This window comes from Strongylocentrotus purpuratus, unplaced genomic scaffold (genome assembly GCF_000002235.5).
Source record: "Strongylocentrotus purpuratus isolate Spur 01 unplaced genomic scaffold, Spur_5.0 spur5_scaffold_1, whole genome shotgun sequence".
In the NCBI taxonomy this organism is placed as follows: Eukaryota; Metazoa; Echinodermata; class Echinoidea; order Camarodonta; family Strongylocentrotidae; genus Strongylocentrotus; species Strongylocentrotus purpuratus.
The window spans coordinates 31622611-31758405 of NW_022145594.1; the positions used below are offsets into that span (position 1 = coordinate 31622611).

Genomic DNA, 135795 nt, shown 5'->3' on the forward strand with positions numbered 1-135795 from the left:
TTGTAAAATGATACAAATATCATGAAAGGCATATTCTACATGAACTAGGATACCCCTCCCTAGAGGCATGTACGTTAATATATTTCACAGTGCAGTCAAAATCCTGCTAAGATGTATTTCACAATAGACCAGTTCGTAGGTAGCTTCGGTACAAATGACCCCCAAATATCCACAGATCTTTTACACATGGAGACGTCCCACATAGTCCGTTTTTAGAATACTCACTGAAGTGATTAAGGTGCTTCATGTATATATTTTGTTTGCCAAATTCAGAAGAATACGTCTAAATTGTATCGTCGGTGAATAAATTAATAATGATTATGTAAATTTCTTGACCACGAATCCAGTATTCGTCTCAATGGGTTTTAACATTTTGGTAAAAATTACCTTTATCTGCCCATGCGCAGATTCTATCTACGAACTGGCTTATTAGTTACTTTGCTTTCATCGAATGCCTACAATAGGGACTTATAGATTTGCGTGGACTGATACGTATGACGTCCATTCAAGGCAGTGCATTAAAAGGACGTCGATCGTAGCAATCCACGTTGTCGTTGTGCGAATCTAAAAGCCCCTAATATCGGTTATTGAACTAGGAGGTCTATAACCTCTTACTCTGGTTAGGTTGAAAGATCACTCTGAAATGCGGATGCAAAATGCATCAACCATTATACACCTGATTCAACAAATAATGTATACTCTCGTGAATGAATTAATCGAATGTTGCACGATCTAAGATCATTATTTATCTGTTACAGATTACAGGCGGGGAAAGTCATTGCACGAATCATTAATCCATACCCAACCTTGTTTGTGTGTGGAACATCGGAGAGTGTCAATGAAATGTGTTTTTTATGAATCATTTCACTCCAGAGCAAATACAACCGTTTTCCTAAAATGATTCGTCATGTAAAACAAAGAACCGCACATATTATTAGTGTTAACAAAAACAAAACTGATTTCGAGATTCAATCCTACTCATGTTGATTCATTTAGATATCTGTACCGTGTGAGTCAAAAAAAAGTTTACACCTAGAAAATTGCTAATTATATTTAAAATCATCTATGAACAGTAAATTATTATACATCTTATAAAAGAGTGTTTTATCCCAAATCATAAGGTATCATTTTTGTGTGGTATGTGTTCACGCTTGTATAAACAGGAGGCATTGTTTGCGAGAATGCAAAAATCGACTTGCGCCAAAGTGATGCCTACAGCATGTATCATGTTGGGATTAGCGGAGTGAGAGAATGAATTGAATGTATCAAATGAAATGCATTGCATATGCTTTTTGCAGAAGCAAAGTCACACACACACACACACACACACACATACGTGCGCAAAAATGTTCGTTGATATTTGATATTCGATATTTGATATGTGTGGCATGATTAATTTTGTAAGGGATGTTATTTGGATGATTGGATCTGCAAAAACCGAATTAATACCCAAATCCCAATTGTTTCATTCAAACATCACACAAGCAACTTTGGCGCAAATTGATTTTCGCTCTCTCGCAAACAATGCCTCCTGTTCATCCAAGTGTGAACACATACCACACGAAAAGGATACCAAATGATTTGGGATAAAATACTCTTTCAAAAGATGTTTACAAATTTACCGTTCATAGATGATTTTTAAAATAATTAGCAGTTTTCTAGGTGTAATTTTTTTTGGACTCACACTGTATAGACGTATCATGTCGTATCCCTGTGTAGTTAAGGCCTATTTTGTTCCTGGGAATTGAATGAAAAAGAAAAAATGCAACTTTAAATTCATCGTTCAGTCTTTGGCGAAATGAAACAGAGAGTAAATTATGTTGCCAGAACAGAGGTATGGGGATGTTTCACAAAGATCCTAAGTCCGATTTATCTTTAAGTTGGACTTAATAATTATGGAAAGCCGTTAGTATCTCTGAAAATATTTTGTAAAAGTTATTTTAAAAGGCATAAAATGTTGATTCAAATCATTTATATTTTCTAGTATCAAGGAGATTTCATTTTCTTGATGTGGAATTTATGAAAAGTCTAAAATACTTGAATTTTTGCTCTTGAATGTATTTAATTTTAAGGCTACAAATGGCTCTCTGTAATGTTTCAGTCCAACTTAGAGTAAAGATAGACTTTGGATCTTTGTGAAACACCCCCCAGTTCACCAACTTGTTTTCCCATCAACACCAAGGTGTTCAATTATGTGTTGTATCATGACAGGATAGTTTACACACAGCCCCGTCACACTGACGCCACCAACCCAAGTCCGATACCCCAGTCTGAGCAAGAATTACATCACCCCGAATTTTGTTCATAAGTTATATTTTATTGAGACAGAAAATATAAGATCACAAGAATTCCAAATACACTCACTCAATTTATTATGCTCAGTATAGCGCTTATATACATCGTTGTATCGATGTATTGAGCGCTTTATAAAAGCGGAATATTATTATTAGTTGTTGTATTAGTATGTAGAGCAAGTAGTATATTACAGCTAAATAAATTAAACATATTCTTTCTTTACTCATAAGAATACTTTTTTTAATCTTTATAATGTTTGTATCAGTTTTATCCGAAGATCAAGACATATAATATAAAGGAATAACTCTAAAAGCAAAACACAAACATTACATCACGATAATATATGCATAAACCTAAACATGCTCAAGGGGAAGATCAAACAAAATTGCTCTATGAAAACAAAAATCATCTTGATTCCCTAAAGATCCATTCCCAAAGCCCTCCCCACGAATACCCACACAAACCCACCCACACTATACTGAGATACCTACCCAACTTTAAAAAGATCTGAGATTGACCAAACTTTGGTCGATCATTGATCGATGTGGCCAATGTGACTGGGGGCATTATCCGGGAATTTCATCTTCCGATTTAGCGCACTCTATCCGATGTTGTCTTTAAAAGCGTAATGAGAAGGCAGTCCCAAGCGTGGTGTAGAGCGAATATGTTAACACCTCGCCCAAAGTTCAGCAAATGTCAGAAAGAACAAGAGCCGATACACCAGAAGGATTTTCTCGTTAATACCTTTATATATGGATCGCTAGTTATGAGTGCTCGTCATGAGAGAGCCGAAGTATGTGAATAACATTTTGATATGTTTTTTATATAAACACAGGAGAATCAGGCGAATCGCAGTTATTATGATCACAAAGATTTTCTTAAAGCCTATCTGCACTAGTTTGGCCAGAAGGGATTATACCTCCCTGCATGGCCACTGACAGGTGGTTATCTCGTCAAATCATCTCTCAATTCATAAGAAAAAGGGGACCATGGGGGCCCAACGGTCACTGCTTAGGTAATTTTTGCGTTATAGAGGGCGCAGGTAGCTATAAGTAGTGCAGTGGGGCTTTAATATCTATTTTACACCAGCCTTGGCCATCACCTATTTAAATTTGCTAACATAACAGTGATACGTTAAAGGTACTATGTCCCATTTGCAGGCCCAAAAAATGAAAAAGTTAAATTCCAACTGCATTTGAAAGATAATACTAATTTAGAACTTCCCTAAAAAAGGTGGGGCTTGAAAATGTCTTCAAGTGAGAAAATAACGACTATTAGTTGTCAAATCGACTTTAGGGCTATAGAGCCCAAAAGTAATAGTCTTGATTTTCAGACAATTGTACCGAATGGTCATACGTTTTATGCTGCGCAAAGATTCAATCAGTTTAATCTTGGCCATCACAAGAAGTGGGTTATTGATGTAGACAAATGCTCATGTACCCTTTACAACTCTTTTCATGTATGTTATTACCAAAGAAGAAAAAAGCCAGTCAGTCACTCAATAGTGTCTGACAGTGAAGTCTAGCAAGTAAATGGGTTTCCTTGCATAATTTGATTATGAGGACACTGCTAACGTCTAAATTTCACAGATAGGACATACATGACATATTCATAATTCTGCAAAGTTCTACAGAATTTGAGGTTGGCTGCAAAAGGGACAGAGTATCTTTAAGTAATCCGAATGTGATATCTATGGAATATATGATAGCGAAGGCCTTTAGGAAATTGTCCTTGAGTTGATGAATAGAAAGTCTCTGCGATCATGTTTGCTATACATCATGGATTAAAAATGAGAATTTCGTATACATATATATATATATATATATATAGAAATATAATAGTGCAGTCTGCAAAACATTTTAAACAACATCTTGCTAGCCATCAAAGAGTGTTGACGTGGGAGCGAAACCATTTCAAAGTTGAGTGGGCCAGTCCAGATTACTTTTAAGTAGGTGTTTCCCTTTTTTCTTTGAATGCACATATATACCTCGTTCGGTTTCTTTTGAAATCTAATTTAATATTGTGTTGATCTTTATAGGGGCCTCATTAATAAGCACAAGTTGCTTTTCCACCAATACACCACCACACAAGTAATCCTAACCCTATACCTTAATCATAATGTTAACACTAGTTCTACGTCTACGTCAACTCCTTCCTATCTCATTCCGAAATCCCGAAAACAGACTGGCTTCAGATCCTTTTAATCCGTTGCTACTTGCCAATGTAATAACAAAAACCAGCATTTTTGAGAAATAGCACTTCACTTGAATTATTAAAAAAATACATCTGAAAACATACCTCTACAATTCGTAATTTGTCCCTAGGCTTATGGACATCGCTTATATTTTCTTGAAAAGGAGCTATATAAATCCAATTGTCGTGATTATTATTATTATTATTCGTTGTATACTGCCTTCCCCACTCCCCCTTCCCACTCTTTCTCCCTCTCTATCTTACCCCCCCCCCCGCCCCTTCGCCATTCGAGGAGGGGGGGTGCCCCTTGAAGCTATGCCACCGCAGGTTAGTAACGTTCACCTTGTCATAAGCACGTAACGAGCAATTTGTAAAACTATGGGTGAGCCCATTTATACACTAGCAAAGGCCAAGGCTGTAATCAATTGAGTATTTATAGGAAATGAAATTTACATGGTTCATTTGGTTTTTGACAGGCAGGCCAAAGCTACAGGGTGATTAATTACGCATTTGCATTGTTTGTCTTTTTTTCAGGGCTTTAATTTTGATAACTGTATGTCATGCATTCTAGAGAGTTAGACAATTATTTTGATGAAAAGGCGCACGTGTATTTTTTTAACCAATCAACCAAGTGAGAGATTTCATTGATTTTACCTAATAATTAATAAGATATCTAGATGGAAAGTGTTATTTTTGAAGTGACTAACTTTTGTTTATAAGTGGCCCAAACATTGTGGAGCGGTTTGTGCAGCGCTTTGTAACCGGAAGGAAGAGGCGCTTTATCAAATATCTTTTGGATTGGGTGGAAAGGATTCTCAAGTTTAAAAAAAAACCCACACAGGGTATATTACTTCAATCTTATTCAAAGGCTATTTGATATAGCGCATTTCCTTCCGGTTACAAAGCGCTGCACACCCACTTCACATGTTTGGGCCACTTAAACAAAAATAGTTCACTTACAAAAATACCAGATAAGTCAATACAATGCTTTGTCCTCTAAACAACGAATTGGACTGCAAAAGCGTCTGGAACTGGTCGACAGATAAAGCAGTCTGTCAAATATTTAAATTATTAATCTTCTGATAACGACATTTCAGAAGTATAATCATGATAATGAAATCCTTTATAAATCTAAAACTCATCAGTGTAGGCGTTACTCAAGATAAGTGGGGTGGGGTGTCGAAGAAAAACTTTGATTAAGTCCAATTACTATTAGATCCTGAGGGGTAACCTTACTTTGAATTCGTGATCATGTAATTCATTTTGTTAATGAGATCTAAAAGGAATAAACCTCCAATAGAGGAATGGGAAAAAAATAACAATACATGACGTGACAATGGATACGTGACGATGGATGTTCAGTGAAGGAAGGAAGATGGAGGGATGACGTGAAAGAGACAAAAATGTTCTGAAAAAGGCAAAGAGTTATGATGATATATAATACTCTTGTTTGGGAAAAAGGTGTAGATTGGGAGAAAAAAGTCCACTAATTTTAATAGCAATGATTATAGTTCTAATAATGCTACTATAACAGCTACTTCTACTCTTACTACTACTACTACTACTACTACTACTACTACTACTTCTACTACTACTACTACTACTTCTACTACTACTACTACTACTACTACTACTACTACTACTACTACTACTACTTCTACTACTACTACTACTTCTACCACTACCCAAATATTAAACATGATAATGTTAATAATAAAGATAATAATATACAACATATCATACAGGCTTGTTACCTCATCTATGGGTCTAACAAAATGTTATTATATAACCACCAAAAAAAGAGAAGAAGAAAAAACATAGATGTGAGAGGACTCAAGACAGAGAGAAGAACACAACAATACAATCAAACAATACATTTTAAACAGATAATAGACAATCTCAATATTTGATAAAGAAGTACACCTCCCCGATCCTGAACGAAGACCTTTTATTGAATATGTATGAAATACTCAAAAGAAATTGCTGTAAGTTTTGATATGGTTCAACCAGGGACCTGGGACAGGAAAAGTCAAAACTCCATGCGTGGCTCGCAGACAAGGGAACAAAGATGCAAAAAGTACTTTGTCAAAGGAAACGGTATTTTTGAAAATGAAAGAAGACAGAAGGGGCAAACTTTCGCCGCAAGAATGGGGGTGATTGAAAGCATCTCCAGGCATCTTTAAGAGACGAATGTGTAATCCTTCGGGTAGGAATAACTCGGCTTTCCAGGGCATGTCTATCAGGATAGGTCATTCCAGTCCTCTAATCGCTCACCTTCTACTAATCTAACCATTGTCTCTCGAGATTTAATATTGAGTGATCACGTTAAAGGGTGAAGTGCCGGGGGAACCTTTTAATCTTGCTCTAACCACAAACGATTGCCAACATGACTACGAATTGTAACTGATGAGGAAGTAGTGTGTGTGAGGATGTGTGCGTGGGTACGTGAGCGTGTACTCCGTAAATTTACAGGATTTAAAAGTTTTTTTCCCTTGGGGGGGGGGGGGGCTCATGGCAGGGATCAATTCGTTTGGCCTTGATCCAATGTCAAACGACTAATTAAACCAGGAGCCGTTTCATGTTTTAATTAATTAATTAATATGTTTTTTTGCGGGGGAGGGGGAGGGAGGTTAAGGGTTCTTCAATTGTTTGATTTTTACATCAGGATATCCTATTATAGTCCCAAAATTGATCACCTTTTACTTTTCTAACACATTGTCTCTTGAGATTTAATATCTAGTGATCACGTTAATGGGAGAGGTACCGGGAGGGCATTTTGTCTCGCTTTAACCACAAGCAATTGTCATCATGTCTATGAATCATAACTGATAAGAAAGTAGTGTGCACTCAGTAAGCTAATACAAGGGTTGAAAGTAATTACTCGGGGAGTTATACCAGAGATCAAATCGTTTGGAATAAACGTCGAAAATAATAGAGGAAACTACTTTCAGAAGGCTTATTGAACAAGAAGCGCTTCTATAGGAATAGGCGTGGGGTTCTGACCTTCATTTTTTTTTTAAACATCAGGATATGTTTTCCCAGTCCTCAAATCAATGACCTTCTGCTAATCGAACCCTTGTCTCTCGAGATATGACATTGAGTGATCACGTTAATGGGTAAGGTACCGGGAGATCATTTTGTTTCGCTCTAACCAAAAGTGATTATCATCATGTCTATGAACTGTAACCGTTAAAGGTAAAGACCAGTATTGGAAACGCCCCAATTTCAAAAAATGAAATGGAAGCTCTCATTACCAATCATGTGAAAAAATATGTTTTGACTAATACATGATGATAAAAAATTTGCCGGGAAACCGCCTACTTATTCATATATTTGGTAAATTTGTTTCTCTCATGGTCTGTGAGAGATATAGGGTAGTCCCATATACATCTTTCTGTGTATAGTGCTTGTAACTTTACGAAGAATGGGCCAAATTTCTTGTCATTTTGATGATTCCAGAACCTAGCAGATGCTAGATACTAGATGATCAACCTTTTCTGATCGATTCCACAACGTTTCTTTCACAATGCAATCGCATGACCATAACTGGTCTTTACCTTTAAGTAATATAAGTAGTGTACAGAAGGGTGGTGGATGTGTGAGTGTGTTTGTGCATACATGAGTGAGATCCACTTTTCAGGGAATTTATTGTAGGGATCACTATGTTTGATCATTCAAAATGGAAATCCAATTTCTAAAGACTTATTACACTGGGAGCAGTATAACAGCGATATTTTTGGTTTGAGGGCGGGGGTTTGAGGGCCTGAGTTTTGGGGTTTCTTGCATTAATTTTCTACATCAAAAGAGCTTATCTCAGTTCTCTAATCGATCTCCTTCTACTACTAATAATAATAATGATAGGTATTTCTAGAGCGCTGTCGAACTAAAAATTCTATTCCCAGGCACATTTATTATTACCCCGGCTTTAGCCTAGCTGCCATCACAGCGCTCCAGCATTTCAATTTCAAGGAATTAATTCCTGCCAGGTACCCATTTACATCACCTGGGTTGAGTGTTGAAAATGTAGATCAATGAATTGGCAAAGGACATTAGTGCCGCGGCGTGACTCGAACCGCGATTGACAGTCCGGCGATGTATCCACTCGACTACAACACCTCTACCACTGGTCTAAAGAGATTCATTATGTTGAGTGATGACAAAAGGGCGAGATAAAATGCTCTCCTGGTTCCTGCCAGGAGAGCATTTTATCTCGCCTTAACTGAAAGCGATTGTCATGATATCTGCGTAGTTTAACTCTTTAGCAAGTAGTGTGTGCGAGGGTTGGTGTGTGGGTGTGTGTGTGTGTGGGTGTGTGTGGGTGTACACTGCTTTCATGTACATGAGTGGAAATTCACCTTCTATATGGAGAGAGACAAATTAGGGACCACTCCCTTCGGAGTATGAATCCTGGGAGAACAGCGCATGTCACTGATTGAGCTACCCTCTTCAACGCTAAATATAAAAACATGATGCTGATGCTGCTGCTTATGATGATGATGATGTTGATGATGATGATACTATGATAATAATTTAACAAGTAATGAAAACAGATAATATACATGAATAGTACTTCTACTACTTGTACTACTACGTGTACTACTACTACTACTACTACTACTACTACTACTACTACTACTACTACTTGTGATAATAACCATATTAATGAATAATCAAAACATATATACTACTACTATTAATACTACTATTACTACTACTACTACTACTACTACTACTACTACTACTACTACTAATCATACTGCTACTACTACTACTAATACTACTACTACTACCACCACCACTTCTACTACTACTACTACCACTTCCACTAAAACCGCCACTACTACCATCACTACTTCTTCTACTACAACAAGTACTACTCAAAATAATAATGGATTGTTAATACAGACTTTTTTACCATTACAGAATGTAAACATTTAAAAATTAATCATAAACCCTTCTATCATGTATAACATCAATAAGATAAGGTCACTCTCTGACGCCAATTTGTAAATTGCCCAAAGATGAAATTTACAATAATTGTGTGTAGGCCTAAAAATGCTAACGTTAAATTGTCCGCATGACAGCTTGAGCAAATGTTTTAGGTTGTTAGAAGCGTTTACAAGCCCATTGTAAACTTAAGATAGTACGAGCCGAATGATAGAGCAATTAGAGCCCCGATATTTGCTTTGAATCGATGGCCTTGTACTAAAAAGCTTTTACCATCAGTGGCTAGATAGACGAATTCGGCCAATTGAATCTAAGATAGCTATTCTAAAAGATGACTGAAAAAGTCTTTATGCAGGTCGTCTTGAATCATAGCTCTGATCTCTGTATATTATTGAAACATGCATTCATAATGGTGGAAACACAAAAGTCATGTCGATGGCAAGAGCTAAATTCCACCCTAACATAAAAGCACTACTTTTTTTTTTTTTTTTTTATTATCAATGGCTAGATAGACGAATTCGGCCAATTACACCTAAGATATTCTAAAAGATGCCGGAAAAAGTATTTTTGCAGTGTCATAGCTTTGATCTCTGTATTAAAACATACATAATGGTGGAAACATCCAAATTATGTCGACGGCAAGAGCTAAATTCCACCCTTTTAACATGAAAGCACTACTAAAAATCTTTTATTATCAATGGCTAGATAGACGAATTCGGCCAATTAAACCTAAGATAGATATTCTAAAAGATGCCGGAAAAAGTATTTTTGCAGTGTCATAGCTTTGATCTCTGTATTAAAACATACATAATGGTGGAAACATCCAAATTATGTCGACGGCAAGAGCTAAATTCCACCCTTTGAACATGAAAGCACATTCGTTTCCTTCGGGGATATGAATCGATTGTATGTTCTTCACGGTGGCTTACACCGATCAACTCCCCTGCAATGATATGACTGAAGATAGAGACCAAGGAACGATGAGCTTTGTCGGGACATGCCGTAATGAGTTTACGCTTCAGGAGCCTTAAGTCAAAATGAATGGGAATCAAATCTGAGGCCCGATGTTTGGAAGAGCGCCATATCTCTACTTTACCCGCCAAAATTGGCGATAGTACGACACTTGCTCCTTTGACAATGCATGCTCCACAGTCTTTTTTGAATTAGTTTATATTATTACCAAAATCTTCAAATTACATTGTATTTTAGCATGCCAATAGCTATGAATTTGCAGATTATTTGGTAAATGAAGACAACAAATAGTAAGAGCTAATCAAGGTTTTCCACTTTCAATACAGCATAATCTAGGACAACAGATTAATCGTTAGGAATAAAGAGAACTGTTTTCGGTTTGCACTCATGTTTTTGGAGGGATAATCCCTTCTAATAAACGAATGTCTAACTTCAACTTGGGGCCAACACAATACCTATTAAACCTAACTCTAAACCTAATGAGAAATCCAACCGCATTCCTCTTAACTATAACCCTAAACTTTTGACGAAATAAGCCCCGGCGCGATTACTGCCGAAGCAAATGTCGGATCATCTAACAGACGTGCAATAATCAGAGAAGTGGAGGGGGTCCTGGGGGGGGGGGGTCTCGATAATTACTGACGCCGAGTGGAAAGATGTATATTGCATGAGATATGGATATTAGATTGTTGAATCAAAGTGAGCAGGAATCGAACCCGAGGCCCAATATTTGAAAGAGAGTCATAATTATCTCAATGCAGCGAATTTGGCTTAGATATAAATGATAGAGGTGGAAGAGGACGTGATTCTATTCGAATACATTGTGCACGCCGAGTAGACGACGGGATATGCGTCTAAAACATGAGACGCGAACATCAGATATTGTAGATCTGTCAGTATTAATGCCAAAGGACTATCTTTTTTTATTAAGGGAAACCTGGATATTTTGTCTGGTTAAAACGGGTTGATCGAGAACGTCACGAAAAGGAAAATTGTGCAAAGCGTTTCCGTGGCCTTATCTGCTACTTTTACTCTAATTTGTTTATCTATTCCTGTTTTCTTACCGAAATCGGAATTTAATTGGGAGATAATCTAAGATATTAATAATTTTCTTATTTATTTCTTACACAACATCTTATGTGCTCTCATCTGTTATATTATATCAATTTTTACTCTTTTATTTCAGTTTATGCCTGTGATATTGTTACGTTGTTTTAGTTTTATACATGTATGAGTTAGAAGAATTTAAATTTGATTTGAATACATTTCATCATTTCATCACTTCTTTCGAACCTTATATGCTTTTATATTATCATCATTATAATGGCCGTTTTTTGTGTTGATGTTCATATTAACAAGGGGATAAATCTTTCCATTCAAGAAGAAGAAGAAGAAGAAGAAGAACGGATAGAATAAGAAGAAAGATCAAACACACGCCCTGATTATTGTAAAGTGGTCGTGTATAGTTTTTGAGATTGTCTGATTACCATGGCTTATAAATTTGCATAAAAGGAGGCTCTGTTTAACGAAAAGAGATTATTGTTTATCTACAAATCTATTTCATTGAATAGCATTGTGTGTATACGATAACTTTTTATTAATCGGTTATTCACCCTGAGAGCTAAACCATCATTTTCCCGCTTTTTTGTAGATAACTCTTTGATCGGAGGACGATGGATGTTTATTCAATATTAACGGTGTTCCTCGTCGTGGCTTCTAAAGTACTGTATTTACAAGCGGGGAAGTCATTTCGAAACGACTTGATCGCTATTCCCACATGTAAGTATTTTAATCAGTTTCGAATTATTTCTCTTGTGGCAAAATATTGAAAGGCAGTTTAATTGCTTAAATTGACGAATGACTTCTTTTTATGCATCTGAATGTGAAATTTGATTTTTGTTGTTCTTGTTGTTGTTTTTTTGTTTTTTTTTCTTTCTCGAAATACTCCTTTTAGATTTAAATTAATATCCATTCGATTGCTTCGGTGCAGATAAAATATACCAGTTTGGTGTATGACACAACGAGAATTATTAATTTTATTCATGTTCTGCCGGGAGAAGAAAACAAAATATTAAGTGAATGATTATAACCCGCTGCCATTTTTGTCCAATCTGCGTGACTTCATGAATAAAATAACGGTAATATAAAATACATACCGAAATATAGTAATTGAACTTACAATTTTGATAGTCTAAGAGAAGTAAATAATTGTTTTCTTTTTTTTTTAATAAAAAGGACAACGAAGGATGACACTAATCACAAAAGATACATGAATCAACATCATTATTACCCTTACCAATACAACAGTGATTGTGACGATGATGATGATTTTGTAGATGATTATTAGGATGATGTTAACGATGATACTCTTAGCTAATTGCGGTAATAATTATCGTAACAGAAAAAATTACTTAACTAAAATGAAAAACAACAACAACAATAATATAATAATAAAATACTTAATACCAATAATAATGGTGCTATTGATGATGAGGAGGAGGACGATGATGGTAATGATTATGATGATGATGATGATGATAATACTGATAATATATATATATATATATATATATATATATATATATATATATACAATTATCATCATTATCAATGTTGAATTTATGAGCAGTAGTGGTAGTTATTTTACATGACTGCTAAGAAAGCATAAATGCTTGTTAGTAAGCAACCAGATGACCGACGGCTTTAGGTCCTCTCCGAGGGACCATTTTGTAATCAATATCATTTCATTGTAATGTCTGGTAGATGTTTCCATCTTCCACAGTACATTACAAAACAGGATAGAATATTTGCCACAAAAATTGTCTTCAGAACATGCGAATAGTGCGACGTTCAGGTCGAATTTGTGCTGTTCATTCCATTTCGAATTTGCAATGACAACGGAGACAAATTAAAGCATTTCTTCAGGACATTCTTGTTATTCATATATGGACTTTCGCTTTTAAAATATCTTCAGGTGATTGTTGAAAAAGCTTAATAAATGATGAACTGCTCCACAGAGTAAACTGGATATAACAAGAACAAAAAGGGTCGCCTCTTTTCTAATCATGATGGATTGGATAAATGGATTGGAAAAGAAAAAAAAAGAGTATTATTGTCTAGCCTCAGGTATAACGTGGAACAGACGCGGTTTTAGAAGAATATTTTTTGGGGGAGGATTTTGCGGGCCCTGGAGGTTTATGCATTTATTTTCTACATGTGCTTTGCAGAACAGATCCATTCATAATTAAGAAAAAGTTTGGCTCGAGGGAGAAGGGTGGGGGGGGGGGGGGCTTGATCTACCAAGCTCCCACGTAGAACAGCTACTGGTGTGGTTGAAGATGATGTTGTCTAGTACTACGGGGGTAGTACTCTTCTGAATAATACATTTGAAACGGATCAAAAGATTGGATTGGATATCGTTTCTGTACCTCTAACCCCATTCACACCAGAAATTTGAAGCGTGTAGAAATAGTTTCATTCACACCACAAATTTATAGGGTTCACAAGAGTTATCCAGAAGATCGCTCTTGGGACTAGGCACCTTTCCTTATACTAGCTAGTGGTCTTACCTGTAAGACCCTAAGCATGGGGTATGACATACTTTCATACGTGTCTTTAAGGTGTTGTAGTCTGGTGATTTAATCACTGGACTGGGGATAAAAAGGTTGTGGGTTTTGAACAATAGCACGACTGTTAGATCCTTGAGCAAGGCATTTTACATGCATTGCTTCTCTTCACCCGGGGTGAAAGATGCGAATGTCATTTTGTCTCGTTTAATTATGAACGCCTATAAAATGTATTATGAGGTTGGCGTGTATATCGCTCTTGATAACGCGTTTGCCTGAAAACGGAGCATGACCATTCTTGGTATACAATGTATGGCTCTGTTCACGCTCGCGTATTAGATAGCGCTCATATTATACATAATTATATTAGCCCTCTCCTCACGAACACTCTTCTGTCATGAATGTGAATGGGGCCAAAATGCCGTTCGGCAAAATTCGTGCTTAGAATGACAGAATATTACCTTTGTAACCTTTTTCAAATGAGCTCGACCGACATGCAGACAATATGTGAGAGTACTAGTATTCGGATTACATTTGTAATTTGATTTCTTTTTTATTGGAGCTGGAGGGGTACAGACGGCGAGGAGGAGGTGTTAAAATGCATTTATTGTTCTTTTTCTTCACCTTCATCTTCCTCTCATTACTTTCATCATTATTATCTTTGTCATAATTATTAATAAAACTATCATCACCATTATAAGTGTATAATCAATAATGATAATAGTAATAATAAGTACTACCACTAATAATTAAAAAAAGATTATAACAAATAATAATGATAGATATAATAATCATAATGAAATTAACAATAATACTAATATTGATATTATTATTATCATTACATTATCGACCGTATTCCCATTACGCTATGGTCATACTCAACTATTTAACACAAAGTAATACTTCAATGATCTTAATCCAAATAAACCGTGTTCACACTATACTCTTCACAGGTAACACCATCATCTTAGGATCGACCGTGTTCCCATGTGCTAACCGTTATCAAAGGAACTGTCCTGAACTGCCGCTCAATGAACCGAACCCGGGAGCATGGATGAGGAGAAATTGCCTGGATCCAACACGACCAAGTAAGTAACGCTTGTACTTATAGCACACCAGGGGAGTGTTTCACAAAGACTAAGATCGACTTTAAGTTAGACTTAACTTTGGCTGGCCGTTCATGCCACTGTTTGCTCTCAGCATTATGATCCTTAGATAATGCTTTTTCCTTTAATAATGAATTATCAAAAAAAATATTAATTCTGCAGATTTGTGACCATGATTTGTACGTCCTTTGAGAGACCACTGACAGTAAATGGTGAGAGCAAACGGTTGCATGAACAGCCTGCCACAGTTAAGTCAAATTTAAAGTCGATCTTAGTCTTTGTGAAACACTCCCCTCGGGCCCCAACTTATAAAGAGTAGATATTAATCGCAAGTATGTACATGAGAGATAGGGGACTGCAAACCTGCAATTGATTAGAGGACTTACGATTGATTTGGATCAATCTCAACTCTTTATAAAAACGGGGCCCAGGCGTCATAACGACAACAATAATAAAACAATTAATAATGATAATAATAAATCGGTTTATATAGCGTAGATACTATATGAATACGAAAGTTACCTACCTATTTCTGGGTGTGGTGCATGTGCTCCTTTTTGTGTGCAAGATTGAGTCCATTTCTTTTAACTTTGATCACCCAAAAACTTTACAATATCATATCACTTATTATTTACTATAGAACCTTTCCTGATTGATTCAAGACAAGTTCTTTCACAATTAATCGCATGACCAGTACTCAACTTTATTTTTAAAATAATCATGTTCTGCACGAATACTGTATTATGTTTTTTTTATATGAGTTTGTTTACATGGTAAATCCGATTTTAGTTTAGTTATAAAACGATGTATTGATATTTCTTTTGTCTCGTTTTCCAGCGGTGATAACTCCATTCTTCAACAGGTCCAATACAGTATTCAATCACACCCGTACCCAAGGGGAAAATGTGGTTTTGAGATGCCGTGTCAACAGGTTCAACGACAAATTCATCTTGAAGTGGACGAAACGCGACAAGGGAAGCGAATTCTCAGGTAACTACGATCAATTGATTTGCAACAAAACAATTAAACGCCGACTTTTTACACACTAGCTAGATTTTCGAAAAATCAACCTATAGGGGAAATTCATTTGGCTGGTCCATCACCTATTTATTATTTTGTAATCTGACCATGATTTGGCAAGAGGTGAGGGTACTGAGAATGACCTTGCTATAATTGCGATCGTGTTTTTGTAACTATACATACAACAACCAAAACACCTGTAAGAATGACTACGCTGAACGTAGAAAGGTTACGAATGATACCATTCTTTAATCGAGGCTTCTTTTAAAAAAAAAGGGGGGAGGGGGTGGATGTGTCTAAAGTTCTTTTTAAGGTTGTAGTCCAACAACCAGGGAACCTGTTCCCTTTTTGGTCCTGAGACATCCTGAGACAGGGATTAGTAATTGATGAACATGGTCCAGAAAAAATAGTACCAGGGTGTCCATTTAGTCTCGAACCACGAACATTCCAGTTCCGGGACGACTACATGGTTTGCTATTGAACCTTGACCCTTTCTTGATAATTTTGTCATCAGCTGATCAAGGCCCCGTTTCACAAAACTTGTCATCAGTGACAAATGACAGTTTTTGTTATAAGCTACTGAAATCCTTGGTTCTGATTGGTTATCAGCAAATTTGTAACTGATTTTTGTCATTTGTCATTGAAAAAAAGGCTTTGTGAAATGGGTCCCAGCTCATGATGTTATTTTTGATTCCCTTCCAGAACCAATATTCAGCAGCAACATGAAAACTCCGATAAACTCTCGTCGGAATTTTTCCATGGTGTACAGCCCGGATAACCAATCGGTCACTGCTGAACTGCGGATATTTCAACTCGGTCCAAATGATGCTGGAGTTTACCGATGTGTCTTCCAACAGATATCCGGATTTGGGTCTCGATCCGACCTATCTGATGAGCAGGTCTATAGGATTACTGTTAGATGTGAGTATGATGTCTAAAATCCTCCTTAATGTAACGAATATATGATTATTATATCCACTGGCGTAGCGTCTGCCCACCCATCCAAGGTTGGGGAAGGGGAGGGGCAGGGCACTGGTCTCAATCGGCAAATGAAATGTGCATTTTTATAAGGATACTGAGTAGGGGAGGATGTCAGAGGTGGTCAATGCCTTTTCTCGTCATTTTACCCTTTCCCTGTTTCCTTCCTCTCTGTTCTTGCTTTAAAACATTTTAATTGTTTGTTTTAACCACTCGATTTGGGGGCAGTTGTCTGTGAGTGATTGTCATACGGGAAGTTCCAAAGGGGTTAGTGTCCGGGATGGCAGTCCCTACTTTCCCGGGCATCATGAATTAATAGGCGTTGCATCATGTAGCATTTAATGAACAGGTCTGGAAAAGAATGTTGTCACATCTCATTATAACATGATGATACTTATCTGGTATGAACTCGGAAAAGAGTACTCGATATGAATCTTGAAATACCCAGTGAAACTAATTGAAGTATCTCAACAATTCATCTTGAACTGGATATTTGTTGGCGCAATCTAGGTCGGGGATTGTTGTCTAGGGATTCAGCGGAGTAAAGGGTAAGGGGGATCACAACCTCCCGCGCCCCTTTTAAAATCCGAATTGAATATCAGATTGTACTGTACATAAGTCCAAGAATGTGTCCCTTCCTCTTATGAAGTGTTGACCTTTTCCCTTCTTCTTCTTCTTAATGCTTCCGTCGGAGAGGATTTAGTAGAGAAAAGGGAACGAATATCGGGATGACCCATTTTGTTTCGTGTTTTTTTGTTTTGTAATGTTGTTTATTTTAGTTTTGTAGGGTTTTTTTGTCGAAAAATTGAAGGAATATATTGGCCCCTCTTCAACAGAATCCTGGAGCCGACCCAGGTCAAGAGTTAAAGATTGTAAGATTTTAGGAACATTACCTCCCTCACCCGATTTTTTATATAAAATCCTGGATCCGCCCTTGATCCAAGGGTATAGGGTATTGCTGTGGTGTTAAAGGCCAACTGCACTACTGGTAGCTACTTGCGCCCTCTATATAACAAACAATGCCTAATCGGTGACCATTAGTCCCCCATGATCCTCTTTTTCTTATGCTAACTGAGAGCTGAGTTGATGAGATAACCACCGTCCAGTGACCTTGCAGAGCGGTCTAATCCCTCTTGTAAACTACGGCAGATAAGCTTTAAGAGGAAAGCTCTCAAGACCCGCGTAACGTCGTCACGTGGTCACCGAGCACGGAATGAATAGTTAAGACCCTGGCATATATCCCTGGGGTACCCCTTATTTAATGATGACGTATCTAGAAAATTAACCCTTTTACCTATTAAAAGAAAAAGGGATAGATCGACAGTCGGATCATGTAGAGCTTATCACCTGTAATCTAAAATGAATAAGATCACGTGAAGCGTCAAGGGAACTATAGACATGCCGGTACCACCGACCATTGCGCAAGATCCCAAACTCTACTCACTGGATATTGTGCTTCCGAGTCATTAGGTATTCATTGTAATTCATCTATCGCATGAAAGGCCTGTCTACGTGTGTATCTAAATTTATTACAAGTACACGGCATCTGCTTGAAGCCATGCAGAAGGGCGTTAGCTTTGTGTACAATGATATGAATTAACGCCCTTTTTGCTCCAAACAGACGACGGGATGTATCCTCCATATTGATTCTTTCTTAAAGAATATTCGGCGCCAGAATTGATGACCTCAATCTTAATGGTCGCTTCTTCCAATTATTATGACACATTTCCGGCCCTCACTTCCTCTGTGGTTTCTAATTAGTTCTTGTTCTTTCTAAATTAACAACACCATCGACGATTGAAGGTTGAATAATTAATTTCTAAGGCTAAATATTTTATATTTGGAAGACCTTTGCTTATTGATTAAGACGTTAATATCATTGTAGGTTGTTAGATCATGAATCTCGAGTCCTTTGCAAAGTACTCGTGACCTGAAGTTCCGCCTGGTGCATCTCTGCAGAAATTGTATCTTGATGCGGAATTGCTTAAAGGGATTGGGAATCTTTTCCTCATATTCTAAACAAAATTCTGGATTTAGCACATGTTGCAATCATAATTGTAAACCTTTAGGTCAGTCAGGCTTCCTTTGACTTTAACAAGCCGATCGCCTGTCTGATTATCAATATATTACTATTGGAATCGAAATTTCAAAAACCGTTTCCCCCAACGGTTTTTATAACACTACAGTCTATAATAAGTATGGTAAAACCGGTAATTCAAAGATTTTTACGTCTTCGAGGCACTTCATGATCATTTTGAAGCGTAATTTGTCAAAGCTTCAATATTACACCATATCACAGACACTGATATCACGTAGGGCCATGCATCTCAGATTTGTAAAACTGGAAACCGTTTGTAAAACGACCACTCGTTAAAACACATACAAATTAAAAACTGGAATTCTGACTGCATCAATTTTCTGACAAGTACAATATATTTATGATCGATCCGTATCAATGAATATTGAAATTATATTTTTCTGTGACCACGATTGCAAAGAAGCCAAGGGCACTTTCAATACTTCGCTGTTTTAACCTGAAAAGGTGGTAAATAAATGTCAGGACTTTTAGGATTTTTCGTATTGCTCATGTTTCACAGCCCCTACAATAACAAAGTGAAAGGCTCAGAGAATAAGAAATACATTGTATTGTTCTGGGAAATAACATTCTAGTTTTTATTTCTGATTGTTTTGAGGAAGAAGGCGTGGTCGAAAGGACTTCCAGTAACTATAGATAAGTTAGCAAAAGTAGCAGGTTTCATTATGTTTGTAAAAATGGGTCACACGCTAATCTGGATCCTAAGAAAAAGAAAGAGGATGTCAGGGTATACAAAGGTGTGTGTGTGTGTGTGTGTGTGTGTGCGGGTTTTGGTGCGGGTGTGCGTATGGGTGATGTGGGAGAAAACTACATTAGAGTAGGGAATCGAAATGATCATCAGCTCCTAATTTACCTTTGTTCATGAAATATGCATGTGATATGTCATCGTCCGGGAATTAATTTGCCCCAGAACAATTCCCACTCATTCCATGGCCCGGTATGTTTCCACTGCTCCCGTTCGTATACAATGTTACACCTCATTCTTATTTCGCTAACCAGCAAGCTTTTATAGTTAAATGAAGAAGAAGATTTCTAAATCGAGATTTCTCAGGAAATTAAAGAAAAATAAACATGGTAACTTTCTCTCAGATGTGCACTTATTGCAAACAAATTCAAGACTTATTACTGGATGGTTAAAATCGAAGAACGTCGATTAAATTTCAGGATTTTCACAGTAAACAGATTGAGCGGGTGCCGCCTATACTGTGTAAAATGGCTGTATTATAAGATGGCAACCCCCATTCCCGAGTTAATGAAGTTGGTTAGCGTGACTGGCCTTATGCCTACAAAGATCGATGCTTCGGAATGATTTACCAAAGTAATCTAATTAGGAAAGCATAAAGCTGAGCAACAAACTGGAGTTAATGGAGACATTATATCTGTCGGATGTACGTAGTCCCAAACGTGCACATCGAAGTCATTGCTCTCCGAGTTTTCAGCACATTTTTGTAACCTCAGGTTTATTTCCAGGGTCAAAAGCCTCTCTAAATTTATAGCAAATCTTATTAACTACAAGAACAACGGTTTGGTATAACATTCCATCAATGCGTTGGAAAACAGTTCTTTCGTGTTTTTGTTGTAGGATGGCAATGGGAACCTCCCTCCGAGATAAGAGGTTATTTACACCGAAGGTATCAAAGGTGTTTAGAACACGGGTCGTTGGTTAATTATTCAGCGGAAAATGTGTGGTGACACTATTTTATTCTTTGGGGTAATTTCAGGTTAAAACAAGGAACGTGGTTAGCGAACATTGCCAAGCTCATCGCATGCAATGGGGCATGAACATTAGAAGTATAATAATTTATAGTCAACTGAAGTGGTCTTCGTTAGCACCTCATTAGCACCTGTTCAGGTGATAGAAGAAGTAAATCATTAAGATAAATAGTGGATAAAAATAACATGACCATTACAGACGATGGTGACTGTATGTTCTTTGATCTTGACCGAATAATGTAACATTCTATTAAAGGAATATGCCCTCCTCCTTTTAAACTTTTCTGCCTGTTTCGATTTGCTTTTTTGCTTGTCATTTGATGTTTTTATTCTGAAATTCATTCAGTTAGTCCGGGCTGGGATTCGAACTCTCAACCATAAAACTGAGAGTATAGTATATGAACCCCTATAAAACACGACACCTTGCTCCCTCATTTGTTCTATTTATTCATTTATATCACATACTTAAAAAGGATAGCCCATTTAATAAAAAGTGTTTTTTTAAACTTGGTCCTTTACGAAGATTCATTTCATATAACTAAAGAGATATTTACAACGACAACAAAAGATAAACGAACAAACAAATCATAGGCTTATATATATATATATATATATATATATATATATATATATAACATGACAAACAGGAATTATCAAGTGTAGGGCAGTCAATATAAAAGAAAATCGAAGGATATGTACCAACATGTAATGGCTAGATAGTTCGCTCAAGTTTACAGAAATTTGGTACAGATATAAGAATTATGCGTCTAGTTGAAATGATGATAGAATATCCATTCCAGTGTTAAATTATTTAACAATTATTTAGTCCGCGTTTAAATTCCGCTTAATCCCCTGAACATCTAATATCAAGTGGCAATTTGTTCCACATATTATTTGCAGCAGTTAACAAAGTATTTCTATAAAAATTCACTGATTCATACCTCCAGTCACACTCAAAAGCAATTTTGTTTTGTTTTGTTTTAATTGTCCACATTTCAAATAACGAGATTGTCTCATACTTAAGATTTAACAAGAGAATGCATAATAAAACAATGATAGACATGTAAAATATAAACATAATGATGTGAAATATTAGGAACCTAATAAGAAGCAAAGCTTGTATAATATAGGTTCCCGAATAAAATACATCAACGTTGTAACTGAATTCGAACGCAATAACATAAGACGTTGAAAAAGGATTGAGTCACCGATAACCGACAAAAGATTGGCTGTTTAGTGTTATAATTATATTCGGTCAGTTGTCTGGTGTCTAGGGGTATTAGCCTAGATATTAGATAGACAGGGGTGCACGGGTCAATAGCTCGCAACCAGCGATAACTAATCTGACCATAAGATGCTTTGATAGGGAATATCTTATTACGCTCCCTCTGTCTGTCTTTCTATGTCTCTCTATCACTCTCTCTCGCCCTTTCTTTCCTTTCTCTCTGCCTTCCCTTTCCCCTTTCCCCTTTCAAATTTTGATACAAAGATATTTTTCTATTGATATTGTAAATTGTAAATAATTTTACTGTTTATTTTGATGGGACTAATCTCGATTAGAATGATGCCAGAATATGTATTTGTATACTGTATATATCTTTATCTGTATGCGAAATAAATGTGGGTAATGAAAGATCAGATCGAATCAAACGGATCTCTCTCTTTCCGCTCCCTCTCTCTCTCTCTCTCTCTTTAATCCTCTCTTTCTCTCTCTCTCTCTCTCTCTTTTCTCTTTTTCTCTTTCTATATTCTATCACTCTCTCCCCTTCTCTCCCTCTTCCTCTTCGCAGATCCAGCAAAAGTTAGGGGCATTGGACCTCGGATGGCGCCATTTTGGAGCTGGGATCAGCCTGGGAGAATCTATGTCAACGAGACAGACAATATCACATTGACTTGTATAGCAGATGGATTCCCAACACCCATTGTATTATGGCAGCTACAAGACTACCCGAGTTTATCCGAAAAGATTAATAGTAATGTATCTCACTCCAACATCCTAATTCTAGACGCAATTGAAGGGATTGGGTATCTTTGTCTCAGATTCTGAAACAGAATCCTGGAATTAGCGCATGCCGCAATGGTAATTATAAACCTTTAAGCCAGTCAGGAACCCCATGACTATTACAAGCCGATCGCCTGTCTGATTATCAAGATATTTATGAATGGAAATCGAAATCAAATTTTGCGTTTCCTTAACGGTTTTATATAACACTATAGTTTATTGAGGAAAATTAGTAAGATTTTTACTTTTTGGAGGCACTTCATCATCATTTGAAGCGCAATTTTTTTAGGGCTTCAATATTACACCATATCACAGACACTGATATCACTTAAGGCCATGCATCTCAGATTTTACATTGTTAAAATATATTTTTAAGCATCGCAAAGTCGTCGTTTGCTCGAAAGGAGGCCATTCCTACTCTTGACAATAAATAGCTCTTACGACTTTCTTGCGAAAAGCTGACGATTTCCAGTTTTTAAGCTCAGAAGGAAGATATATGTATATGTTTTGCCATAAAAATATATCTTAAGGCATGAGAAAGCTTTAAAAAAGGAATTTCCTCTAGAAATATTAGTAACATCTAGTTCAATTCAATTCAATTCAATTCAAAGTTTATTCAATACTCTTCATAAAAACATTTAAAACATACAAATACAGAATGGAGTTATAAATATAAAAAGACACAAAAAAAGTGATAACAAATACAATGGCAATTTATAAGAGCATTTGGGATAGGCAGAAAGGAGGGAAGTTCCTTATATAAAAGCCTACCCCCAAAAACACACATACATGAAAACGAGAACAAAAGAACAGAACAAAAAACAAAGAACATATTAAAACTTACTATCATGCACGATCAGAGTATATAAAAAAAAAATGTCAAAAATTGGCCGATACTATTGATACTGATTATTATACTTTTTTAACAGAAATTGTTTATATTTGATTTTAAAAAGATTGAGAGTTTTGCATTTTTTAATTTCCTGAGGTATACTATTCCATATTAATGGTCCTTTAAAAAATAGTGAATTTTTCATACAAGTCGTTCTAATCTTGGGGAGGTGATAATTTAGGGCATTTCTAGTATTAAAATTATGCACATCACAATTCAAGTTAAAACATGTAGATAAAAAGGTAGGCAAGTTGCCATTAAAACATGAAAACATGAAAACTGCAATATAAAAATTATGCATATCGATTACATTCAAAATTCCAAGTTTACAAAATAAAGGATTACAGGGAGCATAATACTGGGAATGAGTTATAATGCGTATTGCTTTCTTTTGAAGCTTAAGTAACCTTAACATATCATTTTTATTAAAATTTGCCCATGCAACTATACAGTAATTAAAATATGGTGTTATTAAAGTATGATACAACATTTTCAAAATATTTAAGGGATAAAAATGAACTTTATATAAAATACCTATATTTTTTGCTATTTTATTGCACACCACATTTATATGCTCATGCCACTTCAATTTATGATTAATTACAATACCTAAAAACTTAAGATTATCTACACGTTCAAAATTATGATCATTTACTCGTAAGTGAATGTTGTTAAAATCAATATTTCTATTTGTAAAAACCATAAACTTAGATTTATCATAATTTAAAACCAATTTAGTATGATTGGTTTCAAACATGAATTCAAACGAAGATGAAATCATTTTGTGTGCATTTAGGTTGTGTGCTTCAAACGAGAAAACAAATCTTGTAACAATGATAACAAAATACTACCTGGAAATTGTTAATTAATTTCCCAGATGACGTAAACTCGCAAAATCGTGTACACTGTTACTGTTCAATTCATAAATCTTCTTCAAATGATAGCTTTAAATTAGTCTCATGTACAATTCTGTCTATCCAAAAAGATTAAAGAACAACAAAAAAGTTGATCATATGACATAGCTAATTTCCCAGTATAGAGTATCGAAGGGCTAACGCCGTATTTGCTCGTCGTCCAGTTTGCCAAACGACAGTGCCTGCGCATGAGGTTCCCCGTGAAATAATTCAAGCAGCGTACTGGAGCAGGGCAAATTTAATGTTTAGCGCTGGTGTGATCACCACACCATTGCTTGGCACACCATTGCTTGGAACCAGCAACCTTCACAACCTGGCCAGTATGACGCCACACTTCGGTACTTTCCACATATTTCTCACTTTTTATTGAATTGGAATTATTGAGATTCTTATTTTCTCTTCCCTATCTAGGTTATACCGACCTGGATGGCTCTCTATATCTTCCTCAGATAACAAGGAATTACTCCGGCACCTACACATGTGCTGCAAGAAATATTTTAAACAGACGTAGATCATCATCAAGGACGGTGGAACTGGTTGTCCAGTGTGAGTAAATAGATGTTTACCCTCTCTTTCTTACGTTTTTGAAAAGTATAGTTATGGTATATAATACCTAAGCTGATAAAGGATAACATAATTATTTCACTCATTTATGTTATTTCACAGGTAGCATAAATAAACAACAGAAGAATTTTGAAATGTCAAGATAACATACAAGAAAATAGCATACATTTCTATAAGCAGATAGATGCATGTATATGGAGAAGGTAGCAGCCAAACAAGGAGAAAAGGGCACTATTATGAGACTGACCCAGAAATTCGAATATATGTAAAATACGTATACTGTCATGATGTTTAAAAATACAAAATGGCATTACGCCAAAAACTATACTAACTACAATACAACAAAACAATGGTTTATTGAATAATTTATCTCGGGCTATCATCTCAGTGCTTAGGATACTTTTAATTTCTTTCTTGTTGTCTCTAACTCTAACTCTTCCTTAGTATCTCTTCCTGTGTCCCATTTCCTCTGATTTCCCTCCCTTTTCTCTCTCTCTCTCTCCCTCTTTCTCTCTCTTTCTCTCTTTCCCCCTCTCTCTCTTTCTCTTTCTCTCCCCATTTCAACCCCGAGCCCAAGACATTGCTGGTATAAATCTCCCTCTCTTACTTGCTACCTGATTTCCAATTGATATAGATCCGCCGCAATCTGACCAAAGTTACGTAGAGCGCAAGGTTGGTGCTGGTCGGTATGTCCTCTTACAAGGCTTGTTCACTGGTCTACCAATCCCGACATACCACTGGTTGAAGAACGGGAAACCGCTATCGACCAGAAACAACTCGTAAGAATGCTACTTATATCATATTCATATAAATGGGATACAAGCTGAAGACAGGAAGTTATTGGGTATCTGTTTCTCAAGGTCCATTTCACTGCTGCCCCGAACGGTCTCCAAGCAATTTTTTTTTTTTTTTTTTTGGGGGGGGGGTATTTATTTTTATGTTTCTATAGATTTGTTAGTCTCAGTTCTCTGTCATAAAGAAAATTTTACATAATTTATAATACTTTATATAAAATTACAAATAGTCTTCAACTTTGCGAGTAAACATTTACCTATAAGGTTACAAATACATTGTTCATATAAAATATATTTGCTGATGAAGTTACACATTTACAGCAGAAAATTATGGGACATAGATAGATAGAGCGATATGCATGGTGATGACGGTTAAAACATTTCGTGCAAGTGTACTTTCTACAAAATTAATCTTTAATTAATTTTTGAATGAAACTGCGAATTGGTGTCACCTGTCTGACCCTCGTTCCTGTCCTACGTGTGAAACCATAAGACTTCCGTTTTTTCTCGATTTGAAAACAACAATTCTTGTTAGCATATATGTTTTTAATAGTATAACTCCATACAAGGGCTATGGTTCACAATAGTGTAAATAATAGTAATTCTTCATGTGTATATATTATATGTTTTGCCGTAATTTTTTCTCGCTGAAGTTCACAGAAATGAGCATCGGTAGAGCGGGGGCGGGGTAAAGGATGGATTGTGACACCAACCCCTTTCAAAATATTTGTCATGGGCAGATCGCAAAAAATTATCTCCATTTTAGACCTGTTGGAAGATAAATCGTACGATTATAGCCGCACCAGAAATTCTGGTTTATCTCTTTGCTTTAAGAAATTATAGGGCTAAATTGTCGGCAGGTTTGGTACAATATTTCCTGCCTCTATTTTAAGATGATCTGGTGATCGGCTGGTTACATCTTCATTTCATTTGTTCTTTTTTCAGACCGGAAGCGGTATCAGGACGAAAACTGGTCATCGTAGGGCTGGAGCCCGCAGAGCATTATGCAAACTATACGTGTGTAGCAACAAACGTCTTAGGGTCAGCGAGTATTACGTTTGATGTGAACGGTAGGTCAAAAATTCAAACCTGAGTTGTTGTAGGACATCAGTCGTCCATATTATTGGTTAAGGACTGATAGAAACAAAAATCAGATGATTAAAGATAAATAAAGTATACGGGTTAAGCCGAGTGATTAATACGGTTAATCCAGCTCAACTACAGATAGATTTTGAAAGATCTTGTCCATGTGGTCTATTACAAAACTGTTCTTCCTTTTATGCATCTTTAAAGCTTTCAACAACCATGCTACTTTCCAAAACGTCTGTCTTCGTATGCTTTTACTTCGGACAAGTCTGGTCCTTGCTATAATTACATTTGATATCGTCATAAACATGTTAATAAGCCGAACCTTTCATACTAAAGGGTACCTGGACAACCCGACCAACAGACTGCCCGATCCTGGCTAAAGCGACCAATGACCATGGACCTTTGGTCACGTTATCCGGGGGGGGGGGGTTCACAAAGATCCTAAGTTGAACTTATCTCCAAGTTGGACTTCAGAATTATGGAAAGCCGTTAGCTTCCTGAACATATTTTGTAAAAGTTATTTTAAAAAGCATAAAATGTTGATTCAAATCATTCATATTTTTTTTATCATGGGAGATTTCATATTCTTGATGTGGAAATCTATGAAAAGTCTCAAATACTTGAATTTTTGACTTTGAATATATTTAATTATAAGGATACGAATGGCTATCCATAATTTTTAAGTCCAACTTAGAGATAAGTTCAACTTAGGACCTTTGTGAAACACTCCCAGGGCGTGCTGTCTGGACCCCATTCTAAAGCAGTCTACTTTAACAAAGGTGTTAGGGGCTTTTATAAGATAGTATATTTCTCGAATGATGGTTCTACCGTCTCTAGGAGTCTTAATTTTCATCGTCATTCCTCTCGAGTCTAAAAGATTAAACACATTTACACTACTTTTCTCTCTGTTTATCAGGTCGTCCTTATCCTCCTACAATTTTGAACAGGAAACGATTTGGCGCGAGACGTCGTTCGTTTGAGCTTTCCTGGTCGCCGGGACTGAATGCTGTACACATAATACCAGTTACGTCATATAACCTCCTATACAGACGAGTTGAAATTAAGGTTTGTGCATTAAGACTATTTATTTCATTTATAGCTAGTGATTATAAACCACACCTAGGTAGACAGAAACAAAAAAGCCTAGAATATAACTTAATCGATGAACGGTTCTCGAAACAAAAAAATCCATGACACTGAAATATTCGGACTGGCCGGTGTTTTTTAAAATGTTTTTTTAATCTTTTTAATCAACAATTTGCACAATTTTTTTTCTCTAAAGGGCGGAGGGAGGTGGAGGGGGGGGGGGGGGGCAATTGCATCTGTGTCCTGGACACCATAATACTTAGATACCCCCACTTAATAGCATTAAGAGAAGCCTGTCTAGTTGTTTCGTGTTTCAGAGATTGTGTATCGTAATTGTTATTATGATTATCATTCTGAATTTTAATATTTCCATCGTTTCATTTTTTCAAATATAAATCGGACTAAATTGAAACAACCCTGAGCGTCATCCACATTTTCTCCCATTGCACACATTCTAAAAACATAAAATACGCCTCATTATATCCCTTTTATCCTTTTCTTTTCCCCCTTTATCGCCCTAGTCGGTAGGAAATGTAATGAAGGTAAACTATTATCCCAACGATGCGCCTAACTCGGTCATTTTAGCGGGCAGTTTGTCTGAGGGCGTTAGAAGATTCTATCTGACCGAACTCAAGGAGAATAGCACCTACGAGACCGCAGTTTGTCCGATGAATGCTTATGGGAAAGGAGAGTGTGCAAACTTCACGTTCTTTACTCCTACTGGTAGGTATCCCCTTTGGTTTGGTATATTGTAACGGCTGAGCCTGGTATTCAGAAGAGTCGATGTTAGAAAACTCCACAGACGCGGATCCACGAGGGTGTCTGCAAAACTTATGGCCGTGCTATCAGAAGATATACTGCACACACGCATGACTGCAGGTTTTCCACCCCCCCCCCCCTTCCCCAAAACAATTTGTATCCACTGGTCAGAATCTCACCCTTTTCGATTTCTTCGCACTTTTTCTCAAAATGTACACCCCCTGGGCAGTGTTTCACAAAGATCCTAAGTTGAACTTATCTCTAAGTTGGACTTAACAATTATGGACAGCCGTTAGCATCCTTGAAAATATTTAGTAAAAGTTATTTTAAAAGGCATAATGTTGATTAAAATCATTCATATTTTCTATTATTATAGGAGATTTCATGTTCTTGATGTGGAATTTATGAAAAGTCTAAAATACTTGAATTTTTGCTTTTGAACATATTTCATTATAAGACTACAAATGGCTCTCCATAATATTTAAGTCCAACTTAGAGTTAAGTTCGACTTAGAATCTTTGTAAAACACCCCCAGGACCCTAAACAAGTTTATCATGTAATGGAAGTCTTTATCCCTGTCGTATTAGTCAACGCCGCGACACTTGGTTTATAGGGTCCTCCCGCGCAAAAACATACAATCAAACAAACAAAAAACACCTTATTGTCGAAAACGAGAGGAGATGTGATTGAACATAATACAGAATCATTGTTTGACATTAAAGCCATGCCGTACAAGAATCACTACCGCAAAATTCCATCTAGTGCTATCTCAGGTCAGTTGTAGAAGTAACTCGTAACTCGTTGCTTCCCTAGCTGCGCTCGGATCGAGTCCTCTATTTCGAAGTGGAAAATAGGTATTAAAGTCCAAGTCCACTCCAAAGATAACTTACTTCCAATAGAAGCAGAAAAGTCAGACAAACCAATCATTAAAAATGTTTGAGTAAAATCGGAAAACTAATAAGGAAGTTATGAATCTTTGAAAAAGTGTGAAAAACCAATGAAACAATGGAAATCACGACACAAATTGAAGAATTGATACTTTTTTCTGAGCATTGTATATTCATAGTTATTGATTCTTATATAAATAGTTTATCAAAATTCATAATTTTCATGATTTAACTGAAAAAATACTCTATACTAGTACATCCACACAAAAACATTACTTTCAATATAACTTGGATCCTAAAGTGAGGAAATAAGGTTTTTAGGAGGGAAATTGGTAATTTATATTATCAATTTAAAGAAAACAAATATTTGATAGTGAGGCAATGACGTCACAGATTCATGAGTGTGTTGCCTTGTCTTGTGATTTTTAAACTTGTTTATGTCATTAAAAATTCATATTAAACTTGTTTTTATTAGTTATCCGATTTTGCTCAAACTTTTTTGATTGGCTTGGCTGATTTTTTTCTGCTTCTACTATGACTAAGGTTTTTTTATGGAGTGGACTTACCCTTTAAGTTAAGCACTGTTGGCAATTTGACCCTGCGATAGCGCTGTGCGATAAACAGTACCAGAGCCATCTATACACACAGCTTTGCCAACTTGGTGCACTCGGTAACAACATGGCGTATACTCCTTCGTTTTCTTCTTGCCTAACAAAGCAGTAGTTGCCATATTGTGTCCAACTCGAACCGGGTTGGCCAAACTCTATGTATAGATGGCTCTAGACTGGCTAGGGGAGACCGTTGATCAGTTAAGTCTCGCTTCAAGAACAATTATTAGGTTTTTAGACAAAACAGAACTTTCTAGCACTTATAAATGCTCTATTTTCTTCTTCCTTATTCTACAGAGGACATGATTGTTTCTCCTACTATTATCGAAGAAACAGGTGAGTGTATTATATTCTCCATCAATACCTATCAATGTTCTGTCTCCTTTTTTTTCTTGGTAGGGTATATGGCAAAACAAAAGTGTCATTTTCGGTTACACCGAGTTTGACTATTAGGTTCCAGTGCTGCTAGGGAATTAAATGCGTTTAATAGAGAAAGTGCAATTGTCTTTCTCCTTTCAATTAACCAAAATGACATATTCTAATTTGGACATCCCTAAATTATTTCACTCTTAAATTTGGATCTTTTTCTTTTTACAAAAAACTCGGACGCCTCATCAGAGCAATATCAAATATTTACCCCACACTGTAAAAAATAATTTGTTCATTGGTAATTTTTACGTATTTTTTCCATGTAGAATTCACTTGTAAACATTAGTTTTGCCACTTACGCACTAAATTTAAGTCTTGCTAACTCAAACTTTCAATTTAGTAGAACATACGTGGAATATTTAAGTAAAATAAAATACATAAGAACTTTAAGTAATTTCAGCTTGTATTAATTTAGTAATTTTAACTAAAAATCAGAAATTATACGTATTACTCAAACAATTTATGTTGATTATTCTTATCTTTTTAAAGTAAGGACCGATGCAGTGCGTAATAGAAATATTTACATAATTTATGAATATTCATTAAGACCAAATTAAACTCTTTTTTTAAATAAAACAATTCTTTTTTGTGATTAAATGAAAATTTAAGGACTTTAAAACATTTACTAATTCATTTAACATGGCTAAGCAAAGACAAGACAATTTTTAATTGTTACCCAGTCCAAAACAAATAAAAATTTGATATTTCAGGAAATTGTTAACCAATTTTCCTTTTAAGATGCTACGATCAAGTATATATAAAATTTGGAGCCTTTCAATATGTGTCGATTTGAAGCGTATGTAATAGTTTGTGATGGTGGTAGATATATATATATATACGGTTAAATCTTAAATAGAAGTAGTGAATGATTAGTGGATGTTACTTGTTAGATTAGATGGGTACCAAATCGTGCCATATGTAATCCTATCATAGCTTTTTCTTAATTATCTAAAATGATTACAATACTTAAATTATTTACGTTAATGTAACTCGATTTAACTGAGTAAAAATGTATTCAGCAAAATAAGTAAATTCTACTTAAGATGCCGTAGGTAATATTTACTTAATAAAAATAAGGCAATTCTTTTCCTCAATTTTATTGAGTTATTTAGACTATTATTTTTTTACAGTGCAGCTATTGTTCATTATCATGATTGTTGCACCGTAATACAAAATGAAATTGATTTATTAAGTAATATACCGATGCCACGACAATTTCCTTTTAGGTATCTAAAATTGATGACTTTTATATGTTTAATTGGTTACCGAGTAAATTTTCTTGGTCGTTTCGTGTCCTCGCCAATAGCCAATATGTAACATAAAATATTTTTTTGACGAGGAATTCATTGCAATTATGTTTTCTACCATTAAAACGTCTATTACTAAACCATGGATCCATGACTAAACCTTAATAAGGATTATTTCTTCCTCGTTTGGGTTTATTGATTTGATTTGATTTGATTTGATTTATTGGTTTCTGTATCTTCTTTTTTATCATCCATTTTCGTGAACATAATATGGTTCGATATAATATTTCATATGGATATAATATTATACAGAAAATATACGAGCCCCATCATCACCGCATTGATGCAATTGTTTTCATTAAAAAATGTCAGAGTACTAAGGCAGACTTATTACATCTGGTGTAACCCTTCTTCCACTAATTTATGATGTTTAACCCATGCAAATTCATGTAAGTCTTTAACAAAACGATTAAACGAAATAAACAAGCTGTGTAATATAAATGGGGAATATGATGTTACTTTATTGTTTTGTGTTCATTTTGTAACATATGAATGTTCTATATGGAATGAAACGTTAATGAGTTGCACTCGACACATCGTCGGAATAAAATCTGCTGAGTTAGTCCATACGCTTTAAAGTCAGTATTATTTTGATTCATTTTTATTCCACCAGAAAACCCAGCAGAGCTCAGCCCCGCCCCAAAGTCACTTCCTGTTTCAACTGGTCGAGCCTCATGTCGGGTGGCGCCCTCTTGTTTGTTGACAATGATCGCACTTGCTGTTTTCTGCATATCAAATATGGAGATTTTGCAGTACGAGAAAACATAGGATATTATCGAACTCAGTATACTGAAACCATCCTGGAAAGTGATATCTTATTCTAATGTGAACTTATTTTCTATGTTGTGAATACGGAGTGATATATTGTATATTAATTGTTTTAAATGAAATTATAGTCTATGTTCACCCTACATTTAAAAGTACTGAATGAAATTTAAACTTGTAGAAAGTAGGAAGGAGATGGAGACAACTTGCTGACATTTTTTAATCGGAGACATGGGCACTATAACCCCAACATGTGGTAATTTTTTTTCTTTCCGCAAGCTCGTGACCTAAGCAGAGGGGTGTTTCACAAGGATCCCAAGTTGAACTAATCTATAAGTTGGACTTAATAATTATGGAAAGCCGTTAGCATCTTTGAACATATTTTGTAAAAGTTTGATTTGATTTGATTTGATAAGGTTTTATTCGAATATTCAACAATACAGCTGGAGGCTGATACAAGTGAATTTACAAGGTAAAAATAATTCCATAGACATAAAAATATAATTATATGCTTTAACACTTTTAAATGAATCCAGATATAAACAGTACATAGTAAATAAATCATAAATAATGAAAACAATAATAATATTGAGTTATTTTGAAAGGCGTAAATGTTGATTTAAATCATTCATATTTTCTATTATCAAGGACATTTCATGATCTTGATGTGGAATTTATAAAATTTCTAAAATACTTGAATTTTCGCTTTTGAATATATTTTATATTAAGACTACAAATGTTTTATCATAATTTTAAAGTCCAACTTAGAGTTAAGTTGGACTTAGGATCTTTGTGAAACATGGTTGATAGTCATTTTTCGTCCGCCGCGCAATTACAGAGACACTGTAGCTTCAAGCATATCATGAATCTGCCGACAGAGGACCGATCTGTATTTCAGACTACATCCCTAGCAGTTCAATTTTTGACACTGGAAGTGGAGTGTCTACTTCCACGAATAATGTGTGTGTGAATGGTACCAACACTCCTTCTATGGGATAGATTGATGTATAATGATGTCTTAAGAATTTTCTTAATCTTAATTATTAACTTTAGTTTATCACATGCGATTTTCTAGCCCATGGCCAACCCCTTCGAAATACTGATCAATCCTAACATAAAAGAAACTGGGTATACAAACATACTCTGAAAGCTATTGTATACAGCTAAGCAAGCTATACATGTCCTTTCCGCCGGACTATACCATAAAGGTATGATAGTAGTCATTATTATTATCCAGTCATAGGGATTTGAACCATGTGATCCTCAGTCCGGTGTCGTATCCACTAGGCCACGAAACCTCTACAACACAACACCATTACAATAAAATGGTTATATTGTATTATAAGATGATGACGTGTATCCTAATCAAATAATTGGTTGAAAGCGTATACGTAACCAGGCATTTATTTTGTCTAACGCGCAATTTGGATAATGACCGGTCATTAGTAAAATCATGTTATAAAGCATCATTTTTTATAACAAACAAAACATAACCTTATAAAACAATACACAGCATTTTGTTCGGGCATTAGTAAAAAAAAAAAAAATACCCATACTCGGTACCTTCGAAACAGTCCAAAACCATCGGCTATCGCCTCGGGCGTGTTAAACTGTTCCAAAGTTACCTTGTGTGGGTAATTCTTACTAATGCCCTCACTGCTGTGTATTATTTGTATACTATTGCACGCATTTTCATGAAAAACGTGGGAAAGTCTTAATAAATGAATCACACGTGGCCGTGCGTGACCAATCATTTGATCAGGATCTAGGAGTAAGTTGTTTTATATCAAATAATCAGCATTTCATCTTTATTTGAATGTAGGCACACGTAAGTAGATGAAATCGGCAACCAGAATTATATTATAATCGAATGTTGTTGTTGTTGTTGTTGGTAAATGTTTTATGGCGTTCATTCAGTATTGAATATATACGCCATAAATATCTTCAATTTTATAAGAAAATCAGTTATAGTCTTCATAAGAAAACTGAGAATAAAGATTTGTAATGAAATAATTAATTAATAAGTAACGCAATTTATTAGGAGTCTCTGGATGGTTTGCAACTTCGTGTTTCTGCTTTTTTTAAAGTTTAATCTGGTCATCCCGGTTTCGATTGCATGGAAACTAGCTTTGCCCGATTTGAAACAGGCTTCTCGGCTACTCGGCGTGCGTGCGCATTGATCACTATAATCGAATGTAGTGATTGGGTGGTCAATGGTGGGGTTAGTAACTGAATTTTTGTTAGTACATTAAAAAACTTGGAGATCACCGTGGTACATTATTTTAATCATTGACTTTACGACATAATGCAAATAAGATTATTTGTAATTAAGTGACATGTAGCACGAAAGCAACACCTTTAAACAAATCACCCAATAAGGCAACTTAAGTGGCCTCTTACGTCCCCTATTGAACTGTGGAAACATGACAATGACGTATAACGTAATCTGATTTCTATGGAACACACAATAGACTATTAAAATTGCCCTTGAGTTGATTTTTCAAAAAAAGTTGAGATCGTGTAAATGAAGATGATTTATGAGAGCATGCAGTATACCATTTAGTTCTTAGGAGGTACTGTACATATTCTTTGTTCCTGTACATTCTTTGTCTACCAAATTGTTTCGCAGTTAAATAATATATATTAAACTTGATATGTGTATCAACGCAATATTAACACCATGTTTTTAATAAAGATTATAAAGAAATTGATAAAGATTTTTGCGTCAGATTCTTTTATATACATGTAAACAGGTAAAGAGTATTTTTTTTCTCGCATATTAAAATCTTACTTCTAAGATTTGAAATAATTAAACACTAAATGCACTGAACAGTTTTATTGAAAAGGAGAAGGCATATTCAATTGCGGTAAACAGAGAAATATGCCATATTTGTATATTTCATTTAATAGTTTCAGTTCAAAAACATGTGTAAACCATAATTACCCAAGCTAACATCTGCCTACTTAGTTTATATGAATAAAGATTCTTATTGTTTTAGATATTTTGGCGTGAATTAATATAGCTAATTTTGTAAATATTTTGGAATGACTATAAACAGCGCACATGAGAGAACAGAGTGTTGATATTCAAAATCTGTCATTGTATGTATATAAACATATTGTTCAATACCCAACTTTTACGAAATTTTAAAATAATTGTCATATTCCTCAGGGATTTCTCGTATGAGGCAACTAGAGACGCAATAATGAAAACTGTACATCAAATTATCAGGTATGATTTTAATATACCAAGAATATAACAAAAACAACGCATTTCACAAAATATCATGAATTACATTATAAATAATCCATTTCGCTAGCAATGAAGTGAAAATTGATATAATATTTTAGATTGTAATATTCGTGCTATGAGTAGTATTAACGCTCAAGAGATGAGCCAGCTGAAATGACGAATCCAACAAGATCTTATTTCTTATCAACTTCTCCATCTCATCACTACCGTCTTCTTCTTTATCCTTTTTTAGTCTTTGACTTTTTCTTTCTCTTCTTTATCTTCTTATTATTCTTCATCGTCGTCTTCTTTTCTTCCTCTTCTTCTTTATTGTCTTCTTCTTGTTATTCTCATTTTCCTTCCCCTCTTCTCCTTCTTCTTCTCCTCCTCCTCCTACTTCTTCTTCTTTTTCATCATCTTCTCCTTCTTCGTCGTCGTCGTCTTCTCCTCCTTGTTACTCTTTGGTAGGCCTAAACTCTACACATATCTAAATATCCTACGTGGATAACATAAACGGAGAGCAGATAACAACATATAAAAGGAATGCATTGCAATATATTGTCTGCCTTTCTTGTTTGACTATCGAAAATGATAAACCAAAACGTGAGTGATGAATACATAACTACTATAACATTTTGTTATAAATAAAGATAATGGGCTAAGGCGATCCTATTTGCTCTTCGGCCTAAGTTTTGACCAGAGATACTAAGGCTAAGGGTAAAATTGAGACGCAGGTTAAATTTAAGATTATTCTAACATGCGATTTATTAAAAGAAAGGACTAGGACTACATTTATGATCATGATAAACAGTTCAATAGTTACCTATCGACTAAACAAAACTTTGAAGTTGCTTCTATTTGTTTGCAATTATACAACGGTTGCTTTAAATTCAATAAATCTTCTTAATATATATGAAGATATGAATAACCAAGCTTAGTTAGTGAAATAACATGACTTCGTATTGGTAGATTACACAAAGTGTTACCCACTAGAAAGAAAAACGATCCTATCAGGGCCCAAACCAAGTCGTATTTACCTAAGAACTAAGGAACTTCTTACAATCAAATGTCATTTTTCAACTATCTCATTCCTTGATGTATAAGGTATACAGTGTATACACCGAACACAAATGTCTCAAAACTAGCAGTTCTGTCATTTCTAAAAGTATAAACTGCGCTTTCCTTGTTTAAAGGCCTTTTTGAACGGGAATAATCGCACTTGGCACAAAACGTGTCAAATGCGATGCATGTGCACATTTTCGTCCAAAAAATTCCTTTAAATAATCTATACTATATTATAATAAGTGCATATTGGTAATAGGATATTCTTTGGAACCATGCTTCTAGGCAAATACATAATTCTAGCTTTGCTTTAATCATAATATTTAACATCATATATAGTTATATACAAATACGTACAAATACATTTGTGAAATAGCTTGTTTCATCACAGTGTAGACTAAAACTTTGATTGCGAATATATACATGTCTTGACATTTTGCAAACTACAATTACAGGTGCATATTTGTATAGTAATCATATTTACATATTTCCATTAACGTAGCAAAAAAGATACTTTTCCGCATCTCCATTTTCATTTTGGTAGAAAATAAAGCGTACGGCAATATCATATGTACAAGGAGCGCGTAGTGTTCAATGAAAAATCATCCATGCTACAATGTTATGATCAGGTACCAGCCAAGTCTGTACTTTTTAATCCATAACAATTCTTTCATGTTATCCTATTATATGCAACTTCAGATAAACCGACTTCCTCGTGTAAAACGTCCCAATAGTTTAAAAAAGAAAAAAGTTAAACATACTATTTAACGCACGGACATAACCGCCCACACACACTTGTATCCGGTTAGTTATTTAGGCCTTTGTCCATGATGTTTTGTTAGAAATTTGCAAATATAAGTACAGTCTGAATATTTATACGATATTTATTATGCGAATTTCGCTTCTATAATCGAGTTTTACTCTAATTCCATATTAAGACGTACTTCGAAAGAGTAATACGCTAATCAGCGTAAATTTGTCTAAAATCAAATTGTTAAGTATTCATGAAATTATTGATATTGTAGAAAACGCTCCCACAAACTCTATGATAAATTTCCATTGCGCTTTGATTAAATCGGTGTCCCGTTCGCTCCCCTCCTAGATTAATGTTTCAAATGTTGTTATTTTTTATTGTTAAATAACTCTCATTTTATTTTAACAATGACCTCAAAAAAGCTTAACATCCATGATGCCTGTGTAAGCTAGCAATTGGCACAGACATTTCTATAAGGCATCTTCAACAATCATTTACACGTATTACTCTAAGACATAACTCTCCTTGTATTATTATGTCGAAAGGTGGTTACTTTTTATAACTTCGGACCCTTTTTTTCCCTCTATGTCTGCTCTCTCTGGCAATCATCGGTATAAACAGAACATTCTCTTGCAGCAAAATATTGCAATATTTGCACTTCCAACTATAGGCGGGTTATCTTTTGCACTTATGTTTTAATACATCAGATCGAAAAGTCACAAAGCTGTCGGAGAGAAATTCTCGAAGTTGTTATTTCAAAATCCCAGCTTCTTTTCTCCTCAAACGGGTCTTAAAGATGGGGTTGAGTTCTGGTCATGAGATGAAATTATGAAAGAAACTTCTGGACACAATTTTTAATAGTTGGTTTATTTTTTTTTTACACGGAATTGATGTGTACTGTGAAGTTATGAAATCATCGGACAGGAAATTGACTCAATCTTACTGACAATGACATGCACTTTGCACAGAAATGTGTTTATGGGACTACACACCTATACACGTGGAATGTAACATTTCAGCTTTCTCTAGTCATCTTTTGATTATGAGGGCAATTGAAGAGCAATCCTTTCTGTGGGACATTTTCTTTGAAATTCTTCCAGACTGATATAAAAAGAATATCAATATTTTTCACTCTTTACCGGAACTCAACCTTCTCTTTATTACAGTTGGGAAAAGTCACACTTTCCTAATGGTAGCACAGACGCAACGAGACGAAGGAAGCGCTTAGAGCTAGGACAAATGAGGGCGCCATTACATTTGCTCTTGATCGCCATTGGTCAGCTTTGGCCGTCCATAACCCGGATTTATCTGTGACAAGAAAAGGGGAAACATTAATACAACGAAACGAAAACAATATCCATATGACTTATCGGAAAGGTTACCTTTAATAATAAAATAATTTTATTCATTTAACATTTTTCGGATAAAAATATGAAATATCTTTGTGTTATATACAAACTTCCTATTTCCATAATAATGTAAACAGCTTCGCGTCTTGTCATAGTTAAACATTACAGAATTGGGCGAGGGACCTTAGAGGGATTGGGTATCTTTGTCACAGATTCTTTAAAAAAATCATGGGTTTAGTTCATGCTGCAATCACAATAATACACCTCTAGGTCAGTCAGGAATCCGATGTCTTTTACAAGCCGATCGCCTGTCTGACTATCAAGATATTTATGATTGTAATTAGAAATGTTCCACCAAGAAATTACACTTTGTGATGGTGAACTAACCTCATGAGGCTTTTTATGGTGGGTGCAGTGAATAACAAGACACGTCGGTCTTAAAAACGTGTACCACTCCCGGTGATTCATAACACCTGTTACGAATGGTGTCAAATTTACCGTAAGAACTGACGGATAGCTGTCTTTAAGAAGAAGGAAAGAGAAAAGTTTTTTCGTATTGTTCCTTACCTGCGTCGGGTATCGTTTGTCTTGCTTCTGGTGGAATGGTGGTAACAATATCCTCTGTTCAAACAAATAAAAAGAAACAACATATTGCTCAATATTGTTTACTAGCAGTCGAATTCAAATTTAGTCGGCCATTAGGTCGAGTTGTTTTCATTTCAGAAAATCATAACGATGACATTTAATTTATTTAAAAAAAACAAATAAATACATTTAAATTAATAAAGAATTGCAAGCACTTCATTATGATTACTAAATCTCAGCCGTTTGAAGTTGCTCAAAACAAAACAAAAAATAGTATCGTTGCAGAAAAGGTTGAGTTCTGGGGAGAGGTGAAAAATAATTTGTGAGCGTAATCATTATGCAAGTATGGAAGAACATCAGAAAAAAATATTTCTCGAAAAGCATGGCTCTTCAAATGCCTTCATATTCTAAATATGACAAGTAACAGCTTAAAAATGAGGCCCGATTTTTAGTCCACATGTTTCTGAAGTCCCATATACATCTTTTTGTGTACAATGCTTGTTACTTTTACCAAGACTGGGCCAAATTTCTTGACTCCATTTTTATGACTCCACAACCTTACAGTACACACAAATACTTGTATGCTACATGATCAACTTTTTCTGATCGATTCCACCCCATTTCTTTTACAATTCAGTCGCATAAAAGAACTTGACTTTATCTTTAAGTGTCTAGTATAATTCATATTGAAATGAACATGGTGGGGATGATGTTCGAAACAATGTCCAGAGTTCTTTTAATATACCAAATATTCTAATCTGTATATGAACAAACTTAAAAGGGCAACATTATATGAACTATTAACAATTGTACAAAGAAATACAATATAAATACAACATCCTGCATGCAAGAGTATTTGAAGTCGGACTTTTCCTAAGTAAACGTATTACATGTTTTTCGGAAACTGCCTGGAAGTTACTTAAGATCACATTTCCTGCGATGAGCTATTGATGAAGTCCTTCATGGTAAATTGATAGTTAGCAAGACTATTTATAGAGAAACACTACAAGTTAATTGTGCAGACATTGATGGTGTTGGTCATATCGTAATCTGTCGGAAAAATGGGCCTACCGTTAAAGATTAATTATACTTATAAAGAGAAATATTTTAATGAGATAGGTGGTGCTTTCAAAGGAAGTCCATGGTCTCACCAAGTCTAGTTTTGAACTGGAAGTCCGCGCAGTCCCCTGTGCCGTACATGTTCCTGGGACAGATTTGACCTTCATATGTGCTGTCGTCTGAGAGGTCACGGAGGACGAAAGTTTGTTGGGCCGACCAGGCATCAGGGCGAGGGTAGATAGTGTCGGCTAAAGGTTGCTCGGGATAGAATCTAACTCGGCTTTTGCCTTCGACATCCTAAAAAGTTGAAGAAAAAAATAAATACATCATGATGCCTATTGTGACATCAGAATAGAAAAACGCTGAATCTATATGCACATTATGCGTCATTTTATCGTAAAGAAATTTTCCCTATAAGACTATCAGAAATAGCGATCGAAATGGCGATAGTCTTGGAGTGATGCGATGTTTGTTCCGGCGGCAATTGCTCAAGGCTTTATTTCGTCGACTTTTTATAGGTTTAGGGTAAGGGTTGCAATTGGGTTTTATTTTAGTTTTAGCTTTTGCCAGATTAGGTAGAGTGTCTGATTCAGGGTTGAAGTTAAGGATTAAATTAGTGTAGGACATTGACCGCAGAGCAATTGCCGCAGTAGCAAATGTCATCCAACCCAACATGGTGGCACGATATCGGAAATAGAAAATGGCCGGTATTTTTCATTTGCAGTATCACATCTTTCGCTGACACCAGAGCGAACGGGCTGTCCCCAAAAGAAAAAAAACCTTGCAGTATCTCGAAGAGCCTTCGAATGAGGGAACATTTATGGTGATGACTTTTTCTTATGGGGCGATTGTTGGAAACTGCAGATCATTACATAAGACCTGTTGGTTATAAACAAATACAAGCCCCTCTAGGTGATCAATAACGTCTTAATAACGTCTGTTATCAGGTGAAAACTCGGATGGTGTTGATTTCACCATTAGAACCCATAACTATGTCTCTTTAAAGTGTTACCTCTATCCATGTCTTCCTGTAGTAGATATCGTAAGCCTCAATCTCAATGGTGTCCTGAAGTGCCTCTTGAAGATTAGCTCCAGGGGTCCATCGTAATGTATAGATGTGACGCCGAGTGCCATATAAACTGCTAGTGACTTGTGGGGCCAGAGGGCGTCCTTTAGATGAGAAAGGGTATGTAATTTAAGAAGAAGTGTCATTAAGAAATTCTAATGGTTTAGAATAATAGTATGTTGGGGGCGTAGGCTATATATTTCAAGGCAATTTTCTTCCGAGACATCTCACGGTTTCGAGGAGATGTTAACAGCTGATATTGTTCTGTCTCATGTAAAGAGTGTGATTTTTTTCTCTCGTCTGATTAACGATTTAAAAGTCCATCAGTGTAAAATTATTATTTGTGTGTTGTATGTGTGTGTGCGTGTGTGGATGTGTGTGTGTGCTTCTTCTTCGTCATATTCTTCGTCTTCCTCCTCCTCCTCCTCCTCTTTCGCGTCTTCTTCATCATCATCCTCATTTCGGTTACAATACAGGATCTTCTCAGTAATTTTATGTTTGGTTTAGAGTTACAACTATAATTAAGCTGAGAGGTAGGCGTAAGTGTTGGTGTTATGGTTAGGGTTAAAGTTCATCGGAACTTATGCATGAGATCAATAAAATGTAGGACTATACCGGATGAAACAAAGCAACTTACCACTGACTTGAATAGTTGTGTTGGATGAACCGAGCCGGTTGTATGCCACGCACGTGTAGTTACCGTAGTCACGCCGCGGATCCAGGGATATAATGACGAGTCTGTGGGAAAAATTGCTACGTGATCGTTCTATCGGAGAAATCGATACTACACAAAATGGCGGAATGTTGATTGTTACCTAAAAATGATGCGACACATACATAAATGCAACTGACTGAGCATGGTTTTGTTAGTACATGGATACATTGAAAGCAAATGCATGCACGCAGACGTGTACACCAATAAGACAGACGAAAGGAAGAGAGAGAATTAAGTATTTTTATTCTACCATCATCCTTCTCCAAAATCATGATTTGTGGAGAGATGATTAAGAAAATTGTCATTTAAGTAATTAACGTTTATGCTGTCTCAATTGACAGAATCAATTACCACTATCATTATTCTGTTACAACAGTTTTTGAGTTTTTTTTAATTTAGGTAAAAGTCTTTTTTAGGATGATTTTTATTCAGAATCAGATGCATTCTGATATTCAAACTTAGACTATATTATAAGAATATTTAATGAAAAGCTACAATATTGAGTAATTTAGTGTGCTTGTGTGCATGATAGATTGTGAAGTGAAAAAAAGCCAGAGCACGGAGTATTATAAGAACAAATTGTATTATCCAATGAGAAATAAGAAATAAAAATTGGAAAAAAATAATAGGAACACCTATGTTCATTAGCAGGCTCGATGCATTGATAACAAATAAACATGTCGGCGTTTATATCACAAACATTATTTTCTTTTGTTTTTGTCATTCACGAAAGAACTAAATAATTCGTACAACGGTAAGGGAATTAAATGAAAAATTTATAGGGCACAAAAAGACGCAAAGCGACAAAGGATATCATTTTTTTTCTTCAAAAAAGGTCATTCGCTTGTCCATCATGCAGGCTGTCAATGCAAGGCATGAATACAAATAGGCCTCTCTATACACAGGAGTACGGGGTGGTGACGTAATGTTCTCCTGCTACTTGCCTAGTAAAGTTCTCATAACAAAGCAAAGGTATCCTGCTCGATTGTGTTAGTGGAAACGGGGACAGCGGAAGAAACGAGACCAAGGTGTTGGAGAAAGGGGTTAGTTACACTGAAACAGCAATAGAACTGTGTTAGTATCAAGACTATGTTTAGATACAAACAATGAGTTAGTACGTCAAACCATGCACAAAAATGACACATCAAATTGAAGTGGTGATCGTGAAGGAAAAGGGAACATGAAAAGTGGTGGTGGAATTAAATTCAGTTTCTTTTGATTTAGCTGGGGATATGTGAGTCCAAGAAGAATATAGAAACGGACGCATGAATAGTGATCGCAGAATAGATTTCAATCAATCAGAAATGCCTGACTGTAAAGACTGAAAATGAGGAAGAAAACAATGTGCGATATGGCTAGACCTCTCAGTTAGCAAAAGCAGATAAAGAAATCATTAACATTTGGCTAATTAAAATAAACATACCCTTTGTGTGTAACGCGCAGATCATCCTTTTCACCGTGGCTTTTAAATGTGATCCTTTAAAATTGAACGATATATCTTAACCTCACAGTATACTACACTTAAGTAACATATGGTTCATAATTAAAAGATCTTTTAAAATTCATTTGGCTTCATGAGTAATTTAGTTTAGTATAAAAAATACCCTAAACGATTTCAAATCCTCACACATTATTATTTCTGTTATCTCGCGTTTCGCCGTTCATACAAATGAATTTTTCTCAGGACGTCACAATACAACGTAAAATGGACCAGACAGTGAAATTGCACTGAAAGATATTATGTCCCTTTTACAGCCAACATCAAATTATGTTAAAAATTTGTAGGAATTATGATTATTTCATGTATGTCCTATCTGTGAAATTTAAACATGATAGCAGTATCCTAGTATTTGAATTATGCAAGGAAAATCGTTTACCTTCTACACTTCACTGTCAGACACTAATGAGTAACTGACTGACATCTTTTTCTCTGGTAATAACACAGTGAGCTGTAACACGTACATGACCCACTGCTTGTAATGGCCAAAACTCAATTGATAGAATCTTCGTGCAGCACAAAACGTACAACCATTCAGTAAAAGGGTCTGAGGTAAAAGGGTCTGAAAATCAGACTATTACTTTGGTAGTTGCAATCACTTATGTCGATTCGACAACTAATGGTCGTTATTTTCCCACAAAAGAGTCATTTTCAAGCCCTTTCGTTTTGAGGGAAGTCCTAAATCAGTAGTGTCTTTCAAATGCCTTTGAAATGTAACCTTTTCATTTGTTTAGCCTGCAAATGGGACATTCAAGTAACTCTAAAGGAACACGATCACAAAGAACTTTTAAGAAATCGACTTTCAATCTAAGATTAATACATTCCAGGAGGAGTCGCAAAAAGTTAATTAAAAGTATTAGCGATCATGGAGAGGGTGGTAGGCTAGTAGAACGGACAGCATATTACATGTTACTGTTCATACGAGGGGAGATACCTCTCCGTGCTAAGAAACGCGACAAGATTTTAATCTGCACGACAACGAAATGATTAACAAATCGCGTTTTAAAAGAGATTAAAAAAGTATCGTATGGACACAGCCCGCCGAAGTCTACCTGTTATCTGAACTCTGTGACGTGAGGGTCAGGTTTCGGTTGTCTTTCATCCAGTAAAACCTGGCTTTAGGTACGGCATTAACGTTGCACTGGAGCAGAAGATACTTCCCTTCACCCACGCGTATGTCTGGTGAAAGCGTCCTCACTTCTGGAGCATCTGTGGGGAAAAAGGCGGGAAATTAAGACGGACTGAGATTGAATAACTTTCATTGCTGTTAGAATTTTAGAAATCTCCTAATTATCCAAATGTAGATGACATATTCAAGGCATAATAAGTCATTAAGAATATTTTAGGTAAATTATACTAAATATTTTTCTCAGATGGTTGAAATAATAGGGGTAGATTTGAATTCGAAAAGAAAAAATTATATAAATAGTTGAGAAAAAAGGAGAAAATTGGCGAACCCATATTGTCTTATTAATCTTTGATAATTAGGCCTATCCTAATTTTTTCAATAACAAATTTCAATCTCTACTAGGTAATTGTTTGTAATATTGGAAACGAGTTAATAGCCTAAAACTTTTATTCAATGTATAACATATCTCAGCAATTTTTTTAAATTTTAATGCTTCGAAATAAAACCGGAAATGACGTACACTGAACGACGACATCTATGACCCTGCTGTCTGGTGGGTCACGACCTGAGACCCCATTCTCTGCGTCACATACATACTGACCACTCTGCTCGCGGGAGATATTCACTAGAGTTATGTTGTCACCTGTACAAAAAAAAAGAAAAAAGAAGGAACGTGTTAATGGAAATAATGATAATGAAAGTGATGATGATGATAGTATTAACCAAATAGTCCTAATGAATAATAATGATAACGATTATGATAATAAGGATAATAACAACACTGATTTCTATGATAATAGTAATAATAATAATAATAGCAACAATAATAACAATAATTCCAATGACTATAACACTAACAATTATAATGATTAACATAAATTTATAATGATAATTTTAATAATAATATAATAATAATAATGATAATAATAATAACAATAACAATGATAATAACTATCATGAATATGATGATAATTACAATAATTTCAATAATTAAAAAAACCATTGATAATAATAACAATAATATTAATGATAATCATAATCATCATAATGATAATAATGATGATAATAATATCAATATTTAATTTAAGATGAAAATCATAATTGATGGGATAATGCAGAATGCTACATTTATGTAACAGGTTTTTAAAACCACTGACCTTGACTTCCTTCCTTATTAAAACCAAATTTATCAAGACCTGTATATTAATCAAAATTACTCATATGTGATCCATTTACTAAATGTGATTCATTTGCTATGACTCTCTCTCTCTCTCTCCTTCTCTCTATATATCCCTCTCAAGTTCATTCTCCATATCCATTTCAGAATGCTGATGGGCTAATCTGTACTTGTGTACATCAGACGTGACTAAAATACGTCTGAAACATAATACGTTCCTCGTGGCCAATATGTATGCAACCCATGCCGGTTTCACTGTCAACGGTCTCCGGGCGCGTCACCTCTCCGGATAAAAACATGAATATCACACACGAGACAGTAATGTAAAATTATGTTTTATTGTTATCTTTTGATTTACTGTCATTTTACTATCCCTATAAGTTGCAGTGCATCGTACCATTCAAGAAAAGGAGCGGGTTAATTAAAAATAATTACTGAAGTCTCTAAATTGGCAACGCACAATGAAATCTATAATCACTATTTCCGTGTAAAAAAATCAAACAATTTTTTTACTGGGTTTCTATTTGTTGTTATCATTTCCATTCACATCCACTGTATTATCTTATATACATTTTCGATTTAAACTAAGAAAAATTGGATAATACAAATCATTGTTGCCAATTTGAGAAAAAATACTGATTGATTTCGATCTTTAGAAAGCTCCGAGCTGTTATATAGAACACTGTAAATCTTTTCTTTTTAGACTGCCAGTTTCATATTGCCTCACTGGTAAACTGCTTTATTGATGATATAAAAAGCATACGAAAGCTAACGAAATATTTTACTACCTTCAACACAACTCATCTTTCCCCTTTGTTTGCCAAATTGTATGTTATCTCACTGATAAAAACTCCTTCAGTAATGACTTAAGAGACGTGACAATGTTCACAAAATACTCTTTCATCTTAGACCCATAGCTGCAGCAGTGTTGTGTCAGTTTTAGTAACGATTAATTTTCATATTTTGATCCACAGTCCATTTATGTTGCAGTACATTGTGCCATTCATGAATAATAGTGATTGAAATCTCTAAATTGGCAACGCAGAGTAAAATTTATAATTATGAATATTTTTCGTGTTCATATCGGCCTTTTGTTGTAATCTTAATCATTGAAAGAGTGGAAATACATAACTGCTATGGGTTAACAGAAGTCGATCCTCGCTTTAAGGTTGCTAATTCCATATTTTCTCAATAATAATCGACTTCAACATTTTCATGAAAAGCATAAGAAAGCTCGCAATATATTATTTCACCTTTAAGAGAATTCATCTCTCTCTTTAAGGTTGCCAATTTTATGTTGTCTCACTGATAAACGGCTTTCCGCTGCTGTAAGCATGTCGTCGCGACAATACGCTTTATAACGCTCGTGGGGAGTGCGCACCGCCGTGATGGTGTCAACTAAAACCATCATTTATTCATAGTTTTTTGAGGAGGCACTTTGCCTCCGGTGCGTTCACATTGCTAATTCCTATCACTGATGTCTAAATGGGTATGTGGTGCACAGTGCAGTAGTATTTTACGGACGAAGCGTCCTAACGTTCTGCGGTGAAGAAGATAGTACGACGTTTGCTACTTCAACAATAGCTCCGCGTTAATTTCTTACGTTAACGGAGTTATTAAAGTGAATCCTGGGCCCAATGCTGTGAGTTACCGCCACTCACACACAAACACACACGCACGCACATGAACACACACACTCACCTACACGCACACACATCAAAAAAGATTGACGCTACTGGTTGGGTCACCAAGAAAACACCATGGCTCAGTTGCGCGTTAATATAAGTTACATGGTGGTGTGCAGTGCCAAGCGCTAAGGATTATATGCCACGAATCATTGGCAGTGTGAACGAATCTCTTAGTCAATGCTTTATCGTCAATTTATATTCAGAATCAGGTGTTCATAGGAAGCAGCTGTGTTTATGATGTGAAGAATAGAAGATACAATAGTACTCTCGCTTGTGTCGTTTATGACTTCAGTCTCCAACACAATCATTAGCAAGTGCTATAATGAGGGAACACTTTTCCCTCATCCGTCTTAACTTAATATGTGTTGCATACAGTACCTGTTAACGCTATGCGGGGCTATTATGTTAGGCTCAATAACGACACTCTGTCTTCATTGGAACATTTTATTAATGTTCCTTCTAGTTTAGGAAAGTTTCCAACGTGTTACAGATGAAGATACCGATAACGCATTATATTGAGAGAAATAAAGAACAAATATAATAGCATGCACGAACTAAAAAGATATCGTTATTAAACCATTGAAATTGATTGTAAAATATCTTTATCTACAGAGATTTTAATGTCGGATCCATGATTTTATATTTTTTTGTTAACCTCGTTGTTGTTGTTGTTGTAGTTGTAATAACAATGAAATGTTCTAGCACAATTTAGGTTAAAGACATTTTAAACATGATGACGATTACAAAATTGAAGAAAAAAAACTTATTCCTCTGATATTCTAGAATTTCTAAAGTACCCTCTCTCTCTCTCTCTCTCTCTCTCTCTAAGTGCCATATCGATTGACTTTGGCGATCATGCTGTTCCACAACCCTCGGTCTTCTGTATTAGTACCACTCCCAGTTCTTTCACTCCTCTCTCTTCCAACAATTTCTGCAGACTGTCCATCCAAAGTATCCTCCTTCCCCTACTCCTTCTTCCCACAATTTTCCCTGTCAAAGCAAGATTTTCTAGGCCTTCTTTACGTGTAATGTAACCCATGAACTTCAACTGCCTAATCAACATCTCACGTATCATTTTCCTTTGCACTCCAGCTCGTGTAAGAATTTCCTCATTACTAACTCTGTCAGTCCAGGGGATTTTCATCATTCTTCTTAAGAACCACATTTCGCAACTTTCCAAACGCTTTTTTAGTATCAGAGGCTAAAGTCCCCGTTTCACTACCATACATAAGTACTGGGTATATGTAACAATTCAATACTCTTATTCTGGTCCTCATACTCATTGTTCGATTTGTCAGAATTTTGCCTAGGTACCCTAGGCTGGCAAAAAACGGATGGAGAGAGTTGGCATTAAATTTGTGGTATCCCAAGTGTGACATTGTAATCCATGTATTATATGCCCTATACGAGGCGTTATTTGCTGTAATTCGTAGAAAACAATAACTGTTTTTTTTTTCTCAACCTCCTTAACTCTGCCCTCTTTTCTCCTTTTCCTTACATCAAGTACATTAAAGAAGTTCAAGACCGTCACCAAGGATTTAAATTTTGCAGATTGAAAATAATCCCCGAGCTTTAACCATCCATTATAGGTAATTGAAAAGGGATTCAAAACGATGAAATAGCCACCTCAAATTGTTATTACACTAACTACAAGCTCTCATGAAATATTCATAAGTTTCCTGTTAAGGTTTACGGTTTAGCAAGTGGTTTTGTTTTGTCCCTTACAAACCTGGAAAATGTATTATTCTTCGTGAATAACTGCGGTATGAAACTAGATAGGTTCGTTCGCAGCCATACGAAAATATATTACATCTGTAAAACACGTGTGGTCCCTCGGTTGGTGTTTCTATAGTGCTATCAGATCGGGCCATCGAGGATTCCATTGGCTTAGTGGTTCTTGCATACATTTTCTACTTGTGCCTCTCTCGAAGCATGGATCTACTGCTCAGAGTAAGTTATAATGGAGACTTTTTTGTTGATGGCGGAGGTTAAGAAATCCCCCCCCCCCCCTCTAGAACCGTTAATGTCCCCCCCCCCCCCCCCCCCCCCCCGTTGAAAAATCAACGTAACCTATTTTATGTATTGGTTAGTACATCTTACAGTAGTGCAGTAGTAATAATAAAAATATAATATAATGTAATATTATCGAATATTTAGGAGCGCTAAAAAACAATAAGTACCATAGCGCTTACAAATACAAATATATGAAAAGAGGACAAAAATATACAGTACAGGAAGTACATCACATAGATCATTGGGGGAAAAGGTAAGTTTGGGGGATCTTTTGAAGGTGGCAAGACAGGTAATTTCCCTTATGGAAAGAGGGATGATGTTTCAAGTCTTTGATGCATCTACTGCAAAACGTTTTTTTTTCAGCTGCTGAGAGTCTAGATCTGGGAATGACAAGTTTACATGTGTCGGTTGCTGAACGAAGATTACGAGTTGGTGTATATATTTCTGGAGGGTGTCATAAAGATATTAGTAGACTTTATTGAACAACTTATTTAGCACTAGGCTAATCTGCCACAATGTTCATTAAGATGTCAAATGGAATTGATAATATATATAATATGCATTAGTATAATATACTTATTTTTGTGTTTAGGCCTATGTTTTAACATTATGTTCGTTGATTTGCCTATCTGTATAAATTAGATTCAATTGATAAGCAGAGAGGATCGCTGATGATGTTCACTAAATATAACCCTATTCTTTAATACTTACTCGTTATCTAATCACCAAAAAGAAAAAGTATGAACATGACAATAAGGGAGTTTACAGAAGGCACATGGTACAAATGACCCCAATTATCCACAGATCTTTTACACATGGAGAAGTTCAACTTTGAGCATCTAGATGTGCTTCATGAATACCTTTTGTTTGACCTCTTGAAAAGAATACTTCCACCTGCGTATCATAGAATGTACCGTTGGTGCATAAATGAATAATGTTACATGACTTTCATGAGCGCATATCCAGTATTCATCTCTGTGGGTTTACCATTTTGGTACAAATGACCTTTATCTGCCCATGCGCAGATTGTATCTATAAACTCCCTTATTTTAACAACCTTGAGTGATCCTTACGAAGACCAAACGTCTTTTTTCAAAAACGCCCTATGAATTCTAATAAGAATTGCTTGTGCAAACACGTATGTGATTTACCGTGTCTGTTCCAATAGTAAATTACAATAGGAATTATTTAGTTCAAACAAAGGCATGACTTGAAAATCAATAACCGCTGGGCCCGCTCTATTGTAGACATTTAGCTCTAGCTTGGCTAATGCACGCCTAAACAATCAATCGATGTCTGACGAATCTAAAGTTCCTTAACACCTTTTTCGCAATATGTAATAATAATAACCCACTTTGTTTCTAACTTGGTATTTCATCTGTTCACATATAAAGTTTAATTTCCACAATATCTTGATTCTAGTTTTTTATATTTCATTTATATTGTATGGGAGTATATATCGATTAAATTGCAGCCTTGAAGAACAATGAATTGAAATTTAAGTTCATCAGGACTTTAGTGGAAAAGTAATACATGTTTTTTGTGCATCAAAATTTGTTTTACACTTCATATTTAATCATGCTATGATAAACGTTTCCCAGAATATTATCCAGACACTAACAAAACGTAAAAACATATAAAGTGTCTGCATCACAATAAACTACAAATTTGAACCTGAACTCAAACACACACACACACACACACACACACATACCTGAAGGTATTTTTTCTTTGAAAAAAATGCCAAGCCGCATTTTCTGTAACCACACAACCAGTTGTGTTATATATATATATATATATATATATATATATATGAATATTTGTTTTATATTTTATGAAGGAATATAAATAAATGATTATATTACGATACGCCGGCCTCTTTGCAAATATCCCAAAGGGCTAGGGAACGGAGAATTATATTTACGAGAGCCAACAACCATCAAAACACTTTTAAAGGATTCATAAACTAGTACATATACATGTATATCTTAAACTCCTTTGAAACTTAATGAAGGTTTGCTAGACAGTTTCACAGAAAGAAAGAAGATCGGTTACGGTGGTTCATTGAAGGAAGAATTGCCTTTCTCATTTCTTTGATTTCACTTTGAGAAATATTACCATGCTCAGCTATATACGTTCTTATTTAGACTTACAATCTAACTAGTACCCAGGCTGCTACTATATTTACTACTACTACTACTACTACTACTACTACTACTACAACTACTACTAATACTACCTCTTCTACTACTACTGCTCCTACTACGTGTACTACTACCCATGCTACTGTTGCTACAACTATTGCTGGTACTACTTCTACTACTACTACTACTACTACTTCTACTACTACTACTACTAGTCTACTACTACTACTACTAATTCTAAGAATACTACTAAAATACTATTACACCTTCTACATTCAAGACGAATAACTAATATTACTCTTGCCGTGGTGTTAATTTTTTATATTTTTGTTTAGAGATGATGCCATATTCTAACTTTAATTTTTTTTCCTTGAACTTGCCTACTTCGTGTTGTTGCAATATGCAAAGCTGTCATCAGACCCGCGCATCATTTAAGCCACGGGATCTATTATTCAAGCCGCCTCTGAAAGATCATCTATTATCAGGGATTGAGCACCATCTTAGCGCAATGCCCAACTAATCATTAGATGCCACCCACTTCACACGCGGGCACTTCACATAGACAAATCACTATGTGATTTTTTAACCCCCTTTCATCTTTCGTCATCCCTTCGTGTTATATTATTATCTTCTTATACGATGAGGCTGTAATTCGAAGGGGTTGAATTCATAAACGAGCTTGCCGTGAAGGAATTGCACTGGTGAAAAAAGGATTACATGTCGTTTTCTTAAAAGTTCATCATTCCAAAGACTCGTTATTCTGAAGATTCGTTACTCCGAAAATAAAATGTTTCATAATTACGATGAATTCTAACATGTGCATAAACAGTCCGAAAATGACACAAAGATTTGTGTTGTGTGTTTTTTCGGAATCACAAACATTTGAAGCAAGAAATTCCTATTTTTTATATTTCGGAATTAGGATCACTATTTCATCTTTCGTATTCACCATATCAGCGTGCATTTGCGCTACGGCATGGAGCTATAAGGTCGTTAACTATGTTTAAAATGATATTAGTAACGCCTTTCTGGTTCCAAAGGATATGATATTGGCGCCGCGTGGATGTAGAAGGACATGCTGTATTTGCACTTCCAGAGAAAATAAATACGCCCCATGGAATCCCATAAGAGGTTGCTCGTAGAGGTGTTGTGGTCTAGTGGATAAGTCCACGGTCTTGTGGATCACAAGGTACGGGATTCGAATTCCAGCCCAACACTAAATGGTCTTTGGTAAGACATTCACACTCTCCACCCAGGGATAAATTAGTACCTTAACAAAGTTGGTACCTTAAAGGCCCACTGCACTACTTGTAGCTACTTGCGCCCTCTATATAACAAACCATGCCTAATCGGTGACCATTGGTCCCCCATGATCCTCTTTTTCTTATGTTAACTGAGAGCTGAGTTGATGAGATAACCACCTGTCCAGTGACCTTGCAGGGCAGTCTAATCCCTCCTGTAAACTATGGCAGATACGCCTTAACAAAGTTCAGAAAAGCTTCTCTTCAAGTTTATACCAATCTATACGGAAGAAATTTTCACTTGTAACACTCATTTTCTGCATATATTAATGGCAGAAATCGGACAACTTGCGGTTAAAAACGTAACTTTGATTACAGCTAGTATACTTTTCGTTTTATATAAAACAAAAATCTCTCTGCATGTCCGCAAACCCTATTTCCCCTCCGTTTTCATCTAAACACAAATGTAGTACATCTTATTTAATTTACATTTGTTTTATTACTTCAATGTTTCAAAATAAAGCATGTCTCGAATATTATTAACCAGGGCCTCTCTTATGTGACATTGTCTGGTGGGAATTTTTCTTGGAACAGGGGGTGTTTTAGAAAGACTAAGATTGACTTTAAGTTGGACTTAACCATGGCAGGCTGTTCGTGCCACTGTTCGCTTTCACCATTTACTGGCAATGGTCTTCCAATGGATGTACAAATCATGATCACACATCTACATAATTTAGCTTATTTGATAGTTCATTATTGAAGAGAAAAAAATATCTAAAGATCATAATTGAGAGACCAATGTTGAGAGCAACCAGTGCCATGTATGGCCTGTCATATTTAAGTCGAACTTAAAGTCTATCTTAGTCTTTGCAAAACACCCACTCCCTCTGGTTTGGTTTATGAATGAATGATTACGAACAAGTGAAAGTTTAATTACCAATAATTAACTGATAAGCTAGGGTGACCACGCGCTCATATCGATGAGTCTCTATGAATCAGTATAGATAATTACTGGACACTGGTTTTGCCTCAACCTTTGAATTAAAAATGATCTGAAAGATCGGAAGATGTCTTTGCGTTTGATATCAGCACATTGATCGATTGGAACTCTTCAGAATAAGTTAGGTGTTGACCTTTTCCTAAATTCGATGTTTTAAAGAAGAATTTAAAACAGAGTCGAATCTACAAGCCCTCACTTTGATTATGCTGTGACCATGCACAGACTCTACTTACAAATACCCAAAAGAATCCTTTCGCTGAAATGGCTTCAACGAATTAACTGATCTACAATGATAATTCTTCCAATGACATTCATTCGGACAATTAACAGTGAGGTATAATTAATATCATGTAATTAAAACAAATTAAATGGACATACTTTGCATCGTCTCTTCGAACATTTTGAAATGGACTTTCAATTCGACATGATTAAGTGAATGAATTGAGAACTACTGGACATGTGAATCGTAAATTGAATGGGATATGCTTGGAGTTAGACCTTCTCAAAGTACCTCAAAGTAAACCAAAATACTTCTGAAACATATACTGTTCCACAATGGTTTTAGATGTTCTAGAATCTAGACCCAACTGCTCCCAAAATAATGATATATGCTCTGTGTCTCGTTTTGCTAACTAACTGCTCTATCTCAGTACTGGACTACATATTGATACAAGGGACTTTGACCGTTGAGGGGGAAGGGGGAAAGAGAGAGTAAGACAAAGGAGGGGGCAGTCGGAGGGGAAAGAGGGATGGAGCTATAGACAGAAAGAAAGTGAGGGAGACATACATAGATTATTATACTCACTGACTCCTTACGTTGCTGGACTATAGGTAAAATGGGGCTTTGTGAGAGGTAAGGGAGAGGGAATAAGACAATTAAAGGGGAAAAGAGAAAGATAGAAATAGGGGGAAAGAGAGAGAGAGAGAGAAAGAGAGAGAGAGCGCGCGATATACAGAAAGAAAGTGAGAGAGACAGACAGCGATTATCATACTCCCTGAATGCTATAACCAAGCGCTGAACTTTAGTTTAAGGGGGAGGATGTAAGAGTGAGAAGGGGAAGGGGAGAGGGAATTAGTCAATTAAAGGGGCAAAAATACAGAGAGAGAGAGAGAGAGAGAGACAGAAAAAAGTGAGTCAGAGAGAGAGAGATAGACAGAAAAAAGTGAGTCAGAGAGAGAGAGAGAGATAGACAGAAAGTAAGTGAGTAAGAGAGAGAGAGACAGAGAGAGACAGAGAGAGACAGAGAGAGAGACAGACAGACAACGGATATCATACTCACTGACTGCTATAATCAGGTGCTGGGCTCTGGATGGTCGGGTGGGTCTATCTTTCTTCCACCACGTCACAATCGGAGAAGGGGAACCATCTACGAGGCAGGTCAGTGTGGCGTTCGATGTCTCGTTGAAGTAGACGCGGTTGGGTTCGGCGGCACTCCAGTTCGGCTCGTCGTCCGGGAGGACTCTCCTCACCGAAGCCTGGTCTGCAAAACAAGACCATTTCTTTTCAAATAAACATGTTTTTTCTTCCTTTCCTGTTTTTACGTACCAACGTCGTTCGTTCGTACAAAGAATATCAAGGAGTACATCATCTAAATACCAACAAAATACTTAAGTAAAACATTTTTGGTATAGGTACATAATGGCATCGTTGTTAAAGTAACATCTATTTTCCTTCATTTCTTCATTGTCATATCTACAAAATACTCAAGTAGTTATTCTTTACATATTTGATGGCATCATCGTCAAAGTCAAATCTATTTCTTTCATTTCTTTCATTGTACATATCGCCGAAATGCACAACTTCAAATTGCACACATATTGACGTGAGATACGAAATTGATAACAGCACGATAAAGAAGGCGTAAATCGTAAAGGTTTGTGTCGGGTGCACCTTAATAGGCCTTCCCCAAAGTCCAGACTGATTTATATATTATTGTGCTTTAAAACTCTACCTGCAATGTTCATGAATGCGGTTCCTTCAAGAAATGCAGTAAAACATGTATACCGAGACCGTCAATGGAGATAATAAAAGCGGTCTTTATAGGCAGGTGGTCTTTATATATATAGATACAGGTTTCATCAGTAGGTCTACATATTTCAATGAGAAATCTTGTTAAAGGGAAGCAGAAATGTGTCTTTTAGACAAATGGCCTTTCTATACAGGTGGTTGCTATAGCAGGTTTCCTTGTCGGTTGAATGATATGTGTTTTCCTTAAATAGTTACGATATCTTAAATATTAAATCTTAAATCTTCGAAGAAATTCATTGTCGTCACTAATACAATATATTAACAAATATGGTTAGAAAACTCTGTTGACTTCTCTTTTCATTTATGAAGTTGTAGACATAAGGGAAAGGGGACTATCGAAAGCGGCGTTCGCAATACATTACGTATGTACGAAATAACCAATGGACTCATCTCTTATGTGTAAAGGGAGAATGCAGGAAAAGAAAAAGTAATTATTCAGAAAGGGAGGGGAGATCGAAAGACGGAATAAAATATATAAAAGAGAGAAAAGAAGTGATAAGCATAATAATGGGAATGTCATTTTGGGAGACAAGTTTCGAAATTGTCGAAAAGAGTGGCTGGTAAAATAAGGCAGTCTTATCCTTATTCTTTAAAGCATAATATAAACATTCTTATTCCTTAAAGCACAAGATAAAAATTGAACAACATTTTGGGGCCTTGGCCTAGATATTGTTTTGTCAACAACCACATCGTCAATCTGGCTGGGGCTGTATAAACCATTCCCTATCCACAAGGCTTCTCTCCTATTTATTGTATCTTCCTTTGATGAAAGCGCTCCGGTTAATGTATCATTAACGGCCCACGTGGTTGGTGAATAATGTGCATTCCCTTGATGGAAGGTTAAGTACATGACGTGACAGCAACACCTCCAGGCAGCTAGGATGGATATCTTAACCCGGCTGGAAGCAAAACAGCATCAAAATCTGTCATTAGTTATGTGGCCTGAATTCAAATTAGGTTTAGATTTCTGGGGGGGAAACGGTCATGTCGTCTTAAACTATGATTAGATTACAACTAATGTTCACAATTAACCTATTTCGGGACAGGATTTATTTTAGGGCTAGATTGATCACAAATTATTCTTCAAATTGGCAACGTTAATATTTGTCTTTCATTGCTAAATGTATGAAATGAAATGTAGTGTGTCAGGAAACAATATACATGGGCGAGAAAGTTGTTGGAAAGTTGAAAAAATAGTAATTTTTAATCGGGGAAAATGCTTTTGAATCTCTCATCGTGTTGCCAACTAAAGGACTTTAAAATCATTTTTTCCCCTCAAAATTCCTGGCACCAAACGCATTAAAAGATGATGGTGGTACTTTTCAGTATTTATATGGCGCCATCATGTTGTTTAATAAAATAAGAAGAAACAAAAATTCAAAAGCATAGACTCTTCGAAGAAGAAGCTGAAGATTCGCTAAAATCAAGTATTTCATGGATTCACCTAGAGATAAATCCCAATTTGAATACTCCACTAAATTTTGGTTAGAAAAGTAAAATTGGTTAAAATAGAAATATGAAGAAAATAGCTGACATGAGATGTATATCTTGTACCCTAAACCAATGCATTTCAAACGTTTTTCTTCTTTACAACACAATTCTCATCTTTAAGAACACCGGATGTCATCACCTACATTAATACAGGAATATCTTTAATCTGTTTGGATAAATTATGATAACGATTTATAATCATGCAGGGTTCAACGTTGAATACAACTAATCAAATCTTAGATGACAAAAGACATTCGTCCTTCGACAACCATTGTTTCTTCATATTAGAAAAACCAATCATTCTATTCTCTACGCACCTTGAGATCCCCTATTAAACAAGGAGTTATGGAATTCCTATTGTACTATGATACGCCGCGTTAGGTTTAATCTGAGTAAGGAAGATGATTCACAATGATGTGTATCCACAGGAACGTCACGCATTGTTTTTTTTTTTGTGTGTGGAGACATCAAAGAAGAGAAGTGCAATTAAAAGGCAACCGACAGGAAATTTACACGTGTAAATTTCACGCTTGCAAAAAGGGAGCATTTGATGTACTCATCGTAAAGTCATCTATTGCAGAGTTGGTGAACTTGGCGTATATTATTCTGTTTTTTTGCAGAGTAGTATCCGCCATATTATAACAAACTAGAACCGGGTTGGCCAAACTCTGTGTATTGATGGCTCTGGTTTATAGTGCATTTAAGTGATGCAGGAAAAAAGGGGAAACCTTGTTTGATTACCGCTCTTCCCTCACGTAATAGGATGTTCGTTCTCTTTCAAATGACCCTGATGATGAGCCTCATAATAACTGGACTTTAAGCGTATTGAGAGGGTTCCACTTCCGATAATAGAATTATTAACTTCAACCCTTATCCTGACTATCTAACTCTAAACCTAACCTAAAACATAATTGCAACCCAAATACTAACCCTATAACCCTAAACCTAATCTAACACCCAATTCAAACCCGAATCCTGACCCTTTAACCATGAACCTAACCTAAAACCCAATTGCAACCCGAATCCGAATCCGAATACTATATATTTGACGAATAAAGTCCGAAGCGAACAGTCGAACGAGCAAATTTAGGGTCACCCAATGAGAGAGATTTTTAACATGAATACACTTACGAGTTCAAAGGTCATTTCTTTTATTTCCAAATAGTTCCCTCCTGCATACAAACTCTACGGAAGGGATCTGTTTCGGCGCGACTATCAACTTCCGGTGATAAAACTATCTCTACTCTATGAGCTATTGCTCGACCCACCCCGCCATTGTTTCCCTTTTTATTTCCCTTCAGCTGCTTGTAGTCGTGAACGACCTAGGACTAAACTGTACATTCCATCAAATGCAAAATACGTGTTATCTCTTCAGGAATACAGGTGCATCAGATTTTAAAAAATTACGATGGTATTCTCTTCATTTTGTCGCTCTTTGTGTGCTTAGAGGCAGAAGGGCGCTAACTCATAAACTTTGACATAAAGTCAAAGTCCTCCTGGCTCTGAAAAGACTTTGTGGAGTTAAATTTGTAACGGGGGGGGGGTGATATCTTTCGGTTCGTGCAAAGTTCATCCCCTCATGTAAAGATTCGTTGGTATTTCTTTGCCGGAATGGATTAAAGTCATAATATTAAACACTGGTTTAATATAAATTATTACAATTATCCCTGCAATTTGCTTTTACCAAATCATGAATATTATAGAGATCAAAATGTGATGTGATATGAGAACGAAAATACTAAAAATTGCATGCATATTGATAAAGTTCAAAGGGTTTTCGTCCGATTCAAAAAATTAATGAGACGCGGTACGCCGTGCATGCATCATGTGTATAGGCCAACATAAAATACACCAACATATTTTGTATTTAGGACACCCAATTTCGTTTTGAGGCTTTGTATTTTTATCAGCAATAATCACTATGATACTTAACATTTCTTTTCAGCAGTAATCCCAGACAATATGAAAGAATATTTTTGTCCTAGCATTTAGTACTGCATTATGCAAAATAGACATTTATTTTCAACTGCATGTACTATATCTAATGATTGGTTAGCGTACAGCTATTTTATACCAATGCCTTTAGTTAATTTTATTGCAAACAAGATAGCTCATACTTTCCATGGTTTCCATGGCAATATAATTGTGAATTGCCCTTGAGTTGATTCTTGAATGTCTTTCGATCACGTCTAAAGTTTTCTCTTTGGATTGATTAAAACCTTGCAAAAAGTTGCAGGGGTTTTAATTCTTTGAAATTTGTAGTGCATCTTCTGCATCTTCAAAACAAATTGCGGCAAAAAAATGCCTAAAATGAGGAAACAACCGGGGAAATTCCAACGTTAATCAACATTCATAATTAGCACACGACACTCACATCAAGTTAAAGATTTTTTTTAAATGGTACTGGTGAAAAAGTCGGAGCATCATTTCGTATGCATACGACGGGTCTAGCACTTCCATTTGGCTGACGAAAAGCATTTACATTTCTCTCTTTTTTTTCTTGGAAAATTTAATCGGATATTCATGACAGATTGTGGTGGGGGCAAAATTCATAAACGAGAGGGGACTAGTAAAGGTTAAGCCTAGCTTTAATCAACATTTATAATGACTCCAGAACATTAACCTCACATCACGTTGAAGCAGTAGCGGTTCATGGTTCCCCCCCCCCCCCCGCCCCCCGACAAAAAAATACCCTTTTTTAGAACTGCGCCTGTCTTTTACAAAGACCTCCAGTAGATGGTACTGGTGGAAGGAAAAAAGTAGGAACGACTTTTGGCATGCATACTAAGAGAATAGCACTTTTCTGTGTTAATCTGCCTCACAGCTTTTAGACATTGATCGACCATTTCCAACACGCCGTGGCGTCAAATTGGTCCCTGGTGTGCAGTTTGGGCGAACTCTATTAAAATTCCACTCAACGACACACAGCTTAGTAAAGCTGTACGCACCAGTCACACTGCCCGGATCGAACAATGAATTACATTACCCTGATTGGCTGAGAATTGGACGGTAGGAATTGGGTTTGGTATCGATTTATCGGTGTGACTGAGGTGCTATGTCCTGTAATCATGAGTAGCCCAGTCGCACGAATGAGACAGACACCTGGGCCCTGTTTCATCAAACTTGTTTTCAATTTTAAAAAATGCTAAATTTATGTGACAAATTTGCTCTCAGCCAATCAAAGGCCACGATTTCAGTAGCTTATAACAGTTATTAGAACTTGTTATTTATAACAGGGATTTATAAAAAGAGGGTCCAGAGCGGACAAGGAAAGTACATTACCCTGAGTGTCCAAGAATCGAAAATTTGAAGTCGGTTTAGCGGTGTGGCTGAGGTAACATCTTGTAACCCTTAAGCCAAAGGCTACTAATTCAAAACTGCCGCTATCGTTTGGGTGTAGTATCAACCAAATATTTCCTTGAATTTACTACATGTGTACAATAAAACCTGCTAAAGTTACCAACTGTCAAAGAAGGTCACTTTTCTATAACGATCACATTTTTCACTTGAACAGTCGGTGTTTCTCATTGAAACATACAAATTAAAATCATTTCGTGTTACGAATCGGACACTACAGATAACAACAGCCTATCCAAACCATACAAAATAATGATTTCGTAAATATAAGAATAAATATAAATAAACAAACAATACAGATATTGAACATGAGGGTATGAATTATAAAAAAAAAGTATTAAAAAAAAAGATACGAAAGATAACAATAAGTAAGATAGCGGGAAAGGAGAAAAGAAAATAACGCAGCAAAAAAGTATGATTGTATTTTTTCATTTTACATTTCAGACATGATAAATAATTGTACATGCCATCCAAGGCACCGTCTAGTGAAGAGGCGTGATTGATCCAAATCAATCGCCAGTTCTCCAATCAATATGTTGCAGTCTTCTATCTCTATTTAAATAGTTGCGATTGATATCAATCGTAAATAAGTTAGGATTAACATATTGCTCCGATTGTCTCATTTTCGCTCGCGTGAACATTTCCAGCACAAAACACTGACCTCTACCTCCTGGACGGATCATCGCCCATTCCCATTCACTATACGTTACGTACTAAAAGGCTGTATTGCCTGACCGTTCATGAATATTCATGTTTTTGCTAAACTCGGCAAAATGTTTGCTTTTACTAAATGGAAAAATTACGGTGGGGAGTTGGATGAAATGGACATAATGAACATAACAGAAGTGATAATTGATAATTCATGCTTCTTATCCTTCGTGTGCTTGACCTATAATCTTAAAATCACTTGGCAGACTGAGTCCAAAGTTCGACTTGTTTCACATGTGTATTATAGGCAATGGCGAGCTTGCAACCTATTTTGAAAAATTACGGTGGGTGAACTTTCAAAAGTCAATGAGACATGAGGGCTCCAATGAAAGAGCTAGTGATAACGTACGTCGGGGTGAATGTGCTTTTCGTTTAAACAAAAAATAATTTTTTAACAATTAAAAAAAAAAACGTCCATAGGCTAACATGTATGGCTGCTGACTCTGACGATAGGGGCGTTGTGAAATGAGACTAAACGGAGCTATATGTATCAATTCTTTATAAGATGGATTCCAAACAAAAGAATAGAATGAAACAAATCAAAAGACACCAAAACAAATAATCTAAAATAACATATGATAGTTACTTACATGACACCAGCAGTGTAAAGTTCAACTCCGTAGGTGGGTGCGATTGAATGGTACACGTATAGATGTCCTCGTCTGACCTTTGAACGTTTGGCAGTCGAAGGTCAAAGGTCGAATTCACAAAGTCGCCATCTTTGATGTACTGTCGTGACTGGTCCATGATCTCTTGGCCCACGGAGATAAGTGATCCTGGAGAATAACCATGAGAAGACGTTTAAATCAGTGGCTCGTACATATTTAAATGATCGTATTCTACTTAAATTCTACTCAAACCCGTCGCTGAGTTTAGGCATTTGTTAAAAATCGGATTTAACAAAGGGGGTTGGTCTGAGGTCGGCGTTTTCCCTTGTAAATGTGATATTAGAGCCTGAGTTTGGTTAAACTAAAGTAGAACACGGGCAAATACGATTTAACCCGGTTTAACTTAATAAACAGATGTATGGAGCACCAAGTGTTCTGTAGATTGTATAACCAAAATGAATCCAATCATGAAATGAAACGGATTATTTTTGTCATGTAGAAATAATTGTTTCATAATTTTAATAGGCATACAATTAAGGGAAATTTCTGTAACAGGGGATGGACAGGAGTCTAACTCTACAACAATTTCTTATTGTGAAAATTTCCCCATTGCTGCAATATATTTTAATCCACTGCAGACATTATTGTTCCATGTGATTTTTTCTTTCACTGGCAGGTCAAAGTTTCATTATGCAAAGCATGAGATAGTTGTCGAGACACAGAAAGCCAAGGGACCCTGCCCTCCTTTCAAAAACAGACAAAACCATATCTGTGGCGAGATGTAATTTCACCAACGAGCACGTAATTCTGCAATAAATACATCTTTATTAAACAATTTAATACGATTAAAACGCGGTAAGTGGAGTAAAGATGCGCGATGGAGGTCCACTCTCTAGGGTGCATTTTATATTCTGTAAAGCCGACTCTATTTCATGTCGTGCTTCCCTCGCGCTAATGAATATTTCCACAATAATTTACTCGAGACATGAAACTCATTGTGTTTCATTCTTTATCTGTGTGCGTTTTAGGAGGTGGGTGAGTAGGCATTTGTGCGTGTTGTGCGTGTTGTGCGTGTAGGTACAACCAACAGAGCGAACCTTCCCTCCATTTTGAATAAGAATACTCCAAAAACGTATTATGATGTTATAGAGATCTTTTGTATATAGTAAGTGTATAAAATGACATCATAAAGATAATGTGAGTATTAGTTATTATAGAAAATTAACAATGATAATGATAATACATTGGATGTCAATAACAATAATAGAAATAATGATGAAGATGATGATAAGTTACAATGTTGATGATGATGATAATAATAATAATAATAATCATAATTATTATAATATAATAAATATAATTATAATAAAAGTAGTAATATTAACGTTAATTATATTAAAATGATATATAAATAATGCATAATAATATAATGATACTCACTTCTTCCTTTATTAGTTTTATACCAGATGACGTGATTATCCCCCAGGTCGGAAACACGACATTTAAAATGGGCGTGGCCCCCTTCATTGACCCGAATCAAGACCTGCACGTTGTGAGTGATGAAGTACGGCATTCCGGGAGCTTCAAAAAACAAAAACAACTAATAATTGATTTTGACCGCCAAAGCATTATGGATATCAATAATTTGTGCCCCAAGGGTGTCACTTTCGCCGAGATTTGTGTGCTAAAGAAGTAAAGGAATTATCTATAATTATTATTACAACTCGTATGGCGTTATTTTCTTTCTGAATCTTTCACAGCCATCAAGAAAGTTTCATCGCTATAATGGTAATTAAAGACACCAAAAAAGTCGGCTTAGCTTTATCAGACTGGTTGTGGGTTCGTGTCTCTTTCATTAAGATTTATGGGATCAAATTAGAAGGGGAAAATGATTATTATTGTTATATATCACTTTCCATTATAGTTTCTCTCAAGTTTTCGAATCCCATCAGAAATATCTCGTTTCCGTACATGACGAAAGATAATTAAGAGGTCCGATTAGTCTGCTTAGCTTTATCAGACTAATTTGTTAGTTGAATAAACCCATTCATGCTGCTACTGAAAAATCAACATGGAATTCTTCGTAATGTCCTTTTGGGAAATCCTGTAATAATATGATCACCAAAATCATTACACTAGTTTATAAGCGATTACATAATGCATATAGTAAATTCAGCACAAAGTATGGTGAATATGTATTTTATGAAAAGAACCATCATTAAATTATATTCACAAAGAGATTTCATAAAAGAAAACTATTTACTATTATTCATCTTTGGTCGTTATTTCCTTGCAAATGCAACCTTCTGATCTAATTTTCCCGCGGTCTTTATTCGACTTGTTATATTTCTGTAACTTATTTCTCATACTTACTTACTGGTACTTAGTAGATTTTAATGATTATTTTTATGGCAAAGAAAAAGTTAAAGCAACTGCAAATGAACAGCAAATCACATGCTTCTAAAATCTATATAAACATGCACATGCGTATGTCAAAATGCAAAATGTATTTTTTACTGAAATCGGTATCAAACAATTATGCAATTTTCATTTTGAACTATGCAAAATGTTTGTTGTACTCACATGCAATTGCTGGTAAATTATTTAAGAAATACACATTTTGCTGTTGTGATAAATTCAACGGATAGCGAATGAAGTGATTATTCGTAAAACAATAAATCTTTTTTTTTTGCCAAAACGGCTTCTTATAATAGGTCTAGGAAATATTACTTGCTTGCTCAGTGAAAATATGTGTTCTAACATTTTGCCTAACAGTACTTTCAAAAAATTTCCGAAATAATACTTATATAATCCTTAAAATTTACATGCAAGTACTTTTTGAATAACTGTTTTCTTAATTTTTAATCAGTTCATTCCCTAGATTTTCTTCTCAATCTGAAAGAAACATTAAGTTATATGAAGTTCAAAAGGTTAAAGTTCACTCGCTGATCCATTCTTGCCATGCCATTCAATGTATGCATATCAGTTCACTTCAATCACTCACTTCTATTCACACTCACGCTCAACTCTACGATTCCATTCTAACTCCTTTCAATTTATTTCCATCTTACCCGAAACTGCTCTAAAAATAGGGGCTGGAAGGTTTTCGGAACAGATAATGGGTAACAGTGCAAAGGAATGTGTGATAAAAATTAATACAAATGAATCAAATTTACAAAATGAATTAATGCATTTTGATGGGATGCTTTGAAATATCACTCCACAAACAACGAAAATCAATTACATGCATTAAGCACTGCAATCCTCATGCTCAACCCAACGTAACAAATAACGACAAATTTAAAAGAATAAGCGAAATGAGATAATGAATCTGACATAAATGTTGAATCCGGAGGCTAGACAATAAGTTTTCACCAAAAACACTATACATTTACAGAATAAAGTACACAAATCTTACATGTGAAATTTTCCAATTGAACATTAAAAACTTTTTTCATATTAACTGTTCTGTGCAGTTTTTCTTGTGTGTACAAACACTGCATCAAATGGACCAGAACAAAAATATGGGCTGCCTACACAATGTAGCTCTGCAATCATCTTCTTATTCATCTAAGGTTATCCATTGCAGGATGAGTCAGCTGCAAGTTAAAGCATTTGTTTACGCTAACCTACAGAGTGGCTAGTCTCGGGATTGGGCACCCATTTAGCTGCTGAATACTGGTCACAGTACATGATAGCTTAAGTAGACGGAAAAAACATATCTTAAGTAAATGTAACAGTCCAACTTAAGTTAATATGAACACCCACCTTAAGTAGATAAAAAGCACATCTCAACTAGATTTAAGGATATATTTTAAGTGGATGTTAAGGTCATCTCAGGTAGCTGTGAAATCATACCTTAAGTAAATTTGAAACCGTATCCTAAGTAGATGTGAACGCATAAGTGAAGTACATGTTAACTTATTTTTTACTTAATGAGATGTGTAATTAAATCTTAAAGAGAAGTGGAAATCTATCTTAAGTAGATGGGAAAGCACATATTATGGAGATGCAAAAATTTCTTAAATAGACGTGAAATTGTCTTAAGAAGAAGTGAAAGTCTTTCTTAAGTAGATATAGAAGATATCTTAAGAAGATGTAAAGTATCTTAATGATATGTAAAAGTGACTGAATGAGATGTAAAAGCATATCTTAGGTAGATGTAAAAGTATCGTAATGAGATGTAAAAGCATATCTTTAGTAGATGTAAAAGTATCTTAATAAGATGTAAAAGCATATATTAAGCAGATGTGAAAGATATAATAAGTAGATGTAAAATTATCTCAATGAAATATGAAATTACGTCTTAAATAGATGGGAAAGTGTATATTAAGTAGGCGTGAAGTATATCAAAGTAGATGTGAAAACATACCTTAACAAACTTTGAATGCGTATCTTAAATTGATGTGGAAGTATATCTTAAATTGATGTGGAAGTATATCTTAATTATATGTGAAAGCATTCCCTAAGTAAATGAGAAAGCATATCTTCAGTAATAAAAAAAAGTAGATGTCCTTGGCACTGGAACAGGTTTCATTTATTCTTAAAATCGGCATCACGCTGAGGCCTTAGGGTGAATCTTTCTATCGAATGTGGTTTGTTCATCAAGTACCATTACGATGTAAAAGCATCAAAGTAAGGTTTATTGTATAACCAGACAGGATAATAGAAATAATTATGTCCGAGACAAGAAGAAAGAAATGCTTGTTTAAGAAAAATGCACGTAAACTCGCAAGCTGAAAAGAAGAAATACTTGAAACATTGAAAAGTGCAAAAAATATTAAAAAATTACCTGCTTTGTAAAAAAAAAAAATTGTTGCCTATGCCTAATCATTGGTCAGACTACCAATTTGTAAGGAAATATCTTTGAAAATCTTAATATTTCCTTTTAATTCTATTTTACTTGTTTTACTCTCATTGGAAATATCAGCTCTTGCAAAGTTCTGTCTTGAATGCTTCGGCTTCCAAAATTATCTAAATTTAATGTAACCATATATGCATTATTTCCTAAGGCACCTAAATTCGACTCTGTGACTGTAAATTAAGTAGAATGTTCACAATTCATTAAGCCGCTTAGATCATCAATGTTGGTATAACACTAGCGTTTCCGAAGTTCTCATTCCATTAGTAAGCACTAACTAGCATTCAACCTACCTCGATATATATGTACTCATTAAAGAAAGAAAGAAAGTCTGTTGCATAGGTAAAAGCGTAAGACATTTTGATAAATGTTCTACTTACAACGTGGTCTAGACGTAATTCCAAGCTGCCATGCACTGAAGTTTAATTCTCGATACAATTTGTGAAGAAATGGTGTACTAAAGGCTTAGAAATATATGAAGAACGTAAAATAAAATAAACTCTAAACTGGCAAATGAAACGAATTTTTGTAAACAAGCGACCACGTTTGTATATATTACTTAATCATCTTTTCTTGTCTTCGTTAGACTGAAACATCTAAAATTCTAATTATTTTAAGTGAGCCTTGTCAAATTTGTATATTTTGGAGAATTGCTATCAACCTAAATAGGAACCGATATAACCCAAATTTAGATAAAAGTGAATATAAAGATTTCATTCTTAAAATTATTCATATAATTAAGTCCACTTCCTCACATGAACAAATTAAGACAAATGTATGAGTACTTACACTATCAAATAATAGAAAACGTAATTTATATTTTGATCGTATTCAAAACAATCAAACAAACAAAACAAAAACAAAACAAAGAATGCAATACAAATGTAATACAACTGCTTTTACCTTTTCGTGCACTATATAATGTACGCACTGTTTTGATTAATGAACCAAAAACAGAACGTAACACAATGTGGGAGTTCATTTCCTTGTTGAGATAACAATAAGAGGAATTCATTCGAGCTTTAAATATTTTCATGTAGCTTACTATTTTGATCTGAATAAGCCTTACTGACGTAACATAAGCTGCAACGGCCATGACAACCCCTCTCCCACCCCCTTCCCTGGTACGTAATGGCTAATCAATATGTAATGTCTAATCAATATGTATCGTTTATCCTTGAGTGCCTAAACTACCTAATGACTTATGAATTGTTTGACACTCTCTCCCAGCCCTTCCAAGGTCATGATAAGAGGGAGTCAAGGTCCTTTTATGATTAAACAGGAGGCAGATGGATTAATTGTAATCGGTCTCCAACCCTTCATGATATTTTGAATACAACAATAAGGGAAATTCTGAATGTAGTAAAGTGGCCCCGTGACGGATTCAGGGGGCACAGGGGCAGGTGCCCCCGAATTTTATTATATTTTGCTAGTGATTAATCACAGACTTGGTTCAATGAGCTATTCCTCATACATCATTTGAACGGAAATTCATATCATACCCGCTCACAAGATAAATAATGTTACACATATTTTCGATAAAATTTTACATATATTGCAAAGTTTAAAAGATATTTCCACTATCCCCCCTCCCCCTCTCATCGGTACTCGGATCCGCCACAAACACAAATATATTGCATTGAATTTGACGATTCTTTATTCCTTGTCAGAATGGATTATAGCATCAGTTTATACTAAAGTTACTGCTGTAAAACAGAAATCTTTCGTTCGACACTGATATATAGAAACGGTGACCTGTAGTAACAATTAGTTTGCAAATACAAAGCACACATAAATAGACGTAGGTTAGTCAAGCCCAATATCATTAACATCATTAGTTTTGTTACACGTACTATATCTTAAATGTCAATATTTAATAATACAGTGTAACTGCAGTAAAAACCTTGGGGTTCAACGGTTGAATGAAACATGCAGGGTCTCTATCTGTTCGAATGTAGTTCAATGTCGCATACGGACAGCTAATTGCAATATGCCATATCAACGAGTTAAACAGTGTAGACACATCATAATTATAGTAAAATGTATACATTGCTGTTATCATTAGGTATCACCGTGTAAATTGAATCGCTTTGAATATACACAATCTTTGTTATTATTAGGAGTCTAAAACCATGTAAATTGGGCGTCAGCTTTCTTATATTCATTAGCAAATATAATTCGGCACCGAACCGTCAATCGAATTCGGTTGAAAATTGTACACTTTTGTTCCCAAGAACAGCTCAATAAGAAGACAACATTATAATGGAATGTATACATTACTATTATCATTATATTATGTATCAGCGTGTAAATTGAATCGCTTTGAATATCCACAATCTGTGTTAATATTAGAAGTCTAAACCATGTAGGTTGGGAGTCAGCTTTCTTATATGCATTAACATATATAGTTCGGCGCCGAACCATCACTTACCAAATTTGGTTGAAAATTGCACACTTTTATTTCCAAGAACAGCTCAAAAATAAGAAAAAAAGTCTTAGTTCTTTTTCTTGACAGAGGTGACGGGATTAATTACTGCACCTAATCAAACTGAAATTATTTATATAAGGTATGTTAAGCGAGAGTGCAAAGACCGTCAAAGTTTATAACCTGATTGCTCATCTATTATTGACGTTTCTCTAAGGGCAACATCCAACAACGGTGGAGGAAATAAATGGCGAAAATGTTTGCGACCATAGGGAAATCATTCAAGACCATCAACTGGCACTGTATGTCATGAGGTGGTGCCTTTTGGAAATATTTCTCAATAATACACTGATTGCGAAGTAAAGCCAATTGAGGATGATGGAGTTCATTAAGTCTGTGTAGTGGTAAGACGGTTATAGCATGAATAAATATAATGCAAACTATAATATAGCTAAAGGTTTTTCACCATTTTTTATTTGGTTTGTTTTCCACAAACAATTTGCTCGATGAGAGAAAAAGTCTTAAACCAGTTTCCTTAACAAATGTAGTATTAGGATTTAGAATCAAATCACACATGAGTTGTCTCTTCGCCTGTTTTGTTTCATTATCTAAATACTGAAATATATTATTATTTCATATCAGTATATAAATATATGACCAACTGGGCGTGGGGCCATTTTTTAAATACTGCGGACCACTGCACCGTATGACCAAGGATTAAAATATTAATTGTATGCGCCCCATTGAACATGTTGGTGGTACGGTATAGATATTGGCTTATGTTTCACTGACCAATTAGCCGTGTTTCCGATGGGAATTACAACTAGAGCGCTATATGCGTTTTCAAATTATCTTCCTTATTTGCTTATTTATTCCTAATATAACAGCTCTGTGAAGACAATACATGAATGTTCACATTTTACGATATGGAAATCTATCTCCAGTTTTGTTGAATGGCAAAAGTGTGTTTGCATGGTCTGCTTGGTTAACAAAAAAATTTGATTAGCATTAAAAACCTCTTTGAGTAGTACATAGCAAACAATGAACAGAAACAAAATTCTGCTCTCGCTGTTACAAAGAAGAGGTGTAGTTACCAAAACTAGTTTTTAAATACCAAACAATTAAAAAAAAATGATTACTGAATTTCTATAACAATTATACAATTCTTTAATCGAGCAAGCAGTTGAAAACACATGCATAAATACTGGAATTTCTCGAACAGGAATTCTATTTCTAGGCGATCGGAAAACATAATATGATATCAAACAAAATACTGCTAACGTGCTATTCTTTATACTATATAATATCTTTCTACTGTGCAATTTCAATATGATTATGAACATCATCAAGCGACAGCAAACTAAGCGGTTATTGCTAGGCCTTCATGAATATTATTAAACCAAAACAACAACCGATTCAAACAACCACTATTTAACGATTCATTAGTAATACAAATGCAGCCACAAATTAAGTAACGTGTGTCATGTACGTGAGTTTCCTGCAGTTTTAAACACTGCACTAAAAAATTTGTCATATTGAGAAAATAGAAATTTGCAATTTCTTCTTAAGTATTTTGAAGGGTTTTTATTAACCTGGGTCGTTTTAGAAGTTATTGAGCACTTTCTGCTGAAGTTGTTTGTTTACGATGACAATTACAAATTTACTCAGTACTTATCTAGTAGTCTTCTTTTCTTAAAAAAAATATGTTTAAATTCGTTCATCGCATAAAAAAAGTCCATTGTTATAATACACAGAGAGTGATAGAATATCTTGATTAGGAAGTAACCCCAAGTTTTTTTTTATTAGAAATAAACTATTTTCGAACAACTGGGTAGGACTCCTTGTTCCTCTCCTTTAGGAGGAACTAATTTGCTTTTTGCTAGAGAAGACTGCCGGTTGATACAGATCCATTTCGTGTTATTTCATTTCTTTTGCTTTTTACTATTTTCAGAATACATCTTGGTATGTTCATATTTCAAAACATTAAAATAAAAAAAAATGAATCAAATCATGTTTCAAGGAGTCTAATTCATGAGGAGAAAATTACAAAAAAACGTGACGTATTCAATTCGGACCATTTTTGGAAAAAAAAAAACCTTGAAAGAACAAGAACTTCTACTTGATACTTTCAGTGGCATTCTTAAGTGGTATCCTCATAACACCTAAGCCAGTATTTTAGTCTGCATTTTTACATGGAACCGTGTTGCATTTGAAGTTGGGGTAGTTGGTATTCGTGGGTGGGGTCGTTTAAGTTTTTTTTTACTTACCCGGTGGTGTAGTTTTCGGGGCCATTGTACAATTTCTGTACATTGACCCCGGGAACTGGGTGTCCGAAGAGGCCACCTCTTGGGCACATTTGCTGTTGCTAATTGGCTCTGTAAAAGCCGTGGATCCGATGATAATCCTCCCTTGGAACAGCTCTGGATTTGGTGCATTTATTTGGCGGGGGAAACGTAGGGAAGGTCGATAGGGAACTGGTATAGGATCGCGGAACGGAGCAAAAGGGGGTAAGTGAGGGTATTCCGGAGCAAAAAGGGTAAGTGAGGGGTATATGCCGGATCAAAAGGGTAGGTAAATGGGTATTCCGGAGCGAAAGGGTAGGTGAAGGGGATATTCCGGAGCGAAGGGGGTGTAAAGGGGGAGGGGGTATTCCAGAGCGAAAAGGGTAAGTGAAGTGGGGTTTTCCATAGTGACGGGGGTAAGTGAATAGAGGTATTCCGGATCGAAAGGGGTAAGTGAAGGGAGATATTCCGGAGCAAAAATAGTATTTGAGGGTGGTATTCCGGAGCGATAAGGGTAAATGAAGGGGCAAGATTGATTAGAAACGGGGGTTGGTGTCGATGCGTCGGTGGGATGCAGGGGTGATTTGGGGGTATTTTAAGAAGAGAAATGGGTCGATAAGCAGATTTCACAACATTGTGTTGACAAACATAAATCGGTAAAGAGAAGTTGATGGATGGCGAGAATAGACTCGTGGGAGATTTAGGTGGGGGAAGCGAGTCATGAGAAATGGTTCAGAGATCAATCGAGTTTTGGAAGGTTCGTTGTTGGGTTTGTAAACGTGTTTGGAAAACCATAGGGAGAACAGATGAAAATTGAGTTTTAGGTTTAATCGAGGGTTTTCATCATGGAATACGGGTTGTTCAAAATAGCGATTTAAAGATAGTTTAGGCAGTGTAAATTGGTTCAAGGGGAGTGATGGTTAGTAGTCGGCGTTGTGGGTATCGGAAAAGGATAGGAGGAGAGACACAACGGAATAGGTTTAAGGGTCACACAAAGGGTTTAGAAGTAAGAGGTTCGGGGGATTCCAAGAACAGCAAGTAGTCGGCAGAACATTGGTTTACAGGAAGTTGGTAAAAGTTATTTGTTATTTGTCGTAGAGTTTGTGGGTTTTGGAGATACAGCGAAGATACATGAACAATAAGACGATGTCAGCAGGTTTTACAGAGCAAAAAGAATTGAAGAGTATTTCAATTTATAAGGGTAAGCGAATTTTAAGGGAAACACATTAACAAAATGGATAAAGAGTTAATCAGGTTTGACAGGATTAGTTGGGGTCAATAAGGACAAGTTGATAAGTGAGATTCGGTAAAAATACATGAATAAAATGATTTAACAGGTTATTGGGTTTAATGCAGTTAGTAGATGGGTTTGTAGGAGTTAGTAGGTTCAAAGGTCGGGGAGCATGCGCAACATCACATCACGTGATGAGGGTACAAACACAATGGATAAACACGTGGTGAATACAACGGGGTGGCGTGTATTCGGGTGAACGGAATGGAGAAAAGATAAATTCTCATTAGTTGAATGTGTCACGGCATAAATATCCCTTTGTTTCAAAATAATGTATTGTAAATTGTTATTCCGTGCGCTATATCAATATGATTATGAGTGGTAAGTTATAATTATGTAAGATTCATCAACATTGATTTAAGAAATACCTCATTTTATCTCGAAGTTTAGGAAAGGATGTAAAATGTGTAATCTTAATTAAGCTACGAAACGATGTCTATAATAAGGGTATTGGTCGACAAAATTAAATGTCATTTTTTAAATATATGTATTTTGGTTTTAATTGTCCAGTTTGATACTTACGAAATAAAAAAAAATGGGTTGATAACTTTAAATGCACAAAGTAACGATTTAATTCCATCACAATTATTAATAATTCCCATTAAGTGGCATAAATACAATTGTAAAAAAAGTTAGAAATTGGATTGACCGAATCCCATAAATAATTATCAAGATACACATGAAATGCAAGCTAAAGTCAACATGTTGCTCTACAAGGTAAACATTCATACTCTATCATGTAGTTGAATTGATCACCTTAGCCAATATATTGTTTTCTAATACATTACCATTGAAAATGGGAACCTATAAATACCAAACGCCGATAATACCAAACAACAACAACATCACCTCTTAGAACAACTTGTAAATAAACAGATATTAGAAAACATCAATGTCAACATGTTGGTTTACAGACGGGACGACATCATATAATTCTAATCTTATTATTCCACATAAAAGCTTTTAAAGAAGACAAATCAATTCGTTGCTCTAATGAGGCAGAATTATTAAGCTCATCATTTGCTGGTTCGTTTGCTAAAGGCGCAGTGATTTATTTTAGTAAACCCTTTCTAGTCTGGCAACGTCCCGCATGGCGCCTGAAATATGACCTTTGGAAACCAAGCTCCCCTTTTCAATTATTTACACTCTTTAACTTGGGGTTTCTCCTCAGTTTTGTCCCCTTTGAGCGAGAATTCCATGTGTGATACACAATGTGGGATAGGTCATCGCTATGAGATCCCTAACCTCTATTTATATTACCATAAATTAGATTTAATTACTTCTGAGGGACAAGAAAAAATGGTTTGGAGAAATAATGCCGTTTCATGGAAATTTACTTGCATTAAGGGAGTTTTCGCTTTTTGGAATAGGTAGAAATATGTGTTTTTAATGCATTCCAGGATTTGCACTTTTCTTCTCCTTTCGGCGTTTTCCTGAAACGTTATTACTTCGGAGGGACAAGAAAAACTGGTTCGGGGAAATAATGCCGTTTTGTGGAAATTTAATTCCATTAAGGGAGTTGTCACTTTTGGAATAGATAGAATTTTTTTTTAAAATAAATTTGAGGATTTTGCACATTTTTTCTCCTTTCGGCGTTTTCCCGAAAAGTTATTTAAAAGATTAACTTTTGTGAATCAAACTAAAAAGTTAATCAGTTATCAATATTCAAGCCTGTTATTACTGACTTATTAATTTCTGTATTAAATAATTCACTCAATCATCTATTTAATTAAATCTAATTTATTTATGTATTTGTCTATTCAGTTATGTATGCATTAATGATTCATCTATTAGCTCATCTATCGACGCTTATCATCATTATCATATTATTCTTCATAGGGTCTAATATAGCCGGCTATGTGACCAATCGGAAGCCTATAAATCTTTCAAGTAACTACCAGTAATTAAACTGAAAATGGTAATTTTTCAACAATAAAAATGGGTTGTGTTCAGAGGATCAAAAGTTACGACTGTCTTAAACAAAATTCTATGAATAATATGATTTCATAATTCTCAACTAATACTCTACCCTTGTAGTCAATGGAATTCGAATGACAAAATGGCGCATATTTCGAATTGATCTGTCATACGTACATATCTCTAAAAGAACAAGTACACCAGTGGAATAAATGAAATTACAACAAATTGCTGCGGCCATCATTCATAACTTTCCTATAATTTCGGTCGTTATGTAGCAATTTGTGGTGTCCTTGACATTTTTTGATTTAATTGATATTAGCAGACTAGAAGTAGCCGCATTTTGTTTCCCTGAAAAATAATCACAAAATTATAATATAATATTTGTCAAGGTAGTTCAAGGAAGGGAAAAATTTAGGAGAGGAATCATGTATAACGTCATACCTTAATCGTTTAAATGAGAAAAATGGAAATGAAAGAAATTTTTCTTAAACAGATTATAATTCCAGAAGTTCTTTTTTTAAATCAAAGTTTCGAGTCAAGACTAGCTCTGTATAGATATAAGTAGGAAAATTTGAGAAATTGACAATTTTTAAGGATTTGTTAGCTTCGCTTTTGGGAAATTGTCTGCAAAGATTGCCATACTTGTCTTCCAAAGAAGAACAAATCTGCAGGAAATGTTAAGATCTGCAAAGTACTTGGGGTTCTTTTTTTTTTATATCAAAGTACCCCTACCCCTCACAATGAGTGATCGCCTCTAGGACGCGTGAACGATGAAGGAAAAGATCCCCTGCCACTGTGACAGTTTCGACTCAGGAATAGCCCGCCCGTGGTTAACGCGTAAAGGAGCGTATGAATTGTTAACGAACCGCGGAGCTCGAAGAGCTACCACAAGGATGCGAGGAGCGAAGGGCGTCTTTAAGAGCCAGAAGGGGGTATGTGGGTAAATAACAAAAGCGCGGGTTCTAGAAGAATGATTTTGAGCGGCTTTGGAAGCTTGGGGGTTTGGGGCTCTTGTCCTTATTTGTTAAAATGTGCCGTGTGTCTTTCTTTTCTGGGGGCGGGGGTTGTGCTTGAGGGCCACTCCTTACCTCTCTTAACTGGCTACGGATGAGTGATGTTTTTAGAGATAATTGAAGTCATTCTATTTATGATTTTGTGCTGTATTAAAGAACGAAGTGTCCTTTTAAGACTCCAACTTTGGTGAGTATTGAACATTTTGGTTGTTCACAGGAAGAGGCAACGACTGGATTCTCAGCGCATGCGCAAAGAGGAGGTTAGTAAGGATTTGGGGAATTTTCACGAGCCACAGTCTATAGCCTGGTAGGACTAGAAGGAATGAATACGAAACATTGCTTGACGTAATATATCGCACTCTGGCCACAGAGGGAATTACAAAGAGTACAAACCACATCCCTAACATGAAACAGTTTCTAACATTTTCCATAGTGTTAATCGTGTGAACACACTGTGTATTGGTCATTTCGGTGTACCTCACTATGGCCATTTGAACCATGACTGTGTGAACCGACCACAGTTCGGAAGGAAAGAAAAAATTTCAAACATTCTCATGGTTTTTACTGTATATTTTATTTGATATACTCTAATAGGGTGTTTGTCATAATTTTGATCTCATTATATCTGGAGTGTAGTATTTTTAACAGATGTTATGACTTTATCATATTTGGATAGGAATACCAAACATTTACTTTAATTGCATTCTATTCAACCTCGTGTCCGTCTTTTGTTGGGTTGAATAAAGATCATTCTAGGGCATGGCAGACGACAGTTAAAAACAACCTACAGATGGGAACGGAGGTGAACAAAACATGACGTCACTGAGTGGATTATCGCTCCCTCTACACGTGCGATGTTTTACCAAGGGATATCATACGGTCTATCTAGGCAGGTAACATTGTATACCTCAGGAGATAAAGTGAGTCTCGGCAGACGCTTAAAAATGGCAGAACGGTATAAATATAGCCGACCTTACACATTTTCCATTAAATTTTAATTCATTCCAAAAAGGTGCCAACACTAAATTAGCATTTCTTTCCCCCTTTGCCAAACATACTTACAGCCCTGCATACTTATGACTACTATGTTATCCACACATCGGTAATCGCACACAAAAATATGCATTTTAAAGCAATTCTTATAAGATACTTTAAAATCAAGCTTGTCATTGATAAGGACAACCTTGGAACTGTCTATTAAATTATTAGTCACAAAAAGTATGAGATAATATTACCATTTTTTTGGCACATTGCCAACGTGATTATGAATAATATGTAAATTTGCACGTCGGGCATGTATGATACTTGCTTAATGTATATCTACAGCGAGTCCTAAAAGATGCTTTAAACAAATACCAAATATTCATGACTATAGCCAGCCTTGGAATTCTCTATTAATTGTTTTATTCACAAACACAAAGACAAGCATCTTTGGCGTACGGCCAAACGCAATTCTTATTACCATAGTTTCGGGCGTCGAACACATTAGTTTTTGCTACGAAAAGCTTTTATTTTCACGGCAAAATCCATGGAAATGCAAAATATGATGAAAGTGTTATGATTAATTTTCTTTCAATTTATCCACTTTCAGAACTCAACTAAACACATAGCTATTTCAGATTGCTTACAATTAGTCACTGCTGTTTTGTCTTTCTCAGTTACAATCATGACCAGACATTTTTGGTAGTTTTTCAGTCTCATCAGCGCCTTTGATTAGACAACTAGATTTTGGCGCTTTATAAATTCTTGAATTTGATTTGATTTGGATTTCTAATTTGGTATACAAAATCCGGTATATCATTAAAGGGTTAAGTAGTCTTTCTAAGTAGAGTTATCTTATTTCAAAGTCTCACATGCCCATAGCTCTTCCTGTATAAATATATCGTCATGTGTTTCAATTTCAAACCTGTATACTGATCCATCAGCAGTATACAACATGTTTATACAATGTTACTCGAATACGTTTACTACACTGCAAATTCGTTGCGTAACGACTCCACACAACAGTTGGGTGGGTTCATTCCTTACACAGGGGTTGTGTTAAGTCGTGTCAAATTAAGCCCTTGTGTAATTTGTTTACACCACCTAACACAACCCCTGTGTAAGGAGTGAACCACTCAACTGCTGTGTAAAGTCGTTACAAATCGAATTTGCAGTGTAGTGGTTAAAAAGACGATATTCTACAAATATGATGATTTATTGATTAGGTGGTCGGTAAATTGTGATCTGTTATCCAGGAAACGGCATTCCGTTGCTTACAATGAAAATATTTGATGGCGCTTTAGTCATATTTAAAGCTAAGTGCATGCAGTTGGTGACGTATATTGGCTTGTTCAACCAGAAGGCCTATGACTATTATAATATTTAGTAAGGTGAAGGACAAGAGAAACGAGGAAGTCAAAGGTAGACTGTCTTTAGCGGTCTCAAATGTTACGAATGCATGTAAACGCAACAAATATCCTTTCGGACCAATAATTTTAAATTTGAATTTGAATTTGAATTTGAAGAATAATTTAAACCGAACATTGTTTGACATCACAATTGTCTTTCCTTTATATTTGATCTCATCAAAGCTCTAGTATATGGCTATGAACTCGAGATAATAATTAAAGATAGGAGCCGTAGATGTAGTCGGTAACGTATGGACAAAATAGCTTGGATTGGCAGAAATTCCTTTTTCTTCCTATGGTAGAAATATGTTGTTGCCTCTATATGGACTGCTGTGTGTTCGTGTGTGCGTACTATGGGTGTGCGTGCGTGCGTGTGTATACGTTATGTGTATTAAGTTTTCTTCTTCATTAAAAGGGAGTTATTAATTACTTCAAAATAAACACCAATACTGAATTCTGATTCGATGATTAAATTTTGATAACTACGGAAGTGTTCTGAAATTGTGATATCCTGAAAGGGGCAATCTTTGATCAGCCTTTTTGAATGTTGGCTCTATCGAGCAATTACATACTCACTAATATATAACATAATTTTTGTATCAAGATTCTAAAAGAACATTAATCAGAAGAAGAAATTGTAACCCATGTGATTCTCATACCAAAAGTCTTACTTTTAAAATATGAAACTGAACCCAAAATTAAAATTAAACTCAATCTGCATTTCCTTAATTTTCCTGGCTTTCAGTTGGCAACTAAAACCGAAGATAAATTCCATAAGTCAGTATCGGACTAAACTTGAAACAATTGCCCAATCTGTACTTCACACTTAGCATTCATTCTTTTTCAATACAATCTAGTGTATCTGAATGATAATGGCTATCCTTCAGCATTGTATTATCCACGTTTGATTTAAAGAGAAGGTTGAGTTCTGGGGGGGGGGGGGTGAAAAATAATTTGTGAGCGTTATCATTTTTATTGTGTAAGTGTGGGAGAACATCAGAGAAAAAAATGATCCCTGAAAAGTATGACTCTTCAAATGCCTTCACATTCTTAATATGACAAGTAACATCTTTAAAATCATGCCCGATTGTTATGCCACATGTTTGTGTAGTCCCATATACATCTTTTTGTGTACAGTGCTTGTTACTTTACCAAGACTGGGCAAAATTTCTTATTATTTTAATGACTCCAGAACCTTTTAGTATACACCAATTCATACATGCTAGATGATCAACTTTTTCTGATCGATTTCACACCGTTTCTTTCACAATGCAATCGCATGACCAGAACCCAACCTAATCTTTAAAACTACTTTCTTTGAGGCTTATAGGCAGACATTTAATTCGTACGATCTCATATACATAATCCTTCTGGATCCCTGGAACATCTACAGTTGCAGTAAGCTACTCCGGAGTAACGGGTAGGCCGATCTTGCGTCCGCGTGTACAGTGTGAGTCACACAAAACAGAAACCCAGTTTCAACCCAGAAAATCATTGCACGTAAAGATTAATTCAAATATATCCACATTATAGCATAAATTGTTTACTAGAATTTGTATCCTTGATCAATAAAAAATCTGGCCCAGGAAAGGTGCACAGTATTAATCATCCTGCCTCTGCCACAGTATTTCAAAAAAATGAAATGAATGATTTAATCGAACAGTCTCCCTACCATTATAAATGCAATCGTACATGTTAAGAGTAACTCCTGAACGCCATTCATTCCAAACTTAGACAAAGGCGATTTGGCATGCAGTCTGAAAGTGGCAGTGCTCAGTTATCCACAATAGCATTTTAAAGATCAACCGTACAAAATTAAAGATGACATCATCAGCTATCATAATCGCATTATCTTTTTTAAACAATAAGGCTTCTAAGATATTGGGGCTAGGATACCGTTTCCCTTTTTATTGCCTCACACTGTACAAGGGAATAGATGGGTCAGAAATGAAGATATATGTAACGACACATTTCGCTGAATATTTCATCGGTTGAAATACATGTGCGGGATATTGATGCGAAATGATGGCGGCGGTAACGAGCTGATTATTCGACCTGATGTATCATCTAATTTGAAAACAATGTACATACATTGTAGCAGGGGAGAATGTGATGGGTGTCCCATCAGAACATTGTTATTGTAACAATCGGTTATTGTCGCAGTGCTCCGATTGCTAAACACTAAAAGTTAAGACAATGACAGCTATTTGTTAGTATTAACTGCACCGCAACAGCATACAAGTACGAAAAATTACCTTATGAATTGAGGCCATATATTAAGGACCACGCCCTTTTGAACTTCATAAATTAAATAGATTATTTCGGATTTTTATTTCAACAACAACTCAGGTACAAGATACCGAAACGGTGACCCTAAATTGCTCCTGCGACAATAGTTCTGGCTTTGTGGAGTAAGGTTTAGGGTTAGGGTTGCATTAGGTTCTTAGGTTGGGATTAGGTTTAGGATTAGGGTTGGGTTTAGTGCTAGGTCCAGGGTTAAAGTTAGGAATTCAGTTTGAGTGTATACTGAGCAATTATTTTCGCAGGAGCAAGACTCGTATAACTATCGATTTTTTTTAAAGCCCTATACTATCAGACATTTTGAACGTCTCTTTCATGGGTTAATGGCCGACTTCCTTTTGGAGAGGAAATCCACTCTTGACAAAGTAATTTACACCACCACCTTACGAGTGGATTTCAATATTACGATGGAGTAGATTTAACTCGGAAATGAACTTCGACCCCTTAAAGAGTGGATTCTACTCATCTCCATAGAGAGCAGTGGACAAACCAAACCCACACTAAGTCGGAGTTATCATAAATGAAAAATTCACAACCCCCCCAAAAAAAAATCGACTGCTAAAAGAGTGGATTCCACTCATCTGCACTCAGACTTTAAGAGATTGGATTAGTGGACTAACCCGACTCTTTAAGACGGGGTTTAAACCCGGTTAAACCCAGGGCCCTGTCTTTAAGAGTTGATATCTATCGCAACTTATTTGCGATCGATATCAATCGTAACTATGTACATAAGCGATAGAAGACGCGATTGATTGGAGGACTTGCGATTGATTTGGATCAATCGCAATTGTCTATAAGACGAGGCCCAGATGTATACCCGGATGTATATCAATCTCATTTTATGAATACTGGTCTTGCGGTGATGTATAATGTAGGGGCTGATGATGGAGGGCAACGCCAAAGTCTCCAAAAAATTACGGTTCAAATTTTCAAATTAAAAATCAGAATATTATTGACATGTTAATAAATATCTTAAAAATTAAATCACCATCTATAGAGCATTTTCAAATTCAAAATTAGAATATTATTGACTTGTTAATCAATATCTTCAAAATATATGGTACACTCTAAGAACTATGATGTTAAATCACCATCTAAAAGGGCCGAGGAATTACCAATTTCTCAAAAATATCAGACTATCAATTTAAGCATGCTTAACATTTATATTGTTAGATCCAGCATATTCAAAGTTTTAATCCACCATTTGTAGAAGAAAAACGTGGTCATTCCTCGGCCTTTTCAAATGGTCATTTAACTTTTCAGTTTTTAGAGTGTACATGATATAAAATGACACAACAGTGAAGTTTCCTGTCAACCATTTTACTCAGAATTGGGTACGGTAAATGTGTATTATATTAAGTAATAAACATTGGATGTTGACATTTCATTTGACACCAATATCGTGTGACCGGATGTGGTCTGAGTTCATGTTTCATAATGTTACCTGTTTCAGGGTTCATGTTCAGTTTTGCTTAGAATTGCAAGTACGTCATTACTTGATCATGTAGATGAGATTGTTATTATATTGTTTATATACGTACCTCCCACCGTCTCATATATGATGAGACACAGGCACAGATATACCCAGTCAAAGACCCAAACATTCATTTTGATCGTTCCCGGGTAGGATGAGAGAGAGAAAGAAATCCTTAAATTTCTGATGAAGACCTGAAATGAAAGAATGAGAAAAGAAGTTATGGTAAAATGAATGCATACAGTTATATCACTAAGTACGTATTCAAAATGGCGTCATGAGCAACTACATGGATGACATTATAAACCCAAACATCCTTCTATTAAAACACCTTTTTTTCATATTACCGACCCTCTTTTCCTATTCTTTTCTTCAAATCGACACTTCTTCTACTTCTAATTTCATACTTTTAATTTTCTTGTTCTTCTTCTAATTCAATCCTTATTTTCATCGTTTTCTCCTCTTTTCCGTCATCATCTTTCTTCTTCTTTTTCTTCATCCTCTCGTTCTTGTTCTTCTTGTTCTTTTTCTTATTGTATTTCTTCTTCCTACTATTCTCCTCCTCCCAGTGTTTACTCTCCACCTTCTCTCCCCCCCCCCCCCCTCTCTCTCTCTCTCCCCCCTCTCTCTCTCTCTCTCTCTCTCTCCCCTCTCTCTCTCTCTCTCTCTCTCTCTCACTCTTCTTCTCTCTCGTTTCTCATCTCCTTCTCTCTATCTGTCCCACTCTTCCCCATATTTCTGTCTGGGTTTCAACCAAAATTAAACAAACGATTGCATCGTACAAACGGATATGTATAACATGAATATATGTTAATATTTGTATGCATTATATAAAAGGCGAAAACCCAGTATCTTTTGTCAAATATAATTATACGAAAAAATACCTACAGCCATCATGTTCTTAGTCGTCAAAATATGTAGAAACATCTATTCGACAAATGCCCCTAGGTATTAAAATGATTGATCATGGGCTACCAAGCTCTTTCCATCCATCTCCATTTAATAGCCCCTATTTTTTCTCTCTGGTGGAAAGCTTTTGGCGAGGTATACAAAATATTCAGTATTTGTAATCAACCAAAAAGAATCACGAACATTTCAAAATACTAATAATATATTACCACACTAGCGCATATACAATATATATATATAGCGCATGTACAAACAAATACCTATTTGTCGTAATGAAGGAAGGAAAGAAAAGAATAGAGGAGAATGAGATATGCTCAGCACACTTCCTTAAGTCATTCGTTTAAAACAAGATTTCCACTAAGAAAATCCAGACTAGGCTATTTAGCACTTCGTTTGCTAACAAAGTAAGTCAAAATGAAAGACAAATTGCATTATCGCAGATGGTTTTTCCTCGAGACATTACTCCCTAATTTAGTTTCATGATTAACAGTCTTTGAGCTTCACAGTAATTAATCGTAAGTGATTTTCATAACAGCAATTTTGAATTTGGATAAATCCGCAACAAATATTCACTCAGCTAAGTTATCTATCTTGCGTTATGCTTTATCGGTTTCATAAGTAATATTTGGCGTTGATATATTTCATAATTATAAATAGCAGGAATTAATTATTCTTAAGATACTAATCTTTAAATTCTAATAAAAAGTCTGTAATTGGTAGTTCCTCTATATCATTATAAAATCAGAAAAATAACTAGACATCGTTAGGATTAACAGAAAAAGTACTAAGGTTAAATCGATTTTTCTTTCACATTTTGACCTTCAATATTGTACTAAATGCAATATAAACTTCCTACAGAAGAACCGAAGGTGGTTTATTTAAGTTGAGCATTGCAATGAGGAGAAGAGTAAGATAATTAAGTGAGTTGAAAGTATAAAGAGTAGGCGCGATAACTCAGTCGGTAGAGCAGTGGTCTCGTAATCCGGTGACTCGGGTTCGAAACCAAGGCGATGCGCTAGTGCCCTTTGGTAAGGCATTAATCCTCATTACCAGATCCCTCGGAGAGGACCTGAAGCCGTCGGTCGTCTGTTCGCTTACTTACAAGCATTTCTGCTTTCTTAGCAGTCAGATAAGATAACCACCACCATTCATTCAATATACAACAATCGTTAAAAGCATATCAATCTTTATGTTAATCAAAAGAACAAAACAGTGTTAAAAAAGTACTTACTTGAAAGTAACGATAGGACTATTGTTTTGTGAAATCCTCCAAATTTGTTTCGCCTCCAAAAAAAAGGTCTGCCTCCAAAAAAGGGTAATCACAAGCCGACAGAAAAACTGAAAATTCTTCCTTCATCAAATACGTTGATTCAAGTGCAAGCGATACATGAAATAATTATGTTTTCTCCTCATACACCGCTGCTTACAAAATGGTTTTGTTCCTCTGAAAATTTTCCCGCCTTGCGTAGCGATGTCGTCTGCTAGTTCCTGTAGTGACGAACGTGCGTACACTGTTGATGCGGCCGCACGGGGAAAGTTTGTCGCGCCAGAAGCGGATTGGCATTCATACCCTGTACGCCGCCGCTGTTACGAGCTACAGTGCACACAGAACTGCAACATGTATGGGAAAACGTGTGGACATGCATTTGACAATTTTCTTTCTGATGGCGTATTAGAAATATGAAGGGCACGGGTGTAGGATAAAGAGAAAATGCTTTCTACGCCCTCTCTAGACTAAGATGTACAGTTTATATACTACCTCTTCAATTACTTCCCATGTCAAAGTCAAAGGTCTTATGAACCGGGTCGTAATTAACACAATTATGCGACAGCTCTGTTAAAGGGGAAGTCCACCCTGAAATTAAGTTAGTTTTAATAGGAGTAGAAAAATGAGAGAAACAAGTCAGTGAAAGTTTGAGCAAATTCCGATTAAAAATAAGGAAGTTAGGATTTTTGAAGTTGTGATCAATCAAACACAAATTGGCAATTCTATGACGTATCATGCGAGCTCAACTTCCATTTGCTCAGTACTAAAAAAAATCTAAAATTTTCATTTTCCCTCAAGAAAAATTTCAACCATACATGCACCCTAAATATAATAATTGCAAATATGTTTCTATACTCCCCCTGCAAGGAACAAATATATATTCCGTCATCAATAACGAAGAAAACTTGATTTTATGGAATATTATGCACAAAGCAAATGAAGGAGAGCTCGTATAATAAGTCACAGAGTTGCCAATTTGTATTTGATTGATCACAACTTCAATAATTCATAACTTTCTTATTTTCATTCAGAATTTGCTCAAACTTTTACTCACCTGATTTTCTTATTATTCTGCCTCTATCGAAACAAACTTATTTTGGGGTGGACTTTCCCTTTAACACGAAGGCAGAAGATCATGATTTTTATGCAGCTGGTTTAACAAAAAAAATTGGTTCACAAACAGGTCATAACAACATTAAAAATTAACAACTCTTTAATTCTTTTCATTTAGATGTTTGTTCGCTATATTCGTTTCCTTTTGTTTTTGAGAGGTTGAGAGAATGAAGGAGGGGTGTCCTCAGAGACGTATTCGGGCTTTTTCTTCAGGGGTAATAGCTTTTAAGCGCATGGAAATCCCAAGTGCATAACCAATTAGTACAAATTGTAAATTTTTAATTTGCCAATGGGGGCAAGGGAACTGATACAGTTCTATATTCCTCTGTGTATTACAGCTTCCGAAGCTTCCATTCCAATACCCCTTTATTAAGCCTTAGCAATCGTGGTTCAATAATGATGTTGGTTATGGTGATAACAATGATGATAATGATAACAACAATAACAATGATATCAATAATGATAATAACAATCATTATATTAATAATAATCATCAAAATAACATGTCTTGTTTACCTATATTAGCCTTATTAGTATTGACACTTATCTCCTGGAGAGTCCTGCAATCATTATATTACTACCCCTGCTTTAACACTGTCCTAAAGGACTGGTTTCGTCGTTGACCTATAATAGGCAAATACAATCTTCTGATTATGATTGGTGACATTTTTCAAGTAATCATGAATTGCCATTTCCTATTTACGACTTCGGGTACCGGAATGAAACTTGATTCAAAGAAAAGATTAACATTACATGAGACTTAAAGAGGGTACTATGGTCTGAAGTATTAAGTTAAAGTTAACATTAAGGTTTGAATAGCGGTTACAGTTGGAGGAAATAATTATGATACATAATGGTAATGAGCCATTATTAGCACAACTACGTTCATAAAACCCTAACCAGAACAAGCGCTGTATGGCCTGTACCAACACGATAGTAGAAGAGAGATAAATAAGGGAAATGTGAGTTGGTCTAGCGGTAATGTCCGTGGTACGGTCTGCTCTCTTTTGTCGTCTACAAACTGACTCAGATCGGACCCAGGGGCAAATTTCATAAAACTTGTTACCTATAACAGCTGCTAAATTTCTATGACAAATTTGCTCTCAGCCAATCAGATGCCAGGATTTCAGTAGCTTGTAACAGTATCTTGTTATTGATTGTTATCAAGTTTTATGAAACAGGGCCATGGGTTCAAAACCGAGACACGTCTTTCGGATGGTGACGTGAAAGGTCCGTCTCGGCCCAGACGTAAATAATCTATCTGACGGATACAATATCTCTGTTAAAAAAATACATACAGACAGAATAATTTGATGTTAAAGTAGGAGCTTAATATCCCGTTGGGAAGGCGGGAGGTTAGGTGCTGCTTATGTGAAGATGTGAAGGAAATTTGTAGTATGTATTACTGTTCATCGAAAGAACTTTAAGCGTTTCTATCAGATCAGACTTCTTAAAATTTATTTATTTATTTATTTTAAATGGTTTATTTCATTAAAAAACATTCGCGGCCCGAGAGCCGAATTGCAGTTTCTTTTACAAGGTATACATCAGTGACAAAGTAAAATTACACGTAAAACATTATGCATGGTAGTAAAATTGGAATTCTTTTGTTTTTGGTTTCCAACGACCTTGGCAAATTGCTTGGTACATATACAGAAATTCGAATTGTATTACCATATTTGCAATAAGATGATATATTAAACTTATACAATACATGAATAGCAATACATTTTTGATATTCAAAAGAATTAAATGTTTTGGTTGGAAAATGCATAGCCAGATGGGTAAGGTATAGTTGTGGTGTTTTCTTCAATAACAGGGACAACAACAGAAACCAAATCCAGGAATTATAAAGTCAAATAGAAAAAAAGGTCGCTAGCATCTGGGTTTTCCTTGGGGAGTACCGCAAGGTTATTTTTATCTCGTGTAAATAGGGTACCGTTATGCAACTTTGCCCTTGTAACATCACCAGGGTACCCGGTTTGTATACGGATCTAATGTGGAGTTATTTAAGGTTACTTTCCTTTGATGTGAACGGGGTAACACCATTGACCTCTCGCATTGTGACGTCACACGTATAACTCGATAGAACCAAGGTTTGCTGCAGAGTCAAATCGGGCTATCTCTGTTAGATATTATGAAAGGGGTAACTCCTTGGAAACCATGGCATTTTTATATTACATGTATTCCTATAATCATAATATTTCATGACAACTCATGTGATGTTGCTGTTTGTACTCTGTGCTAGTTTTTATTGATTTGATTCGTGGGTGTTTGATTTTTCTTTGTTTGCTTACTATCTTCACTAGATGTGAACAGAGTATCACCTGGGGGACTCTAACGTTGGTAGGCTTATAGTGTAAACCAATAAAACCCAATTTAGCTGCGGAGTCACAACGGATTATCTTCATCTTGTATGGACGCTGTGTTACACGTGTTTGCTGCAGACTCACAACGGGTTATCTTAAAGCCCCTCTGTACTACTCGTAGCTATACTTGCTCCCTCTATATAGAAAACAATGCCTAATCGGTGACCATTGGTCCCCCATGATCCTCTTTTTCTTATGTTAATTGAGAGCTGAGTTGAGGAGATAGCAACCCGCCAGTGACCTTCCTGTGTGGTCTAATCCCTCCTAGCCAAACTAGTACAGACGACCTTTAATAATTATATGAAGAGGGCCGTTGTGACCATGACGCTATGTACATGAGCATAACATAAGTATAACACGTATGTAACTAGTTACAATAGGAATATAACAGGAGCAAATATTAAAGGTACATGTACAAAAGTCATATGATTGTGTGCAGCGCAGTCACATCGGGTTATCTGTATCTGGTATGAATCGCATCGAAGTATTTACATGTAGTGAGAACGGGACATTACCACTGAATCTTGACTTTGTATACGCCACGAGTATACCCCGCTTCAGTGAGTGTCTATAGCAGGATTATAATACGGTTCACACATGAGTGTGCTACGGGGTAAACCAGGACTTTCATTATCTGGTGTAAACAGGGCATAGTCGATAACCACGTCGTTGTCACGTCACGAGTGCATCACGTCTTATCACAAGTATATCGGGAGTTTAATACGAGTATAACAAGAGTACAACACGTACCTACTTTACGAGTATAACACAACGAGAGTCGTATTGCATTATCTTTATCTGGTAAAAACACACATCGGTTTATCTTCATAGTTATAGTATGAACGGGGCATCACCATTGAACCATATCCTAGTCACGACAAAAGTCTATCCCGCTCAAGATCCCCCTGCGCGTAGAGAAGTCTCGCAGCGACAATGAATACTTCACGGGCACTGCATTATTAATAACACTGAAATGGGGAGCGTGCTGATAGAGGGGGTACCGGTATAGATCACAATGCACTGACCTACCAGACCCGAAACTCTGGTAGTTAACATCTTTTAACCCGTAGATGAAGCGTGTTTTAAGATGAAGTTTAAGTTCTATTTTATTTCAATTCGATTCAATAGGCCATTTTCGTAATGTAACCAAATTTAATGCATAAGTCTTTGTGAAGTGCCTCGATACAAACTATTTTATTCACCTGATAAGAATAATAGTATTTCAATAAACAGAATCCGAACTGCATACATTAGTTGTTGCCAGGTTGGACAAACATTATGGCTCGACCTACCTAGCAACACTATGTAGTTTGCCTTCTGAATATGGAAATACTATAATTATTATCAGGTGAGTGAAATAACTTGTATTGAGGCACTTCACAAAGACTTATGCATTAAATGTTGTTACATTACGAAAATGGCCTATTAACCTAATTGTTCTGCATCAAAAGAAAATTTATCGTTGACTTGAAAGAATCGTTTTTTAAATAGCCATTTGTCGCATCATGCAGAGCATCAATACTAGGAGAAAGAAAAAATCTATATAGAGCTTTGTAGGCTACTTTCAGGCGGAATATACCCTTTCGATCTTCCCCCACTTTCGTAAATGTTATCAAAATGATTTGTGAGGGGTAAGGGAGTATCATTAATTTTTTATTTTGAATATAAGACAACTTTTTTTCAGAATGTGGAGAAAAATGCGACTCCAGGCAAGACATGAGGCGCCCTATTCTAATGAATAATCCATCAGTATAAGAGGCTCATTGTACGGGATTTGAATCCACGTTACTATTATCCTTTGGCAATGTTTGGTAAGACATTAATCTATATTTGCCACTCTGAAGGAAATGGGTACCCGGTAGGAAGAATTGTTCTCATTGCTTCAACATCTTATCGCAATAGCCTGGCTAGAGCCAGGGTAATAATAATAATAATACATAAGATTCATAAGGCGCCAAATCCACTTGACAGTCAAATGCTCAAGGCGCAGGTTGTGCAAAAGATGAAATCCGTACATGATACATTTATACAAAGTGCAATAGGAAAGGTACAGACATGAAAGGTGGTAATACATCAATTTAATATATGATTGCAAGGCCCTCAGGGAGAATAGTATTAATACTGAAGAGGCCACACTGGGTAAGAACTAAGAAGTGACACAAAGTTCAGATCTCCACCCCTCTCGCTCCCACACACACACACACACACACACACACACACACACTCACACTAGTGAGTAGCAATAGTTGTCTACCTCCCCCCCCCCCCTCCCCCGAGTCTAGAGATCATTGTATGCCTTTAAAATGTCAAAACATTGTCATCCCCACCCCGTTCTCAAAATTCTAGATTCACTATAATACGTTTAATAAAGGGGCACTATTTCCCATAAATTAAAACCTTAAATTAGTTAAATCTTTATTACTATAAACAAAGGTAGAGCATTTGTCATTTTCAAAGTCAACTTATATATTACATATAAGTCGACGATATATTACAGTTGCCGCTGTACATCTATAAATAATAGGCAAATCTTTTATGCATATCTGCGACAATTCTATTCATCCTAACCCGGCCCAATTCAAGTTTCACAAAGGGTAAAGATATAGACTGTCGTCTAATAATTCTCATTCTAATTTAACTCGACTTGAACCGACATCAAACCCATGCAGGATCGGTGTTCAGTGTTAGTAGAAAACGGGAAATACTGTGCATACATTTTTCTTATTCTCTTTGAAATAATCAATGTAAGAAGTGAATAGAAACTCCTAATACCTTTTCGTAAAAACAGCTAAAAAATGTATGACTTTTATACTTTTATCATATTATAATACGTTCTTGGTCTGATGCTAGCGAGTCGGGTCACACGTATAGTCATGGGAGTCGTTTAGGTATTATTTTTTAAATGGACAAAATTCGAAATACGACGATGCTAAAGAGCGCTTCGGGAGTCATTTTGTTCAATATAGATGATTTTGATAGGGGTCCTAAATTTGCAAGGTTACGCAAGTGTCTCGGAGTTGGTTTGCGGAAAAAGAAAAGTCCTCAATTTATAATTAGCCGATTGGTCATACGTTAGGCCTACATACAATACACCATGTACACACAACGTAGCGTTTTCATTTGAGCATAATTTAAAGTCGATGGGGAGGCCTAACCATTCTAGATCCCCCGACCATTTTTGGAGACTCTTGAACAAACTCAATACACCTTACATCTCACCGAGGGCTACCGAAATACACTACCTCCCACCCCGTTTATCATTTTGCATAAACCATTGCTTTTTGTTGTCTTCGGCCATTGTTTGAAAATGAAACGATCACAAAGACTAACAAATTCAACTTAAGGCAATTTTAGTTCTTAAAAGTGTCCCTGATCATTACCGTATAATGTATGAACATTACAATGACACGTTACCTAATCCGAACGTGGTATCTAAGGGATGTACAACAGGGGATTATTGATACTGTCTTTATCAAAGTTGATTTCGTAAAATCTTTTGCGAAAGTAGATGCATGTATATTTAAACCAAACCCCTTTTGGCGGTATTTTATTTTCCACACAAATTATTTTGTATTAGATGCAATGTAATGTGGGCCTTCATCTTTCTTTCATGGCCCTGGCGCCAACGACCATTTTACAATGCAAGACTAGAGGGGACTGGATGCATTTCTTCCTCATCCTTCCACCTCGTTTGCTAAAGTGATGGTCGAGTTTTGAAACTGGATGAAACCCCCATTTTAGTGAGTTTGATCAAGTAGGTGCTCCTTCACTTAGCACCTTCCACGTCAGGTTCTAAATGAGGCGACACCGTGAACGTAACGTCTGATGCGGTAAGGTGTTAGGAGGAATATACTTGCTATCCGTCATTATGTTACACCTGCGCGCGCCGCTGTAAATCATTGATGATCGCACCCAGTCAAGCCAGATGGGTAGCGTGAGTCCGCCCATTAAGGGGGGGGGGGGCAGCACTGGCCTACATTACTTGGAAAATGAAAGGGGATTTAATTTTACAAGGCTACTGATTTAGGGAGAGAATGTGGAAGGTGGTCACGTAGTCTTCTTTTCTCGTCCGTTTCCCCCTTGTCCATTTCCTTCTTTGTTCTCCCCCCCCCCCAAAAAAAAAAAACACACACACACACAAACACCACTTCATTTGGGGAGGGTGGGGAAACGTACGCCAATGCCCTCCTGTAGCTGCACCACTGCCGACAACAGACCAACACACACATTCACACCGACGAGCCGACATCAGACCGCACAGAATATATTACCCCGAATGACCAAGGGCAAGTTGGTTTGGAGTCGATGTCGATTTGGCGGTGTCGACTTGGATGTGTGAGTTATAAATTTAAAGGGGATACCAACACTCATGCAATAACATCCACTCTAAAAGTTATGAACTCGTCTGTTCAGAACCTGAAGGGCATTAACTCATACACTTTAACACAGAGTTAACGCCCTTATGGTCCCAAACATACGAACTATTCATTTGTGGTGGATTCTATTCATTAATTGCGTGACGGTGGCAGCGGTGGGATATGAGCCCACGCCATCAAAATGCCTGGGGGTGTTTCACAAAGACTAAGATCTACTTTAAAGTTGGACTTAAATATGGCAGGTCATTCATGCCACTGGTTGCTCTCATCATTCGTCTCTCAATTATGATATTTAGATAATATTCTTTCCCTTCAATAATGAACTATCAACAAATTAGAATTCTGTAGATTTGTGATCATGATTTGTACGTCCCTTAAGAGACCAATGTCAGTAAACCGCGAGAGCTAACAGTGGCATGAACGGCCTGTCATAGTTAAGTCCAACTTAAAATTGATCTTCGTCTTTGTGAAACACTCCCCAGGTGACTCAATGGACTTCCGACTCCAAATTAAGTGACCCCTGATACGACTCCTGAAATGTGGAATTCTAATCAAGCACTACTTTTAAGTGGGTTGACACAATAGGGATGGTCTTCGACTTGATAGGTGGATAAAAAAATATATAAAAACAGTGATGGAGAAAGATGGAGAGGAAACTAACAAGATGGCACTGGTATGTGGACCTTTCCCGGGTATAACAGAGAGTGAGAAAGAGAGAGAGAGAGAGAGAGAGATATCTATGCTTATATGTATATACATATATATATATATATATATAGAGAGAGAGAGAGAGAGAGAGAGAGAATGTGTGTGTGTGTGAGAGAGAGAGAGAGAGAGAGAGAGAGAGAGAGAGAGAAGGGGTGATCCAAAATCTCTAAGAGAAACGCCAAAGGAACCCCAAGCCGACATTTTGACAAAATCTTGGCCATTCCGAGGTAACATAATTTATTTTCTCTATTGTCAGTCTGGTGTACAACAAAGCTGGAGGAGGAAGGACATGACATTTCCGCCCCCCCCCCCCAAAAAAAAATAATAATAATAAAAAAAATAAAAAAAATAAATAAATAAATAAATAAATAAATTGAGGGATAAGTGACATCTTAAAAAGGTAGAAAGAGCTTTCCGATGTCATCTCATGACGAATTAATGTTTTGTTTTCTTACATTGTTATGGCTTTTATACAAAATGATAGGAAGAGCATGAATTTTCTGATACGATACCCCCCCCCCCCCTCCAAAAAAGGGATAAGCGACATCTTGATAGGGCACCGAGAGAGCTTGCTCGATGTCTAACTTAAAAGACATATTATTGCCTTTTTCTTTTTGACATTGCTAAGGGTCAAACAAAAAGAGATAGAAAGAGCATGACATTTTCCGAAATGACAGTTTCCCTTAAAATGAGGGGTAAGTGATAACATCTTGAAAAGGGCAACGAAAGAGCTCGACCGATTTTCAACTTATGACACATTAATGTTGTTTTCTTTCTGACATTGTTATGTGTCATACAAATTATAGTTAGAGCATGACATTTCCCCCCAAATGAGGGATAAGTGACATCTTGGAAAGAGAAAGACAGAGAGCTTACCTGATATTAACTTGTGACAAATTAATGTTGATGTTTTTTCTGACGTGGTTATAGGTCAGAAAAGAGCCGAGGAGTGTTCATGGTCTATACGAAGCAAATAACTTACAGAATGATAAAGATTTTAATATAAAGCCACCATTTTCTTAAAAGTGAGAGAGAGAGAGAGAGAGAGAGAGAGAGAGAGAGAGGAGAAAGAGGGAGAGAGAGGGTTGGGGCATCCAATAAAAAGAACTTTTGGAAGTTAGGGGTGTTCAAAATGGGCAAAAATGGGCAAATAATGCATTGTACAAAATATGCTCCCTGTCCCTCCCCCACAAAAATGTTGCTGTGTTTATGTTAGGGTGGGAGATGCTATGTCTGCCCTACTTCTGAAAGTGAGGGGGGGGGGGTGTCCCCCAATTTTTGATGCCCTCACAATTTAACAGGACATGCTTTCGAGAATGCAAACCCATCAATTTTACAATAATTCTAAGATCAATACAATCCAACAACTTAATTTATTTCTGACCTCAATTAAACACACAAACAACATTTTCTTTGCTGAGCAGATAGGTATATTTTTTCTCAAAATAAAAGATACATCAATAAGCAGATTTTAAGAAAAAGTATATTAAATTTTACATACATGTATCTGTATGAATGTAGTATACTTTATACCTGAAAGATTATAATAGGGAGTGAAAAAGTACTTTTAAGACAATTGTTTCTCTATAAAATATTCTTTGTACATCAAGATAATACAGGGCCTGAATATTTCACACAATTATATATAAATGAAAGACATTTCATTGGAAAACATGTCCCCCGTAGCCACAAAAAGAAGCCAACGAAAATTGGAAGAAATTGAAGAAATGAATATGAAATTAGTCTGGTCAATATAAAGTTATAACTTTATAAATACATGTATAACCAAAATGTATCAATGTGTGTGATACACTGTATATAGAAGTATTGTAGTCAAGCAATTCAAACAATGGACTGGAAATGCCAAAGTCTGGGGGCCTTTCCTTTGGCGTGATATTAATCAACATTTACATGTACCACTCTCTACCCTGGTGTAGTAAATGGGTACCTGGTAGGGGATTCCTTGAATGAGGTAACTAACTCAGTAGCCTAGCTGGAGCTGAGGTAATAGTGGAGTGCTTGGAGCTCCTTGAGCACCTTGGGAGGTGGGTTGAAGCGCTATACAAGAACCAATGCAGTCAAACCTGTATAGAAAGACCACCTGTCTATAAAGACCACATTTTGTGATTCCCTAGAAAATGGTTTCTCATAGAAACATGTACTTTAAGCACCTGTATATAAAGATCACCTGCCTATAAAGGCCACTTTTATGTTTCCCTCGAAAATGGTTTTTCATTGAAACATGTACTTTAGGCACCTGTATATAAAGATCACCTGCCTATAAAGGCCACTTTTATGTTTCCCTTGAAAATGGTTTCTCATTGAAACATGTAATATAGGCACCTGTACATAAAGATCACCTGCCTATAAAGACCACTTTTCTTGTCTCCCTTGGGTGGTCTTTATAGACAGGTTTCACTGTATTATCATTACACACATTATTTAGGATATATCATACTATTGCTTTCAATTTTATCAGGAAGAATATTGAATGAACGTAACACCACACAGTGAAAAGGAAAATTCTGATTAAAATAGATCTAAATTCGTAACACATATTTTTAAATGGTTACCAATCAATGGTCACTCAAATTCTAGAAACTATATCAGCCTTTTTCTTCTGTTTCTTTTATATTACACAAAAACCAGCCATACTCTATAATACATCAGCCATCACCGCCCCACAATACATTTCAAGGGAAACTCATCTGTGTACATGTTCAAATACCATTAAAATCCCTTTCGAATAATGATTTTTTTTTTTTTTTTTTTTTGTAGATGCTCTTTACATGTAATATATCAGCCATTTTTGTAATCATTATTACCCAAACTCAAAGATATTGTTAACATGATACAAAAATACAGAGCAGCAAGTAGATGAAATAGAAGAATAAATGTAGGAAGTTCTAACTGAATTATTGACAAATACACTCAGAAAATTCGAATTTAACAAACACACCATTTACAGACACTAGATACAGGTATACCGAAATATTGCTTGCAACGTAAAACTCTAACTTCAAGTAGAAATATTAAAAGCCCTTCAGAAGATCAATATATACCTACATAATATTGTGTACAAGTCTACACCAATGCTTTGGTGAATAGAAATCTGCTTTCAATTGAGTTTTACTATGAAAAAAACACAATCGTAATATTTAATATGAAAACATACATGCACATAAACACTGCAATATATTAATACAAAAGAAATGAATAAGTCCTTAGAAATACATTAATGATGAAAGTTCTGTTCATCATCACTGAGTAGTGACATAAATGTATTACATTACAATACAACATATCAGACATATATTATATTTATATTGCTAGGAAAATATAGAATCAAGGTTGTAAGAAAATAGAAAATAGCTAATATCACATTTTTTTGTATTCACCTCATCCATAATGCTTTGGTAACTAGAAATTTGACTTTCTTTTATAAAAAAATACCTACGTGTACGTGCAAAATGATGCAATAATCATCATGTAAACATAAGACATGTACAAATACAGAAATGTTGGAATATACATGTATTAATATAAAAGGATGAATAAGTGTTTGAAAATACTTTTATAATGAAAGCTCGTTCATTTTACCGGAGTACTGACATAAAGGTATCATTAAAATGTAATAGTGAAATTGAATGTACCTTAACGAATTCACCTCATGAATACCTACTGTGCTGTAAATTACAAGTACTTAAAGGAAAGTAAACGTCAATCTGTCAAATGTCACATTTAGTGACCCAATCAAATACTACTTTTTTTCTGTAGTTCCAAAAAAGTAACTGTGTACTATAGCTCTTTATCTGTCACCAATTTAAAGCTGAAACTGCCACACTGTTTTGAGCAGCATTTACCATATTACATTGTGTGTGCAAAAGGTTGACTGTCGCACTCCAATTTTTGATTGATAGATCAACCTAAGTGGACAAAGAGTTTTAAAAAGAAGTCACAAAAGTGGTGTCAAATATAACTCAGCAGTTAAGAATACATAAGAGAATTTCAGCAACCTGCCATCACCCCCACCCCCATATGATACCCCCTTAAGAGCAGGATGGGTTAGGTGATGATCACCTCTATTCCTGTACACCGTAAGGCACAGGTCGGGCCAAGACTCGTTTGTCATTGACGTACGCAAAAGCTGTGATTGAAGTTACCCCCAGCCCCACTACCACCACCACTACAAGCCCCCCTCAAGAGAAGTACGGCTTAAACAATTATCACCTCTAATCCTGTACACCATAAGGCACAGGTGGGGCTAGGACACGCTTGACGTACACAAAGGCTATGAGTGAAGCGATGACGGCTCCCAGTAAGAACATGGCGATCCCGATGCCTGCTGCTGTGCCTGCAAGATACGAAGAATGAAATGTTAACAAAAGAGCATTAGTTGCAACCACAAATAATAATAATAGCTCACATTTATAATGCGCCTAATACTTTGTGTCTACATGTAGGTGCAGCACATATTATTACCCCGATCATCAGATTCAGGCTTACCCGCAACACAATGTACGCACATTTTCCACTCCCTGGGGAGCATTCTAGCCAGTTGCCATTTTTTTTACAAGCGCCACTTGCTAATTCAACCACATTAACTTCCGCATCCTACCGGATACCCATTTAACACCTGGGTATGGAGTGGCAAATGTAGATCAATGTTTTGCCAAAGGACATTAGTGCTGCGGTGGGACTTGAACTGCTGACCTTGTGATCCACAGTCTGGTGACATATCCACTCGTCAACGACACCTTTACAAATAGACCTCCCCATTGCCATCAGAAGTTAACAGAAGTTAACTTTGTTATAGCTTTTTTGCTACAAAATCATATTTTACACTAAAGCATTTTCTTGTAAAAGTAAATACTACACATCCATGATTGCCTGCATGAACCTATTGTATGCGTTGTCTACATGTAGCTAATATTGATAGAAAAGGCAACCTAAATATTTCATTTTGAGAAGAATCCTAGAGAAGTTGCAAGGGACAGGATCATGAATGCACTCCATCATATGTATAACAATTATTGCATATGTAATGATGTTTTGTATGACATAAATGAATATCCAAGTTAAGAATTTACCTGTAAGCCATTGTATTTCAACCTCAGCGACATATGACATCACTCAAGAAATTCTGAATTTGTTGCTCAACTCAAAGGTAAAGACCAGTTTTGGAAACACCCCCCCTCTCAAAAAATGAAATGGAAGCTCTTATTACCAATCATGTGAAAGAATATGTTTTGACTAATACGTAATGATACAAATTTTGCCGGGAAACCGCCTACTGATTGATAAATTTGGTGAATTATCATATCGATCTGGCCTGGTTAGATATTGCGAATGCACTTCAACATTGAACATTTGGGCACATATTTCTGCTTTTTTTGCGAATTTATGTTAAAGTATTGCCATCTAAACCTCTGAAGGCAATATTTAAACAATATTGAATGGATATTTTGCACCCAAAACCCTTGAACCGCAACTTACCACTACCGGTCTTTAACTTTAAAGTGGGTTATATAGAAATATGGAGTATCAAAAAGTCCTAAAAAGACTCACCTGTTCCTACGCCTTCATGGCCATCGTCCGATGGTGGGTGAAAGTCAAAACGTAGGGAACCCCTTGCAATGATCACGCCCACGTCCTGTTACAAATAGTGGAACAAAATTAAATCACCAAGTGCTCAAGATCTACCTTCTGGAAAAGGAATATTAAATTTCCTTTGCTACAGGTAGTACAATCTACTCAGATTTTGAAAATTTGAGCTAGCTTTCCGGGCAGTTACTACAGCCCAGGTCATTTCGAGTCCATATCATTAACACAACGAATTAGAAAACTAGATGGATCTTTGACTGCGCGTAGTCGTAAATGACGCCTCTGCCATAATGCGATTTTACAAACCAAACAGAAGCAATTTAAAAAATTCAAGTTTGATTGTAATCCATTAACAACAGGTTCTCAGAATATCATGATTACAATCTCTTTTTCATATACATGTACAAGTATGACCCTTTGATCTTTGACCTCATGACCCAAAAACCTAATCAGTTCATTGGTTCTGCAAGATACATACATGTCTAATACATACGGTTCTAATGAAAATGTGATCACAAGCTATTTTTGCATACATAATGAGCCCTGTGAACTTTGACCTTGTGACCCCAAAATCTAATCAGTTTATTGGCTTTGCCGCAAGATACATACATGGCCTAAGTTTGGCGGGAATCCATCAATCGGTTTTTTTGAGATAACATGATCACAAGATTGGGACGTACATGTATGGACGGATGGACTAAGCTTAATAATGGTCGGCTAGATCTGTGTTTCTAATCCAAAACTGTACTATATAACCTACGTTAAGACCCCCTGCTTATAAAGACAACATTTCTTGTCAGCCTCAAGCGATCTTCGTATGTAGGTTCAATGGGGTTCCTTTCTTACCTGCCTTGCCCTATTTAGTAAAATTAAGACCTTGACCAATATTTCTCATTGAAACATGTATTAAAGACACCCCTAACCCTAAGCTTAAACTACATGTAGGTCAGCTATGACATTGTTTCTCATTGCAAACTGTACTAACAAAAACTATCATTTAAAGAGACCGCCTGCTTATTGAAGAAGATCACATATGCTGTCTCCCCAGAGTGGTCTTTGAACACAGGTTCGCTTCATACCTTGCCGTCTTTGGTGAAGTTGATACGGATAGGGTTCACCTGCAGGACCCGTTCTTCAAGGGTTACCAGAGCTGTAGCAAGGTCAGGCCCGACCTTGGGGTTGACAGCGTTTCCTTTAACAGGTGGTAGGCCAAGCATGTCGAAGTAGATGATCAGGATCTCCTCGACACCCTCAGCAGCCTAAAAAAAAAGGGACAAGTAAATATGCCATTGAATACATGAGAATGTGAAAGGCCAAGCAGAACAGTTCTGCAGATGTTAGGGGGGAAAAAATGTCTGGTAATTTTGATATGCATTGCCCTTTACAGGTGGGAGGCCAAGCATGTCAAAGTAGACAATCAGGATCTCCTCGACACCCTCAGCAGCCTACAAAAAAGCGACAAATTAATATGCCATTGAATACATGAGAACGTGAAAAGCCAAGCAGAGCAGTTCTTCAGATGGTAGGGAAAAAAATAATATTCTGATAATTTTTATATGCATTGCCTTTTAAAGGTGGCAGACCAAGCATGTCGAAATAAACGATCAGGATCTCCTTGACACCCCCAGCAGCCTACAAATACAACACGAATATATTCAATTCTCTACGAACAATACAGGTTTACAGATAGATATCAGATATGTCAAATCATGTTCCAAACACAATTTTATACGGAAGAATCTTGTTATAAAGAACACTGTTACAACAAACTCTAGTTACAAGGTGGTTTTTCTTCAGTCTCTCTGAATAATACATAATAAACTGGGATAATATAGTGCTTAGAAAAAAGCATATTTGTTTGCATTTGGGGGTAAATCCCCTTTTCAGTATGCTGTTGTTGGAATGTATATGTATATGGTTGTTGGTGCGACACATACTCCAGCTAACAATAACTCCACAGTCCATGTCCTAAGCAAATTCCAAACTTTGACCAATCACCAACACCTACCCCACCCCTAACCATAAACGAACTCTTCCCGGAACCTAAATGCACATCTAACCCATTCCTTAACGAGTTGAAGCGTCTGCCTGTCAAAAAAAATATCTTGGATTTGAATCCAACCCAGGCGGATAACTGAAGCCTGCGTTGTGTGTTAACGTGTCCCTCCCCTTTGTTTCATATACGCAGGCTATGTTAAGTGGAAAACACTCCATCTCTCGAATAGGATGTTAAATGGAGGTCCTGTGCAGAGGAGAATCACCACCTTTGCTCGTTAAGAACCCACTGCACTATTCATATAAGAGTACGGGGAAACCCCGGTGTAGTTGTCCACCTGCACACCCCAATCAGCTACACCAGGAGTGATGCCGTCTATGGTATATACTCACGTAAACATTGCCGATACGACTGGCAGGAAGCCCCGATACATTAGCAATAGTATGCTGCACCGCAGCGTAGAAATTGTGGGTGTTGTTCTCGATGTAGTTCTTACGAATATCTTGATAAATAGAAAGAAAGAAAATAATAAAGATTGCATTTTAATTGCCTTTGAGTAAATTTACTTTCAGTACACACGAACAAACTAAAAGTTAGCTAGGTAAAAATAAGTCTCAGTTTCTGTCCCGATTCATTTGTTTTTCTGCAACCTACATTCTAATTTGTATTAAATATGTGTTTTCTTTAGCATGAAATAATGGAGATTCTGAGGAAATCAAGATGACTTGTTTTGAGCCTTTTTTGGTACATGGGCAAAAGTTTGTGTGTGCAGGAAAACTAACAAATAAACATGACTATATCTCCTCGTTTCTAAAACATCCTGACAAAATACACAATGGCCAGTTTCACCTGACTGGGAGCAATAATGACAATGATTACAGTAAAAAAGAAAGAAAATGATAACGATGATAATGACTAAATTGCTCGCCTTGTATTTACGTGAAAAATGCATTGGAAATCATTGCCGTAGTTTATATTTTTATAACCTTGTAAAGACCTCAACCATGATATCTTTTGCTCCTTCAATCAGAAATCAGGGGGGTGTTTCACAAAGATCCTAAGTCAACCTTACTCTATGTTGGACTTAAGCATTATGGAGAGCCATTTGTAGCCTTATAATAAAATATATCCAATAGCAAAAATTCAAGTACTTTACACTGTTCATAATTTCCACATTAAGAACATGAAATATTCTTGAAAATAGAAGATACGAATGATATGAATCAACATTTTATGCCTTTTAAAATAATTTTTACAACATATTTTTAAACATCCTGACGGCTTTCCATAATTGTTAAGTCCAACTTAGAGATAAGTTAAACTTAGGATCTTTGTGAAACACCCCCCAGTTTGAGAGAAGACATGCAGGCTGAGCCCACCATGTTTGATTGCTTGTTGACAAATCAGGCTACATCACCATTATCCATATAATAATAATAATTATCATCTGGATTTATATAAAGCGTTTGTTACTACGTTTTTAAGTGCTTTACATTGATATTAATATTACCCTGGTCATTGAATTCAGTTGCTAATCTGCACATCCGTATAACCCATCATTAAGGTGTTCCCTCTTGTTAACGCTTTTCATCCAGGAGGATATATCACGTCTTAACTCAATGCCTTGTACCTACCGACTCCTACAATCTCTACAGCTACAGAGTAACTGTCTAACTCAAAATAATTCAGTTGGGACCGCTTTTATTACTATAGGTACAACATCATTATCCTTATTGTTAAGGTGTTGCTACCCTTTAAAGCCCCACTGCACTACTTATATCTACTTGCGCCCTCTATATAGCAAACAATGCCTAGGCGGTGCCTGTTGGTCCCCCATGATCCCCTTTTTCTTATGTTAATTGAGAGGTGAGTTGACGAGATAGCCACCTGTCAGTGACCTTGCAGGGAGGTCTAATCCCTCCTGGCCAAACTAGTGCAGACGGGTTTTAATATCTCAATACCTTCTTCTTCCTTTAGAGTACAAACCTCTTTACAGAGTATTATCGTACTATACTGGGGGTGTGTGCAGGTGGACCACTACACCGGGGTTTCCCCCTACTCCTGTACAAATAGTGCAGTGGGTTCTTAACATCCTATCTGAGGGACCTTGTACCTACCGACTCCAATAATCTCTACCGCCATAGAGCGGCTGTCTTCCTCGTTGTAGCAGAGATGAACATCAAAGAAATGATCCGAAAGCTGATAAGTGAAGTGGATCAGTTTCTGATTCATTCTAAACGTGAAGTTTGTGCTTGCATTCTGTAAAAAAACAATTATAATAGTGATACATGTATTTTAGATCTCACTTCTATGGTGGGCCGTACAGGCCATTATTATGTTCAACTTTACAACTATACTTCCATCAAATTGATGTAACATTTTATCCAATCAGAACACTGGAAACTATATAACCATGCAACTATACAACAATAAATCTATTGAATGGATGAATAAAAGCAAAAGAAAAAACAATAATAAAGGTGATACCTGTATTGTAGAACTCACTTCTATGGTGATTAGGCCATTTTTATATGACTATTTTAACTACCGTAATCAAAACACAGGAAACTATATATACAACCTTTAACGCTATACATCTAACTGTTCATCCTTCGAATGGATGTAAAGTTTTATCCAATCAGAACACTGGAAACTATACAACCATGCAACTATACATCAATAAATATATCGAATGGAAGTAGAGTTGTACATAATACTGGCATGCGAAGCCCACCATACACTCCTAGATCCTAATCAAATGATCGGACGAACGCAGTTGCAGGTGATCTAGTAGTTTCCAGTATTTTGGGGAGTAAATAATGAAAATGAAATATAGTACACCTAGCAAGGTAAAATTAATAAACAGATACAAAAATGAGAAGTGGTCTTCCCTTATGCTTTTTTCTTTTGCCTCTGCATTCTTCTCCTCCACCCCCCCCCCTTTTTTCGGGGGGGGGGGGGTTGGGTGCATAGTTTACTGGGCCATACAGGCACAAGACTACAAACCAGGGTTCAATTAGTTGTTTCATGAATGTGGAAAAGATAATACTCACCTTGCCAGTAAACCTGAATAGTAGGGGCATCTGATGAACTAAGCCAGATTTATTTGTGCCTCCCGTCCAGTTACCCTGCATACAGCAAACGGAAAGAACCGAAAAAGTACAGGAAGTACACAAAGGATAATTTAGTGATGTCACAATTGATATTTGATGATGTCACAATGAAAAAGTCAGTAATTATGTCACAATAGCAAATTATATATGCCACAATGGCTAATTATCTATGTCACAATGGCTAATTATCATGTCACACTATCTATGTCACAATAGATAATCAGTGATGTCACAATGGATAGTCCCCAGACTCTCTAAAAGTTGTATCGCACAGAACATGTATCAATTTCGATATGTATGCCGGGCTTGAGCAGATAAAACAAACACAGGGTATAAGTCCATCAATAACTCTGCACTTGCACTAGTTCAAAATTACTCAATTTTACAGGATGTATGCACGAGTGGTTAAGTCCCTGGACTGTCGTTCACAAAGTCCGCGGTTCGAGACCTGCGCAGCGCTCATGTCCTTTGGCAAGACATTGATCTACATTTGCCACACTCAACCCAGGTGAGGTAAATGAGTACCTGACAGGAATTAATTCTTTGGAAAGCTAGAGCGCCGTAATGGCAGCACAGCTAAAGCCGAGGTAATAATTTCCAAGTAGTGCTATACACTGTATATAAAAACTGAGTATTAATATTATTATTATTAATTACTATTTTTACTTACCCTAGCAAAGAAGTACTCCATGGTGAAGTTCCAGACGGAAGATCCGTTAACACGCTGACCAGCAGTAATCCAAGCCTCGGCATCAATATCATCCAAAGTCGTCTGTAGAGAATGAATGTAATAATAGGAATAGTCATATTTGTACAATGTTTAATTCAGGGTGGACCACAAACAAGCATGTCCTAGAACAGGTGAAATTGGAGCTTGGAAGGAATATGAACTGTTGTCTCTACTCCAGGGCTTGATTAAAGGCCCACTGCACTACTTGTAGCTACTTGCGCCCTCTCTATATTAAACAATGCCTTATCAGTGACCATTGGTCCCCCATGATCCTCTTTTTCTTATGTCAACTGAGAGCTGAGTTGATGAGATAACCACCTGTCCAGTGACCGTGCAGGACGGTCTAATTCCTCCTGTAAACTAGTACTGATAAGCTTTAAGGGCTCCAAGGTTTCTTAGATAAACTCTAACCCAAGCCATATTTTGAACCATTTTCAAACACATTTTATCACTATTATTTCATAAATAATCTATTTTAAATACACATATTTAACTGTTGCTGTACAATAAAAATTCAACCCTGTTCCTGTTACATCTTTAAACCCCTGCTACATTTCTAAGCACTTCTCATGTAACATTATTACCCCAGTGGAAAGCGCTTGGATAAATAGTTGGATAGATAGTTTGATAAATCACCAGATCGTAGATCACAAGGTAGAGGTTTCAAATCCCAGCCTAGCACTAACGGCCTTTGGCAAGATGTCAATCTACATTTGCCACTCTCCACCCAGGTGATAAATGGGTACCTGGTAGAATGCAAACATTAATGTAGTTTGCTCAGCATTGTGAGCGTCTGTAAAATAGCCCCTGGTTGGAATGCTCCCCAGGGAGTGGAGAATGTGCAAAATTTGTGTGCAGGAAAGCCTGAATCCGATGACCGGGGTAATAGTATATTTGTAAAGCGCTTAGAGACAATGTGGATGTATTAAGCACTATATAAACGCTGAATATTATCATTATTAATATCCAACCATATTGATGTAAATATCCTACCAGCCACCAATTTAATACTTGGATGATGACTGGCACATGTGGATAAAAATCCTAGATCAAATTGAATTAAACAGAACTGAAATGAATTTAATTAAACTGAATTGAATTAAACTGAATTGATTTAAACTGAATTGATTTAAACTGAATTGAACTGAAATGAATTGAATGGAATTGAAATGAATTTGACTACATGTACATTGAATCAAATTGAATTAAACTGAACTGAAATGAATTGAATTGAACTGAATTGAATTGAATTGAATTATATTGAATTGAATCTTACATTTCCCTCATAGATCCATGATGACTGGTTATGAAGAATGAAGCTGTTTGGGGATTTCAGTGATACATGTATCCCATCCGGCGATTCAGTATCCCTGAAGAAAGAGTCAACGGGTATAGGACCAATGGTACACTGATCAGTCCCATACTCAAACTTGTAAGCCAGACCTATGATAAAAGAATGTGTCTGAGTAAATTTACTGTCATATACTTGGTCTAGAGGGGCAGTTGTGCATGGACAATTGTTCTAAGTCCCTTAATCAAACTTACATGCCTCACCCAAGACAAACTTATATTTTCTTGTACTAGTTCTTAGGAATACTTGTCCTAAAGAGCACTTGTTCTATGAGGGGTACTAGTTCTTAGGAATACTTGTCCTAAAGAGCACTTGTTCTATGAGGGGTACTAGTTCTTAGGAATATTTGTCCTAAAGAGCAATTGTTCTTAAGAATACTTGTCCAAAAGAGCACTTTTTCAATGAGAGGTACTTGTTCTTAGAAATATTTGTCCTTTATGAAGGCTACTTTTGCTTTATAGGAATACTTGTCCTGAAAACACTTGTTCTACAACGGGTATTGTCCCAACGGGTACTTGTCCTAAAGGGTACTTGTCCTAAAGGAAACTTGTTCTATAAGTACTTGTCCTAAAGAGTATTTCTTTCTGAAGGAAAAATTGTCCTAATGGGTGTTTGTCCTAAGCGCTACATGTCCTATAAGTGATGCTTGTCTTGAGGGGTATTTGTCTTACGAAGTGTGTGCTTAAGTGGTACTTGTTCAGGGGCTGGTTGTCCAGGGTTGGTCAAACAACAAAACCAGTATTACATACCTGCATTGAAGTCATGGACTTCTCTGACCATAGTGGCATTCCCTGAAGAGTTGCCCCAAGGTTCGTATATATATGCAAACAGATTAGCCGGATAGTTGTAGTACTCCTAATGATTGAATTTAAAATTTGAAATTGAAATTTGAAATAAATTGACAATGAAAATTGAATTTTAAAATTGGAAATAAATAGACAATAAAATTGAATTTGGAAAAAAAATTGAAAATAAAAATTGAAATTGAATATTGCAATTGAAAAATTGAAAAAAGAATAATGCAAATTGAATAGTAAAATTTGAAAATTGAAGATTGAAAATGGAGGATGGGAAATGGAAGATTTGATATAGGAAATGTGAGATTGTTCAAAGCTTTTAGCTATTTCTTATCATACATACAATACAACTGTATACTTGTATTTTCGAATACAAAGGCATTTGAATGGCAATCTTTTCCGCGGACAAATCTTTGATTCAAATGTACGTTGTAAAAAGAATGAGAAAGCTCAAAAATGTATTTTTCGCTGTTATCAAAATTCTTTCTTTTTTTTCTTAACCCTTTTGGGACGAGCATTCCACATTTTGATGCTTGAAAAGAAAGGACAACAATTTCTGCACACATATATTGTATTCATTTTTGTTATATGACCATATTACATTTGATGCCCAGAATTTTAATTAAGGAAAATAAGCCTAAAATTCCTTACATTGGCAACACTTTAGGAGGTTCAAAATCATTGTTTTTTTCTGTCAGAATCGGCCGATATTCAACATTTCTGTAAAATTCCTGTAGAACCATGTATAATGTAATACAGAGACATAGCATTTTGTCAGAACAATGTAGAATTAAAAGGAAACAAGGTTGCCAAGTTGAAGAACAATATGTGATTGATTTAGCCCTAAAGAAAAATCCCTGTCCTAAGACGATAGACAACCAGAGACTGCTATTATCATGGCAGGCATTGTACTACAGATGAATGGAGGCCAGTGAATAAGAATGGAAGAAGTAACTTACCCTTGAATAGTGGATTCTTTGATAACTTGGTATCACTGATTCTATGTTCACCCCAAAGACTTTGGGGAAATCTGGGAACTTCTTCACCCTCTTGTAGCCTGGGCAAACTACACCTAGAGGTGGCTGTAAAGCAGAAAACAAGTAACGAAATTGATTATAATTGAGTGAGGAGTTGTGACTTTGTGTGGGCTCAAAGGTTACGCATCAACTTAAAGGTAAAGACCAGTTATGGTCACGCGATTGCATTGGGAAAGAAACGTTGTGGAATCGATCAGAAAAGGATGATCATCTAGCATCTAGCATCTGCAAGGTTCTGGAATCATCAAAATGATAAGAAATTTGGCCCATTCTTCGTAAAGTTACAAGCACTATACACAGAAAGATGTATATGGGACTACCCTATATCTCTCACAGACCATGAGAGAAACAAATTTACCAAATATATGAATTAGTAGGCGGTTTCCCGGCAATTTTTTTAAAACCATGTATTAGTCAAAACATATTCTTTCACATGATTGGTAATGAGAGCTTCCATTTCATTTTTTGAAATTGGGGCGTTTCCAATACTGGTCTTTACCTTTCAAGTGTACTTTATAATCACCTGATAAAATATTTTGTGAATATGTAGCATGTGTATAAAATCAACCTCAAATCATTTACCTGGCATTCTTTACATGTACCTGTAGATAAACTATTAAGGAGTTTGAAGAAAATAAAAGATACATGTATGGCTCGCCTGGAACCGAAGTTGGTGCATGCCCTATTCAATGCGAGTGTGTACATGCATGCGAGCGAAGGTGTTTTATAGTTTACTTAGCGAGAGTATTTGAAATGCAATATTTCTTTGTAAAAGAAATATTTGAAGCTCATAGTTAACTATTAAGTATATAAACAGGGAACCCCTTACATAAATAGCAAAACAAGTATTCTTGATTGGTACATGTACACATTAACATTGATTGCAGACTGACCTCCCTTTGAGCTGAAGACCTTTTTTGGGGGGACTGTTTACCGTATCTTTTATAAAGAGTGATATGTGTTATAATAACGTGGTAGCATTATAAACATGTATTATCTAAAATATATTAGTAGCAATTTTACACATTCTCGTATATGTAATTTATGCTACACACTGAGCTCACGCTACAGGAATCTTCCATCAGGAAATGTGTACATGTACTTCAATAGCAACTCGAAAGTATCATAAGTACCCATTAGTGCCAAAATGACATATAAACAGCAATTTATGTAATAGATCTTGGCACTCTGCCAATAAGGCAATAATCACCATGTAGAAATGATTATATCACTTATCCATTGTGTGTACACCTTCAATGCATGTCATCACTTCTGTTTACAATACCAGGTACTTCTATTGTGAAATATGAATGCATTTGCCTCACAATGCCTGCATTATGACCTCGTAAATTGCCCTAGATAAAGTACGGCTGCAAACAGAGAATCAATAGCGACATAATTTATTTATAGTAAAATCAATTCTCTTCCTCCCCCCTCCCCCCTTCCATATGGTGTTTCTTATTTACAAATATATATCCAACAAATTCAATTATTTTAATACAGAAACAACTATGGATCATGTAATAAAACAAGTGACTGAAGGGTTATTAATAATCCTGAGAGCCAAAACTCCAGGGTAGAGGAAACAAAAATGAAAAATAATATTTCAATACATGTGAAATACATGATAAACTCAAACTTGCTGGAGGCAATTAATGTTTGCATATGATATACAGTGATTGTAAGCAAATTATGAAGAGTTTAATTCCAAAAGGAGCTAAATCCACTTTTGTAACTTCAGAGAAAAAAAGGAATTGTTTGCCAGAATTTAAACAGGCGTCTATAGAAAAGTGATATTAGAAGGTTGCTTTTGAATTGCTCCTAAAATCTAAGTACATACCGGTAATTTTGTTGAAAGACAGGTCCCTATTAAAGTGAACAACGTTCTGATAACAATAACTCAATTTTCATCAAAAGTGGATTTAGCTCCTTTTGGAATTAAGCTCTTCACATGCACATATAATACATGTGATGAAATTGTTTCTCTTTCTTCTTACCTCAAAGGCTCTTTCCATGGTCACAGGGCCCGGCTCAACTTCCAGGTATTCATAATTGTGGTAAAAATTGTACTTCTCCTGGGTTCTCCTACTAATACCTGCCAATTAGGGACAAAACAAGCAACAAATGTCAAAAATGGATGTGCACTGTAAGACTACTATTTAAAAACACTTGAAGTTTCCTGAATGAACATGTACATGGAACTATAATATCAATTGCATTTAATTTCATTCTTTTCTCAATTCTATGAAAATGACAATAAAACATACAAAACAACCTACACTGCAGTAAAGGTATACACTGCACGTAATTAAACAACAATTAAAAGGTACAGTACAAAATTGCAATAGATTGAAATGTTCCAAAAAACATATCAAAATGTGGAGGCACAAACAAAAGCCAAAGGCCGATCACAGGCTTGTCTCCAAATATACAGAGTGAGTCCAAAAAAAATTACACCTAGAAAATTGCTAATTATTAAAAAAATCATCGATAAACATTAAACTTGTATATGTCTTATGAACGAGTGTTTTATCCCAAATCATTTGGTACCATTTTTGTGTGGTATGTGTTCACGCTTGGATGAACAGGAGACATTGTTTGCGAGAGTGCAAAAATCAAATTGCGCCAAAGTTGCCTGTATGATGTTTGAATAAAACAATTGGGATTTTGGTATTAATTCGGTCTTTGCAGATCCAAATAACACCCCTAACAAAATCAATCATGCCACACATATCAAATATCGAATATCAGATATCAACGAACATTTGTGCGCGTGTGTTTGGGTGTGTGTGACTTTGCCCTTTGCAAAAAAACATATGCAATGTATTTCATTTGATACATTCAATCCATTCTCTCACTCCGCTAATCCCAACATAATACATACTGAAGGCATCACTTTGGCGCAAGTCGATTTTTGCACTCTCGCAAACAATGCCACTTGTTCATCCAAGCGTGAACACATACATGTACCACACAAAAATGGTACCAAATGATTTGGGATTAAACACTCTATCATAAGATGTATAATAATTTACTGTTCATAGATGACTTTACAAATAATTAGCAATTTTCGCAATGAGGTGTAAACTTTTTTTGACTCACACGGTATATCCACTAAAACATGTAAATTCCAAGATTGCAATTTTTAACTGCAATTCTCCCCTTCTGTATTGTGGTTTTAAAGGTACAGTACCTTTCAACTTTAATACATACATCTGAATAAATATATTTCCTATAAGAACTATATATTTCCTATAAAAATACATGAACTTTAAAAGATGGAAAATCCAAAGTGGAGGAAGTAAGGTACTTGTTTCTGTTTCAGGAAAGATAAGACAATGAGAAATTGAATTATATACTGTTTATGTATATTTATGTATACTTGTGTTTTGTGTATATATTATACCATCAACTAATGAGGAAAGCATCCTACAGAAACTCAAGTTTCTATTGGTAATCCCCAGGCATTAGTTGGTGGCTTTTTTCTGTTATTCTATTTATTATTGTAATTTGTTTCATTTTATGTTATTGATTCCTGTATATATCCTTTATATTCCTGGAAATCAAAATAAAATATATATAATAAAAATAGAAGGTCTGAATTCTTCAGTAGGATTTGACAACCATAGAATGGAAGGGGTCAACAATAAAGACAAAAATCGTCTAAGCTCTGCATTTTTACATGTTTGTTTTTCCTTACCAAAGAAAAAAAATTGAATTTTACCTGATCCATTAATAGTAGCTCTGAGAGGGATGGCATTCGGCCCTGACTGAAGATGGAAGCTAGCGTTGGAGAAATAGAAATCAAGTCTGAAGGTGTGATTGGAGTCGGGATTGTAGATGCATCGCTGCCAATGGTTCGCGGGGATGCCCCTGACCGTCGCCACGCCCATGTAGGTCTCGTTGAATTCCTCGCCGAACCGGAATATGGCGTCGGTGCCGTTGATGTGACCGGTCCCATTTTCAATATGGAAACCGAACAGACTGAAGCGACCAAAGTCCCGAACATTGCAGCTGGACGTTCCTTTAGAAGTTAATAACAAGAAAAACACTGTCAAGTGTCAACACCAGAAACTGTTTGTGTTCCATGAATTGTGCAACTTAAAGTGGTCAAGATTCTTTTGAAAAATCTTGCTACAAAGGCCTTTGCAATTAATTCATGGTGTTTTCAGACTTTACATTGTTATCAACTAGTCAAAGTACACTGTAGTGCTGTAGATGCATGCATTCATATGAGCATGAATCTCATCTTGTATAGCCACAGCTTCAAACCTGGGCATTGTTTCATAAAACTGTTTCAAATACTACATTTCTATGGTAAATTTGCTCTCAGCCAATCAAATGCCATGATTTCAGTAGCAGACACAGTAAATGTAACTTATTGAAAACAAGTTTTATGAAACAGGGCCCAGGGTCAAATGGGTTTTAGGGCTAGCAGTAAGGGTCCATGTGTATGGGGTAGACCCCTTTATATAATTTGTCTTTTAATGCTTTTAATTTACCAGGAAACCAATGAAATTGGGGCTGAACCAGAATAAACTATGAACATGACTGACAAAGAAAGCGGACAAAATATACAGTTCCTCAGGTACATGTAGACAAAGGAACATCCCTTCACTGCTATTATGTAAAAATGTGTAGAACAGGTGTCACATGCATATTCACCTTTTTACATAATAGCAGTGAAGGGATGTTCCTTAGTCTACCGGAGGAACTGTATATTTTGTCCGCTTTCTTTGTTCATCAAATTCATAGTGATACAAGTACATATACAAACTGAATCACATGAAATTATGTTTCATTTAATTACTTCCTGGTCTGTCTCTGACATTTTACATATTTGTATACTACACAAAATGCAGCCAAATACATTTGGTCAGCGTTACCTTGCATACATTTAGAATTTACAGGGATATAAAAAGAACATTTTATCATTGATAAATACTATAAATAGTAATATTATTATCACCTTTCCTTTTCAACTATTATTACAATTATTATCATCTTAAATGATACCATCATCTTCATAATTATCAGTTTGTAATGATTACTATTTTATTATTATCATTATCATTCATATTATCATTATTATTCCTATTATCATTATTAATAATATTATTACCATCATCCTTATTATTATTGTCATTATCGTTATTACTATCAATAATTCATTATTATTAGGGTTATCATCACCATCACATAGCAATATCATTATAAATTATAATATTTATCATTATCACTATCCAACTTACCACTTGCATGGTCTGTTGTGACCTCCACAGTCTGGTTGAGTCCATAGTCGTAGGAAGTGTAATGCGTGCTGTTGTCACCGCGATGCGAGATCGAGGCACCGCGGTTATTGACTGCATCATAAAACTCCTCCAAGATGAAGGAATAACCCTTGTTTACAATATTCACTTCCACCTTCAGCCGATACTGCGAGGGAAGGGTGGGAAGCGGAGGGCCGTCGTAAGGGTAGGTGTAGTTCGAGGGGTCACAGACGCCCAGGTCGGGAGCTGCTTGTACGACGACGATGACCACTGCGATCAACGTTACAAGGTGGAGCTTCAAAGATGAAGCCATTTTGGGTGGATGTACTGTACTCCACCTATGGGAAAACCAACATGAAGTTTTTTAAGGATGTGTTGACTGTAAGATTTAACAAATTTAACCAGATGTTTTAACTTTGTAAACAGAATTTACCAAAAGTTGGAAATATAGCAGAAAGCATTTGCTGTACCGAGTGAGTCAATAAAAAGTTTACACCTAGAAAATTGCTAATTATTTTTAAAAATCATCTATGATCAGTAAATTATTATTCATCTAATGAAAGAGTGTTTTCTTCCAAATCTTTTGATATCATTTTTGTGTAGTATGTGTTCACGCTTGGATGGACAGGAGGCATTGTTTGTGAGAGGGCAAAAATCAACTTGCGCCAAAGTGATGCCTACAGCATGTATTATTTTGGGGTGAGCGGAGTGAAGGAATGAATTGAATGTATCAAATGAAATGTATTGAATGTATCAAATGCAGTGGCGTAGCCAGAGTTCGATGTTTGGGGGGGCACTTACATGTAATCGATCGAGGTAAAAAAAGGGGTCTAAAAAAAATCAACCGATCTTGGAAATTTTAGGGGGGGGGGCACGTGCCCCCCCCCCCCCCCCCCCCCCCCCCCCCCCCCCCCCCCCCCCCCCCCCGTGGCTACGCGCCTGATCAAATGTATCAAATGCATTGCATGCTTTTTGCAGAAGCAAAGTCACACACACACGCGCACAAATGTTCGTTGATATTTGATATGTGTGGCATGATTAATTTTGTTAGGGATGTTATTTTGATCTGCAATGACCAAATTAATACCCACATCTCAATTGTTTTATTCAAACATCACATTTAAGCAACTTAGGCGCAAGTCGATTTTAGCACTCTGGCAAACAATGTCTCCTGTTCATCCGAGCGTGAACACATACCACACAAAAATGATACCAAATGATTTAGGATAAAATACTCTTTCATAAGGTGTATAATAATGTGCTGTTCATCGACAATCTTTAAAATAATTAGCAATTTTCTAAGTGTAAACTTGTTTTGGATTCACACTGTATACATTCAATACATGGATATACATGTACATGTATATGTTTGCTGTAACTTCTTCTTCCTCAATTTCTATTGAAATGGAGATGTATAGACTATTGAAACTTCAAATTTAATAGACCCAAAGTTTTCAATACCTTTTCCCTGAAAAGGCTGAAAGCTGAATAAATGTATCTACCCAAAGTGACCTTCTTCCTCGATCTCTGTCTCTCCCGTTTTACTTCTTCTTCTTTCTTTCTTTTTTCTTTCTCCTTCTTCTATCCTTCTTTTTCTATATTTATTTTCAAGCAAAATATAACTTTAGGGCCTATCCACTCAAAGAGCATGGAATCTAGGCAGATCTTACCGTATAGACATACAAAATTTAAAGGAAATATACATGTAGATCTGGAAATGGTACGATGAGGAAATATATCAAATCTAAATATACATCTCTTTGTTAAAAGAGGACAATGTTGGTGAGATCAAGCACAACAAATATTGTTTGACGGCTATAGTCTCAGGGACGCTGCAACTCCAAGATTAAAATGATTTTTTTTTCTTTTCTTTTTCTGTTAAATGTCATGTTGGGAATCCAAGAATGATAATTAGAATCTAATCTCATCAGTTGATAGTGATACTGTCATACTGACTAGTCTATAAACTTGCCTTTAAGTTTAACTTGGCTTTAGTTTATACAACAAAATAAGATCAGACAAAAACAAAACAAAACAAAAATATAGTCAACAACCTGTCAGTCAGTTCACTGCGTTCACATTTCTCCAACACTAGAATTAAAACTAGACTCAATAAAGCACACATCACACTCATAGTCATAACATATATTTTACTTGTAATATATTATAACTTGCATCGACTCTAGGCCCTAATTAATTCATCATAAAAATAAGAGCACTGAGCATGAGTCAGCTAGAGCTCTGTACACTGTAAACTGAAACTAGCTGTAGACAGTCTTTTTCCCCCACAACATTAACACACCATGCACACACTGACACCGTCTCGTGATAAGTGACTTTCAATTTGTGCATCAATGCATATCATCAATGGCGGATAGATAATGAATACGGTACACAAAGAAGCGCTGTACAATATACCCCTCATGTAATGGGGAAAACTCAGTGGACGAGGTCTCTTGACCGAGATCCGAGCTCCAGCACCCCGCAGCGCAGGCTGAGGAAGGCCAAGTGACCAGTGAAAGTGGCAGCGAATTGCGGCGCGGGTGCAGATGCAAATATAAATATTGAAAGGTGCACTTTGTAAAATGCATGACATTGTTTCAGTTACATGCTTACCTAGTTACGATAAACGATGATCAACTGAACATTCACAAGCGCTAATAGTGCTTTGAAAGAATGAACAAAATCAAAGTAGCAGATCTGATATCGAGGCCGCTCCAGCTGGCCGTGTTTATGTAACGTAAAAATGCACAATCAAAATGTTGACGCCACCTGTCGACAAGGATTAGACAGGTATCAATTAGCTGATTGGCTGGAAGTTTGCGAGATTTTGCTGATTTTGGGTCGATCGAAGATGACTAAAATAGGTTAAATTTTGATCCGAAACCACCTATGTTTAGCTGCAGATTAGAATCGTGAAGCAATCTTGGACAATTAAATAGCAGAAAGGAAAAGGTAGGTCATGGTTACAGAGCAGCCGTTCCATACGATTTCCTTTTATTAGATTTATAGATAGATCTATCTTCTAGAAAAATAATTGTAATTAACGTTAACGTTAGACCTCTATTGTATGCATTGTGAGTGTGAGTGTGAGTGTGACTGTCTGGCTTGCCTTGTTTGACTGAGTCTGGGATCGGGCTCCTGTCGTCAGGGAGAGCTAGCCGAGTCCTCGCCGGCGATGCCGCGACCGAGATCACTTGGTACAGGTCACGGGTGTCCAAATTGGACATTTTTTTTGTAGGACCCTAGGCCAGGTCTAGATCTACTCGTCTTTACTTCTTAATCTTACTTCTTAATCTTAGTTAGCTTTGGGTTTTTTCTGGAGACCGACAGTGGTAGTTGGAGTTAAAAAGAAAGTTGTTTAGATCTAGAGTCTAGGGTCTAGACTAGATTTAGTAAGTATTGTTTAGTCTAAATTAATCTAGATCGACTAGACTCTAGGTCTAGATCTAGATCTAACTTACAGTTAAGTTTGTCCATGACCATGGTCCATGCCCATGGCCATGGGCCTGGCATAGAACTAGGTCTAGAGACTTACACTTAGTTTTAGAGTGTCTAACTTTAGATCACTGGTTTATGAATGACTGAGTATAGAGTCTATGACCTAGAAACTAGACTAGAGTCTAACCTAAAATTAAAACGAACAAGGAAAGAAAGAAAAAGAAGAAGAAGAAGAAGAAAAATCAAGAAGAAGTCAAAAGAACAGAACTTTGAATTGTGTGTGTGTGTGTGTGTGTAATAATGGGGTTTTTACAGACGTGTATCAATCAGATATTTACGTCTGGGGACCGACCTACATGTAGTTTAACGTCACCATCTGAAAGACGTGATTCAGTTTCAAACCTGCGTCCTCGCCTGAATCAGTTTGTAACTTCCATTTTTAGCTGGATTACAGGCGCACGCCACCACGCCCTGTTGTTCATAACATAGACTATTAATAATTAATAGTTAAGACTAAGACTAAGAGGAGGAAGATGAAAAACAAGATTTTCATGTCTACAAACCACATGTCCTAATGATTCTTGGCTACACATATTTAGACCTTGAGGCGATAGCCCTAGATTTGTACATTAAGACTGTCGTAAGTAAATTATAAATTATGCCTCGTAGATTTTCAAATCGTAATGGTTCACTCTTTATTTGCTGGGAAGTGAGTGACTCCCTTTCCTGAAATTGGTGTTATTTTAAAAGTCAAATAAATCAGGAAAAGGGTTGATTTTTCTGCAGTGACAATAGACCCATTCTGAACCCTTCCATTGGGTTCATGGAGTTCATCAGTTCAGGCCAAAGTATGAAAGTAAGGAAGCCAAAGTGAAAGTGTAAATCTGTGCTTCATCAAAATTCCTTCTCTGTGCAAAGTTGCAACAACTGGAATTCCTTTAATACCAGACCAGACTTGTGTAAACCAGTTCAAATCCATCTTTGGAAATATGGATACAGCCACCCCAGAGTAAAGTACAGTCCATACCAGAGAGATAGCATTACCTGGAGGGGCAAATAAGTATATCTTTATGCCTCAATATAGACTTAAACGTTGAAGTAATGTATTTCTAGATCTATCATCATTATCCAAGTTTTCCAAGTCTTTGCTGTAATGGAGGACGAGGCTTGTGAGTCAGAGTACCCCAAGGATTTTACTACCAACCTTAAGCTTCATCTTGCTGCAAGGAAGGGAAATGCAAGAAAGCTGAAAAGGCTCTGCAAGTCAGGTCAGTTGCAGGATAATTTATGTTGTACATATATCACCAGACTGTTTTTATGCCTCCGCCACCGAAGGTGGTGCCGGAGGCATCATGTTTTCGGGTTGTCCGTCCGTACGTCCGTCCGTCCGTCCGTCCGTCCGTCCGTACGTCCGTCCGTCCGTCCGTACGTCCGTCCGTACGTCCGTCCCGTTTGACCGTTATCACAATATCTCAAGAACCATTTAAGATTTAAACTTAAGACTCGGGAATAGTATTTATCACCATAGGAAGACGATCTGATTAGATTTTGGAGTACGTAGGTCAAAGGTCACAGGTCACAGAGGTCAACTTATGAAATTCCTTGTATTGAGTTTGTTAGCGCGATATCTCAAGAACCATTTGAGATTTAAACTTCAAACTTAAGGATAGTATGTATCACCATAGGAAGACGATCTGATTAGATTTTGGAGCACGTATGTCAAAGGTCAAGGGTCACAGAGGTCAACTTATGAAATTCCATACATTGAGATTGTTATCATGATATCTCAAGAACCACTAGAGATTTAAACTTCAAACTTAGTGATAGTGTGTATCACTATAGGAAAACAATCTGATTAGATTTTGGAGCACGTAGGTCAAAGGTCAAGGGTCACAGAGGTCAACTTATGAAATTCCATACATTGAGATTGTTATCATGATATCTCAAGAACCACTGGAGATGTAAAAACTTCAAACTTAATGATAGTGTGTATCACCATAGGAAGACAATCTGATTAGATTTTGGAGCACGTAGGTCAAAGGTCAAAGGCCACAGCGCACATTATGAATTCAAAAACAGCTTGTGATCGCGTTATCTCAAGAACCGATTGATGGATTCATGCCAAAATTAGGTCATGTTTGTTACTTGCAGAGCCAATGAACTGAGTAGATTCTTGGTTCATAAGGTCAAAGGTCAAAGGTCATGGGCCCATTATGTATGCAAAAATAGCTTGTGAACGCATTCTCATTAGAACTGACAGATGGATTACTATTTAACTCAGAACATCTTGCAGAGCCAATGAACTGAGTAGATTTTATGGTCATGAGGTCAAAGATCAAAGGGTCATATATGTATATGAGAAATTGCTTGTAATCACAATATTCTGAGAACCTGTCAATGGATTACCATTGAACGTGAATTCAATTTTTTTTTTCTGTTTTGGTTTGTAAAATTGCTCTATAACGGAGGCATCATTTTCGACTGCGCGCAGTCGAATTCCATCTAGTTTGATGATTAGGTTAAGAGTTTAGTGAGTAAAAGATCACTGTAGATCAATTTTTAAAAACAAACAGGTTTATTAAGATGTATATCTCTTTGCTGCATAAAATATGATGATAAGACAAATTATGTCTCCTTAAACTACACATCTTGTTGTAATCCTTTATTTTGACAAGTAGAATAAGCGGATTGTTTTGCCTTTTATGAGAGGAATTATTTTGTATTTGTTTATTATGGAGAAATGCTATCCTTAATCAAAACCCAGCAACTTGTATCAAGCTAAGTAGCTTCTTCATTAGTTTTCAATATTTCTATGTTTCGATTCAGAGTTAGTGTAACCCACCATTGTAAATTTTATATTTTTCAAGGTATTAACCCAGATGCAGTGAATGAGCAATGCCAGAGTCCTTTATTTGTAGCTGCGTTGCACAACAAGGAGAAAGCAGTGAAATTCTTATTGTCATCAGGGGCTGATCCAAATCAGTAAGTCTAGAGTTCTAGGTTAGGCAGTTTTTTTTCTATTCCCTGGTTCTTTTTCCTTCCACTCTCTTTATACCCTCTCTCTCGCACTCTCTCTCTTGCACTCTCTTTTCCTCCTCTCTTTCTCTCTCTCTCTCTTTCTCCTCTCTCTCTTTTCCCCTCTCTATTCCTTCCTTCCTCTCCATCATCCTCTCTCTTCTCCCCCTTTCTCTCTCTTCTCTGCTCAGTTCTCTCTGTTTATGATCTACCCACACAAACCCTTTAATGCTATGATTAATATCTGATCAAACTAGACAATAGAAATCCAAATAAAAAAGTTAAGAATAATTTGTACTAGACTTAAGTGAATATTGATAACAACTACTGCACTTCGTGAATCTTTGTACGTGCGCATACATGTACCTTGTAAATTACCACAAATTTCCATCGATAAATGGACATTACATAACTACGAAACTTATAATATAGCGAAACTTATTTGCAGTCTATTACCTATTTCTTTCTACAATCCAGCCCTTGCTATGACGGTAGCACCCCCATGCACGCTGCTTGCCTCTCCTGCTCTCCCAGCATCCTCTGCCTCCTGGCCGAAGCCGGTGGAAACATCAATCACCATGACAACCGTGGTCTCCTCCCTCGAGACTGGATCTCCTATCAGGAAGAAATTGATAAAAGGTTTGATTTGATCTGATTTGCTTTGTTCTTATCCTTTTTTCAAATATGAACTTTAGATTGAATTCTTTCAATTAAATGTTAACTTTTTTATTTCACTTATCAATAAAAAAGAAGAAAAGTTAGAAATAAATTGAACATTGCCTTCACAATACAGTACAGGTATTCTATTAAACAAGGATAGAAAATTACATTACATTAAAAACACATGTAGAAAATGCAAAATATGAAATGATTTATTCCCAACATTAGAAGCCGGGAACCAAAAAAGGAGAAGTCTTTAAAAGAGACCATCCTAAATGTGTTATTCTATGTATAGATTATAATATGGTAATAAGATCATGGTTCTTTCTATTACTGTTATCATGAATTTGAATAAAAAGTTGATACAAATTTGCAATATCCACATGTAGAAAATTTAAGAAATTATGACATGCAAAATTCATTGTAAACAAAGATACAGGAGGTATGCAGGGTAAGATTAATGTTGAATTACAAGCAATCCCTCAAATGTAACTACCTCAAATAACTAATAAGGAAGTCATTGGGAAGCCCTACCTATAGATGATTAGAGTAAGATAGAACATAATGACTAACACACTACTCTGTGAGTGATAGATAGACTTGGGTTCTGGTAACTACAGAAAATAAATTCTCACAGAATCCAACGAAACTTACAATGAATGTTCAAGATTACAAATAAATGACATGTGTCAAAGAATTTTGGTAGAAAATGTATAGTGGCTGAGTAATAACCATAGAAAGAAAATGAAATCCGGGTAAGTTATGCTATGGTCACATTACCCAAAAGTAGCCTGCTCGGCGGCCGAGCGGCGAGTTTTTAACCAATTCTGCCCGGCGGCTGCCCGGCCACAGAGCGGCGGCCGTCCAGGCACCGCTCGTTTTTAGGGCATCGCTCGGTCGCCGCTGAAGTTTTAGCGCGGAGTTAAAATTTGGGCGGCGCCTGCTCACTTTTCACTCGCCACCCAAAATACGCTCGGTGCCTGGGCGGTCGCCGCCCGGGCACCGACCTAATCGCTGGACGATGCCTAATTCCAGCAGCGACCGAGCAGGCTACTGATCGGTCGGTCGCTGCTCTGATTTGTGACCATAGCTTGAGGTCCGACGCCATATGCTTAACAAAGATCACTATGTGTAGATGGGAATTGTGGTTTTTATCGAAGATGATGTCCAGTAAGTTTGTGTCCGTTTATTTTTATTTTACTGGTTCAATCAACCAATCTACTGCAGGACAAACAATCCAGAATAAATCAGCTATTTTCACTCAAAATCAATGCCTATACAAGAGCTCAAGATTAGCTTTAACATCATTAAAAAAAATACATTTGCTTAAGGTTTAAGATGAGGAAGTTTCTGGAGGTAATGAAACTGTACGCCATTGGTACGGTTGGTGACGAGACGCTTAGCAGACAGACGAGGTCCAGATGGAACGCTTTCATGGACAACGTTCGGCAGTAAGTAGTTTCCTTATACGGTAGGTCTTATTTGTTTTTGTAATCACATGGAGGCGATCATATGTTAACACTTAAATGTCTATTTGATAAGAATTGATAAGATTATAAAGGTTGTTAATTTGTTTATATGTGATTTCTTCTCTTATATTTTGGTGTTATTTAGTATGGGACAAAGAACTATAAAACAAAAGACTTTCATACGCATGAGATATTAGTCAATTTTTCATGTGGGTCAGATTTGCAAGGTTCATGCTGCAAATTGTTTTAATCACAAGTGACAGAACACAAAATTATGCAATTTACTAACATTTCTTGCTGTGAAAATGACTGTCCTGAACAACTTGTGAACATTTTGTGTAACAATAGTATGTGGTTTCACAGTCTTTCTCTCCCTCTCTTTCTATCTCTCCTCTCTGTATGTTTTTATCTCACTTATTCCCATGCTATCATCCTTTACCCTCTTTCTCCCTCTCTCTCTTTCTCTCTCTCTTCCCACTCATCTCCCATCTCTTGCTCTCGTTCTCTCTCTCATCCTCTAATAACATCTATCTTTCCATCTCTCAGGTTTCCAGAGCGCAGAGGGAGACAGTGGAGAAGGAGGAGGTGGTTCGCGGAATCTTCTCAACGTCGCTTCAGACCAAGAATTCCTGAAAACGTTGCAAACTTCTTCCAACGGCTACAAAACATTGACTGGACCCCCATAGCCACATGCTTTAGATTCGTCCAGCATGGGGTAAGTAGGAAAATCAAACCTTTCTTGCATCTCTTCCTTAAAGCCCCACTGCACTACTTATAGCTACTTGCGCCCTCTATATAGCAAACTTTGCCTAATCGGTGCCTGGTGGTCCCCCATGACCCATTTTTGTGTGTTAATTGAGAACTGATTTGATGAGATAACCACCTGCCAGTGACTACACAGGGAAGTCTAATCCCCCTGGCCAACCTAGTACAGGCAGGCTTTAAACTAATTACAAGAACAGTAGGAGATGCAGAAAATTATGCTAATAACATGTGGAGTCTGTTTCCTCTATGATAAACAATGTGCATTCCATATGTGTTGCATTGACATCAATAGACTATTGAATCAGACAAATTACTTTCATTTAATTATGGTATGTATCTATATTTCCAAAATTTCTATTCCTAAATATGTTTCACAATATCTTTCACAGTGTGTTTCAGCATGCCTATCAAAAAGCAATTTTATCATTTCATTTGAAGTACTTTATTGTTATTACTTTACAAATGCAATTTATTACAACATTCTCCACTTGCACCACAGACCAATTTTACCAAAAAACACCTAATCACAGGCTCTACTGATAATATAACTTTTCTCTTTGGCTGATCAACAATTACCAATTTACCTTGTTTCTGTTCACTATTCACCCCTACAGGAGCAGGACATAACTCAGCGGGATACACTGAAAAGTAAAGATGTCATGCAAGTACAGAGGGATGTTAAAGATAGTAAGCATTAAACAACATCTCCTCTGACATACTTTATAAGAACACCTTACATAGTTATCTTATGAAGATGTTGAAGTAGAAACTGAAAGAGGCGTTGGTTGTAGTATATCTCTTCATCATGTTTTTTGTTGCTATGAATTGGTGTGAAACTCAGCCATCCTGTTTTCTTTTAGCGACGTTGATGTGATAACTTTAGAGCTATCTCGCAAAGATTTCTTTCATGAAGATGTTAAAGTAGAAGTCCAAGTCTGAAGAAACATGTAGTTATAATTCGTTCCTTCTTCTGGAAAAATGATCTCAGCGAAAATTTCCTGACTCTGGTATTTATTCTAGATCGCTTGCTCTCAGAGTCTGAGTTATCTTATGAAGATGTTGAAGTAGACTGTTTAAAAAAATGTCATGTTCTGTGTCACTCTGATTCTTCTGATTTGCTGTGTGAATTCAATATTCCAGCACACAAACAATACTCTTGAGGTGTATGCAATAGTAATGGTAGATGGTTTTGGCTCACTGATAGTGTATGTTGGCTCTGTTGTATATCCAGCGTTATTGTGAACGAATCAATCCGTATTATTTGGGATTTGATCTACATTTGCCACTCTCCACCCAGGTGTTAAACGGGTACCAGGTAGGATACGAAAGTTAATGTGGTTGGATAAGCAATTGGCGCTTGTAAAATGGTGACTGGCTGGAATGCTCCCCAGGGAGTGGAAAATTTGCATTCATTGTGTTGCGTGTAAGCCTGAATCCGACGACCGGGGTAATAATATGTGTTGCGCCTAGAAACAAATTATTAGGCGCATTATAAGGGTAAGCTATTATTATTATTATTATAATTTAGATGCAGAGGTTGAGGTTGACGGGTGCAGGCGCCAGCTCTCTGACTCCACCTTCCCTGTTCTGACCCTCTACGTGGACGAGAAGGCCGGGAAACTGACCTCCACCAAGAAGAAAGAGGACGTACGACCCCACGACCTGATAGAGATCGAGGAGGAGAGGAGCTCCAGTGAGGGAAGTAGGCCTGCAGTGGAGAAGGGGAAGATGCCTTCTGGTAGAGCTGGGACCAACTTGGAAGAGATTTGCATTGGTCTTCAGAATGGCCACTTTGCAAGAGGGATGGTACATGCATCAGGTGCTGTGAGGAAGCAGTCTTCCACTGTTACATGTAAGGTGCTGTCAACAGAAAAACAAGGTAGGAAGAATATAAGAAGTGCAGGAAGAATCGTGTGTGCGTGTGTGTGTGTGTGTGTGTGTGTGTGTAATTGGGTTTTTACAGACATGTATCAATCAGATATGATTATTTACGTCTGGGGACCGACCTTTAACGTCACCATCCGAAAGACGTGACTCATTTTTTAACCTGCGTACTCGGCTGAATCAGTTTGTAACTTCCATTTTTAGCTGGATTACAGGCGCACGCCACAACGCCCCACTGCAGGAAGAATGTGGAATAATCTGACTTTAGAAATGTACTTCTTTAGGACGATCACATCCCTAAACCTACGTTATATTATTAGCCTGTAATTCAAAATTCATGACTTAAGATTTTGTTTTGATTTTGCATTATTAAGTGCTCATATATTTAAATGTTCTCATCAAGTTTATTGCTTACATGTTGATTCTTTTTTTGTTTATTTTCTATGTGAGTTATGTTAAGCACTTAGAATGAATGTTTACATGATAAGCACCAATGTCCTTTGGCAAGACATTGATCTACATTTGCCACACTAAACCCAGGTGATGTAAATGGGTACCTGGCAGGAATTTAATTCCTTGAAATGCTTTATTCCTTACCATGGCAGCTCAGCTACAGCCGGGTAATAATGTGATACCTTGTATTAAAGCCCCACTGTCCTACTTGTAGCTACTTGCTCCCCCTATATAGAAAACTTCCCCAATCGGTGCCTGTTGGTCCCCCATGATCCTCTTTTTCTTATGTTAGTTGAGAGCTGAGTAAATGAGATAGCCACCTGTCAGTGCCTCGCTGTGTGGTCTAATCCCTCATGGCCAAACTAGTACAGAGGGGCTTTAAGTGCTAAGAATTGATGTGTACATTAAACACTACATAAGAGTCAAAAATATTTATCGTCATATAGATGCTTGCCAAGAGAGGGAGGAGACTGGGATGGATGGCCATCAGGTTGACAGATCTTCCACCTCCTCAGATGACAGCTGCAAGAACAGGATGATGGAGATCCTGGAGGATGCCTTCAAGCTGGACCTGGCTCCCAAGGTATCCGACCTCATGGCGGAGTACTGCGACAGCGCCCAAGGAAGCACGGCCGCCCAGGAGTCCTTCGACATCGACTTCCAGTCCTACCACGGAGATGATCCTGATACTGAGGACCAAGTGGACGTTGATCCAGTCAAGTGGGTTGGTGACAGAAGCGGAAAGAAAAATGGAGCGAATGTGACGGACCCCGAAGCGGAAGGAGTCTCTCAGGGTACAGATGATTCAATTTTTATTTTCAATTTCAATTTATTCATGTTTCCCAAAAAACATTACAAATCAATTATAAGCATTTAAAATAAATATAAGAAATACATGTTGGAAACAGAGGGGTCCACTAAAAAGCAATGCTTGTACAAGTGTGAACACCTCAAATGAAACTTAGGAATAATGAGTAATTAAATTAACTAATCCGTAACGACAAAAGGAACTTACAGAATAGGAGAAAGAAAAAGGGGGGTGCCAACAGAGACGAGAAAGGGACAAGACAATGTTTTACATGGCAGAGATAGAAGAACACGGTCATGATACAAAGAGTAGACGATGACAAAAAGAAGTGAGAGATCGGGGGTACAGAAAATAATACAAAATGATGAGCTGCATGTGGGGTTGAGAAGAAGAAATGGGCATTAGAAAAGCAATAAGCATGAGAAGGCACAATATAATATATCAAATTACATTTTGAGTCAGCGAGTGGAGAATGATCTTGTATTCAACAGAAGATGATGATGGGAATGGCTTTGAACCAGGTGAGATTGAAATTGATGGACTGATCCTGAAGGACGGGAGATGTGCCGAGGAGGATGATGAGGATGATCGGAACTTCATCAAGGAGGGGAGATACGTCGATGTTCAGAAGATGCTGACAGCGAACCTAGAGATGGTGTTCCCTGAGACGTCTGGTCATTCATCCACATCTCCATTTGAGCTGAACAACGAGACAGAGTTAAGGAAACGCCAGGAGGTTGGGCATGAGGAAGGTGATGTCACTGCAGGGAGCTCTCTCTACCAAGGTGAAATAACCTCTTTAAGAGTTGCCTGATGATAGTGTTTTTTTTTGGTATTATTTCAATGTTTTAAAAACCTAGGTATGAAGTCATGTAGGTTCGGTGAGTCCCTAAAAAACTCTTAATAATAACAATGATAGATCACATTTATAACTAACCTAATACTTTGTTTCTAGGCGCAGTATATATTATTACCCCGGTCGGTCATCGGATTCAGGCTTACCCACGCAGAATATATGCACATTCTCCACACCATGGGGAGCATTAAGTTGATGAATAGCAAGATACCAACCATTTGATGAGATGGAACAATTTAGGAACATATTCAACACTTTTTATTAAAAAAACTCCATTACCAGAACTAAAGATCACTTTTAATTGTGTGTTTGTAATATAATAACAATATCCAGTTCTTGTATAGCGCATAAAACGTTTTGAAATAACATTTCTATGCGTTTCCACAGAGCTTTGGAAATTATTACCCTAGCTTTAGCTATGTCCACTAACCTTTCTTCTCTTTGCATATTAACCATCATGTTCTCTTTTTCCAAACAGTATGTCTTTCTTTTAGCTTCAGTTTGACCAAGGTTCTAGATAGTATTTAGGAATATGTTATGCTATTCAATTGCCAATATGCACATGGGTCCAAAGTAATTCAGCCATGGGGCTTTGACACAGAATTTTCATCATAAAAAATACAATTTTCCTTCAATCTCATCATGCAGTCTCGGCGCTTAATGAAGCTGCTTTCCTCAGTGACCTCTCCCTAGAGGTCAACGTGGATGAGAGCATCAAGTCCTCCCTGGAGAGCGTCCCTCAGCCCCAAGAGAATGAAGATGGAGATGATGACAGAAGAGACGATGAGGACGAAGAAGAGAATGATTTCTTGGGGAATACACCCCTTCATTCAGCACTTGCCAAGTACGTAGTTTGAAAGGAATGACACTTGTAGGTTTTTTTGCAGTTTTTCCAAGACAGCAGTTTTTTGTTTTTTTTAATGTTTAAATAATTGAAATTTCTCCCAGGAAGCATTACATTTATAAAAGCTTTTTTTTTTCTCCAAATGCAAAGGCGGAATGTATTATCTTTACTGATGAAACTTTTTAACATACTACCGGTATGTTAAGAAGTTAATAATAATCTGCTTAGAGTCAGAGGGACATTAAATCATACAATTTTACACAAAGTTAATACCTTTCTGGCTTTAAGGGGATGACTGGGATGTTATTTTACAGCTTTTTTTATATTATTCCAAATTTGTTAGTACCTTTATCCTTGATTGTTTGAATGGCAGAATACGTTTGTGGATTCAGCTAATCTTCTGAAGATATGAAGTAACAATAATAATAATAATAATAATGATGAGGATAATAATAATGATGATAATAATAATAATGATAATGATGATGATTATTATCTGTGTTAAGCCATTATGTATGGAAATTATTTCTTTGATTATTTGTTTATAATGTATGGATATACTGTTTATGATGGATTTGTTTTGAGAATAAAGAACCCTGTGGAAGGGGGGAATAGTAATAGTAGTAACAATAATGATAATACTATATCAATAGTTATAATAATAACAATGAAATATATTTGTTATTATTTTTATTATGATTATTATGATAATATGTATTAGTAGTATTATGAAAATAATAATGATAGTGATGATGATAAATTTGATGAAGATGGTTATAATAATGATAGGCCTCCTGATAATACAGATTTTTTTTTAAAGCACTCAATACAATAGCATCTCTATTCATATACTGATACACGTAATAAAATATATATCTGGGGGTGTCTCACAAAGATCCTATTAAAGTTGGACTTAACAATTATGGAAAGCCATTAGCATCTATAAAAATATTTTGTAAAAGTTGTTTTAAAAGGCATAAAATGTTGATATAAATCATTCATATTTTCTATTATCAAGGAGATTTCATGTTTTTGATGTGGAATTTATAAAAAGCCTAAAACCCTTGAATTTTTCGCTTTTGATATATTTCATTTTAAGGCTGCAGATGGCTTTCCATAATTGTTAAATCCAACTTAGAGTTAATTTCAACTTAGGATCTCTGTGAAACACCCCCCTGAATATACACCTATACACCTGCCTTGAATGTTTCTATCGTATTAGACTTGATCTGACGCAAGCGGAAAAGGAAGAGGTACAGGAGTGGTTCGGAGGCCACGGCAGTGTGCAGAACCTCATACACAAATTTGAATCGAAGATACAGGAGATACAATGTGAAACACTCCGATCCAACGTGACCAGCCTCGGCGCCCTCTTGAGACAAGAATACGCCATGTTGGAGCAGAACAATGCCCACCGGCGTGCAAGGCGATGTGCCAGTGACAGTGCAGCTCTGCAACTCAATAAACAGATTAGGCCACATACTACACAATCAGGTATTGGTAAATGATTTTTAAAGATGTGAAATGTACAAAAAGAAATTTCACTGTGCATAGCATTAACAAAAAGAAGAATAGATTTTACGTATGATTCCTTACAAAAGCAGAAGGATCAAATATACTTTTGTTGTAAATGACTATAATGATTATAATGATTATAATTGGTTTGGAACGTTTTGTTGGAAACAGAAATAAAATTGAATTGAATTGAATTGAATTGTTTGCATCTCAAGGTTTGTGGGAATATAATTTGAATAATCTCTTAATTCAAACTTCATTTTTGTACAAGGCAGTTCTGTATTTCCCTTACAATCATATTAATCTTAAACAGTCAAACCTGGATTAGCAACCACCTATCTACAAAGACCACATTTTTTGTTTTCCTTGAAAAGGGTTTCTTGTTGAACATATACTAAAGCAACCTGTCTACAAGACCACTTTCTTGTCTCCCTTGGGTGGTCTTTATAGACAGGTTTCACTGTATTACACTTGCATGGAAGGGCGCAGGTAGTAATTGCAATTATAATATATTTAAACTTTATATTAGTCTATTTAAAAAATCAAACAAAATATATCAAAAATGAGAAATTATTCACATAGTTGCAGTAACCAGAAGTAGAATGAATGATCAAGGTTGGATCTTACTTTTCATTTTTATGCCTCCGTTACGAAGTAGCCGGAGGCATTATGTTTTCGGGTTGTCCGTCCGTCCGTCCGTACGTCCGTACGTCCGTCCGTCCGTCCATACGTCCCGTTCTCGTGATCGCGTTATCTGAAGAACCGATTGATGGATTCCTGCCAAACTTTGGTCATGTATGTATCTTGCAGAGCCGATGAACTGATTAGATTTTGGGGTCACGAGTTCAAAGGTCAAAGGTCACAGGGCTCATTATGTATGCAAAAACAGCTCGTGATCGCGTTATCTGAAGAACCGATTGATGGATTCCTGCCAAACTTTGGTCATGTATGTATCTTGCAGAGCTGATGAACTGATTAGATTTTGGGGTCACGAGTTCAAAGGTCAAAGGTCACAGGGCTCATTATGTATGCAAAAAAGCTCGTGATCGCGTTATCTGAAGAACCGATTGATGGATTCCTGCCAAAATTAGGTCATGTATGTTACTTGCAGAGCCGATGAACTGATTAGATTTTGGGGTCATAAGGTCAAGGTCAAAGGTCATGCGGCTCATTATGTATGCAAAAATAGCTCGTGAACGCATTCTCATTAGAACTGACAAATGGATTACTATTTAACTCGGGACATCTTGTAGAGCCAATGAACTGAGTAGATGTTAGGGTCATGAGGTCAAAGATCAAAGGGTCATATATGTATATGAGAAATTGCTTGTAATCACGATATTCTGAGAAACTGTTAATGGATTACAATTGAACTTGAATTTGAAAAATTTCTTCTGTTTTTGTTTGTAAAATTGCTCTATGACGGAGGCATCATTTCGACTGCGCGCAGTTGAAGTTCCATCTAGTTTTTTAATGATATGCACACTAATGATCTAATCTTTTACCTGACTAAATTTTGATCCCAATTGCCCTACAGTTAACAACTAAATTATTCATACTCTTACCACGGTTTACAATTTTTCAAGTATGAGAAAAATTGTCCCAATTTATGCTTCTTGAGACTATGACATATTTAAGCTAACATCTAACATTTAAAAAAAAGGCCCCAAGTCAACCAGTCTAACTTTCATTCTTGACTTTCGAAAATCACAAAAAACATCCAATTTACAAGGGGTATACAAAATTTAGGTGTTAACTGTATATACGAAGGGTTTAATTCCGAAAGAAGCAAAATCCATTTTTGTAACTTCAGAGATAAAAGGATTTGTTTACCAAATTTTGTACAGGCGTTTATGGAAAAGTGATATTAGAAGGTGCATTTTTTTCACAATTGCTCCCTAAATTTGGGTAAATACTTTTGTTGAAAGACAGCTAGTACTTTATATGTTCTGATACCAATAACTCAATTTTCGTCAAAAGTGGATTTAGCTCCTGTTGGAATCAAACTCTTCATATGTCAATGCCTAACCATGAACAGAATGCCCAAGAATGAGTGCCCCGCCCCTTAGCATCCCCGATGAGATGGATCCGGATGACTCCTGGCTCTGGCCTGCCAGCGGGGAGGACAACACGCCCTTTGAGGAGCAGCTTCGCAGGAGCATGGAGGTCATTGGTCTCGACGACGACGAGAGCAACGATGGAGAGAAGAGAGCGGAGAGAGGGCGAGGTGATGCTGACAAGCAACTTGCAGGTAAAAATTGTTTGTGTCTTTTATGATGATGAGGAGAAGAAGGAGGAGGATACTGGTGATTTTAGTGATTTTTCGATGTACTTCATTACCTGGGTATTCTACTTTAAAGATTACACACAAGTATGCACAATTCCCCCCTCCCCCTCCTCCTACATGAGGAAAAAATAAAATAGAAGAAGAGGAAGTGCCAAGGGAAGAACAAAAGAAAAAGATATAATCCCTCTTCACATCTTGCATTTAATCAGGACACATACTCTTTTACATTTTCAAGTAAAAGCAAACTAGATTAATGGATGTATTATGATAATAATAATAATAATACATAGGATTTGTAAGGCGCCAAATCCACTTGACAATCAAATGCTTAATGCTCAGATTGTGCAAAAGATGAAATACATGATAAATATATCCAAAAGTACAACAGGAAAGGTACAGACATGAAAGGTAATGGTAATCAATTATACAGTAGGTTAAATTATCTAAACAGATAATTCTTAAGATTAAGAAAAAAAAAATACATTCATAACGACCATTGAAAATGTATTATTTATGTCAAAAGTCTTTTTCATTATTGATTCCCCCCCCCCCCATAGATCAAAAGAGACTGGTCTCCCCACCCCCGCCGGCATGCACCCCTGAGGAGTCCTCCTCACCACGCCCCACCCCAGACAACCAAGCAGACAGCAGCAATGCAAGTCATGTCAACAATTCAGGGGACTGTGAAACAACTGGTAAGAAAAGGGACAATTTTGTACACCATGTAGTATAATGATCTATAATGACTTTAATTATTATGATAATATATGGATTAAAAGAGGAAGAGATTGCTTTGTTGTTCACGTAAGATAGTAGGAAGACTAAGCATGTCTATTATCTATGCTTGCAAGAAGAATTATTCATTTCCTTACTGGGGAGAAAGTAGAATAATTATATAACATAAGTTTAAAATGAATAGAAAACCAATTTAAATTAATAGTTCAGCTGTAATTTGTTTTTCATTTTTTTCTTTTAAAAATAATAAAATTCATCTATCTATCTCTTTCTCACTTTCCCTCCCCTTTCACTTCCAATCTCTCCCATTCTTTTTTCCTTTCTCTATCTCTCTCTCTCTCTCTCTCTCTCTCCCTCTCCTTCACTCTCTCTTCATTTTATATAAAGTAACTATACCCGTTCTCTGTTTTTTCCCTTAACCTTAAAAGTGAAAAAAGGCATAAAGAATATGTATCCTGATATATAACTAGGTTCTAGGACACCTACCCCCTGGTATTTGTCTGGGGGGTAGTTGTCCGACGGTTGTTGTCCAAGGGGGTAGTTATCTTCGGGGGTAGTTGAGTGGGGGGGATGGTTATCCGGGGGGTGGAGGTCCAAGGGGTAGGTGTCCGGATACGATATAACTCTCTTCTTATTTTTTTTCTTCATATGTTGGCCAAACTACAGAAGAAGCGGCAGCAGGGGATCTCGAGCCCTGCAAAGCTCTCACACCACCCTTCTCATCACCGACCATCTCCCCCAGAGCTGAGGCAGCGCTGACACCGGAGTTCAGCCCTTCCAGCATCGTCAGTAAGAAACTGGTCAAGATCGATGTTATGAGATCGCCAACTGTAGAAGCCGTTCTGAACACAACAGACTAGTTTGAGAACTTTGTTTGCTAAAAATCAATAATTAAGGGTTGACGATGAGATATATAAATAGTTGTACAGTTTGAAAAAGGTTCTTTATACATGAAATTTATGCACATTGTATATATTTCAGTTATTGCGATTTGGTTGAAAAGGTTCATTTCAGATGTTTACAGAAAAGTTTGTTTATGTAATATTCTGTAAATAAGGTATTTTCATAAAGTGTCTTTTCTTGGATGACGATGAGATTATAATAGTTGTAAAGTTTGAAAAAGGTTCTTTATACATGAACTTTGTATACATTGTATATATTTTAGTTATTGTAATTTGGTTGAAAAGTTTCATTTAAGATATTTACAGAAAAGTTTTTTAATGTAATATACATAAAAAAAATGTATTTTCATAAAGTGTTTTGTCTTGAAATAACATTTATTTAAAGTTTGAAATTGCTCGATACAGATGCACAACAGAACCTATGCAATTTTACTTGTACATTTTATTCAATTTTGTTTTTAGCAGTCAGTTATCTATCGCCACTGTGTGTTGTAGACATATATGCACTGCAATTTATCAGTTTTCTAGATCTTGTTTTGTTGTAGTTCCAGGCTCATTTGGTTTATGCTTACATTTTCTTCCATTGCAAAATGTTTGAAATTTGATCAACTTGCCAAAACCCTCCTGTCTCTTTTCATTAAAAAATTTGTTATGTTTTGTGTTGTTTATATGCCGTCATTGAAAATGAACAGCATCACATAGAATTTAATCTCCATGTTTTTATTGATTACAATGTATATATTGTATAAATGTGGACTTTCTATGTTGTTTCTCAGGATGTAAATACATTGACAAAGATTCAGGTTTATCAACAAAGTTGTATATCTTATCAAACTTGTACATTCTGTTCTGCCATGTATTGCATGAACATGCATTATTGTTCTTATAAATACTAGAATTAAACCAAGTTCTCTGTTTTATATATATATAGAATTTCAGTTCTTGACTTTCATTGTTAAAAAATGGTTTTTATATTTTCAAGCTTTCTCATCTTAATACCACGATTTGTTTTCCTCATATTTTGTGACTCAAAAAGTTCAATATCATCAGTATTAACGTTTCCTACAGGACAAATACATGTATACAGTTTACATTAATCTAGGCAAAGATGCTTCCAGTGCTACGCTAATGTATAAATCTATAAAGGTTTGTCTTCATTTATTATTGTTGTTTTTTAATAGATTTTTATGTATATTTTTTTGTTTTCCTACTGTCATTTTAATAGATTTTTATGTATATTTTTTTGTTTTCCTACTTTCATTTTAATAGATTTTTTTGTATATTTTTTTGTTTTCCTATGTCATTTTCTGTGCAATTATTATTTTGGACATTTTGCGGGTGGCAATAGTTATCATTCTTACCTCTTTCTTAATTATCATCATTTTTTTGTGTGTGTCTAACTTATGTTTGCCAAAGATGTTGTTTAAAGGTGAAAAAATTGACTCAGGCCAAAAGTGCTTCATACCGTGTCCTATTGACATTATTCTGATATTGATATAGTAATGTCATTGGATCTAAAGTGCCTTTCAACTACTCAAGTCTTCCAGCTGCTTTACTCTTAGCCAAGCTATACTAATTGAAAAATTCTGAAATTATCTCTGATTCTATGTTATGCCAGCCTAACACTTGCCAAAATGACAGCCTTCATTTTTAAATATTCTATGTGATTATATACTACATACGAGTTGAAAATAAAATGTTTTATTTGATATGATATGTGTTCCAGCATTTGAAGATTGTAATTTATTTATTATGTATTTGAAATGTATTTATGTTCTTATTCGTTTGACTCACTTTTCATTCCACCGTGTTTAGAATGAAGTAAATTGCTGTATTGGTATCCAGGACCCCATCTTATGAAGGGTTAATATCAATCGCAACTTATTTGCGATTTATATCAATCGCAACTATGTACATAAGAGATGGGGGACTGCAAACTTACGATTGTTTGGAGGACTTGCGATCGATTTGGATCAATCGCAACTCTTTATATGACGGGGCCCCAGGACTAATGAAATGCTGACATGTACATATGTGATTTTTGTTCCTTGTTGGAGTTTCCACTTCTTGCCATTTGTTTTTGTTTGGTCACTGAGAATATGAAATAAAGTTTGAGCCACTCATGGTTCGTCACTGTTAAACCAATCAAACACGTTTTCATTCTCATTGTTATTTTTGTCTTTAATTGTTTCTTCACAATCTTCTTTTTCTAACTGAAGTTCTTTCCTCGACCGCTTCAACACATATCTTTGATCATGTTGCTTTGAAAATGAATAGGCATATGCCAACAAAGGCAGTATGATTTATTGAATTCATTAAATATATAAATGTACATCTGTCACGCTGCAACGAAGGATGAATTGTACAAATTGTTTACAATTTATATTTTTAAACATGCATACAACAAACGACACATAACAATACTGACATACCAGTATGAGGTCATTAGTGTAAGCATTTATCTGGTGTGTGTTGATTGTCCATGAATTCTGTATGCTGCCATCTAGTGGTGGTATCAAGTTGATCGTTCAAGGTGAACGTACATCAAGCAGTATGATATTGAACGAGCCATGACGTAACTGACCAATTTATGATACAAGAATGTGAGGAGAGAGGGAGGGAGGTGATGTACTGTGGAGACTTCAGACTTATTAAAGAAGGAGAGAGAATGAGAGAGT

The 135795-nt window shown here is 36.2% G+C and overlaps 3 protein-coding genes across 5 annotated transcripts; 1 reads left to right on the top strand and 2 right to left on the bottom strand.

Annotated features, from left to right (window-relative positions):
* The first annotated feature begins 12065 nt into the window (after positions 1 to 12065).
* Positions 12066 to 33259, top strand: LOC100893011 (limbic system-associated membrane protein). The gene is made up of 12 exons (XM_030978059.1): positions 12066 to 12186; positions 14927 to 15061; positions 15917 to 16069; positions 16802 to 17020; positions 22676 to 22858; positions 25105 to 25239; positions 25892 to 26036; positions 26997 to 27121; positions 28057 to 28205; positions 28748 to 28949; positions 30778 to 30816; positions 32830 to 33259. The coding sequence occupies exons 1-12, from the start codon at positions 12081 to 12083 to the stop codon at positions 32982 to 32984; spliced, it is 1746 nt and encodes a 581-aa protein (XP_030833919.1). The 5' UTR covers positions 12066 to 12080; the 3' UTR covers positions 32985 to 33259.
* Positions 33260 to 39055: 5796 nt separating this feature from the next.
* On the bottom strand, positions 39056 to 85389 carry LOC100892245 (limbic system-associated membrane protein). 2 transcript variants are annotated; one of them, XM_011668223.2, is made up of 13 exons: positions 84984 to 85389; positions 82911 to 83037; positions 72440 to 72646; positions 64327 to 64467; positions 62869 to 63054; positions 55974 to 56174; positions 45951 to 46073; positions 45354 to 45510; positions 42726 to 42826; positions 42035 to 42192; positions 41115 to 41319; positions 39946 to 39999; positions 39056 to 39337 (listed from the first exon to the last, which is right to left on the bottom strand). In XM_011668223.2, exons 2-13 carry the CDS (start codon positions 82975 to 82977, stop codon positions 39216 to 39218), a joined length of 1722 nt encoding a protein of 573 aa, XP_011666525.1. In that variant the 5' UTR covers positions 82978 to 83037; positions 84984 to 85389; the 3' UTR covers positions 39056 to 39215. The 2 variants fall into 2 exon arrangements, with proteins under 2 accessions (XP_011666525.1, XP_030833920.1); XM_030978060.1 differs by lacking the exon at positions 72440 to 72646.
* Positions 85390 to 97537: 12148 nt separating this feature from the next.
* On the bottom strand, positions 97538 to 113821 carry LOC580499. Of its 2 annotated transcripts, XM_030978061.1 has the most exons (13): positions 113466 to 113818; positions 111938 to 112237; positions 110211 to 110308; positions 108136 to 108258; positions 107129 to 107234; positions 106305 to 106471; positions 104969 to 105070; positions 104239 to 104313; positions 103303 to 103444; positions 101578 to 101687; positions 100269 to 100448; positions 99154 to 99238; positions 97538 to 97939 (listed from the first exon to the last, which is right to left on the bottom strand). In XM_030978061.1, exons 1-13 carry the CDS (start codon positions 113794 to 113796, stop codon positions 97818 to 97820), a joined length of 1941 nt encoding a protein of 646 aa, XP_030833921.1. In that variant the 5' UTR covers positions 113797 to 113818; the 3' UTR covers positions 97538 to 97817. The 2 variants fall into 2 exon arrangements, with proteins under 2 accessions (XP_030833921.1, XP_030833922.1); XM_030978062.1 differs by lacking the exons at positions 97538 to 97939; positions 99154 to 99238; positions 100269 to 100448 and adding an exon at positions 100512 to 100634 and having other exon boundaries at positions 113466 to 113821.
* Between the last annotated feature and the right edge of the window lie 21974 nt (positions 113822 to 135795).

Excerpts from the sequence above, each read along its gene's own strand:
- LOC580499 (XM_030978061.1), bottom strand. The coding sequence starts at position 113,796 with ATGGCTTCATCTTTGAAGCTCCACCTTGTAACGTTGATCGCAGTGGTC. Across the intron at positions 112,238-113,465 it reads CACAACAGACCATGCAAGTG|GAACGTCCAGCTGCAATGTT; the intron begins GTAAGTTGGATA and ends TAACTTCTAAAG. Across the intron at positions 103,445-104,238 it reads TATTCAGGTTTACTGGCAAG|AATGCAAGCACAAACTTCAC; the intron begins GTGAGTATTATC and ends GTTTTTTTACAG.
- LOC100892245 (XM_011668223.2), bottom strand. The coding sequence starts at position 82,977 with ATGAATGTTTGGGTCTTTGACTGGGTATATCTGTGCCTGTGTCTCATC. Across the intron at positions 42,193-42,725 it reads CACAACTATTCAAGTCAGTG|GACGCCCTCTGGCCCCACAA; the intron begins GTAAGTTGCTTT and ends TCTCATCTAAAG. Across the intron at positions 41,320-42,034 it reads ACAGGAAGACATGGATAGAG|GATGTCGAAGGCAAAAGCCG; the intron begins GTAACACTTTAA and ends TCAACTTTTTAG.
- LOC100893011 (XM_030978059.1), top strand. The coding sequence starts at position 12,081 with ATGGATGTTTATTCAATATTAACGGTGTTCCTCGTCGTGGCTTCTAAA. Across the intron at positions 25,240-25,891 it reads GGTGGAACTGGTTGTCCAGT|ATCCGCCGCAATCTGACCAA; the intron begins GTGAGTAAATAG and ends CAATTGATATAG. Across the intron at positions 28,206-28,747 it reads ACAGACGAGTTGAAATTAAG|TCGGTAGGAAATGTAATGAA; the intron begins GTTTGTGCATTA and ends TTATCGCCCTAG.